At 48.5% G+C, this 121,896-nt stretch overlaps 1 protein-coding gene across 8 annotated transcripts; it reads left to right on the forward strand.

The window, feature by feature from the left end:
• The first annotated feature begins 23,494 nt into the window (after positions 1–23,494).
• On the forward strand, positions 23,495–121,416 carry dnpep (aspartyl aminopeptidase). Of its 8 annotated transcripts, none has more exons than XM_070875195.1 (15): positions 23,495–23,598; positions 39,403–39,493; positions 50,449–50,537; positions 65,817–65,930; positions 69,659–69,784; positions 71,382–71,506; positions 74,401–74,485; positions 78,321–78,428; positions 82,190–82,267; positions 86,435–86,518; positions 89,290–89,450; positions 96,263–96,302; positions 102,177–102,278; positions 104,333–104,500; positions 119,287–121,416. In XM_070875195.1, exons 2-15 carry the CDS (start codon positions 39,406–39,408, stop codon positions 119,335–119,337), a joined length of 1,419 nt encoding a protein of 472 aa, XP_070731296.1. In that variant the 5' UTR covers positions 23,495–23,598; positions 39,403–39,405; the 3' UTR covers positions 119,338–121,416. The 8 variants fall into 8 exon arrangements, with proteins under 8 accessions (XP_070731296.1, XP_070731300.1, XP_070731301.1 ...); XM_070875196.1 differs by having other exon boundaries at positions 23,523–23,594; XM_070875198.1 differs by lacking the exon at positions 23,495–23,598 and adding an exon at positions 23,739–23,760.
• Positions 121,417–121,896: the final 480 nt, after the last annotated feature.

Here is a 121,896-nt window from a genome sequence, read left to right on the forward strand (position 1 = left end):
AATTCAGCTGGCGAAGCAGCCAATCATATTGAAGGATTCTCACAGACAGCAAACCAGGAAATAAAATGCACAGATTATAATTTACTTTTTTAATAAATTTTACAGAGAGCGAAATAAAGATTGGGACATGCACACAGGATTAGGGTAGAAGTTGAACTATCATTACCATTTTTTTTTTTTAATTCTTCATTATATTAATGGAAACATTTGACATTCCACAAATATATAATTTGTTTCTCAGGGCCAGAATGCAGACTTTTTAATGGCTAGAATACTTCCCTTTTTATTCTGGCTTTCAACCAATGAAGAATCTTTCGGAGACAGTTGCTACACCTGCACGAGGAGGTTTGATGGATCATCTTAAAAGAGAGGTAGGGAGAGGCGAAGAGGTTTAGGGAACATAAGAACATAAGAACATAAGAATTAGGAACAGGAGTAGGCCATCTAGCCCCTCGAACCTGCTCCGCCATTCAACAAGATCATGGCTGATCTGGCCGTGGACTCAGCTCCACTTACCCGCCCGCTCCTCGTAACCCTTAATTCCCTTATTGGTTAAAAATCTATCCATCTGTGACTTGAATACATTCAATGAGCTAGCCTCAACTGCTTCCTTGGGCAGAGAATTCCACAGATTCACAACCCTCTGGGAGAAGAAATTCCTTCTCAGCTCAGTTTTAAATTGGCTCCCCCGTATTTTGAGGCTGTGCCCCCTAGTTCTAGTCTCCCCGACCAGTGGAAACAACCTCTCTGCCTCGATCTTGTCTATCCCTTTCATTATTTTAAATGTTTCTATAAGATCACCCCTCATTCTTCTGAACTCCAACGAGTAAAGATCCAGTCTACTCAATCTATCATCATAAGGTAACCCCCTCATCTCCGGAATCAGCCTAGTGAATCATCTCTGTACCCCTTCCAAAGCTAGTATATCCTTCCTGAAGTAAGGTGACCAAAACTGCACACAGTACTCCAGGTGCAGCCTCACCAATACCCTATACAGTTGCAGCAGGACCTCCCTGCTTTTGTACTCCATCCCTCTCGCAATGAAGGCCAACATTCCATTCGCCTTCCTGATTACCTGCTGCACCTGCAAACTAACTTTTTAGGATTCGTGCACAAGGACCCCCAGGTCCCTCTGCACCGCAGCATGTTGTAATTTCTCCCCATTCAAATTATATTCCCTTTTACTGTTTTTTTTTTCCAAGGTGGATGACCTCACAGGAATTAGAGAACTTAGGATCTAGGTAGCTGAAGGCACGGCCACCAATGGTGAGGTGACAGAGGTCAAGGATGCGCAAGGGGGCAGTATTGGAGGAGCGCAGAGATCGCGGAGGGTTGTAGGGTAGAGGCATGATGCTCTTTAACCAGTGCCAGGCTGATAGCGACAATGAGCTGCAGTCTGACAGAAAGAAAAAAAACACTTGCATTTATATAGCGCTTGTTAACGTCCCATCCGAAAGGTGGTTTAATGTACGCACCTGTGAGTATGCTCACACGTTGGTTGAGCTGTTGAGTTGGGAGTGGATTAGCCAGTCACGTGATGTTCACAAGACTCAATAAAACCCCAGCCAGTTGGGTTCAGGGGATCCACGATGAGGCAGGTGGTTGTGAGCCTGGTGGATGAACTGGTAATGTGTAGTGTGATTGTTAAACCTTTTGCTAATAAACCAACTAGTTCTTAATAGAAATGTGTTACTATGAATTCTCAAGCAAAGAACCCATGAAACAAAGACATTGCAGGTGGCTTCCTCTGTACTGCACTGGGATGGATTGTGTCCTCAAATCTCTGGGGGCTGACTTGAACCTACAACCACAGCCTCTAAACTTGACTATTTCAACCCACTCCTGGCTGACCTCCCACATTCTACCCTACGTAAACTAGATGTCATCTAAAACTCGGCTGCCCAGTGTTCAAACTCGCACCAAATCCCGCTCACCCATCACCCCTGTGTTCACTGATCTACATTGGCTCCCAGTTAAGCAATGCCTCGATTTCAAAATTCTCATCCTTATTTTCAATTCCCTCTATGGCCCTCGCCCCTCCCTATTTCTGTAATCTCCTCCAGCCCCCCTCCCCCCCCGAGATGTCTGTGCTCCTCTAATTCTGCCCTCCTGAGCATCCCTGATTATAATCGCTCCACCATCGGTGGCCGTGCCTTCTGTTGCCTAGGCCCCAAGCTCTGGAACTCTCTGCCTCTCTACCTTTCTTTCTTCCGTCAAGACACTCCTTAAAACCTACCTCTCCCACCAAGCTTTTGGTCACTTGCCCGAATATCTACTTATGCGGCTCGGTGTCAAAAGTTTTTAATCTCATAATACTCCTGTGTAAGCGCTCTGATCGGAACTCCTTCACGGCAAACGAGCCAAAAGTGGGCAGAGGAAACGTTACAAGGACACCACACCCTCAAAACCTCCCTGATCAAGTGCAACATCCCCACCGACACCTGGGAGTCCCTGGCCAAAGACCTCCAGGAGGAAGTGCATCCGGGAGGGCGCTGAGCACCTCGAGTCTCGTCGCCGAGAGCACGCAGAAACCAAGCGCAGGCAGCGGAAGGAGCGTGCGGCAAACCAGTCCCACCCTCCCTTTCCTCCAACCACTGTCTGTCCCACCTGTGACAGGGACGGTGACTCTCGTATTGGACGGTCCAGCCACCTGAGGACTCATTTTAAGAGTGGAAGCAAGTCTTCCTCGATTCCGAGGGACTGTCTCTGATGGTGATGGTGACTCCTGTGAAGCACCTTGTGACGTTTCACTGCATTAAAAGCGCTATACAAATACAAGTTGTTGTTCTGATTCAGAGGCGAGAGCGCTACCCACTGAGTCACGGCTGACATGGCAGAAAGAGCAGGGTGGGTGTATGGCATTGGTGGAGGTGGGAGTGGAGGGGTTGGTTCACCAGCTGTTGATGTGGACAGTCGCGTCGTGTCTGAGGACCATCTGTGAAAGACATTCCTGCTTAAAGGGCTCATGTTGCCGCAGCAAGGGAAATGATCAAGGGCGAGCCAATACAGCCAGGAATAAATAGGCAGCATTGACACATGACCCACCAGATTAAGCTTGTGCTATAAGGAGCACCGCCTGTGCTGCAGCAACCATTTTGCAATCCAGTTTTATTTAGCCGGGGCTCAGTGGGTGGCACCGCTTGCCGCAGAGTCAGAAGCTCGTGGGTTCAAGTCCCAACACTCCAGAGACTTGAACACATAAATCCAGGCTAACGCTCCCAGTGCAGTGCTGAGGGAGCACAGCATGGTCAGAGGTGCCGCCTTTCGGATGAGACGTTAAACCCGAGGTCCCAGTGCTTACAGGAAGAGAACCTCATATAATCCCTTCTTTGTGCGCTCCATAGATTGGTAGCCGTTGCAAAAGCCAGCTCAAGGTGTCATATGTCGAAGGTTAACCGAGCCCCCTTCTGCCCTCTCAGGTGGATCTGATGGCACTTGTACTGTATGCACCTGTGAGTATACTCACAGGTTTGTAGCACTGTTGCATCTTGCCGTCCGGAGGAGGTGGGGGTCCCCGATGGAGGGCACTCTACGCGGGAGTCCTCCCACTATTTATCGGGGACTTGGCCTGGAGGGTGGTGCACGGAGCAGTCCCGTGCAATAAATTTTTAAGCCGGTTCATGGGCTCCCAGGCCGCCTGCAATTTCTGCGGCCTGGAAGAGTCCGTGTTCCATGTTTTTATCGAATGCACGAGGTTGCAGCCCCTGTTCCATTATTTAAAGGGGCTGCTCCTCAATTTCTGGCTGCACTTCAGTCCCACACTCCTGATCTTTGGGCACCCTGTGCGGAGGGGAGCGGGCAGGTCCGAGGGCCTCCTCGTAGGACTGCTCCTGGGCACGGCCAAGGGGGCCATCAGCCGGTCCAGGCAGCGGGCGGTCGAGGGGGTCGTTCAGCCCAACTGCCTGCCCCTCTTCCGCGGTTACATCTGGGCCAGGGTGTCCCTGGAGATGGAGCACGCGATGTCCACCGGTACGCTCGCGGCCTTCCGCGAGAGGTGGGCACCGGAGGGACTGGAGTGCATCATCACCCCCGGCAACCACATTTTAATTTGATCAAATAATGTAAAAAGTTTAATTGGTTTAATTTGTCGGTTTTAGTGTCCCTTTTAAGGGGGGGCGCTTAGATTATAGTTTTCACTAAAATAGTTGTAGAGCTGTTGAGTTGTGAGTAGCTTAGCCAGTCACGTGATGTTCACAAGACTCAATAAAACCCCAGCCAGTTGGGGCTAGGTCATCCACGATGAGGTATGCAGTTGTGAGCCTAGTGGATGAACTGGTAATGCGTAGTGTGATTGTTAAACCTTTGTTAATAAACCAACTAGTTCTTAATAGCAATGAATTCTTAAGCAAAGAACCCATTAAGCAAATACACTACGGCACTATTCCGAAGAAGAGCAGAGGACTTCTCCCCAGTGTCCTGGGCCAATATTTATCCCTCAATCAACATCACTCAAAAAACAGACTCTAAGGTCATTATGACATTGCTGTTTGTGGGAGCTTGCTGGGCACAAATTGGCTGCTGCATTTCCTACATTACAACAGTAATCACCTTGGGTGTAAAGCGCTTTGGGACGTCCTGAGGTCGTGAAAGGCACGCTATAAATGCAAGTTCTTTCTTTCTTTGTATGTTGAATGCAAGGACTAAAAGGAAAGGCTGTTGTGCCCATCAGCTCTCGCCTTCCACAGATTGTGCCGACCCAGCTTCTCACCATATCCCAGCTTCTGTACCTCCTGTTATGTATTAATGCTTGGGGGTTACCAGACACCAGAGGGCGCCGTGGTCGGAGGTCATCGGGCTGTACGAATGTGGCATGTGTGCTTGGTCACCTGTATATAAGTTGGGTGTCTTTGTCACGCAGGCACTCGTGGGCTGGAATAAAGATGGATCAGGTTGTACCTGAGTGAGTTTACAGTCACCAGACTCTTGAGTCATTACACCTCCAAAGTCGTGAGCAGGTGCCTTCCATGGCATGACATTTCTGAGAGTCCCAGTACCTTGAACATGACAGCTTAAAAAAGATCGGAGAACAATAGGCCGGTTAGCCTGGCATCAATAGTAGGCCAAATGCTAGAATGGATTATACATCATCATCGACAGTCCCTCGAAATCGAGGAAGACTTGCTTCCACTCTAAAAGTGAGTTCTTAGGTGACTGAACAGTCCAATACGGGAATTACAGTCTCTGTCACAGGTGGGACAGACAATGGTTGAAGGAAAGGGTGGGTGGGGAGTCTGGTTTGCCGCACGCTCCTTCCGCTGCCTGCGCTGGGTTTCTGCACGCTCTCGGCGACGAGACTCGAGGTGCTCAGCGCCCTCCCGGATGCTCTTCCTCCACTTAGGGCGGTCTTTGGCCAGGGACTCCCAGGTGTCGGTGGGGATGTTGCACTTTATCAGGGAGGCTTTGAGGGTGTCCCTGAAAGGTTTCCTCTGCCCACCTGGGGCTCGCTTGCCGTGTAGGAGTTCCGAGTAGAGCACTTGTTTTGGGAGTTTTGCATCGGGCATGCGGACAATTTGGCCCGCCCAAAAGGAGCTGGTCAAGTGTGGTCAGTGCTTCCATGCTGGGGATGTTGGCCTGAGCGAGAACACTGACGTTGGTGTATCTATCCTCCCAGGGGATTTGCAGGATCTTGCGGAGACATCATTGGTGGTATTTCCATTATTAGAGACCTGGTAACAGGGCACTTAGAAAATCATAATATGAGTAGGCAGAGTCAACATGGTTTTATGAAAGGGAAATTATGCTTGATAAATCTGTTAGAGTTTTTTGAGGATAGAAACATAGAAACATAGAAAATAGGTGCAGGAGTAGGCCATTCGGCCCTTCGAGCCTGCACCACCATTCAATGAGTTCATGGCTGAACATGCAACTTCAGTACCCCCTTCCTGCTTTCTCGCCATACCCCTTGATTCCCCCTGGTAGTAAGGACTACATCTAACTCCCTTTTTGAATATATTTAGGATGTAACGAGCAGAATGGATAAGGAGGAACCAGTGGATGTGGTGTATTTGGATTTTCAAAAAGCATTTGACAAGGTGCAGCACAAGAGGTTGTTACACAAAATGAGGACTCATTTGTGGGTAATACATTAGCACTGATTGAGGATTACGGTTCGTGGACAGAAAACAGAGAGTAGGAATAAACAGGGCTTTATTGGCTTGGCAGGCTGTAACTAGCGGGGTACTGCAGGATCAGTGCTTGAGCCTCAGCTATTTCCAATCTATATTAATGACTTAGATGAAGGGACCGAGTGTAATGTATCCAAGTTTGCTTGACGATACAAAGGTAGGTGACGAAGTAAGCTGTGAGGAGGACGCAAAGAGGCTGCAGAGAGATATAGGGCCCGAAATTGATGAAGGCCAAAGCCCGCCTAAGTGCCGCCCAAAGTACCGCCGGTGGCCGCCGAGAGACCGGGCGGTACTTTGCCAGGAAGATCCCTCTAAAAGAGGTGGCCATACCGACCGGCGGCAAAACAACGGCTTACGCCGTCAATCTGGGCGGCAGCCGGCGGGAGCTCTCAACCTCGGCGGCAAAGCGCTTGCTGCCCCAGTGCCGCCAAGGACAGAGTGGGGCCCAGGGAGGAGCTAAAAATAAAAAGCATTACAAAAAAAAAACAACAACAAACACCTTCAGAGGACCACCCCCATCCAGGTAAGTGGCTGGGAAAATAAAATGTTAAATACGTTCACTAACCTTTTTTTTCCGTTCTTCCGCCGGGGTTAGACCTGCCTCCGCGCACTGGTCCTTCCCCACCTGTTGGCCCCGACTCCCGCCCGCGAAAAATCTCGGCGGGCGGGAGGCCACTTGCGCTATCTGGTCGGCAGAGGACGTCAGCGGGCGGTTCCTGGCGATGCTCCCCTCCCCCTCCGCTCCAGCCCAGGTGGAAACTGGGAGAGAGAGGAAACCGGAAGCAAAACCCGGCAGCAGTGGACGGCAAGGCCACCAATAGCGGGGCCATAGACTGGTTGACTAACATAAGAACATAAGAAATAGGAACAGGAGTAGGCCATACGGCCCCTCGAGCCTGCTCGCCATTTAACACGATCGTGGCAAGTGGGCAAGAACCGTGGCAAATGGAATACAATGTGGGAAAGTGTGAAGTTATCCACTTTGGAAGGAAAAACAAAAAAAGCAGAAGATATTTTGAATGGTGAGAGACTGCGAAATGTTTGCAGTCAGAGGGACCTGGGTATCCTTGTACATGAATCACAGAAAGTTCACATACAGGTACAGCAAGCAATTCGGAAAGCAAATGGTATCAGATCAGCCATGAACTTACTGAATGGCGGAGCAGGCTCAAGGGGCCAAACGGCCGACTCCTGTTCCTATTTCTTATGTTCTTATTTTCCGATTCCAGGGCTTTGGTTAGAGTATAAGAGTAAAGAAGCCTAACTACAATTATACAGGCCATTGGTGAGGTCACACCTGGAGTTCTGTGTACAGTTCTGGTCTCCGTACCAAAGGAAAGACACACTTGCCTTGGAGGGGTTGCAATGAAGCTTCACCAGACATGTCCCTGGGATGGAGGGATTGCCCTATGAGGAAAGATTGAGTGGACTAAGCCAATATTCCCTGGAGTTTCAAAGAATGAGAGGTGATCTCATTGAAACATGTAAAAATCTTAAGGGGCTTGACAGGGTTAAGGCTGAGAAAATGTTTCCCCTGGCCGAGGAGTCGAGAACCAGGGGTCACAGTCTCAGAATAAGGGGTCGTCCAATTAGGACTGAGATAAGGAGAAATTTCTTCACTGAAAAGGTGGTGAATCTTTGGAATTCTCTAACCCAGAGGGCTGTGGAGGCTCAGTCGCTGAGTATATTCAAGATTGAGATCGATAGATTTTTGAATATTAAGGGAATTAAGGGATATGGGGACAGTGTTCAAAGACCAGGACCTCAAACCCGGCACAAAGCGCATGATGTACAGAGCAATAGTGATACCCGCCCTCCTATATGCTTCAGAGACATGGACTATGTACAGTAAGCAGCTCAAAGCACTGGAGAAGTACCACCAACATTGCCTCTGCAAGATCCTGTAAATCTATTGGCAGAATAGGCGCACCAACATCAGTATTCTCGCTCAGGCCAACATCCTCAGCATCGAAGCACTGACCACACTCGACCAGCTCCGCTGGGGGGGCCACATTGTGCGCATGCCCGACACGAGACTCCCAAAGCAAGCGCTCTACTCGGAACTCCTACAACGGCAAGCGAGCCCCAGGTGGGCAGAGGAAACGTTTCAAGGACACCATCAAAGCCTCCCTGATAACGTGCAATATCCCCACCGATACCCGGGAATCCCTGGCCAAAGACCGCCCTAAGTGGAAGAGGAGCATCCTTCCGGAAATACTAAGGGACCGAGGGTCTAGTGAGAAGAAGGAACTGAACGAAATCCTTATTAGGCGGGAAATTGTGTTCGGGAAATTGATGGGATTGAAGGCTGATAAATTCCCGGGGCCTGATAGTCTGCATCCCAGAGTACTTAAGGGAGTGGCCCTAGAAATAGTGGATGCATTGGTGATCATTTTCCAACAGTCTATCGAATCTGGATCAGTTCCTATGGACTGGAGGGTTGCTAATATAACACCACTTTTTAAAAAAGGAGGGAGAGAGAAAATGGGTAATTATTGACCGGTTAACCTGACATCAGTGGTGGGGAAAATGTTGGAATCAATCATTAAGGATGAAATAGCAGTGCATTTGGAAAGCAGTGACAGGATCGCACCAAGTCAGCATGGATTTATGAAAGGGAAATCATGCTTGACGAATCTTCTGGAATTTTTTGAGGATGTAACCAGCAGAGTGGACAAGGGAGAACCAGTGGATGTGGTGTATTTGGACTTTCAAAAGGCTTTTGACAAGGTTCCCCAGAAGAGATTGGTGTGCAAAATCAAAGCGCATGGTATTAGGGGTAATGTACTGACGTGGATAGGGAACTGGTTGGCAGACAGGAAGCAGAGGGTCGGGATAAACGGATCCTTTTCAGAATGGCAAGCAGTGACAAGTGGAGTGCCACAGGGCTCAGTGCTAGGACCCCAGCTATTTACAATATACATTAATGATTTGGATGAGGGAATTGAGTTTAATATCTCCAAGTTTGCAGATGACACTAAGCTGGGTAGCGGTGTGAGCTGTGAGGAGGACGCTAAAAGGCTGCAGGGCGACTTAGACAGGTTAGGTGAGTGGGCAAACAAGTGGCAGATGCAGTATAATGTGGATAAATGTGAGGTTATCCATTTTGCCGCAAAAACACGAAGGCAGAATATTACCTGAATGGCGGCAGATTAGGAAAAGGGGAAGTGCAACGAGACCTGGGTGTTATGGTGCATCAGTCATTGAAAGTTGGTATGCAGTACAGCAGGCGGTGAAAAAGGCAAATGGTATGTTGGCCTTCATAGCTAGGGAATTTGAGTATAGGAGCAGGGAGATCTTACTGCAGTTGTACAGGTCCTTAGTGAGGCCTCACCTGGAATATTGTGTTCAGTTTTGGTCTCCTAATCTTAGGAAGGACGTTCTTCCTATTGAGGGAGTGCAGTGAAGGTTCACCAGACTGATTCCCGGGATGACTGGACTGACATATGTGGAGAGACTGGATCGACTGAGCCTGTATTCACTGGAGTTTAGAAGGATGAGAGGGGATCTCATAGAAACATATAAAATTCTGACGGGACTGGACAGGTTAGATGCAGGAAGAATGTTCCCGATGTTGGGGAAGTCCAGAACCAGGGGACACAGTCGAAAGATAAGGGGTAAGCCATTTAGGACTGAGATGAGGAGAAACTTCTTCACTCAGAGAGTTGTTAACCTGTGGAATTCCCTGCTGCAGAGAGTCGTTGAGACCAGTTCATTGAATATATTCAAGAGGGAGTTAGTTAAGGCCCTTATGGCTAAAGGGATCAAGGGTTATGGAGAGAAAGCAGGAAAGGGGTACTGAGGTGAATGATCAGCCATGATCTTATTGAATGGTGGTGCAGGCTCGAAGGGCCGAATGGCCTACTCCTACACCTATTTTCTATGTTTCTATGTTGTTAGAAGGCGCCGAACACCTCGAGTGTCTTCGCCGGGAGCACGCGGAAGCCAAGTACAAACAGCGGAAGGAGCGCTCGACAATTTAAGCCCCCCACCCACCCGTCCCTCCAACCACCGTCTGCCCCACCTGTGACAGAGACTGTAGATCCCACACTGGTCTCATCAGTCACCTGAGAACTCGTATTAGTGCGGAAGCAAGTCATCCTTGACTTTAAGGGACTGCCTGAGGAGAAGACAACGATGTGGAGATTCCCAGGAGTGTGTCAATATCTGCCGGAGGTCCCGTGGGCCTATCAATGTTTTTGAGCTCCCAGGGAGCACATGAATGTTTAAAGGGGAGGCCCATACACATCTCAATATCTGCTGGCAATCTCCCACAAGGAAACTGTTGAAAGACTCTGGTGAATCTTAGCACTGTAACTCTCTGGGGCTGAGCTTCTGACCCCACATGCTCTCCATCACCAAACCTGCCTATTTCCACCTCCGTAACATCACCCGTCTCCACCCCTGCCTCAGCTCATCTGCTGCTGAAGCCCTCATCCATGGTGTTGTGACGCCTAGACTTGACTATTCCAACATTCTCCTGGCTGGCCTCCCACATTCTACCCTACATGGAGTAGAGGTGATGCAAAACTCGGCTGCCCCGTGTCATAAATCGCACCAAGTCCCATTCACCCATCACCCCCTGTGCTCGCTGACCTACATTGACTCCCGGTTAAGCAATGCCTTGATTTCAAAACTCTCATCCTTATTTTCAAATCTCTCCATGGCCTCGCCCCTCCTTATCTCTGCAACCTCCTCCAGCCCCTAAGTATTGGTCGAGTCGCTCCATAAAAGTTTCCCAATCATTTCCCTCCGAGAATTTCTCCGGGATGCCCACTGTTCTCTGCATCTTTGGGTTCGCTATCCGTATCTCATCGCCAGTTGTAGTGTATGGAGAAAGAGTAAGACTGAACACTGTGAGCTCAAAGTAAAGTGTGACCTTAGTCTTTTATTGCAGGTCTCCAGAGTGCGTCTCCAAACTGTGAAGCCTTCTTAAATACCTGTGCTCCCAAGGGATTATGGGATCCCTTGGGACTCCGGGGAATGAGCCCTCCGGGGGCTGTACAGAGTAAATACAAGTCCAGATACGTGACACTCCCTATCTCTGTAACCTCCTCAAGCCCCTGCACCCCTCCCTATCTCTGTCACCTCCTCCAGCCGTACACCCCTCCCTATCTCTGTAACCTCCTCCAGCTCTACACCCCTCCCTATCTCTGTAACCTCCTCCAGCCCTACACCCCTCCCTATCTCTGTAACCTTCTCCATCCCCTGCAGCCCTCCCTATCTCTGTAACCTCCTCAAGCCCCTAAACCCCTCCCTATCTCTGTAACCTCCTCCAGCACCTACACCCCTTCCTATCTTTGTAACCTCCTCCAGCCCCTACACCTTTCCCTATAACTGTAACCTCCTCCAGCCCCACACCACTCCCCATCTCTGTAACCCCTTCCAGCCCCTACACCCCTCCCTATCTCTGTAACCTCCTCCATCCCCTAAACCCCTCCCTATCTCTGTAACTCCCTCCAGCTGTACACCCCTTCCTATCTCTGTAACCTCCTCTAGCACCTACACCCCTCCCTATCTTTGTAACTTCCTCCAGCCCCTACACCTCTCCCTATCACTGTAACCTCCTCCAGCCCCACATCCCTCCCTATCTTTGTAACCTCCTCCAGCCCCTACACCTCTCCCTATCACTGTAACCCCCTCCAGCCCTACATCCCTCCCTATCTCTGTAACCCCTTCCAGCCCCACAACCCCACAAGATCTCTGCGTTTGTTCTATTCGGGCCTCTTGCACATCCCTTATTTCCATCGCTCCACCATGGGTGGCCGTGCCTTCTGCTGCCTGGGCCCCAAGCTCTGGAATTCCCTCCCTAAACCTCTCTCCGTTTCTCTAACCTCTCTCTCACCTCCTTTAAGACCCTCCTTAAAACCTACCTCTTTGCCCAAGATTTTGGTCACCTGATTTCTCCTTACACGGCTCGGTGTCAAATTTTTGATTGATAATCGCTCCTGCAAAGCCCCTTGGGACACTACTTTAAAAGCGCTACATAAATACAAGTTGTTGTTGCACCAGTAATAATCGAAGACTGAGCTTGGATTAAAACCCGAAGAGGTCCCCGCCGTGCGATTCTTACAATTGCAGCAGTTCGAAAAGCTTAAACCTCATTTGTGCTTTTGATGTGAGACGGTGGGCCTGAAATTGCCCTCCGTCGAAATGGGGTGCACCGACCAATCTCATAGAAACATAGACATTTACAGCGCAGAAGGAGGCCATTTCGGCCCATCGTGTCCTCGCTGGCCGACAAAGAGCTGCACGGCCCTCGGTCAGCAGCCCTAAAGGTTACATATAAACCCATGAACAATGGCGGAAAGAGTACCCAGCCCAACCAGTCCGCCCCACACAAATGTGACACTCCTTATACTGAAACATTCTACACTCCACCCCAACCAGAGCCATGTGATCTCCTGGGACAGGCAAAAAAACAGATAAAAACCCAATTTAGGGAAGAAAAAAACTGGGAAAATTCTTCTCCGACCCATCCAGGTGATCTGTAAGGGGGGTGGTCTCTATGAGGGGGTCAGGTTCCCTTCTGACCAACTTGAGCGGTTTCGAATCGCTCCCCTGCCCTTGGGTTCTGTACTCTGGATTTATTTGGGGGGTTTTACAAAAGTGCAGAGGACACTGGTTTGATGCAAAGAACTTTGTTTTTATTACAGTCAAGTAATACAGGCTTATTACTCTAGTAAGAAAATACAAGGCCAAACTTACAATCACTCTAATAAAGAACAATACAAGGAAAGGTACAAGGTCAAACTTAAAATCACAAATCACTCTAATAAAGAACCATGCACTACACATTCAAAGGGGGTCACAGTAAATTATACCTCCCACCTCCCAATACCTAATTCTAGCTCGATTAGACTCCAGGGCAAGGACTATGCTTACCAACCCTTTTGATAGTTAACGGTAGATTGTGGTTGTTTTTCCCTTAATACCACATTGGCTGTGGTCAGTTGCTGCCGCGATGGTGATGTTCTTCCTTCCTTCAGGACTTCAGGACTTCGAGGCTGGAGAAGTTAGTTTACAACTGTCGCGTTGGTTTCTCTCCTTGTCTTGATGACACAGCGTAGTGTGGTACTAGTCTGTCAGTCAAAGTGTCATCTGAGGTGGTAGCAGCCTTGTAGCTACCTAGCAACCGCCCAACCTCTGTTGAAGACAGGGGGTCAGTTATACGATTTCAGTGGTTCTAATCTGAGTATCAAATCTCTTCAAAATCCTTTGTATAATTTTGGTGGGCTTGTTAAAAGTTGATATGTTTTGGGTGAGTTGATGTTCGGAAACCGTTTCCTGATGGAAATATTAGTTTGGTAATTGCAATGTCCTTTTGTGCTTAGTCTTTTGCGTACAGGCTGGATTGGGCCTCTTTGTGATGTATATGCTGAAATGGTTGTCCAGACCCATGTTGATGGGCAGCTACCTCTGGGTGATTTTGTAATGTTAATGTCTCTTGTGGGGGAAGGATTTTCAAATACTCATTCTTCCAGACAGGTTAACTCAGTCCTCACACCCAGGTAGCTTTATTTAATTAGATTGTCTCTTGCTAGTTCCGTAGGTCCGCCCACAGCCTTGAGTTTGTCTTTTAAAATCCAAAATTCAATTAAAGTTCGTAGTTTCTTCCATAAGCACTTTAGAGTTCCAAACTTTTCGATAGATAGTCCCAAATTAAGTTTTCTTTCAAATGAGCCCAAAGACAGGGGGGGTTTCTTGTGAATTTTTCATTCCTTCAGATCGAAACTAGTCCAGGAGATAACCCTGGCCGTATTTGATTCCCTGTAGCACTTACCCTGCAGTGCCGTTCAACAAAAGGTCATCCAGTCTGATCCCAATTACCAGCTCTAGGTCCGTAACCCTGCAGGTTACAACACTTTAGGTGCCCATCCAACCATCTCTTAAAAGTGGTGAGGGTTTCTGCATCCACCACTCTTCCAGGCAGCGAGTTCCAGATCCCCACAACCCTCTGTGTAAAGAAGCGCCCCCCCCCCCCATCAAATCCCCTCTAAACCTTCCACCAACCATCTTAAAATTATGCCCCCTCATAAGACCTCTCCACCAATGGAAATAGCCCCTTACTATACGCTATGTCCAGGCCCCTCAATATTTTGTACACCTCAGTGAGGTCTCCTCTCAACCTCCTCTGTTCCAATGAGAATAATCCAGCCTATCCAATCTGTCTTCATAACTAAGATTCTCCATTCCAGGCAGCATCCTAGTAAATCTCCTCTGTACCCTCTCTAGTGCAATCACGTCCTTCCTATAATACGGTGACTAGAACTGCACGCAGTACTCCAGCTATGGCCTAACCAAAGTAGTATACAATTTAAGCACAACCTTCCTGCTCTTATATTCTATGCCTCAGCCAATAAAGGCAAGCATTCCGTATGCCTTCTTAACCATCTTATTCATCTGGCCTGCTACTTTCAGGGATCTGTGGACAAGCACTCCAAGGTCCCTTTGTTCATCTACACTATTAAATAGCCTACCGCTTAATGTGTATACCCTTTCCTTATTAGCCCTCCCAAAGTAATTGGGGTGCACCATTGTATACCTTTTTTATTGTTTTCTTTGTCTAAACAAATTACTCTGTGTGATATGAATTGTCTAAAGATGAACTGTAACTTCGCTGAATTAAATTCCATTTGCCACTGATCTGCCCACCTGACCAGTAGATTGATATCCTCCTGCAGCCCATGACTTTCCTCTTCATTATCAACCACACAGCCAATTTTAGTGTTGTTAGCAAACTTCTTAATCATACTCCCTATATGCAAATTTAAATCATTGATATATATCTCAAAAAGCAAGGGACCCAGTACTGAGCCCTGCAGAACCCCCTGGAAACATCCTTATAGTCTCAAAAACACCCATCAATCATCACCCTTAGCTTCCGACCTCCAAGCCAATTTTGGATCCAACTTGCCACTTTGCCCTGTATCCCATGGGCTTTAACCTCCATGACCAGTCTACCATGTGGACCTTATCAAAAGCTTTGCTAAAGTCCATATACACTACATTGTACGCACTATCCTCATCGACCCTCTTGGTTACCTCCTCAAAAAATTCAATCAGGTTAGTCAAACACGATCTTTCCTTAACAAATCTGTGCTGACTGTCCCTAATTAATCCTTGCCTTTCCAAATGTAGATTTATTCTGTCTTTCAGGATTTTTTCCAATAATTTTCCCACCACTGAGGTTAGGCTGACAGGCCTGTAATTACTCGGCCCATCCCTTTCTCCCTTCTTAAACAAGGGTACTACATTAGCAGTCCTCCAATCCTCCGGCACCATGCCCAAATCCAAAGAGGACTGGAAAATGATGGTCAAGGCCTCTGCTATTTCCTCTTTTGCTTCGCTCACAGCCTGGGATGCATTTCATCCGGGCCTGTGAACTTATCTACTTTCAAAGCTGCTAAACTCCTTAATACTTCCTCTCTCACTATGTGTATTTCATCCAGAATATCGCACTCCTCCTCGATAGCAGTATCTGCATTGCCCCTTTCCTTTGTGAAAACAGATGCAAAGTATTTGTTAAGAACCTACCAACATCTTCCACCTCCACACAAAGATTACCCTCATGGTCTCTAATAACCCTACTCTTTCTTTAGTTACCCTCTTACACTCTTAATATATTTATGGAACATCTTTGGGTTTTCCTTAATTTTACTGGTCAAGAATTTCTCATGCTCTCTCTTTGCATTCCTAATATCCTTTTTAATTTTGCCTCTTAACTTTCTATATTCCTCTAAAGGTTCTGTAGTATTTAGCAGTTGGTATATGACATAAGCATCCTTTTTTTTTCTTTATCCTCCCCTGTAAGTCCCTAGACATCCAGGGGACTCTAGAAATGTTATTCCCAACCTTTTTCTTTAAGGGCACATGTTTGGCCCGAGACTTCCGGATCTCCTCCTCGAATGCCTCCCACTGTTCCGACACTGATTTACCCACAAGTCATTGTTTCCAGTCCACTATGGCCAAATCACTCCTTAACTTAGCAAAATTAGCTTTTCCCCCAGTTCGGGACTTTTATTCCAGGCCTATCCTTGTCCTTATCCATAACCAACTTGAATCTGACTGAATTATGGTCCTTGGCACCCAAGTGCTCTCCCACTAATACCCCTTCCACCTGCCCAGCTTCATTCCCCAAAACTAAATCCAAGACCGCCCCCCTCTCGTGTTGGGCTTGCTACATACTGGCTAAAAAAAGTTCTCTTGAATGCATTTCAAGAATTCCGCACCCTCTATAACCTTCACACTAAATTTGTCCCAGTCAATATTTGGATAATTAAAATCCCCTACTCTTACTACCCTATGGTTTTTGGACTTCACAGCAATTTGCCGACATATTTGCTCCTCTATCTCCCTCCCACTGTTTGGGGGTCTATAATACACACCCAGCCGTGTTATCGCCCCTTTTTTATTTTTATCACCGAGAGTATGCAGAAAGCAAGTGCAGGCAACGGAAAGAGCGTGCAGCAAACCAGACTCCCCACCCACCCACCCATCCAGAACCAGGGGACACAGTCTAAGGTTAAGGGCTAAGCCATTTAGGACTGAGATGAGGAGAAACTTCTTCACTCAGAGAGTTGTTAACCTGTGGAATTCCCGACCGCAGGGAGTTGTTGATGCCAGTTCATTGGATATATTCAAGAGGGAATTATATATGGCCCTTACGGCTAAAGGGATCAAGGGGTATGGAGAGAAAGCAGGAAAGGGGTACTGAGGTTAATGATCAGCCATGATCTTATTGAAAGGTGGTGCAGGCTCGAAGGGCCAAATGGCCTACTCCTGCACCTATTTTCTATGTTTCTATGTTTCCTCCAACTACTGTCTGTCCCAACTGTGACAGAGACTGTAATTCCCATATTGGACTGTTCAGTCACCTGAAAACCTACTTTTAGAGTGGAAGCAAGTCTTCCCCGATTTCGAGGGACTGCCTATGATGATGAGAAAGGGACAAATTTGGCCCCGATGCCTCAAGGACAAGACTTTCACTCATTGCTGGCAGCTGCTCCAGGCTTCAGAACTAGCCTTAGCTCTCCCCCAGGTGGACAGAGTGTATTTTACACTGTGTCAGGTCCATCGCTTTTCTGCCGTCTCCCCTCCGCTCCCTCACTCTCCTCACCTATCCAACGGTGCACAGTGTTAAATCTTTACGTGGGACCGTTGCACATACAGAGACCCACAATGCGCGCCTGCAAATTTTCTTTGATCAACACACAGATTTACAAAGAAACGTTGGCCTTTATTGCAAGGGGGATGGAGTATAAAAGCAGAGAAGTCCTGCTACAACTGTACAGGGTATTGGTGAGGCCACACCTGGAGTACTGCGTGCAGTTTTGGTCTCCTTATTTAAGATGGGATATACTTGCATTGGAGGCTGTTCAGAGAAGGTTCACTAGGTTGATTCCTGAGATGAGGGGGTTGACTTGTGAAGAAAGGTTGAGCAGGTTGGGCCTATACTCATTGGAGTTCAGAAGAATGAGAGGTGATGTTATTGAAATGTATAAGATTCTGAGAGGGATGGACAAGGTAGATGTAGAGAGGATGTTTCCCCTCGTGGGGGAATCTAGAACTAGGGTAGATTGTTTCAGAATAAGGGGTCGTCCATTTAAAACGGAAATGAGGAGGAATTTCTTCTCTCAGAGGATCGTGAATCTATGGAATTCTCTGCCCCAGAGAGCTGTGGAGGCTGGGTCATTGAATATATATATAAGGTGGAGATAATCAATCATCATAGCCAGCCCCTCGGAATTGAGGGAGACTTGCTTCCACTCCTAAAGTGAGTCTTTTGGTGGCTGAGCAGTCCAACACGAGAGCCACAGACCCTGTCACAGGTGGGACAGTCATTCGTCGGGGGAAGGGTGGGGTGGCACTGATTTACCACACGCCCCTTCCGCTGCCTGTGCCTGACCTCTTCACACTCGCAGCGTTGAGATTCGAAGAGCTCAACGCCCTCCCGGATGCACTTTCTCCACCGAGGACGGTCTTCGGCCAGGGTCTCCCAGGTGTCAATGGTGATGTCACACTTCACCAGGGAGACTTTGAGGGTGTCCTTGTAACGTTTCCGCTGCCCACCTTTGGCTCGTTTGCTGTGAAGGAGCACCGCATAGAGCAATTGCTGAGGGAGCCTCGTGTCTGGCGTGCAAACAATGTGGCCTGCCCAGCAAAGCTGATCCAGTGTGGTCAATGCTTCAATGCTGGGGATGTTGGCCTGGGCGAGGACACTGATGTTGGTGCGTGTCCTCCCAGAGGATTTTCAGGATCTTGCGGAGACATCGTTGGTGATATATCTCCTGCGACTTGAGGTGCGTTCTATACATCGTCTATGCCTCAGATCCATACAGGAGGGCGGGTATTACTACAGCCCTGTAGACCATGAGTTTGGTGGTAGATTTGAGGGCCTGGTCTTTTCCTCAGGCGACCAAAGGCTGTACTGGTGCACTGGAGGCGGTGTTGGATCTCCGCATCAATGTCTGCCTTTGTTGATAAAAGGCTCCTGAGGTATGGGAAGTGGTCCACGTTGTCGAGGGCCACGCCGTGCATCTTGATGACTGGGGGGCAGTGCTGTGCGGCGAGGACAGGCTGGTGGAGGACCTTTGTCTTACAGGTGTTAAGCGTAAGGCCCATGCTTTCATATGCCTCGGTGAATACATCAACTATATCCTGGAGTTCAGCCTCAGAATGTGTGCAGATATAGGCATCGTCCGCGTACTGTAGCTCAACAATAGAGGTTGAGGTGATCTTAGACCTGGCCTGGAGGTGGCATAGGTTAAACAGCTTCCCACTGACTCTGTAGTTTAGTTCCACTCCAGCGGGGAGGTTGTCAACAGTGAGGTGGAGCATGGCAGCGAGGAAGATTGAGAAGAGGGTTGGAGCGATGACGAGCCCTGATTGACCCTGGTCTGGACATGGATTGGATCTGTAACGGATCCGTTGGTAAGGTTCACGGCCTGCTTGTCATCGTGGAGCAGGCGAAGAATGTTGACAAACTTTCGGGGGCATCCAAAACGGAGGAGGACGCTCCATAGACCCTCACGGTCGACAGTGTCAAAGGCCTGTGTAAGATCGAAAAAAGCCATGTATAAGGGCTGGCGCTGCATTTTTCCAGCAGGTGTCACGCTGCAAAGATCATGTCAGTTGTGCCCCATAGGGAACAAAATCCTCGGCCACAGGGAGAAGACGGTTGAGGAGAACTCTAGCGACAGCCTTCCCAGTAGCTGATAGCAGGGAGAGTCCCCTGTAGTTGCTGCAGTCGTACTTGTCTCCCTTTTTAAAGATGGTCACGATCACTGCATCTCTGAGATCTCCCGGCATGCTCTCCTTCCTCCAAATGAGAGAGATGAGGTCATTTATCCACGCCAACAGCGCCTCTCCGCCATACTTTAGCGCCTCAGCAGGAATTCCATCCGCACCTGTAGCCTTGTTATTCTTGTGCTATTTTTATGGCTTTGCCTACCTCGTGTAACGTTGGGGTTTCACTGAGGTGGTGGGTCGTATACTGCGGGATGGAGTCAAGAACACTCGAGTCAAAGGCAGAGTCTCGATTGAGGAGATCTTCAAAATGTTCCTTCCATCGGACCCTGACAGCCTCGGTGTCCTTGATGAGTGTTTCCCCGTTCTTGGCCAGGAGTGGGGTGGGGCCTTGGGAATTTGGACCGTAGGTGACCTTGATTGCAATGAGGAATCCTCGCATATCGTGGCTGTCGGCCAGTTGTTGTATCTCTTGTGCTTTCTCCATCCACCACCTGTTCTTTAGGTCCCGGGTTTTTTGTTGGACCTCAGCCTTGAGCCATCTGTAATGTTGCTTTGCTGTTCCCGAGTTGGGTTGTTGCTTGAGGCTCAGAAATGCTCTGCGCTTGCGATCGATTAGTTCTTGGATCTCCTGATCATTTTCATCAAACCAGTCCTGGTGTTTTCTGGTTGAGTGACCAAGTGTCTCTTCACAGGCACTGGTTATGGAGGCCTGGAGAGCAGACCAAGCACTGTGGGCATTCAGATAAGACAGATTTTTGAACGATAAGGGAGTCAAGGGTTATGGGGAGCGGGCAGGGAAGTGGAGTTGAGGCCAAGATCAGGTCAAGACCAAGATCTAATTGAATGGGAATTTGGACCGTAGGTGGCCTTGATTGCAATGAAGAATCCTCGCATATCCTGGCTGTCGGCCAGTTGTTGTACACCTGCAGGAAAAATGCAGGCTCGCGGGGCCAAATGGCCTACTCCTGCTCCTAGTTCTTGTGTTTCGAAAATCCATTTTCTTCCTTGCTCTTTCTTTCTTGAAGATGCACATTTATTCATGTGGAGAAGATAATACGAGCGAAAGCAACTATCTGCGAACTTCACTTGTCAGCCGTGGCTCAGTGGGTAGCACTCTCGTCTCTGAGTCCAACTTTGTGGTAGGAATTATGAGGAGAGGCAGTATAAACTAAAGGGTACAATTCTAAAGGGGGTGCATGAACAGAGAGACCTGGGGGTATATGTGCACAAATCATTGAAGGTGGCAGGGCAGGTTGAGAAAGCGGTTAAAAAAAGTATACGCGATCCTGGGCTTCATAAATAGAGGCACAGAGTACAAAAGCAAGGAAGTTATGATGACCCTGTATAAAACACTGGTTCCGCCTCAACTGGAGTATCGTGTCCAATTCTGGGCACCGCACTTTAGGAAGGATGTGAAGGCCTTAGAGAGGGTGCGGAAAAGGTTTACGAGAATAGTTCCAGGGATGAGGGACTTCAGTTAAGTGGATAGACTGGAGAAGCTGGGGTTGTTCTCCTTAGAGCAGAGAAGGTTGAGAGGAGATTTGATCGAGGTGTTCAAAATCACAAGGGTTCTAGACAGAGTGGATAGAGAGAAACTGTTCCCATTGGTGGAAAGGTCGAGAACCAGAGGACACAGATTTAAGGTGATTAGCAGAAAAACCAAAGGCGAACCGAGGGAAAACTTTTTTACGCAGCGAGTGGTTAGGATCTGGAATGCACGGCCTGAGAGGGTGGTGGAGGCAGACTCAATCGTGGCTTTCAAAAGGGAATTGGATAAGTACCTGAAGGAAAGGGTGGGGGGGGGAGGGGAGACTATCTGAAGTGCTCTTGCAGAGAGCCGGCACAGGCTCAACAGGCCAAATGGACTCCTACTGCACTGAAAACATTCTATGATTCTATGATTTTGGGTTTCAAGTCCCACTCCAGAGACTTGAGCACAAAAGTCAAGGCATGATACTTGCGTGCATTACTGGGGAACTGCTGCACAGTCGGAGGTGCATCTTTCGGATGAGACGTTAAACCGAGGCCCCGTCTGCTCTCGCAGGTGAACGTAAAAGATCCCATGGCACTATTTTGAAGAGGAGCAAGTGAGTTCTCCACGGTGTCCTACCCAAATCTTTATCCCTCAACCAATATCACTAAAAAACAGATTATCTGGTGACAACCACGTTGCTGTTTGTGGGAGCTTGCTGTGTGCAAATTGGCTGTCGTGTGTCCTACATCATGACAGTGACTGCACTCCAAAAAGTACTTCATTGGCTGTAAAGCGCTTTGGGACGTCCTGAGGTTGTGAAAGGCGCTATAGAAATGCAAGTCTCGACAAGCAGTATCAAGACCAAATGATGTGTTACCGCATCAGCTGTCAAAAAAATACAACAACAACCAAGACTTTTTACAGGAATGTTATCAAATAGAATTTTGACACCCACCCACATAAAGGAATATTAGGGCAGATGGCCAAAAGCTTGTTCAAAGAGGTAAGTTTTAAGGAGGGCCTTAAAGGAGGAAAGAGAGGTGGAGAGCATTGTTCCCTTTAAGCTGCGCAGTGCTCTGCAGCTCCCACACATCCGGCTCGCCAGCTTTTAAACAGGAAAAAAATGCGCATTTGTGGTATTTTCAATGGGCCTCGCAGCCCCTTAAAAGGTGCGTCCAACAAACAAAAACTAACGGGAATATTGGTAGAGAGATGGAGAGGTTTAGACAGGGAGTTCCAGATCTTGGGGCCCAGGCAACAGAAGGCTCGGTCACTGATGGTTGAGCGATTATAATCAGGGATGTTCAGGAGGGCAGAATTAGAGGAGCGCAGACATCTCGGGGGTGTTGTGGGGCTGGAGGAGATTAACAGAGATAGGGAGGGGGGGGGGCGAGGCCATAGAGGGATTTGAAAACAAGGAAGAGAATTTTAAAATGGAGGCTTTTCCGGACCGGGAGCCAATGTAGATCGGCGAGTACAGGGGATGACCGGGGCTTGGTGCGAGTTAGGACACGGGGCAGCCGAGTTTTGGATGAGCTCAAGTTTATGGAGGGTAAAAGGTGGGAGGCCGGCCAGGAGTTGGTTGGAATGATCAAGTCTAGAGGTAACAAAGACAGGTGTCAGAAGGTTCTGGGTTCAAATCCCGCTCCAGGGACTTGAGCCAGAATCTAGGGCAGTGCTGAGGGAGTGCTGCATTGTCGGAGGTGCCGTCTTTTGGATGAGACACTAAACCGAGGTCCTGTCTGCTCTCTCAGGTGGATGTAAAAGATCCCATGGCACTATTTTGAAGAAGAGCAGGGGAGTTATCCCCAATGTCCTGGCCAATATTTATCCCTCAATCAACGTAACAATAAAACAGATTGTCTGATCATTATCACATTGCTGTGTGTGGGAGCTTGCTGTGCGCAAACTGGCTGCCGCGTTTCCCACATTACCACAGTGACTACACTCCAAAAGTACTTCATTGGCTGTAAAGCGCTTTGAGATGTTGTGAAAGGCGCTATATAAATCCCAGTGAATCTTCAGTCTCCCAATGAATGAGTGACCAATGAGAGAACATTACCCTCAGCATCCCTGACCAATGAGGGAGCATCACTCTCAGAGTGAGTGACCAATGAGGGAGCATTACACACAGAGTGACCAATGAGGGAGCCTCATTCTCAGTGACTGATCAACGAGGGAGCATCACTCTCAGAGTGAGTGACCAATGAGGGAGCATTACACACAGTGACCAATGAGGGAGCCTCATTCTCAGTGACTGACCAATGAGGGAGCATCACTCTCAGAGTGAGTGACCAATGAGGGAGCATTACACACAGTGACCAATGAGGGAGCACCACTCTCAGAGTGAGTGACCAATGAGAGAGCATTACACACAGTGACCAATGAGGGAGCCTCATTCTCAGTGGCTGACCAATGAGGGAGATTCAATCTCAGAGTGACCAATGAGTGAGCATCACTCCTAGTGGCTGACCAATAAGGGAGCATCAATCTCAGAGTGACCAATGAGGGAGCCTCGCTGTCAGAGTGACTGCCCAATGAGGGAGCAACACTTTTAGTGACCAATCAGAGAGCCCCACGCCCAGCAGACCAATGAAGGAGCCCCAGTCGCAGAGCGACCAATGAGCTCCATCAGTCGGGGCTGAGTGACAGGCCGGGTGCGCTGCCTCCTCCCGGGCTGCGGGCTGCGGGCGGCGCTGTGACGGGCGCGAGGCCGCGGTTACCGGGGCGACCAAGCCAGGCAGGCAGGTAGGCCGCGGTCACGGCCGCGTGTGTGTCGGGGAGGGGAGGGAGGGGGGGATTGAACCCCGGGACCCCCGCACTGGGCCTTGGGGCCGCCCGCGGGCCCGGCCCTCTCCCCACGGGCGGAGGGCGGAGCTCAGTGAATGTCAGCTTCGAGGGCAGGAGGTGGTGGGTCCAAGTCCCCTTCCCGGGGCTTCAGCTCATAAATCTCCCCGTGCAGTACTGAGGGAGTGCCGCACTGTCGGAGGGTCAGTACTGAGGGAGCGCCGCACTGTCGGAGGGACAGTACTGAGGGAGTGCCGCACTGTCGGAGGGGCAGTACTGAGGGAGTGCCGCACTGTCGGAGGGGCAGTACTGAGGGAGTGCCGCACTGTCGGAGGGGCAGTGCTGAGGGAGTGCCGCACTGTCGGAGGGGCAGTGCTGAGGGAGTGCCGCACTGTCGGAGGGGCAGTACTGAGGGAGTGTCGGAGGGGCAGTACTGAGGGAGCGCCGCACTGTCGGAGGGGCAGTACTGAGGGAGCGCCGCACTGTCGGAGGGGCAGTACTGAGGGAGTGTCGGAGGGGCAGTACTGAGGGAGCACTGCACTGTCGGAGGGGCAGTACTGAGGGAGTGTCGGGGGGGCAGTACTGAGGGAGCACTGCACTGTCGGAGGGGCAGTACTGAGGGAGTGTCGGAGGGGCAGTACTGAGGGAGCACTGCACTGTCGGAGGGGCAGTACTGAGGGAGTGCTGCACTGTCGGAGGGGCAGTACTGAGGGAGTGTCGGAGGGGCAGTACTGAGGGAGCACTGCACTGTCGGAGGGGCAGTACTGAGGGAGCACTGCACTGTCGGAGGGGCAGTACTGAGGGAGCACTGCACTGTCGGAGGGGCAGTACTGAGGGAGTGCTGCACTGTCGGAGGGGCAGTACTGAGGGAGTGTCGGAGGGGCAGTACTGAGGGAGCACTGCACTGTCGGAGGGGCAGTACTGAGGGAGTGCTGCACTGTCAGAGGGGCAGTACTGAGGGATTGTCGGAGGGGCAGTACTGAGGGAGCGCCGCACTGTCGGAGGGGCAGAACTGAGGGAGTGCTGCACTGTCGGAGGGGCAGTACTGAGGGAGTGTCGGAGGGGCAGTACTGAGGGAGCGCCGCACTGTCGGAGGGGCAGAACTGAGGGAGCGCCGCACTGTCGGAGGGGCAGAACTGAGGGAGTGCTGCACTGTCGGAGGGGCAGTACTGAGGGAGTGTCGGAGGGGCAGTACTGAGGGAGCGCCGCACTGTCGGAGGGGCAGAACTGAGGGAGTGCTGCACTGTCGGAGGGGCAGAACTGAGGGAGTGCTGCACTGTCGGAGGGGCAGTACTGAGGGAGTGTCGGAGGGGCAGTACTGAGGGAGCGCTGCACTGTCGGAGGGGCAGAACTGAGGGAGTGTCGGAGGGGCAGTACTGAGGGAGTGTCGGAGGGGCAGAACTGAGGGAGCGCCGCACTGTCGGTGGTACCGTCTTTCATCATCATCATCATCATCATCATCACTGGCAGTCCCTCGGGGTCGAGGATGACTTGCTTCCACACTAAAAACGAGCACTCGGGTGACTGATGAACTCATTTTAGGAGAGTGGAAGATGCCTGTGTGTGAATTCCTTTAACGTGTGGTGGCCGTTGCACACCAGCCACCACACGGGCTTGGCGGAGCTAGGTCTTGGTCCGGTGACCAGGGGATCCAAGACGACTGGAGACCAGGCTCCGCCACATGTGCCAATACATACACACAAACTCAAACATACTCCTACTGTCCTCCTTCCCACGGGACACCTCTCTATGCAATGTGAGCCTCACCACCTCACAGCCTCGCTATCGGCCCGTGCTGTGCCTTCCCTTGGTCTGTCCACACTGCTTCACATCTGGGCTCCGACCTCTCCGCTCCTCCATGCCTTATCTGTCTTCTCCTCTCCCGACCTCCGAACCTCGCCGCTTCCGACCTCCGCTCCTTGCCAGTCTCTCTCTCTGCTCCTCCCGGAGGGACCTCCGCTTCTCATTGGTCACTCCTTCCGCTCCTCCCTGATCCTCCGCTCCACAACGCTTCCGACCTCTGCATTGTCAATTCTGCTTTTGTGGTGGCTAGCTTTCTTTGATTTGTCCACAGCTCCAGCCTCGCGCTCCAAACTACTCCTCTGTCTAAAATTAATATTAACAAGACATAATTCAGAAATGTTATGGCTAGAAGCAAGGTGGGGCTCTGCTTCCTACACCTACTAATGGACAAAGTAAACTAAAGCACCCTATCTGGCTTTGGGTGGAATTGCCCCAGTGCATTCAATGCTTGTTTGCACATGCGGTTATGAATCTCACTAAAAATAATGAGAAGCAGGTTAAGTACCAGAAGTGTTGACTGGGACAATAAAAAGGTAACAATCCTTTGTCACTGTAGTTTACTAATTCAGATGAGACGTTAAACCGAGGCCCCGTCTGCTCTCTCAGGTGGATGTAAACTCCCCGGTGTCCTGTGGCCAATATGGATCCTTCAATCAACATAACAAAAAACAGATTATCCGGTCATTATCACATTGCTGTGTGTGGGAGCTTGCTGAGCGCAAATTGGCTGCCGCGTTTCCCACATTACAACAGTGACTACACGTCAAAAAGTACTTCATTGGTTGTGAAAGGCGCTATATAAATGCAAGTGGGGTGGAGAGCTGGGCTCGGGACTCAATCTGGCACAGATATGATGGGCTGAATGGCCTCCTGTGCAGTACGATTCTATGCGCAGGTTCCATGCAGTATTACAACAGCGACTGCACTCCAAAGGTACTTCATTGGCTGTGAAGCACTTTGGGACATCCGGTGGTCGTGAAAGGCGCTATATAAATGCAAGTCTTTCTTTTCCCTAATACAAGGGGATTCCTGTGTCTCCCCACCCGTTCTCTCTCTCCCACAAGAGCTTTTAAAAAAAATATTTGTTCATGGGAGGTGAGTATCGCTGACAAGGCCGGCATTTATTGCCCATTCCTAATTGCCCTTGAGGAGCTGGTGGTGAGCCGCCACCTTGAACCGCTGCAGTCCGTGTGGTGAAGGAGCTCCCACAGTGCTGTTAGGGAGGGACCATAGAATGGTTACAGCACGGAAGGAGGCCATTCGGCCCCTTGAGCCCGGGCCGGCTCTCTGCGAGAGCATTTCAGCTAGTCCAACTCCGCCACCCTTTTCCCGTAGCCCTGCAAATCTTTTCTTTCAGATACTTACCCAACTTCCTTTTGAAAGCAGTGATTGAGTCTGCTTCCGCTATCGTTTCGGGCAGTGCATTCCCAATCCTAACCACTGGCTGTGTAAAAAAGTTTATTCTGATGTCGCCTTTGGTTCTTTTGCCAATCACCATCTGAAGAAAGACTGGATCGACTAGGCTTATATTCACTGGAATTTAGAAGAATGAGAGGGGATTTCGTAGAAACATATAAAATTCTGACGGGATTGGACAGGTTACATGCAGGAAGAATGTTCCCGATGTTGGGGAAGTCCAGAACCAGGGGTCACAGTCTTAAGGATAAGGGGTAAGCCATTTAGGACCGAGATGAGGAGAAACTTCTTCACTCAGAGAGCTGTGAACCTGTGGAATTCTCTACCACAGAAAGTTGTTGAGGTCAGTTGGTTAGATATATTCAAAAGGGAGTTAGATGTGGCCCTTACGGCTAAAGTGATCAAAGGGTATGGAGAAAAAGCAGGAATGGGGTACTGAAGTTGCATGATCATATTGAATGGTGGTGCAGGGCCAAATGGCCTACTCCTGCACCTATTTTCTATGTTTCTATGTTTTAGGATTTTGACCCAGCGACGATGAAGGAATGGCTATATCCTTCTAATTGGGGATGGTGTGTAATTTGGAGGTGTTCCCATGTGCCTGCTGCCCTTGTCCTTCTCCTTCTAGGTGGTAGAGGTTGCGGGTTTGGGAGGTGCTGCTGAAGAAGCCTTGGCCAGTTGCTGCAGTGCATCTTGTAGATGGTACACACTGCCGCCACAGTGCGCTGGTGGTGGAGGGAGTGAATGTTTAAGGTGGTGGATGGGGTGCCAATCAAGCGGGCTGCTTTGTCCTGGATGGTATCGAGCTTCTTGTGTTGTTGGAGCTGCACTCATCCAGGCAAGTGGAGAGTATTCCATCACACTCCTGACACACACACGTGCACACGCACGCACATACACGTGCGTGTGCACACGGACACACACACACACACACACACACACATGTACACACACACACACAAGCCCTGGTGCCATTCTGGTAAAGATGTGTTTTGGTGATGACCATTTGTGTACAGTTGTTTCTTGAGGAGGTTCCCTGGGTCAATCCGCACTCTCCGCTCAGCGAACCGATCCCGGCTGTGGGAATGTGAAAGGGGAACAGCCATCGGCTACACTGCCTTGGATTGAGGAACGGGGAGAAATAAGATTTAAGGGTTGAGAAAGAAACAGAGGAACGATGGGGAAGGACAGCGGGTGAATTTGAATCAAATTCGGGAGAGAAAGAAATAAAAAGAGGGAAAGAAAGATTGGATTAAGAGAGATTTAAAAAAAGAGAGACCAAGGGAAAAGTAAGGAGCTAAGTTACTTTTTCAAAATAATTGTCTACAACAACAACTTGTATTTATATAGCGCCTTTAACATAGTGAAACATCTCAAGGCGCTTCACAGGAGTGTTATGAGACAAAAAATTTGACACCGAGCCGCCTAAGGAGAAATTAGCGCAGGTGACCAGAAGCTTGGTCAAAGAGGTAGGTTTTAAGGAGCGTCATGAGGGAAGAAAGAGATACACAGAGGCGGAGAGTTTTGGACAGGGAGTTCCAGAGCTTGGGGTCCAGGCAACAGAAGGCATGGCCACCAATGGTTGAGCGACTATAATCAGGGATGCCCAAGAGGCCAGAATTGAAGGAATGCAGAGATCTTGGAGTGTTGTAGAGCTGGAGGAGATTACAAAGATAGGGAGGGATTTGGAAACAAGGATGAGGATTTTGAAAAAGAGGCGTTGCTTAACAGGGAGCCAATGTATGTCAGCGAGCACAGGGGTGACACTTGATCAGCTTCGCTGGGCAGGTCACATTGTCCACATGCCAGACACGAGACTCCCAAAGCAAGCGCTCTACTCGGAACTCCTTCACGGCAAATGAGGCAAAGGTGTGCAGAGGAAACGTTACAAGAACACCCGCAAAGGTGATAAAATGCAACATCCCCAGGGAGACCCTGGCCAAAGACCGCCCTGTGGAGGAAGCGCATCCGGGAGGGCGCTGAGCACCTCGAGTCTCATCGCCGAGCGCATGCAGAAATGAAGCGGAAAGAACGTGCAGCAAACCAGGCTCCCCACCCACCCTTTCCCTCAACGACTATCTGTCCCACCTGTGACAGGGACTGTGGCTCTAGTATTGGACTGTTCAGCCACCTAAGGACTCATTTTAAGAGTGGAAGCAAGTCTTCCTCGATTCCGAGGGACTGCCTAGGATGATGATGGTGGGTGAGTGGGACTTGGTGCGAGTTAGGACACGGGGCAGCCGAGTTTTAGGATCATCTCTAGGTAGGATAGAATATTGGTGGCCAGCCAGGAGTGCGTTGGAATGATCAAGTCTAGAGCTAACGAAGGCAAACGCAGATGATAGTGCTACCCACCGACACCAGCTAACGAAGGCAAACACCAACCCATAGCACTCCCACTGACACCGCAGAGAAAGTGGTTAATGCGCTGCCATTTGTCCCACAGATAGGCGAATATTTGGTGCGGCGGGAGATCGTGCCGGAGGTGCGGCGAGTGTTTTTGTGGTGGAGGAGCAGCAAGAGATCATGGCGGAGGTGCGACAGATGAGGGTACGGGGCCCAGAAGAGCCGAGGGCCCAGGGGCAGCACGGACCAGCCCACACTGCGATATGTGTGCGCACTAGGTCCGTGCAGCAGAGCAGGTCTCCAGTCGTCCTGGTTAACCATTGCCACTGGATAAAGGCCCAGCTCTGTCAATCCCGTGTGGTGGCTGATGTGCAACGGTCACCACACGTTAAAAAAATCCATGCACAGGCATCTTCCAGCCCCTTAACTGGAACATCGAGTCCTTAACTGAAACATCTGTGAACTCGTGTGGAAGCAAGTCATCCTCGTTCGAGGAAGCGCCTACGATGATGACTTGTGCCTTGTCGATGGTGCAAAGGGTTTAGGGAGTCTGCACAGAGCGACATTAAGTGGAGTGCACTTAAGCAGTGTGTTTTATTTGGGAATTTGGAGAGAGTGGGAGTCTGCTATGTATTGAGTAAGTATAGCTGTAAAAAGTGAAATTTTGTTTAATATTTTGATTTAAACCTAGAACTTAAAAAAAAACAGTAGTTCTCAGAAGCTGCCTGCCAGTTACAGTTAGCTGGAAGTGCTTATCTTGATCAGGAGTTAATCATTAGGAGCAGGGCTGCTGAGTCAACATTTGTTATCTGGGCGAGGCTCCTAGAGTATCACAGTAAACAGTTCGACAGAGCACCGAGCAGTCTGCACAGAGCACACTTAAACAGAGTGACTTATTTGGCAATTTGGAGAGAGAAGGGTTGCTGCTTTTTACCTGCACTACTTGCAGTGCTTTGTGTTACAGGTAGATATTTAATTTCATTACCCATAACTTAATCTCGACCAAGTAAGTCGTCAAGAAACTAAACTTTAATCATCATCATAGGCAGTCCCTCAGGTGACTACAGTCCAATACGGGAATTAGTCTCTCACAGGTGGGACAGACAGTGGTTGAGGGAAAGGGTGGGTGGGGAGTCTGGTTTGCCTCACGCTCCTTCCGCTGCTTGCACTTGGTTTCTGCATGCTCTCGGTGACGAGACTCAAGGTGCTCAGCGCCCTCCCGGATGCACTTCCTCCACTTCGGGCGGTCTTTGGCCAGGGACTCCCAGGTGTCGGTGATGTTGCACTTTTTCAGGGAGGCTTTGAGGGTGTCCCTGTGACGTTTCCTCTGCCCACCTTTGGCTCATTTGCCGTGAAGGAGTTCCAATTAAATAGGACAAGATCATACAGGGATGGCAGTGCAGGTAGTGTGCCACAACTGCAACATGTGGGAGTTTGAGGACAGCATTGTGATACCCGACAACCACGTTTGCAGTAAGTGCCTGCATCTTGAGGAACTTCAGCTCCGAGTTATTGAACTGGAGTCTGAGGTGCAGAAATTGTGGGGCAACAGGGAGTGGTGAGTAGACTGGGGTCTCTACTCGTTGGAGTTCAGAAGGATGAGGAGTAATCTTATAGAAACATTTAAAATAATGAAAGAGATAGACAAGATAGAGGCAGAGAGGTTGTTTCCACTGGTCGGGGAGACTAGAACTAGGGGGCACAAAATACGGGGGAGCCAATTTAAAACCGAGTTGAGAAGGAATTTCTTCTCCCAGAGGGTTGTGAATCTGTGGAATTCTCTGCCCAAGGAAGCAGTTGAGGCTAGCTCATTGAATGTATTCAAGTCACAGACAGATAGATTTTTAACCAATAAGGGAATTAAGGGTTACGGGGAGCAGGCGGGTAAGTGGAGCTGAGTCCACGGCCAGATCAGCCATGATCTTGTTGAATGGCGGAGCAGGCCCGAGGGGCTAGATGGCCTACTCCTGTTCCAAATTCTTATGTTCTTATGTGAGTTACCTGGACACTTCGATCCAGGAGGCAGTCACATCCCTTAAGTAAGTTAGGTAGTGGTGCAGGTCTGGTTTGTGGTCAGGAACAGGAGGGTGTGACTGCAACTCAGGTAGGTAAGGGCTCACCAGGTGCAGTGTTGGAGGAGCCTCAGCCTTTGCCCTTATCCAGTAGGTATGAGTTTCTTGCTGCTTGTGTGAATGAGGGAAAAGCCTGCAGGATGGATGAGCAAGCTGACCATGGTGCAGGAGGAGTGAAAGGGAATATAATTGTGGTAGGGACAGTATAGTCAGAGGGATAGATGCTGTTCTCTGCAGCTGCGTCCGGGAGTTCCAATGGCTGTGTTGCCTGTCGGGGTTAAAGACATCTCCTCGCTGCTGGAGAAGAAGTTGGGGTGAGAAGGAGGATCCAGTTATCGTGGTCCACGTAGAAACCAACAACACAGGAATGAGGTTCTGCTTGTGATAGAGTTTGAGGAGTTGGGGTCCAAATTAAAAAGCAGAACCTCAAAGGTAATAATCTCTGGATTGTTACCTGAGCCATGCGCCAATTGGCATCGGGACAAACAGATCAGAAGGTTAAATGGTGATGGCTTGGGAAGTGTCGATGTACAGAGGGACCTGGGTGTCCTTGTACACCAGTCATTGAAAGCAAAGATGCAGGTGCAGCAAGCAGTTAGGAAGGCTAATGGTATGTTGGCCTTCATTGCAGGAGGATTTGAGTACAGGAGCAAGGATGTCTTACTACAGTTATACAGGGCCTCGGTGAGACCGCACCTGGAGTATTTTGTGCAGTTTTGGTCTCCTTACCGAAGAAAGGATATACTTGCCATAGAGGGAGTGCAGCGAAGGTTCACCAGACTGATTCCTGGGATGGCAGGACTGTCGTATGAGGAGAGATTGGGTCGACTAGGCCTGTATTCACTAGAGTTTCGAAGAATGAGAGGGGATCTCCTTGAAACATATAAAATTCTGACTGGGTTGGATGGACTGGATGCGGGGAGGATATTTCCCCTGGCTGGGAAATCTAGAATAAAAGGGGTCACAGTCAGGATGTGGGGTAGGAAATTAGGACCAAGACGAGAAAAAATGTTTTCACTCAGAGGGTGGTGAACTTGTGGAATTCTCTATTACAGAAGGCTGAGGAGGCCAAGTCACTGAATATATTTAAGAGGGAGATCGATAGATTTCCAGAAACAAAATGCATCAAGGGGTGTGGGGAGAAAGCGGGAATATGGTGTTGAGATAGAGGATCAGCCATGATCATCTTGAATGGCGTCACAGGCTCGAAGGGCCGACTGGCCTACTACTGCTCCTATTTTCTATGTTTGTATGTTAAATGTGTGGCTCAAAGACTGATGTGGGAGGTATGGGTTTCACTTCATGAGACACTGGCACCAGTACTGGGGAAAGAGGGAGCTGTTCCGTTGGAACGGGCTCCACTTAAACCGGGCTAGAACCAGTGTCCTGGTAAATCGAATAACATGGGCAGTACAACAACAACATGTAATTATATAGCATCTTTAATGTAATAAAACGCCCCACGGTATTTCACAGGAGAATTGAGACAAAAAATTTGACACCAAATCACAAGGAGAAATTAGGGCAGGCGACCAAAAGCTTTGTCAAAGAGGTAGGTTTTAAGGAGCACCTTTAAAGGAGGAAAGAGAGGCTGAGGGGTTTAGGCAGGGAATTCCAGAGCTCAAGGCCGAGGCAGCAGAAGGCACGGCTGCCAATGTTTTACCGATTATAATCAGGATGCTCAAGAGAGCAGAATTAGAGACATGCAGATATCACCAGGAGGGTGGAGGGCTGAAACATAGAAAATAGGTGCAGGAGTAGGCTATTCGGCCCTTCGAGCCTGCACCACCATTCAATACGATCATGGCTGATCATTCCCTAGTACCCCTTTCCTGCTTTCTCTCCATACCCCTTGATCCCTTTAGCCGTAAGGGCCATATCTAACTTCCTCTTGAATATATCCAATGAACTGGCATTAACAACTCTCTGCGGTAGAGAATTCCACAGGTTAACAACTCACTGAGTGAAGAAGTTTCTCCTCATCTCAGTCCTAAATGGCCTACTCCTTATCCTAAGACTGTGTCCCCTGGTTCTGGACTTCCCCAACATCAGGAACATGCTTCCCGCATCGAACCTGTCCAGTCCCATAAGAATCTTATATGTTTCTATGAGATCCCCTCTCATCCTTCTAAACTCCAGTGAATACAGGCCCAGTTCATCCAGTCTCTCCTCATAGGTCAATCCAGCCATCCCGGGAATCAGTCTGGTGAACCTTCGCTGCACTCCCTCAATAGCAAGAACATCCTTCCTCAGATTAGGAGAACAAAACTGCACACAATATTCCAGGTGAGGCCTCACTAAGGCCCTGTACAACTGCAGTAGGACTTCCCTACTCTAATCCCCTAGCTATGAAGGTCAACATACCATTTGCCTTCTTCACCGCCTGCTGTACCTGCATGCCAACTTTCAATGACTGATGAACGATGACACCCAGGTCTCGTTGCACCTCCCCTTTTCCTAATCCTCCGCCATTCAAATAATATTCTGCCTTTGTGTTTTTGCCCCCACAGTGGATAACCTCACATTTATCCACATTATACTGCATCTGCCATGCATTTGCCCACTCACCTAACCTGTCCAAGTCACCCTGCAGCCTCTTAGCTCCTCACAGTTCACACCGCCACCCAGTTTAGTGTCATCTGCAAACTTGGAGATATTACACTCAATTCCTTCATCTAAATCATTAACGTATATTGTAAAGAGCTGGGGTCCCAGCACTGAGCCCTGCGGCATCCCACTGGTCACTGCCTGCCATTCTGAAAAGATTACCCGTTTATCCTGACTCTCTGCTTCCTGTCTGCCAACCAGTTCTCTATTCACGTCAGTACATTACCCCCAATACCATGCGCTTTGATTTTGCACACCAATCTCTTGTGTGGGACTTTGTCAAAAGCCTTTTAAAAGTCCAAATACACCACAACCACTGGTTCTTCAGTGTCCACTCTACTAGTTACATCCTCAAAAAATTCCAGAAGATTTGTCAAGGACATTACAGAGATAGGGAGGGGCGAGGCCATGGAGGGATTTGAAAACAAGGCTGGGAATTTTGAAATGGAGGCGTTGCTTAACCGGGAGCCAATGCAGGTCAGCAAGCACGGGGTGATGAGTAAGCGGGACTTGGTGCGAGTTAGGACACTGGGCAGCCGAGTTTTGGACGCCTCAAGTTCACGTAGTGTGGAATGTGGGAGGCCAGCCTGGAGTGCGTTGGAATAGTCAAATCTAGAGGTAACAAAGACATGGATGAGGGCTTCAGCAGCGAATGAGCTGAGGCAGGGGCGGAGACGGGCGATGTTAGAGGTGGAAATAGGCAGTTTTAGTTATCCTGCTGATATGTGGTCGAAAGCTCATTTCAGAGTCAAATATGACACCAAGGTACAGCAGTTATCATGGGTGACTTTAATCTACATATAGATTGGGCTAACCAAACTGGTAGCAATGCGGTGGAGGAGGATTTCCTGGAGTGTATTAGGGATGATTTTCGAGACCAATATGTCGAGGAACCAACTAGACTGGGTGGTGTGTAATGAGAAAAGACTAATTAGCAATCTTGTTGTGCGAGGCCCCTTGGGAAAGAGTGACCATAATATGGTAGAATTCTTCATTTAAGATGGAGAGTAACAAGTTAATTCAGAGACTAGGGTCCTGAACTTAAAGAAAGGAAACTTCAACGGTATGAGACGTGAATTGGCTAGAATAGACTGGCGAATGATACTTAAAGGGTTGACGGTGGATAGGCAATGGCAAACATTTAAAGATCACATGGATGAACTTCAACAATTATACATCCCTGTCTGGAGTAAAAATAAAACGGCCTGGGCCCCAAGCTCTGGAACTCTCGCCCCAAACCTCTCTACCTCTCTTTCCTCGTTAAAAACGCTCTTTGGCCAAGCTTTTGGTCATCTGTAATTTCTTATGCGGCTTGGTGTCAAATATGTTTGATTTGTTTTATAGCACTGCTGTGAAGCACCTTGAGACATTTTACTACGTTACAGGCACTATCTAAATACAAGCTGTTGTAGAATCATAGCATGACTGATCTAGCACAGAAAGAGGCCATTGGGCCTATCGTGCCTGTGCCGGCCCTTTAAAGCTATGCCCGGCACCCTCCCTGCACATCACCCCCCTCAGTGCTCAAATCTCTAGCCAGTGGGCACCGAATCATTTCATCTCAGCTCCTCCATGCCCTTCAATAAGGCAATCAAAATCTTTCATTCTTCAAAGACAGCTTCATGTCTCTCATGAAATGCAGCCAATAATTACCACCTGTTGCCTTTAGTGGCCACATCTTTAGTGCTTCTATTGACATTCTGGGCCTTTCAATCCCCTCTGATCGCAATGGCAGCTCCCACATCCTCCTCCATTGCTGAAGCTGCGTTTCAAGCTTCCTCGCATGCCAAACACTTGGGGGTCGAAGTTCGGTCCCGCCGTTTTTAAGGCGGTGTCACCGCCTGAGCGCCGATTTTACCGCCGGGCTTTAAGCGCAACCTCAAAGTCCTAAATTCAGTTTTTAACGCCCAAAGTTGAGAGAGCAGCGCCAAAAAGTGGGGTTGCGCACTCATGCTCGGGGGGGCCGACTGAATTTTCCAACGGGGGGTGCTGCCGCCATGCTAGAAAATAAACGGGTAGAAAAAAACCCCACAAACTTCTCCGATTCACACACACACACTTCCTCACTCTAAAACTAATGAAAACATGCAGAAATAAATGAAGAGAAAAGCTTAGCTTCCTTTCTGAGCGATTCCGCTCGATATCCAATCTGTTGCCACCACTTTTTCCCAGCTGCCAGTTTCCGCACAAAGCCAATGTCGTGATGGAGGCGCCAAGGGGGTGTTGCGCGCTGGATGATGTCACCGCGCAGGTGGCATTAGCCGGCGCAGCCTTGCCTCTTGGCGACTCCGCCAAAGAGCCGACTGAATCTAGGGCGAGGCACGGATGCTGCTTACCGCTAACGGTAGGACTTTGCCGCCCGTTACCCGCCTCCCGCGCACGGTAACGGGCAGCGTACGCAACCCAATTTCAACCCCACAGTCTTTTAAGATCATAAGAACATAATGAAATAGGAGCAGGAGTAGGCCATTCGGCCCCTCGAGCCTGCTCCACCATTTAATAAGATCATGGCTGATCTACCTCAAATTCAGAAGAATGAGAGGTGATCTTATCGAAATGTATAAGGTTATGAAGGGGCTCGACAAGGTGATTGTAGAGAGGATGTTTCCACTGATGGGGGAGGCTAGAACTAGAGGGCACAATCTTAGAATAAGGGGCCGCCCATTTAAAACTGAGATGAGGAGGAATTTCTTCTCTGAGGGTTGTAAATCTGTGGAATTCGCTGCCTCAGAGAGCTGTGGAAGCTGGGACATTGAATAAATTTAAGGTGGAGATAGACAGATTCTTAACCAATAAGGGAGTAAGGGGTTATGGGGAGCGGGCGGGGTTATGGGGAGCAGGCAGGGAAGTGGATCTGAGTCCATGACCGGATCAGCCATGATCGTATTAAATGGCGGAGCAGGCTCGAGGGGCTGCATGGCCGCCTCCTGCTCCTATTTCTTATGTTCTTATTAACTCCACTTTCCTGCACTATCCCCATATCCCGTGATTCCCTTAATATCCAAAAATCTGTCTGTCTCTGTCTTGTGTATACTCATCGACTGAGCATCCCCAACTCTCGGGGGTAGCGAATTCCAAAGATTCATCACCCTTTGAGAGATGAAATTTCTCCTCATCTCAGTCATAAATGACCGGCCCCTTATTCTGAGACTGTGATCCCTGGTGCTAGACTCCCCAATCGGGGGAAACATCCTTCCAGCATCTAGCCTGTCAAGCCCCTTAAGAATGTTATGTTTCAATGAGATCACCTCTCATTCTTCTAAACTCTAGAGAATATAGCATAGGACAATCCCTCATCCCAGGAATCAGTCTGGTGAACCTTTGTTGCACTCCCTCTGTGGCAAGCATATCCTTCCTTGGGTAACTAAGAACCTTGGTTAGATCACACTTGGAGTTACTGTGCACAGTTCTGGTCTGTATTATAAAAAGGATATAGAGGCACTGGGAAAGGTGCAAAATAGATTCAAAAGGATGATACCAGAAATGAGAGGATATACTTATCGGGAAAGATTGAACTGGCTTCTCCAGAAAAGAGAAGGCTGAGGGGTGACCGATGGAGATAATGAAAGGGTTTGATAGGGTAGACGTAGAGAAGATGCTAGCACTTATGATGGAGACCAGAACTAGGTGCCAAAAATAAGATAGTCACTAGTAAATCCAATCGGGAATTTAGGAGAAACTTTACCCAGAGAGTGGTGAGAATGTGGAACTCGCTACCACAAGGAATAGTTGAGACTGATAACATAGATACATATAAGGGAAGCTGGACATGATGGAGAAAGGAATCGAGGGAGATGTGTTGATGGGGTCAGATGAAGAGGGATTGGAGGAGGCTCGTGTGGAGCAGAAACACTGGCCGAATGACCTGTTTCTGTGTTGTTGACTCTATCTATACTTGGCCATTGACCCTGACACCTGTAATGTATTTGCTTCATGCTTAAGAATTCATAGCAACACATTGCTATTAAGAACTAGTTGGTTTATTCGCAAAGGTTTAACAAATACACTACACATTACCAGTTCATCCACCAGGTTCACAACCACCTGCCTCATCGTGGATCCCCTAAACCCAACTGGCTTTTTTATTGAGTCTTGTGACCATCATGTGACTGGCTAAGCCACTCGCAATTCAACAGCTCTACAACTATTTTTAAAAAACTCTAAAGCCTAGTGCTAGAACCGGAAAATTAACAAATAAAACTTTTTGAACGTTAAACGGTCAAAATTAAGATTTGGTTGCCGGGGGTGATGATGCTCTCCGGTGCCCAACTCTCGCGGAAGGTCGCGAGCGTAGCGGTGGACACAGTGTGCTCTGTCTTCAGGGACACCCTGGCGCGAGCGTAGCCGCGCCAAACAGCTCTACAAACCTGTGAGCATACTCGCAGGTGCATGCATCACAACACCCAACAGTAAAGTCGGGTTTCAGGTCCAGTGACGACCTCCAGTTAACTCGGGCACTATGATGGCAGAGTGACATCAGAGCACCTGAATCACAGGCCCTGGTGTTTGGGGCAGAGTTCGGTCTGCAGATGGAAGGCGTGAGGTCTGATCACAAATCTAACAAAGATGGTGTAAGGGTCCGGCGCGTCATCTGAAAGAGGAGAGGTTGTTAATGTGTTTGTTCTCCACGCAGACGATGAGAGGAAGACTAGTCAGTCACTTGAATTATAGAATCATACAGCACAGGAGGAGGCCATTCGGTCCATTGTGCCAGTGCCAGCTCTCTGAAAGAGCTGCCAAGTAGTCCCCACTGTCCTCTCTTTCCATAGCCCTGAAAATGTTTCCTCTCCAAGTATTTATCCTGAGATACAGATTTTTGGAATCATGGGGAACCAAGAGATATGGGGATCGGGCGGGAAAGTGGAGTTGAGGTCGATAATCAGCCATGATCTTATTGAATGGCGGAGCAGGCTCGAGGGGCCAAATGGCTTCCTCCTGCTCCCATTTCTTATGTTTTTTTGAAAGTCACTATTGAATCTGCTTCCACCGCCCTTTCAGGCAGCGCGTTCCAGATCACAACTCGCTGAGTAAATAATTCTCGTCATCTCCCCCTCTGGCTCTTTTCCTAATTGCCTTAAACCTGTGTCCTCTGGCTACTGACTCTCCTCCCAGTAGAAATATCTACTCTCATCAAAACCCTTCATGATTTTGAACGCCTCTAAGAAATCCTCCCTGGCCGCCTCTGCTCTAAGGAGAACGGCCCCAACTTCTTCAGTCTCTCCCGATAACCCGGTACCATTCTGGTACATTTCTGCATCCTTGCCAAGGCCTTAAAATCCTTCCTAAGTGCAGTGCCCAGAATTAGACACAATACTCCAGTGATTTATAAAGATATAGAATCGCTCCCTTGCTCTTGTATGTTATACCGCTATTTACAAAGCCAAGCATCCATATGCTTTTTTAACTTGTTTCTAAAATCAGTCCTGGGATGTTTCGTTGCTTGCAGTCTCACCTAGGGTAGTTATTAGACAGTCACTTGCTTTGCCACCTAACACTTTTATTTTGCTCCTTCACCCCTCAGGCTATGGCCACGAAAGGTTTGAAAGAAGCAGTGCAGAATGCTGCGAAGGAGTTCCTGTCCTTTGTGGATAAGGGAGTGTCCCCTTATCATGGTAAGCTGACCACGTCGTTCTTTAGCCTGCTGCATGTGCACTAGAGATTCTTGGGGAGGTCTGTGTTGCCTGATCCTAAGTTACAACCAGCGGGTTCAAGTGCTGGAACGCCCAAGCTCCTTCACCATAGACCTGCATTCAAATCCCAGTGACTGCAGAACAAAAGCCAGTACACTCCAAAACGTGGCAAACCAGTCCTGCCCACCCCTTCCCTCAACGACTATCTGTCCCACCTGTGACAGGGACTGTGGCTCTCATATTGGACTGATCAGTCACCTAAGGACTCCTGTTAAGAGTGGAAGCAAGTCTTCCTCGATTCCGAGGGACTGTCTATGATGATGACTGAGACTTTTCATTGTTGTGATGAGCAACGTGTGAGGTAATGCATTTGGGGAGGGCTAACAAGGTGAGGGAATGCACATTAAGTGGTAGGATGCTGTGGGCTGGATTTTCTGCTGCTGCCGCCTCTTTTTGTTTGCCCCCGGGGAGTGGTAATGGCGGTGGATGAGCTCTTCCGGGCCGGTTTCGGTCGGGCGCAGAGCATTACCGCCCGTAAGAGGTGAGCCGATGTGCAACGCCCCTGGTTTGCAATATCGGTTCGATTTTTGACTCTTTGCCTGACCCCGTAGCGCCCCGCAGCATCCCCAGCTGGGACCGTCTGCGAATGCGGGCGTTCTGAGCTGTAGCGGCTGCAGTAATGTTGACCGCAGGTAAGTGTGATTGCTTTCCATTTTATTTTTTTTGCGATTTATGTTGTTGTTATGCTCAATATAAAGTAATGTGACTGAGTACTGTACACATGAGTAAGTGTGACCTTAGAGCTCCTTTATTCAAACTCCAGAGTGCTGGCACAGCAGGAGTTCTGAGTAGAGCGCATGCGAACAATGTGGCCTACTATCCTCGGTAACCTACTATCAGCAAGGGCAGACATCAACGACGAGGTCCAACACCGCCTCCAGTGCACCAGCCTTCGCTCTCCTGAGGAAGAGAGTGTTCAAAGACCAGGACCTCAAATCTGCCACCAAGCTCATGGGCTGTAGTGGCACCCGCCCTCCTGTATGGTTCAGAGACGTGGACCATATACAGTAGACACCTCAAACTGCTGGAGAAATATCACCAACGCTGTCTCCACAAGATCCTACAAATCCCCTGGGAGGATAGACGCACCAACATCACTGTTCTCGCTCAGGCCAACATCCCCAGCATCGAAGCACTGACCACACTCGACCAACTCCGTTGGACCCCACTAGTTACAGCCTGACGATGACATGCTTATTCCTACTCTCTCTTTTCTGTCCTTTAACCAATCCTCTATCCATGCTGGTATATCACCCCCAACCCCATGAGCCTTAATAAAAAGGCAAGCATGAAAGCTCGGTGTCTCTATGCGAGGAGTATTTGGAACCCAGGAGAGGGCTCTGAGCTAGTTAGAGTGGGTGAGAGCTCAAATGAACAGGACCCCAAGAAAGAATGCAAAAGGCAGGAGGCAACAGAGCAGAGTAGCACTGGGGTAAGTGTAAACCATAAGGTGATAGGAAGGGACAATGTGTATGAATATAAAGGGGCTGCAGGAGGGGTCAAAACTAAAAATCATGGTTTAAAAACTAGTATTAAAACACTCTACCTAAACGCACGCACCATTCGAAATAAAGTAAATGAGTTGAAGGAACAAATCATAACAAATGGGTATGATTTGGTGGCCATTACAGAAACGTGGTTGCAGGGTGGCCAAGACTGGGAATTAAACATACAGGGGTATCTGACAATTCGGAAAGATAGACAAGAAGGGAAAGGAGGTGGGGTAGCTCTGTTAATAAAGGATGATATCAGGGCAGTTGTGAGAGATGATATTGGCTCTAATGAACAAAATGTTGAATCATTGTGGGTGGAGATTAGAGATAGTAAGGGGAAAAAGTCACTGGTGGGCGTAGTTTATAGGCCCCCAAATAATAACTTCACGGTGGGTCGGACAATAATCAAGGGAATAATAGAGGCATGTGAAAAAGGAATGGCAATAATCATGGGGGATTTTAACCTGCATATCGATTGGTTAAATCAAATCGCACGGGGTAGCCTGGAGGAGGAATTCATAGAATGCATACGGGATTGTTTCTTAAAACAGTATGTTACAGAATCTACAAGGTAGCAAGCTATCTTAGATCTGGTCCTGTGTAATGAGACAGGAATAATAAACGATTTCCTAGTAAAAGATCCTCTCAGAATAAGTGATCACAGTATAGTTGAATTTGTAATACAGATTGAGGGTGAGGAAGTAGTGTCTCAAACGAGCATACTATGCTTAAACAAAGGGGACTACAGTGGGATGAGGGCAGAGTTAGCTAAAGTAGACTGGGAACATAGACTAAACGGTGGCACAATTGAGGAACAGTGGAGGACTTTTAAGGAGCTCTTTCATAGTGCGCAACAAAAATATATTCCAGTGAAAAAGAAGGGATAACCAGCCGTGGATAACCAAGGAAATAAAGGAGAGTATCAAATTAAAAAACAATGCGTATAAGGTGGCCAAGGTTAGTGGGAAACGAGAAGATTGGGAAAATTTTAAACGACAGCAAAGTATGACTAAGAAAGCAATAAAGAAAGGAAAGATAGATTACGAAAGTAAACTTGCGCAAAACATAAAAACAGATAGTAAAAGCTTTTACCGATATATAAAAAGGAAAATAGTGATTAAAGTAAATGTTGGTCCTTTAGAAGATGAGAAGGGGGATTTAGTAATGGGAAATGTGGAAATGGCTGAGACCTTAAATAATTATTTTGCTTCGGTCTTCACAGTGGAAGACACAAAAACCATGCCAAAAATTGCTGGTCACGGGAATGTGGGAAGGGAGGACCTTGAGACAATCACTATCACTAGGGAGGTAGTGCTGGACAGGCTAATGGGACTCAAGGTAGACAAGTCCCCTGGTCCTGATGAAATGCATCCCAGGGTATTAAAAGAGATGGCGGAAGTTATAGCAGATGCATTCGTTATAATCTACCAAAATTCTCTGGACTCTGGGGAGGTACCAGTGGATTGGAAAGCAGCTAATGTAACGCCTCTGTTTAAAAAAGGGGGCAGACAAAAGGCCGGTTTAGTTTAACATCTGTAGTGGGGAAAATGCTTGAAGCTATCATTAAGGAAGAAATAGCGGGACATCTAGATAGAAATAGTGCAATCAAGCAGATGCAACATGAATTCATGAAGGGGAAATCATGTTTAACTAATTTACTGGAATTCTTTGAGGATATAACGAGCATGGTGGATAGAGGTGTACCGATGGATGTGGTGTATTTAGATTTCCAAAAGGCATTTGATAAGGTGCCACACAAAAGGTTACTGCAGAAGATAAAGGTACGCGGAGTCAGAGGAAATGTATTAGCATGGATCGAGAATTGGCTGGCTAACAAAAAGCAGAGAGTCGGGATAAATGGGTCTTTTTCAGGATGGAAATCGGTGGTTAGTGGTGTGCCACAGGGATCGGTGCTGGGACCACAACTGTTTACAATATACATAGATGACCTGGAAGAGGGGACAGAGTGTAGTGTAACAAAATTTGCAGATGACACTAAGATTAGTGAGAAAGCGGGTTGTGTCGAGGACACAGAGGCTGCAAAGAGATTTAGATAGGTTAAGCGAATGGGCTAAGGTTTGGCAGATGGAATACAATGTCGGAAAATGTGAGGTCATCCACCTTGGGGAAAAAAAACAGTAAAAGGGAATATTATTTGAATGGGGAGAAATTACAACATGCTGCGGTGCAGAGGGACCTGGGGGTCCTTGTGCATGAATCCCAAAAAGTTAGTTTGCAGGTACAGCAGGTAATCAGGAAGGCGAATGGAATGTTGGCCTTCATTGCGAGAGGGATGGAGTACAAAAGCAGGGAGGTCCTGCTGCAACTGTATAGGGTATTGGTAAGGCCGCACCTGGAGTGCTGCGTGCAGTTTTGGTCACCTTACTTAAGGAACGATATACTGGCCTTGGAGGGGGTACAGAGACGATTCACTTGGCTGATTCCAGAGATGAGGGGGTTACCTCATGATGATAGATTGAGTAGACTGGGTCTTTACTCGTTGGAGTTCAGAAGGATGACGGATGATCTTATAGAAACATTTAAAATAATGAAAGGGATAGACAAGATAGAGGCAGAGAGGTTGTTTCCACTAGTCGGGGAGACTAGAACTAGGGGGCACAGCCTCAAAATACGGGGATACGGGGGAGCCAATTTAAAGCCGAGTTGAGAAGGAATTTCTTCTCCCAGAGGGTTGTGAATCTGTGGAATTCTCTGCCCAAGGAAGCAGTTGAGGCTAGCTCATTGAATGTATTCAAATCACAGATAGATAGTTTTTTAACCAATAAGGGAATTAAGGGTTATGGGGAGCGGGCGGGTAAGTGGAGCTGAGTCCACGGCCAGATCAGCCATGATCTTTTTAAATGGCGGAGCAGGCTCGAGGGACTAGATGGCCTACTCCTGTTCCTAATTCTTATGTTCTTATATGTTCAACTCTCTGAGTGAAGAAGTTTCTCCTCATCTCAGTCCTAAATGGCCTACCACTTATCCTAAGATTATGTCCCGTGGTTCTGGACTTCCCCAACATAGGGAACATTCTTCCCGCATCTAACCTGTCCAGTCCTGTCAGAATCTTATGTTTCTATGAGATCCCCTCTCATCCTTCTAAACTCCAGTGAATAAAGGCCCAGTTGATCCAGTCTCTCCTCATAGGTCAGTCCAGCCATCCCTGGAATCAGTCTGCTAATTTAGGCTGCTCCTCAGTGTTGTACTACGCAAGTCTTTTGGACGAGGCGTTAATCTAAGACCCCCAGTGCCTGCTTAGGTGAACATGAAAACTCCCATGGCAGTTGTTGAATAAATGCAAGGCGTTCTCTCTGGGCCCTGGCCATCATTCCTCCCTCATTCCGGTCCCAAAGGTCATTGTGGTGTCAGCGAACCTACAGAACAAAGATTCTTATTTTTCCAACTATTTCTGACAACAGGTTACACCCAAAACATTCATCTTTTCTCTTCCAAACACAATTAATATTCCTGGCACCTGATGTTTTTCTTGCAGATTGATAGCCTTTGCTTTATTTCCTCAAATCGCTGGAGCAATACCACCAATGATATCTCTGCAGGATCCTGCAAATCTCCCGGGAGGACAGACGCACCAATGTCAGTGTTCTCGATCAGGCCAGCATCGAAGCACTGACCACACTCGACCAGCTCTATTGGGCAGGCCACATTGTTCGCATGCCAGACACGAGACTCCCAAAGCAAGCGCTCTACTTGGGACTCTTACACGCCAAGCGAGCCAAAGGTGGCAGAGGAAATGTTTCAAGGACACCCTCAAAGCCTCCCTGATAAAATGCAACATCCCCACCGACACCTGGGAGTCCCTGGCCAAAGACCGCCCTAAACAGAGGAAGAGCATCTGGGAGGGCACTGAGCACCTCGAGTCTCATCGCCGAGAGCATACAGAAATCAAGCGCAGGCAAACCTGTCCCACCCACCCTTTCCTTCAACCACCGTCTGTCCCGACTGTGACAGAGACTGTAATTCTCGTATTGGACTGTTCAGCCACCTGAGAACTCACTTTGAGTGGAAGCAAGTCTTCCTCGATTTCGAGGGACTGCCTATGATGATGATGTCCTTCCTAAAGTGTGGTGCCCAGAATTGGACACACTACTCCAGCAGGGGTCGAACTACTGACTTATACACGTTTAGCAGAACTGGCTTTTGTACTCTATGCCTCTATTTATAAAGCCCAGATTCTTTTTGAAAATCAGGTTTAATTCTGTCGTACGTCCGATGGTGGCGCTGCAGTGTCTCCACTAGTGGGAGGGTATCATCATTACAGGGTGGTAAGTTTTACATGAGCAGTTCCTGGTGTGGACATGAGAATTTTTAAATGGACTGCAGTGGTTCAAGAAGGTGGCACACCTTCGAGGACAATTAGGGATGGGCAATAAATGCCGGCCTTGCCCGAGACACGCACATTCCGATGAACGAATAAAAAAAAAAACAAATTCACCTTGCTTGCTCATTGCATTACGAAGGCAATGAAGCATTCCTCCTCTCTCTCTCCCCCCTGTCGAAACCTGAGCCAAACACAGCTCTTCATGTTAATTGCTCCTTTTAGAGTTCCCTTTAAACTGACTCCAGCTGGTGGGAAGTGCTGGAAGTCGAGAGCCTGTTCAAAGGCCTGTAGATCCCATTTATGCCAAGTGGTTTCTTCAAAGGCGATTAATTGAGCTCCTTTTACGACCTGATTGCTCTCTCTCAGGCTGCACCTTTGAAATCTCTGATCATTAGAGTACTTGAAAACCGTCGTGTGCAAAGTCCAGATTACGCAGCAATTGGGTACAAACTTGGCTGCAATTTCCTGGGACCTTTGTGCCCCTTGCTGAAGCTGATAAAGAGCTGCAAGGACAAATTTACTGGACTATTAAGAATTCCTTTCTATTCTCCAAACCCCACCCCCCAGCCCGCCAAAGGTGCCGCCCCCTGTTCTGGTGCAGTTCTTCCTGTTTTAGGCAGTCCCCCGGAGTCGAGGATGACTTGCTTCCACACTAAAATGAGTTCTCAGGTGACTGATGAGACCAATGCGGAACGTACAGTCTCTGTCACATGCGGGACGGACGGTGGTTGGAGGGACGGGTGGGTGGGGTGCCATGCGCTCCTTCTACTGCCTGCGCTTGGTTTCCCTGTGCTCCCGGCGAAGGGACTCTAGGTGTTTGGAGCCTTCCCAGATGCTTCTCCTCCACTTTGAGCGGTCTTGGGCCAGGGATTCTGAAGAGTCGGTGGGGATGTTGCATTTTATCAAGGAGGCTTTGAGAGTGTCCTTGAAGCGTTTCCTCTGCCCACCTGGGGCTCGCTTGCCGTGTAGAAGTTCCGAGTAGAGCGCTTGCTTTGGGAGTCTAGTGTCGGGCATGCGAACAATGTGGCCCGCCCAACGGAGCTGATCGAGTGTGGTCAGCGCTTCAATGCTGGGTGTGTTGGTCTGAGCGAGGACACTGACGTTGGTGCGTCTGTCCTGCCAGTGGATGTGCAGTTCCACAGGCACTGGGCACCCTCCAGCAATGCTACAGTTATACAGGGTATTGGTAAGGCCACACCTGGAATACTGAGCGCAGTTTTGGTTTCCATTTTTACGAAAGGGTATACTTGTTTTGGAGGCAGTTCAGAGAAGGTTCACTTGGTTGGTTCCGGGGATGAGGGGTTTGACTTATGAGGAAAGGTTGAGTAGGTTGGGTCTCTACTCATTGGAATTCAGAAAAATAAGAGGTGATCTTATTGAAACGTATAAGATTATGAGGGGGCTTGACAGGGTGGATGCAGAGAGGATGTTTCCACTGATGGGGGGAGACTCGAACTAGGGGGCATAACCTTAGAATAAAGGGCTGCCCATTTAAAACTGAGATGAGGAGAAATTTCTTCTGAGGGTTGTAAATCTGTGGAATTCACTGCCTCAGAGAGCTGTAGAAGCTGGGACATTGAATAAATTTAAGGCAGAAATAGTTTCTTAAACGATAAGGGGATAAGGGGTTATGGGGAGCGGGCGGGGAAGTGGAGCTGAGTCCATGATCAGATCAGCCATGATCTTATTGAATGGCAGAGGGGCCGTATGGCCTACTCCTGCTCCTATTTCCTATGTTCTTATGTAATGTTCCATCCGCCGCCCGGCCCCCCCCCCCCCCCCCCCCAGCCAAAGGTGTGTGGGCGCGCATCAATCCCGTGGCCCCGCCCAGACCGCTCACCAGCCGCTGGAAGATGGCGCACATGCGCGGCCGTGCGGTAAATTTAAAGGGACCGCGTCAAAAATAATTGGAGGGAATATTGCCGTCCAGTACTCTCGCCCAAATGGCCACTCTTCATGTGGGAGCCTGCACGGTGAGTATCGGCAGACTATTCGACCTCGGGGTGGGGGAGGAGAGATGCACAGCCAATCCTGTCCTCGGCCAATTCTGCACGCGTTCACTTAGCAGCTCGGGTCACTGACCAGGAGCGAGGATTGTACTGGATTTTTGTTGGATTACCTTTCTCTAAGAAAGAACTTGCATTTATATAGCACCTTTCACGACCTCCTGACGTCCCAAAATGCTTCGCACGCAATGAGGCACTTTTGAAGTGCAGTCACTTTTAACGTAGGGAGGGGCGGCAGCCAATTTGTGCACAGAGAGCAATGAGATAAATGTTTTAGTGTTATTGGTTGAGGGATAAATATTGGCCAGGACACCGGGGAAAACTCCCCCGCTCTTCTTCAAATAGTGCAGTGGGGTCTTTTACGTCCACTCGAGAGGGCAGATGCGGGCGGTGGGGGGGCTCAGTTTAACGTCTCATCTAAAGGACGGCACCTCCGACAGTGCCACACTGGGAGTGTCAGCCTGCGATGTGTGCTCAAGTCTCTGGAGTGGGGCTTGAGCACACGACTTTCTTGCATCGAGGCGAGAGCCAAGGCCAACACCTAATTTATGATTGTAGTCGTAAAATGAAAGGTCTGAAGTACGCTCTCAAGGTTGCATCCTGTAATAAAAGTTTAATTTCGCACTGCTCAGCACGAATTGCAGAATAGGCTGGACTCGGCGTCTGCACTCCCCGGTCATCCTGCAGTTTCTCTGGGCACCCGAATCCTGTGTTGGCCACATTGAACCACCGTGACCTTGAGCTCGTCAAGAAGGCGATTGACAAAAGAACCATAGGCGACATGAGGGAAAACTTTCTCACGCAAAGAGTGGTTAGGATTGTGAATGCACTGCCTGACAGGGCTCTGCATCCACCGCCCTCAAAAGGGAATTGGACAAACACTTGAAAGTGAAAAAAAATTGTCGGGATACGGGGAAAGAGCGGGGCAGTACAACACCCCCACCGACACCTGGGAGTCCCTGGCCAAAGACTGCCCTAAGTGGAGGAAGTGCATCCGGGAGGGCGCTGAGCACCTCGAGTCTCGTCGCCGAGAGCGTGCAGAAATCAAGCGCAGGCAGCGGAAGGAGTGTGCGGCAAACCAGTCCCACCCTCCCCTTCCTTCAACCACTGTCTGTCTCACCGGTGACAGAGACTGTAATTCCCGTATTGGACTGTTCAGTCACCTGAGAACTCACTTTTAGAGTGGAAGCAAGTCTTCCTCGATTTCGAGGGACTGCTTATGATGACGATGGGACTAACTGGATTGCTCTTTGAAAGAGCTTGCGCAGACTCGATGGGCCAAATGGCCTCCTTCTGTGCTGTACTGTTCTGTGGTGCTAACTCAGCTGCCCGTGTCCTAACCCGCACCAAGTCCCGCTCACCCATCACCCCATTTGTTCACTGACCTATGTTGGCATCCAGCTCCGGCAGCGCCTCCATTTAAAAAATTTTCATCCATACGGTCAAATCCCCCTACGGCCTCGCCCTAGCTCTGTAATCTCCTCCATCCCTGTGACTCTCCGAGATCTCTCTGCTGCTCCATTTCTGGCCTCTTGAGCATCACCGATTTCCATCACCCCACCATCGGCGGCCGCACCTTCTGCTGCCTTGGCCCCAAGCTTTGGCATTCCCTCCCTAAACCTCTCCGCTTCTCTCTCCTTTTAAGACACTCCTTAAAACCCACCTCTTTGACCAAGCTGTTGGTGAGTAATCCGTTCGCTGACTCTGGACTTCAAGGGGGAGAAATTCGGTTGTGCCTCAGTTGGGGGCAGTAACCCAGACGGAGCGGTCATTTTAGAGCCTCGAAAAAGTTGCCGCCCTCCGGCCAGAAATTGGTCAGAATCGGTCGAAAAGCTGACGGGCGCTAAATCAGCCGTTGCACACCAGAGCTGGGGGGCGCTCACGAAAATGACGGCGCTAAATTCAACTGAGTCATTGCGCATGCGCCGAGCTCCGATTCAGTTCACAGGAAAAGCCGAGGCTTAAAGGCGCGGCATAGTAATGCACCCATTAAAGTTTTCAACATCACTTTTTCCTCAAGCTGAACTGTTATGTCTGTCTGCCGCTGCAAACTGGGAGGCTCACGCATCGTGCTGTGTGTAAACGTTGCACTGACTGCGACCTCCCAGGGGAGCGCTCCCTCGTCCCTTTAAGTAGCCGCCAGTTAATGGACTCTGCAAGCCTGCACCGACTGGTTTTTCCAGACGTCGTTCTCGGCGGGCGCTCAGTGAGGCGGCTGCACCGAATTTACCAACCGGGGCACAAGCGTGGGCGTTACACCAGGAATACGTCGGGATCGGAGCGATCGTCAGCAGCCGGGCGCTAGCGGTTTGCACCCATGGTGAGCCTCTGATGAATTTTCCGTCGGGGCGCTAAACACAGTGCGCCCAGTCGGTAACCTCTCTCCTCCTTTAAGACGCTCCACAACTGGAGTACTGCGTACAGTTTAGGTCTCCGTATTTAAGGAAGGATATACTTGCATTGAGGCTGTTCAGAGAAGGTTCACTAGGTTGATTCCGGAGATGAGAGGGTTGACTTATGAGGAAAGGTTGAGTCGGTTGGGCCTATACACATTGGAGTTCAGAAGAATGAGAGGTGATCTTATCGAAATATATAAGATAATTAGGAGGCTTGACAAGGTGGATTCAGAGAGGATATTTCCATTGATAGGGGAGACTAGAAGTAGGGGTCATTGTCTCAGAATAAGTAGCCGCCCATTTAAAACTGAAATGAGGAGAAATTTCTTCAGAGGGTTATAAATCTGTGGAATTCTCTGCCCCAGAGAGCTGTGGAGGCTGGGTCTTTGAATATATTTAAGGTGGAGATACAGATTTTTGAGCGATAAGGGAGTAAAGGGTTATGGGGAGCGGGCGGGGAAGTGGAGCTGAGTCCTTGATCAGATCAGCCATGATCTTATTGAATGGCGGAGCAGGCTCGAGGGGCCAGGTGGCCTACTCCTGCTCCTATTTCTTCTGTTCTTACGCTCCCATTAATGCCCCCTCTGGCCGCTAACTGAGGGGTCAAACGACGGAAAAATCCATGTCTTTGTTGTTGCAGTTGTTGAAGAGTGCAAGCGGCGACTACGATTATCTGGCTTCAAGGAACTCAAGGAGACCGACCATTGGGACCTCAAACCAGCCAGCAAGGTGAGGAGCAGGGGAGGGAAGCAGAGGGGGTCTGAAGCATCGATAAGACAGTCACTTGTCTCAGCAGTTTCCATTAAAAGTAAATGAGATACCCATCCTTTATTGCAGCTTGGTGGTCACAGTGCTTTCAGAATTAGATTTAAAAGTAAAACTATTGCATGGAAATATATAGAAGTTGCAAAACAAACAGGCCATTAGGTCCAAACCAGCCCATGTCAGCGTTTACCTTCCACCTGAACCCGTGATGTTGATTCACAAACCATCTCAATCATTTCTCCCCATCCCTCCTACCTTGACAATGCGGACTATCCTCACTGACGTACAGTTCCACAAGCCGAGGCCACTTGCCCAAGTGGCCATTATTCATCAACTCAGCTTCCGACCGCATATCCGCAGCGTAACCAAGACCGCCTATTTCCACCTCCGTAACATCGCCCGTCTCCGCCCCTGCCTCAGCTCATCCGCTGCTGAAGCTCTCATCCATGCCTTTGTTAACTCCAGACTTGACTACTCCAACGCACTCCTGGCTGGCCTCCCACATTCTACCCTACATAAACTACAGGTGATCCAAAACTCGGCAGCCCGTGTCCTAACTCGCCCATCATCTCCTGTGCTCGCTGACCGACATTTGCTCCCGGTTAAGCAATGCCTCGATTTCAAAATTCTCATCCTTATTTTCAAATCCCTCCATGGCCTCGCCCCTCCCCATCTCTGTAATCTGCTCCAGTCCAGCACCCGGAGATGTCTGCGCTCCTCTAACTCTGCCCTCTTGAGTATCGCTGATTATAATCGCTCAACCATCGGTGGCCATGCCTTCAGTTGCCTAGGCCCCAGGCTCTGGAACTCCCTGCCTAAACCTCTACCTCTCTCCTCCTTCAAACCACTCCTTAAAACCTACCTCTTTGACCAAGTCCCTGTGCTAATTTCTACTTATGTGACTCAGTGTAAATTTTTTTATCTCGTAACACTGCTGTGAAGTGCCTTGGGACATTTCACTACATTAAAGGCGCTATATAAATACAAGTTGTTATTGAGTCGAGGGACCGTTCATCTTAAGGCTATTCAACTGTGGGGGGCATCAACCTTGATCCTGTCCGCGACCGGCGGCCAGACGCGCGCACGAGGGCAAACTGAATAAAGGAATACATTATAGGCAGTCCCTCGGAATCGAGGAAGACTTGCTTCCACTCTAAACATAAGTCCTTAGGTGGCTCAACAGTCCACTACGGGAACCACATTCCCTGTCACAGGTGGAACAGATAGTTGTTGAGGGTAAGGGTGGATGGGACTGGTTTGCCGCACGCTCCTTCTGCTGCCTGCGCTTGATTTCTGCACGCTCTCGGCGACAAGACTCGAGGTGCTCAGCGCCCTCCCGGATGCAGTTCTTCCACTTGGGTACGGTCTTTGGCCAGGGTCTCCCAGGTGTCGGTGGGGGATGTTGCACTTTATCAGGGAGGCTTTGAGGGTGTCCCTGTAACGTTTCCTCTGCCCACCTATGGCTCGTTTGCCGAGAAGGAGTTCCGACTTGCTTTGGGAGTCTCGTGTCTGGCATGCGAACAGTGTGTCCCGCCCAGCAGAGCTGAGGAATACACAGGGTGGGGGTGGCAGGTAGGCAAGAGGTCATTAGAGTGGGACATGGCTGGTGCAGAGTATAAATGCCAACTGGCATAGACCAGTTGGGCGGAAGGGCCTGGTTCATGTGCTGTAGATTCCCTGTATTTCTGTGTATCTTTGATTTGGTTTCTCCCGGGAGGTCGACTATAGCCGCTTTCTCTTACTGTTCAAATTTGTGCCGGGCGGGGGGGGGGGTTGTTCTGAGCTGCTCGCGAAATGTGTGGCGCACCCAAAAATCCCGACGTTGTAGAATCCTTCAGTGGTGTTGGAAGTTTCAAGTGTCCTCTGGATTTCTGATGATTCAGGCCACCAGAGCCAAAATATCCTTGGCGTCCAAATCAGACGGCGTGCTTGGAACATAACTGTTTGTCAGAACAGGAAAGGGGGCGTTCAGCTCCAGCTAGCCGCGTGCTTTTTTTCTTGGATCTCAACCCCACCCACTTGTCCTCTCGCTCCTCAACGCTGTCTCTCCCCAGAAACACGGCCCCTTGTACCTCGGAACTATTTATCCAGTTGAATTAAAAATAAGAATTGGTGCACCGTTGATTTTTGGTCACAAAGCACTGTGTCATTGAATTTACAATTGCTCAGTTGTGTCTAACCAGCATGAGAACCATCGGCAGAAGAACATAAGAAATAGGAGCAGGTGTCGGCCATTCGGCCCCTCGAGCCTGCTCCGCCATTTAATAAGATCATGGCTGATCTGATCATGGACTCAGCTTCACTTCCCCACCCGCTCCCCTTATCCCCTTATTGGTTAAAAATCTATCTATCTCCACCTTAAATATATTCAATGACCCAGCCTCCACAGCTCTCTGGGGCAGAGAATTCCATAGATTTACAACCCTCCGAGGAGAAATTACTCCTCGTCTCAGTTTTAAATGGGCGGCCCCTTATTCTAAGATTATGTCTCCTAGTGTTAGTTTCCCCTATCAGTGGAAATATCCTCTCTGCATCCACCTTGTTGAGCTCCCTCATTATCTTATATGTTTCAATAAGATCACCTCTCATTCTTCTGAACTCCAATGAGTAGAGGCCCAACCTACTCAATCTTTCCTCATAAGTCAACCCCCTCATCTCCGGAATCAACCTAGTGAACCTTCTCTGAACAGCCTCCAATGCAACTATATCCTTCCTTAAATACAGAGACCAAAACTGCACGTAGTATTCCAGGTGTGGCCTCACCAACACCCTGTACAGTTGTAGCAGGACTTCCCTGCTTTTATACTCTATCCCCCTTGCAATAAAGGCCAACATTCCATTTGCCTTGCTGAACCTAGAACATAAGAACATAAGAATTAGGAACAGGAGTAGGCCATCTAGCCCCTCGAGCCTGCTCCGCCACTCCACAAGATCATGGCTGATCTGGCCATGGACTCAGCTCCACTTACCCGCCCGCTCCCCATAACCCTTAATTCCCTTATTGGTTAAAAATCTATCTATCTGTGATTTGAATACATTCAGTGAGCTAGCTTCAACTGCTTCCCTGGGCAGAGAATTCCACAGATTCACAACCCTCTGGGAGAAGAAATTCCTTCTCAACTCGGTTTTAAATTGGCTCCCCTGTATTTTGAGGCTGTGCCCCCTAGTTCTAGTCTCCCCGACCAGTGGAAACAACCTCTCTGCCTCTATCTTGTCTATCCCTTTCATTATTTTAAATGTTTCTTTAAGATCACCCCTCATCCTTCTGAACTCCAACAAGTAAAGACCCAGTCTACTCAATCTATCATCAGAAGGTAACCCCCTCATCTCCAGAATCAGCCTAGTGAATCATCTCTGTACCCCCTCCAAAGCTAGTATATCCTTTCTTAAGTGAGGTGACCAAAACTGCACACAGTACTCCAGGTGCGGCCTCACCAATACCCTGTACAGTTGCAGCAGGACCTCCCTGCTTTTGTACTCCATCCCTCTCGCAATGAAGGCCAACATTCCATTCGCCTTCCTGATTACCTGCTGCACCTGCAAACTAACTTTTTGGGATTCATGCAAAAAGATCAAAAAGAGTTTCAATCAAAAAGAGTTTCATGCAAAAAGACCCCCAGGTCCCTCTGCACCACAGCATGTTGTAATTTCTCCCCATTCAAATAATATTCCCTTTTACTGTTTTTTTTCCCAAGGTGGATGACCTCACACTTTCCAACATTGTATTCCATCTGCCAAACCTTAGCCCATTTGCTTAACCTATCTAAATCTCTTTGCAGCCTCTGTGTCCTCGACATAACCCGCTTTCCCACTAATCTTTGTGTCATCTGCAAATTTTGTTACACTACACTCTGTCCCCTCTTCCTGGTCATCTATGTATATTGTAAACAGTTGTGGTCCCAGCACCGATCCCTGTGGCACACAACTATCCACCGATTTCCAACCCAAAAAAGGACCCATTTATCCCGACTCTCTGCTTTCTGTTAGCCAGCCAATTCTCGATCCATGCTAATACATTTCCTCTGACTCCGTGTACCTTTATCTTCTGCAGTAACCTTTTGTGTGGCACCTTATCGAATGCCTTTTGGAAATCTAAATACACCACATCCATTGGTACACCTCTATCCACCATGCTCGTTATATCCTCAAAGAATTCCAGTAAATTAGTTAAATATGATTTCCCCTTCATGAATCCATGTTGCATCTGCTTGATTGCACTATTCCTATCTAGATGTCCCGCTATTTCTTCCTTAATGATAGCTTCAAGCATTTTCCCCACTACAGATGTTAAACTAACCGGCCTATAGTTACCTGCCTTTTGCCTGCCCGCTTTTTTTTTTAAACAGAGGCGTTACATTAGCTGCTTTCCAATCCGATGGTACCTCCCCAGAGTCCAGAGAATTTTGGTAGATTATAACGAATGCATCTGCTATAACTTCTGCCATCTCTTTATACCCTGGGATGCATTTCATCAGGACCAGGGGACTTGTCTACCTTGAGTCCCATTAGCCTGTCCAGCACTACCCCCCTAGTGATAGTGATTGTCTCAAGGTCCTCCCTTCCCACATTCCCGTGACCAGCAATTTTTGGCATGGTTTTTGTGTCTTCCACTGTGAAGACTGAAGCAAAATAATTGTTTAAGGTCTCAGCCATTTCCACATTTCCCATTATTAAATCCCCCTTCTCATCTGTTAAGGGACCAACATTTACTTTAGTCACTCTTTTCCGTTTTATATATCGGTAAAAGCTTTTACTATCTGTTTTTATGTTTTGCGCAAGTTTACTTTCATAATCTATCTTTCCTTTCTTTATTGCTTTCTTAGTCATTCTTTGCTGTTGTTTAAAATTTTCCCAATCTTCTAGTTTCCCACTAACCTTGGCCACCTTATATGCATTGGTTTTTAATTTGATACTCCTTTATTTCCTTGGTTATCCACGGCTGGAAATCCCTTTTTCACTGGAATATATTTTTGTTGAGCACTATGAAAGAGCTCCTTAAAAGTCCTCCACTGTTCCTCAGTTGTGCCACAGTTTAGTCTATGTTCCCAGTCTACTTTAGCCAACTCTGCCCTCATCCCACTGTAGTTCCCTTTGTTTAAGCATAGTATGCTCGTTTGAGACACTACTTCCTCACCCTCAATCTGTATTACAAATTCAACCATACTGTGATCACTCATTCCGAGAGGATCTTTTACTAGATAGTTTATTATTCCTGTCTCATTACACAGGACCAGATCTAAGATAGCTTGCTCCCTTGTAGGTTCTGTAACATACTGTTCTAAGAAACAATCCCGTATGCATTCTGAATTCCTCCTCCAGGCTACCCCGTGCGATTTGATTTGACCAATCGATATGTAGGTTAAAATCCCCCATGATTACTGCCGTTCCTTTTTCACATGCTTCCATTATTCCCTTGATTATTGTCCGCCCCACCGTGAAGTTATTATTTGGGGGCCTATAAACTATGCTCACCAGTGACTTTTTCCCTTTACTATCTCTAATCTCCACCCACAATGATTCAACATTTTGTTCATTAGAGCCAATATCATCTCTCACAACTGCCCTGATATCATCCTTTATTAACAGAGCTACCCCACCTCCTTTCCGTTCTTGTCTATCTTTCCAAATTGTCAGATACCCCTGTATGTTTAATTCTCAGTCTTGGCCACCCTGCAACCACGATTCTGTAATGGTCACCAAATCATACCCATTTGTAATGATTTGTGCCGTCAACTCATTTACTTTGTTTCGAATGCTGCGTGCGTTTAGGTAAAGTGTTTTAATACTAGTTTTTAAACCATGATTTTTAGTTTTGACCCCTCCTGCAGCCCCTTTATATTCAAATATATTGTCCCTTCCTATCACCTTGTGGTTTACACTTACCCCAGTGCTACTCTGCTCTGTTGCCTCCTGCCTTTTGCATCCTTTCTTGGGGTTCTGTTCATCTGAGCTCTCACCCACTCTAACTAGCTCAGAGCCCTCTCCTGGGTTCCCATCCCCCTGCCGAGCTAGTTTAAAGCCCTCCCAACCGCACTATCAAAACCACCCGCGAGAACATTGGTCCCGTCTCTGTTGAGGTGTAACCTGTCCGACTTGTACAGGTCCCGCCTACCCCAGAAGCGGTCCCAATTGTTCAGGAAACTAAAGCCCTCCCTCCTACACCAATGCCCCAGCCACGTATTTATCTGACTAGCCTTCCTATTTCTACCCTCACTAGTATGTGGCACTGGCAGTAATCCAGAGATTACCACCTTTGAGGTCCTGGCTTTCAATCTTACTCCTAGCTCCCTAAACTCAGCTTTCAGGACCTCACCCCTCTTTCTACCTATGTCGTTGGTACCAATGTGGACCACAACCACTGGCTGTTCCCCTTCCCTCCCCAGAATTCCCTGCAGTCGCTCAGTGACATCATTGACCCTTGCACCAGGGAGGCAACACACCACCCTGATGTCATTTTTGCTGCCGCAGAAGCGCCTATCTGCTCCCCTAGCTATTGAGTCTCCTATCACTATAGCCCTTCTTCTTCCCTCCCCCCCCCCCCCCCCCCCCTCCCCCCCTGTGCAGCTGAGCCACCCACGGTGCTGTGGACTTGGCCCTGGCTGCACTCCCCAGAGGCATCACTGCCCTCGCCAGTAGTCAGAATAGAGTATCGGTTGGAGAGTGGGACAGCCTCAGGAGACTCCTGCACTCCCTGCCTCGCCATACTCTTGTGTGCGACGGTCACTCATTCCCTATCCTCCTGTAGCCTTTTAATCTGTGGGGTGACCAACGCCTGAAACGAGCTATCCACATTCCTCTCGTTCTCTCGGATGCTCCTCAGTGCCTCCAGTCCTCGCTCAAGCTCCGAGACTCGGCGCTCGAGTTGGAGGAGCTGGAAACACTTCCTGCACATGTGGTCATCCCCGTTGCGGGAAGCATCCAGGAATTCCCACATGGCACAGGTGTTGCATTCCGGTTGAACAAGCTGCCCTGCCATCCCACTAGTTACCCTTAAATTGTCCAGCAAAAACACTGACTCCCACTACACACACTAAACAGCTATTTAGTAATTTATCCTCTTATCTATTAGAACACAAAATCTAAGAGATATACTCACCAGCCGATCAGCCAACCACTTACCAGCTTGGCTGTGACGTCACTTTGATTTCTTGTCCCTCCACCCCGCACTGCTCGCTCACCGACTGCCGCTGGGCCTTTGTCGGCCGCTGACCCCGGACTGCCGCTGGGCCTTTGTCGGCCGCTGACCCCGGACTGCCGCTGGGCCTTTGTCGGCCGCTGACCCCGGACTGCCGCTGGGCCTTTGTCGGCCGCTGACCCCGGACTGCCGCTGGGCCTTGGTAGGCCGCTGACCCCGGACTGCCGCTGGGCCTTTGTCGGCCGCTGACCCCGGACTGCCGCTGGGCCTTGGTAGGCCGCTGACCCCGGACTGCCGCTGGGCCTTTGTCGGCCGCTGACCCCGGACTGCCGCTGGGCCTTAGTAGGCCACTGACCCCGGACTGCCGCTGGGCCTTTGTCGGCCACTGACCCCGGACTGCCGCTGGGCCTTGGTAGGCCGCTGATCCCGGACTGCCGCTGGGCCTTTGTCGGCCACTGACCCCGGACTGCCGCTGGGCCTTTGTCGGCCACTGACCCCGGACTGCCGCTGGGCCTTAGTAGGCCACTGACCCCGGACTGCCGCTGGGCCTTGGTAGGCCGCTGACCCCGGACTGCCGCTGGGCCTTGGTAGGCCGCTGACCCCGGACTGCCGCTGGGCCTTTGTCGGCCGCTGACCCCGGACTGCCGCTGACGCTGCTTCTCCCCGCACTCTGAAGCCACCTCTCGATTTCTCACCCCTCTATCTTTGTCAGCAGTTGGTTGGGCTGGTCTCTGGCTCTCCGCCTCCTACTCTCGCACTCCTTATCAGCTGCTATAGTGTCATCACTGGTCGGAAAAAGAAGACAAAACAGCACCTCCCACCCCCGCTTGCATGAACTTACCAAACTCATAAATACCACTCTATGCTTCTGCACGAGCTGCCTCTTTTTAAATTGTATCTAGGTCAGATGACTCACTACTGGTCAGTTGTTTACAGAACTGGTTTTAACTAGCTGCTAATTGACTCCTACTGGAGAGTTACCTTGTTTTTCTCTGCCTAAACCTGAAAGAATCCCAACTATTTAACTCTTCCCCCTTTAAATTAAACTGCTACTTACTTAGAAGCTACTGGCAATTGCCACTAACCATTTACTCCAGCCTCCAAATGGTTTAAAGAGAATAACCCTTAAAACTCACCCACTTACCAAACTCACAAATGCCACTCTATGCTGCTGCATACTAACTTTGTGTTTCATGCACAAGGACCATGTCTCCAAACTACCAGGCATTGTAAGCAGTGTAGAAGGAAGCATAAAATTACAGAAATATTAATATATTCAGCGAATGAACAAAGCTGTGGCAAATGCGGGAAAATGTTAGGCCATCCACTTTGGAGCAAAAAAGGAATACATAAGAAATAGGAGTCGGCCATTCGGCCCCTCGAGCCTGCTCCGCCATTCAATAAGATCATGGCTGATCTGATCATGGACTCAACGCCATTTCCCTGCCCGCTCCCCATAACCCTTGACTGAGGATAGAACAGAGTTCTTTCTAAACGGTGAAAAGCTAGAAACAGGGAAGGTCCAAAGGTGGGGGGAGGGCAGGCAGGCAGGTACATAGCTCATTAAAATGTCATGGACGGGAACAGAAAATAATCAAAATGGATCATGGAATGCTGGCCTAGATTGATAAATTTTTGTTGACCAAGGGCGTTGGGGGATATGGGCAAAGGCGGGTATGTGGAGTTAGGTTACAGATTAGCCATGATCTCATGGAATGGAGGAACAGGCTCGAGGGGCTGAATGGCCGCCTCCTATTCCTTTGTTGCTACTGAGAAATCCCGCTAAGTCGAGTTTCTGTCTGCCTGATGGGGAGTGCACTTTCTTTCTCTATCTGGAATTGGAAAGGACCATACAAAGATGGGAGAAAAAGCAATGTGTGAGGAGGACACATAAAATTTGCAGAAGGACATAGACAGGCTAAGTGAGTGGGCAAAAATTTTGCAGATGGAGTATAATTTGGGAAAGTGTGAGGTTATGCACTTTGGCAGAAAAAAAGTCAAAGAGCAAGTTATTATTTAAATGGAGAAAGATTGCAAAGTGCTGCAGTACAGCGGGACCTGGGGGTACTTGTGCATGAAACACAAAAGGTTAGTATGCAGGCACAGCAAGTGATCAGGAAGGCCGATGGTATCTTGGCCTTTATTGCAAAGGGATGGAGTATAAAAGCAAGGAACTCTTGCTATAGTTATACAGGGTATTGGTGAGGCCACACCTGAAAATTGGTTTCCATATTTTTGACAGGATATACTTGCTTTGGAGGCAGTTCAGAGAAGGTTCACTGGGTTGATTCCGGAGATGAGAGGGGTTGACTTATGAGGAAAGTTTGAGTAGGTTGGGCCTCTACTCGTTGGAATTCAGAAGAATGAGAGGTGACCTTATCGAAACATATAAGATTATGAGGGGGCTTGACAAGGTGGATGCAGAGAGGATGTTTCCACTGATAGGGGAGACTAGAACTAGAGGGCATAATCTTAGAATAAGGGGCCGCCCATTTAAAACTGAGATGAGGAGGAATTTCTTCTCGGAGGATTGTAAATCTGTGGAATTCACTGCCTCAGAGAGCTGTGGAGGCTGGGTCATTGAATAAATTTAAGACAGAGATAGACAGTTTCTTAACCGATACGGGAGTAAAGGATTATGGGGAGCGGGCTGGGAAGTGGAGCTGAGTCCATGATCAGATCAGCCATGATCTTATTAAATGGCAGAGCAGCCTCGAGGGGCCTTATGGCCTACTCCTGCTCCTATTTCTTTTGTTCTTATACTGTACTCTAGCCAATCCCATACTGTACTGTTCTCTTGCACCTGAAAAGCCTCTTGTGGACCCAATAAAATACAGCACTCTCTTGAATTTGGAGACCCTATTCGTCATCACTGGACAGCCTTTTCCACTTATTCTGCATTCTCTGTGTGAAGTAATTATATCTAACTGTGGTCACTGTTAGCGTGAATGTTTTCTCGGAAGAATCACTCAACACTCAGAGTTGGTTCCAACGCCAATGCGGCCTTTATTTTCGCTAGCGGGGAGGAAGCCTCAGGACTGGATCCAGGCACTGTAGATTCTCCCACGGGCCCCTGGGACATGTCTGATGTGCCATTTTAACCTTTATGGGTCTGCCTGGATTATGCTGTGCGCATACTATACAGCGCTGGCAATGTTTGGCTACGTCTCGCCCTACCCCGGCCCACCACCAGTCTTTGAGCAGCATTCCGTCTCGCCCAGTGTGGTCCGTCTCGCCCAGTGTGGTCCGGCTCGTGGTGTAGCCGGAGTAGTTCGGTCTGGATTGAGGACGGGGCGACTACTTGTAATCCCTTTCTCCATACCCCGTCCTCCCCAATGCTGGCCCCCTTGCTCTCCCATCGCGACCGTTCCTCCGAGCTACTTTCTTCCTGTACCTTACGTATATTCAGCTCTCCTGGTCCTATCACGGCCACTTTGATTATCTGGGGCTCATCTTCTTCCGCTGCGCTCCTAGCTGCTTGATCTGCCAGCATGTTTCCCCGCTGTTCCCTGGTCTCTACCCTTTGATGCGCCTTGATCTTTATTACTGCTGCCGTCGCAGGTCTTTTAACGGCTTTTACCAATTCCCGAACTATATTCTCGTGTTTAATGTGTCCCCCCACCTGAAGTGATGTACCCACGTCTACTCCAGGCTATCACGTATTCGTGTACTACCCCGAATGCGTACCGACTGTCGGTATAGACATTTACACGCTTCCCCTCTGCCCATTTGAGGGCTTCGGTCAACGCTACAAGCTCCGCCACTTGGGCGGACACTGTCCCTTCCAGTGCCCCTCGCAGGAGGGTGGCACCGTCCTGGTCTACCACGCCCCACCCGGTGCGGAATTGCCCGTCAATATATCGTCGGGACCCATCAACGTAAAGGGTTAAATCGGGGTCGCTCAGAGGTTCATCGGCTATTCCCCCTTCCGTTCCTTGGTCTATCTCAGTTTTGCAACTATGGGGTTCACCTTCGGTCACTATTCCTTCCGCGGGATTAAAACCTATATCCCTGATTACTTGTATGGACTGGTCTTTGGGTAATAGTACTGCCTCCCAGGTAGCCCGTCGCGCATCTGACACTGTTTTTAACCTCCCGGTGTTTAGCAATTCCACTATGGTGTGCTTCGTGTGTAGGATTAGCTGCCCCGACATCGTGACTGGTTCGCATATTCTTGCAGTCCAAGCGGCGCAATCAGGGGCAGCGACACACCGATGAAGTCCCTTCACTACCGGGGACTCTTGTGTCGAGTAATACGCTACTGGTCTCATTACCCCTCCCTTTTCCTGGGTTATAACGGCGCTATAGAAACCTTCGTCATGTCAGGTAGCTTCAGCTCCGGGGCTGCCAATAATTCGGCTTTTAATTTCCCATCGGCTTCCTCTTGCTCCAATCCCCACTCCACCTGTTCCGTTCCTGGTTTTCCTCCCCTCACTAGTCGCTGAATGGGTTCGGCCATATTCGCAAATTGAGGAATGAAATTCCTGCAATAGTTGAACAAGCCCACCGCCTCTGGAGGTAGATGCGAATCTCTCCTGAGACGCAGGGTCCAGTGGGATTGACCAAAATCCGTTGGCAATATCTAAAACGGTGAAAATCCTGTGTTCCGGATTCAGACCGTTGAAGATAGTCGCTGGGCTGGCCACAATCGGGTGTTCCCTGGGCATTACTTTATTTAGGGCTGTATAATCTATCGTTAGTCGGTAACTCTCATCCGGCTTTTTAACTGGCCACATCGGGGAGTTTGTGACTGACACTGTCTGTCGTAATATGCCTTGGTCTACCAGGGCTTCTGTTATTTGCTCAGTGGCCCGCATGGCCTCTGGTTTAATAGGGTATTGTTTGTGGGGAGGATCCCGTGACCTTCTCCGGTGTTATATCAATGAGCCCACAGTCCTGTTTGCTTTTTGCCCAAACTCCCGGGATGGCTTGACACAGTAATCCCAACATCCCGTCCTTAGACCAGTCTCTCGTCAAGGTGCCTGTTTTACCTAATGTGGTTATATTTTTTACTGGGGCCCATCTCCTGGCAACTTTATCCTTATACCCTTTCTTAGTCTTCCAGGTTACCCGCCTTCGCTGTGCGTCCACTATGGTGCCTAGTTCGCGGAGTAGGTCCATCCCTAATATCGTGCCCTCTGAACTGAACCGGTACCATTATACCGTCCACCTCGAGCACTTGTGGTTCACTCTGATATGCCGTGGTCCTGTCTCCCCCTACCCCTCGGATTATGATGGATCGCCGGGTAGTGGGTAGGTTGAGATTGGTTAGGGACACCGACGCCCCGGTGTCTATCAACATATCGCATCGCCGGCCCCCTAACGATGCATTGATCCACATACGGGGATCGGGTTCTTGGCTGGGGGCCGATGCGATTCATTGAGGATTCGTCTGCTTCTGGGTCAGCTGCTGTATAACGTCCAGCAGCTGCTGATTTCCGAGGGCACTGACGTCTGGAGCTCTTTCATTGGGGTTTCGTCCCGTTTTCGGTCACCGTTGCGGTCCCTTCCCTTCCTTGCCGCCTCCCTTTGCCCAACAGTCCTTTGACGCGTGACCTAATCGGTCACAGTTCCTACACTTGTTGCGTCCGTCACGTTTTGGGGCTCTACACTCGGCGCGGCGATGTCCCGTTTTGTTGCAGTTGTAACATGTCTCAGCCGCCTTTTTGTCGGTGGCCGCGCAGACCTCCGCTGTACTGGCGGCTATCTCGGACCTTTGTGGATTGTCTACCGAGGTCGCCCAACTTTCCAGATCATCAAAATTATTATACACCACCAAGCCTGTTTTTAGGATGGCTTGGTGGGCGGGGCTTAGTCCGTCCTTATACAACTGTATGAAGGCCGGGTTCTGCCGGTCTGCGTCCGGTACTCCGCTATGTGCCAAGAACGCCTCAAATTTCCTAACCCCGTACTCTTGTGCCCGTTCGTCCTTCTTTTGCACTACTCCCACTATCGAGTTCCAGTTTACGGGAACCTGGCCTAAGATGAGTGTCACGTTCGCTTTGAATGCTATCATGCTCGCCTCTTGCTGCTGCCTAGTAGCAGATAGGTCGGTACACCAGGCACCGCTTCGGGAATCATTCTGTAGTCTGTCCCAGTAGTTTTCTGGCATTTTAATCCTAACTATACCAGCGATGTCTTGATTGTGGAGTTGGTGGCAAATTTTCATTTCCTTGAGCTTCTGCCAGAAGGTTGCATTGCTATGGCGGGGTATTAGGGGTGGCAGTTTGTCTAACAACTGCATCGTGTCCCCGGGGGACAACGATGTGTATGTTATTCGTGTTTGTGCGGGTCGGACGGGACTGCCATTACGTCCTGCCTCTGCTGGGACCGCGGGTATGCGTTCCACCTTTAGCGACGCGATCTTGGCCGGGTTTATTGTAGCATAGGGGGGTGGCAAGACGTCCCCTTTAACCGAGTCTCAACTATCCGTTTCATTCCCTAAGCATTCCAAATCTTCCTCACTAGGTGGCGCACTTGGGCTATTCATGGTCAGGACTGGCAACACTGTCTGTCCGTTTTCAACAGTTACTTGCTTTCTTTTTGTTTGCACATACTGGTTTACTTTCTCTGTTAACTTTACATGGGCTCGCAGTATCAAAACTACTGACTTTTCCTGTTTGTCTTTCTTTTCCTTCTCCCACCATTCCCTTTGATTCGCTGGCAGGTCCTGAGGATCCCACCCTGCTCTAATCATTTTCTCGATTAGTTTCTTTTGTTTTTACGCCAGGTGGCGGGTAAGGGACCCTTCTGGTCCCCACTCGAGGTTACTTGCTTTATTGGCCATTCCTGGGTAGGACTAGAACCGTTAGGAATCTACTCTGAGGTCCGCTTTCTACCTAGCGTAACTTGTAGTAGACCGTCTCCTGGCTACTGTCAGGTCACAAGTTCTGCTGTTACACAAACTTATACAATTCTTAAAACGCGTTTAAGCAATTCCCGCAGTGCTTACGTTAACCTTAACGACTACCTACCACCGCTCTGCCCATTGGTCCGACCCTGTTCACAGGTTTGGATTCCGTTAGCCACTGTACACCGCTTGGTTCTACCCCGGGGTATATTTCAAATTACACTACTGGGTCCGGAAGATGTCTTTCGGTATCACGATCCCACGATCCAAGTGTGTTCCCGGCACCTACTTAGTTCCTGGCCGTCATGTGGGACTAAAGTCCTCTTAATTCAGGCTCAGGCTAGGTGTTTGAGATATTGGACCGTCCCCTCGTGTCGATCAACCAGCATCCACCTTCCGCACCCGTTATAAAATTTTGTTTCAGGTATACTCACCCGGTTTCTCCAAGAGCGTTCGGCGACATTCGAAATCATGCTTGTGACGCCACTGTTAGCGTGAATGTTTTCTCGGAAGAATCACTCAACACTCGGAGTCGGTTCCAGCGCCAATGCGGCCTTTATTTTCGCTAGCCGGGAGGAAGCCTCAGGACTGGATCCAGGCACTTTTCTCCGACGAATAAAGAAACTCATCGATATTCATATGTTTTACAATAGTTCTTTACAGTTACTCAGCCCACTTCGGCTGGACACAATCCAATCATAACGATTATAGATTACATATAGGTTTCTTTAACCCAATAGAATTCTCCTGATATCTCAGGGGCTGTATGTTCGGTTTTTGTCAGCTCGGGCTGATTAATGACCTCGTTATGTGAGGTGGGCCCCCCTTATCGCTGTTCCTCAGGCTCTGCTGTGTGAAGTCCTTAGTCAAAGGACATTCCACATCAGGTATTATAATGGTTCGTTTATAGTTATCTTGTCTCAAGTGAGTGAGCTAAGGCATTCCCGGTAGTGGGCCTCACAGGGTCATTGCTCGGTCATTGGTCGGTCAGCCCCAGTTCATTACTTGACTAACGGGGTTCCCATCATGCTTGGGCAGCCATTTTATATGTGGCCACTTTAAACTTGTATGAGTTTAGATATATTCAGCAGGTGCCTAATGCCTAGTGTTTTGATATATTCAGCAGGTGCCTAATGCCTACAACAGTCACATTCCCTCTTCTGAGTCCGAGTCCCCTAGATGTTGTTGGTTAGTAAAGAATGTGTTTCGAGCTCAACCCGCTGATTGCCAACTACACTGTTTTTTTGCTTTAAAACAGTATTACATGACCAGGAACTACTCTACGATAATTGCCTTTGCAGTGGGAGCCAAGTACAAAGCAGGGAATGGATTCAGCATGATCGGAGCCCACACAGACAGCCCCTGCCTACGGGTGAGTCTGGAATGCCAGCCAGCGTGGTTTCGGTTCTACAGGAAGGGTGCATGGATATAACCGAGGGACGGGAATTGAGCTGAGCATAATATTAACAATCTCACTGTGAATGTTTCTAACCTTGGTCCGTGAAGGCGATTGATGCCAGACAGGAAAGAGTTGGTTTTGGCGGTGAGCGTAACAAGGCAACGTCTCGCTGAAGGCCTTCTCCCCCAAAATGTCTGACCGGTATTGGGGGAAGAGGCACAGCTGGAGCATGGGCAATGCGGCTTGACTGTCGGGAGGAGGGCTGTCGCTGCACCAGGGTTGCGAAACTCGTCCACAACACATGCACACACACACATACACTCCTAACAAACTGCCTTTACACAACTGAGGGGAGAAAGGAATCGCTAGATCTCTGTCTTGAATACTAAGGGAATCGAGGGATAGTGCAGGAAAGTGGAGTTGAGGTAGATCAGCCATGATCTCATTGAATGGTGGAGCAGGCTCGAGGGGCCGAATAGCCTACCCCTGCTCCTAATTCTTATGTTCTACCTAGATGATGAAGCAGATAGAGAACATGATGAAGCAGAAAAAGAGCGTGTAGAGATCCCCGAGTGCTGTGGGACTGGAGGAGGTTATAGAGATAAGGAGGAGTGAGGCCATGGAGAGATATGAAAACACAGTTGAGCATTATCTGATTTTTATCACATTGCTGTGTGTGTGTGGGAGCTTGCTGTGCGCAAATTGGCTGCCGCATTTCCTACATTACGACGGTGACAACACTTGAACACTTCAAAAAATATTTAATTGGCTGTAAAGAGCGTGAAGGCGCTATATAAATGCAAGTCTTTTTTCATTTCCCAACTTTCCCCAGGGTGATTTCACTTCGACTGTTAGTTATCAGAGTGACCTCCCATCCCACCAGTCGAAGTCCTTGGGATCATAGTTAACACTCTTGGCTCTGAGTCAGAAGGTTGTGTGTTCGAGCCCGACTCTAGGACTTGAGCGTATCATTGACTACACTTCAAAATGATTTAATTGCATATGAAGTGCTTTAGACATCCCGAGGATGTGTGTAATGGCACAAGATAAATGCACTTTTTTCTTTTACTAATCATTGTCTTCCTAGGCAGGTGTTAAGTCCAGCGCTGAGATTTACAGAGCAGCTTACTAACCAACTGCGGCGCCCAGCCAGTCAACATTCCTAATCCCTGCCCCACGGCAAACCGATTGCCAAGGTACCTTACTTGCAGCACAAAGTGTGAAATTGCTCGATAACGAAAGGCAGGCAGATGCCTGATTTTCCTTTCTCCAAAACCAACAGCCTGCTCATGAAACTTCACTCCCAGAAAAAGCACATTTCGAAATCACGAGTCCCCACGATTTCAATAGAGAGATAAGCACACAGCCATTGAAAGAGGAATGCGGCTCGCTGAATCGACCACCTTCATCGAAGCACATTGCATACTATTTACAGCACAGAAACAGGCCATTGGGCCCAACTGGCCCGTGCCAGTGTTTATGCTCCACACCAGCCTCCTCCCACCCTACTTCATCCCACCCTATCAGCATATCCTTCTATTCCGTTCTCCCTCATGTGTTTATCCAGCTTCCCCTTAAATACATCTATGCTATTCAGTTCAACTGCTCCCTGCAGAGATCCACTTTCTAATCACTCTCTGGGTAAACTCTCTGCTCTGTGACTCAGTGGTCTGCACACTCTCACCTCTGGGTTCAAGTCACACTCCAGGGACTTGAGCACAAAAAGAATCTAGGCTGACACTCCCAGTGCAGTGCTGAGGGAGCACGTTAAACCGAGGCCTCGCCTGCTCTCTCTCGTGGATGTAAACGATACCATGGCACTATTTCGAAGAAGAGCAGGGGAGTTATCTCCGGTGTCCTGGCCAATATTTATCCCTCAATCTGGTCATTATCACATTGCTGTTTCTGGGAGCTTGCTTGTTCCCTAGATTCTGGAGAGGTCCCAGGGAGCAAATGTAATGCTCCTATTTTTTTTAAAAAAAGGAGGCAGACAGAAAGCAGGAAACTATAGATCGGTTAGTTTAATATCTGTGGTTGGGAAAATGCTGGAGTCCATTATTAAGGAAGCAGTAGCAGGACATTTGGAAAAGCATAATACAGTCAAGCGGAGTCAGCATGGTTTTACGAAAGGGAAATCATGTTTGACAAATTTGCTGGAGTTCTTTGAGGATGTAATGAACAGGATGGATAAAGGGGGAACCAGTGAACGTGTTGTATTTGGATTTCCAGAAGGCATTCGATAAGGTGCCACATAAAAGGTTACTGCACAACATAAAAGCTCACGGGGTTGGGGGTAATATATTAGCATGGATAGAGGATTGGCTAACTAACAGAGAACAGAGAATCGGGTTAAATAGGACATTTTCTGGTTGGCAAACGGTGACTAGTGGGGTGCTGCAGGGATCGGTGCTGGGCCCTCAACAATTTATAATTTATATTAATGGCTTGGATGAAGGGACCGAGTGTAATGTAGCCAAGTTTCCTGATGATACAAAGATGGGTGGGAAAGCAAGTTGTGAGGAGGACACAAAAAAATTGCAAAGGGATATAGACAGGCTAAGTGAGCGGGCAAACATTTGGCAGATGGAGTATAGTGTGAGGTTATACACTTTGGCAGGAAAAATAAAATTATTATTTAAATGGATAGAAATTATAAAATGCTGCAGTACAGACGGACCTGGAGGTCCTTGTGCATGCAACAAAAAGAAAAGTTAGTCTGCAGGTACAGCAAGTGATCAGGAAGGCAAATGGAATGTTGGCCTTTATTGCAAGGGGGATGAACAATAAAAGCAGAGAAGTCCTGCTGCAACTGTACAGGGTACTGGTGAGGCCACACCTGGAGTACTGCGTGGAGTTTTGATCTTACTTAAGGAAGGAGATACTTGCAATGGAGGAAGTTCAGAGAAGGTTCACGGGGTTGATTCCTGAGATGAAGCGGTTGACTTATGAAGAAAGGTTGAGCAGGTTTGGACTATACTCATTGGAGTTCAGAAGAATGAGAGGTGATCTTTTAAAACATATAACTGAGGGGGCTCGACATGGTAGATGCAGAGAGAATGTTTCCTCCAGTGGGGGAATCTAGAACTAGGGGACATAGTCTCAGAATAAGGGGTCGTCCATTTAGAACTGAGATGAGGAGGAATTTCTTCCCTGTGGGTCATAAATCTGTGGAATTCTCTGCTTTAGAGGCTGAGTCATTGAATATATTTAAGGTGAAGCGATTTTTGAGCGATAAGGGAGTGTTGGGTTATGGGGAGCGGGCAGGGAAGTGGAGCTGAGCCCAAGATCAGACATGCCATGATCTTATTAAAAATCAAGGGGCCAAATGGCCTGCTCCTGCTCCTATTTATCATGTTCTAATGTACGCAAATTGGCTGCCGCGTTTCCCACATTACAACAGTGACTACACTCCAAAAGTACTTCATCGGCTGTAAGGAGCTTTTGAGACGTCCGATGGTCGTGAAAGGCGCTATATAAATCCACGTCTTTCTTTAATAAACGCCCGATGTTGCAAAGTTGTGCAGATTGCAGCCACTCGACGATGTACAAAAACAGTACAGCTGGGTTATGGAGGGGAATATTTAGCCAGGGTTCCAGCTCCGAGTTGCTGCCCAGTGACTCCCCTGGAATGTGTATTGGTGGCCGGGGAGGGAAGCACTATATGCACACACTTAGCTGTTGAATTTTGTTTCTGTTCCCAGGTGAAGCTCCGGTCCAAGAAGACAAAGGTTGGCTACCTGCAGGTGGGGGTGGAATGTTACGGCGGCGGGATCTGGAACACCTGGTTTGACCGCGATCTCACAATAGCCGGCAGGGTTTTGGTGAAGGTGAGTTGGGTTCATTTTCTCCCGGCTCCAGCCGAGCCTCCATTTTAAAAACGGAGTGACTCCTGCCAACGAGCCGGAATCTGAATACAGTGAAGCTGGATCTGCGCGTGAATCTGGAAATTTCGATGATAACATAAGAAATAGGAGCAGGAGTAGGCCATACGGCCCCTCGAGCCTGCTCCGCCATTTAATACGATCATGGCTGATCCGATCATGGACTCAGGTCCACTTCCCCGCCTGCTCCCCATAACCCCGTATTCCCTTATCGTTTAAGAAACTGTCCATCTCTGTCTTAAATTTATTCAATGTCCCGGCTTCCACAGCTCTCTGAGGCAGTGAATTCCACAGATTTACAACCCTCTGAGAAGAAATTCCTCCTCATCTCAGTTTTAAATTCTAAGATCATGCCCTCTAGTTCTAATCTCCCCCATCAGTGGAAACATTCTCTCTGCATCCATCTTGTCAAGCCCACTCATAATCTTATACGTTTCGATAAGATCACCTCTCATTCTTCTGAATTCCAATGAGTAGAGGCCCAACCTACTCAACCTTTCCTCATAAGTCAACCCCCTCCCCCATCCCCGGAATCAACCTAGTGAACCTTCTCTGAACTGCCTCCAAAGCCAGTATATCCTTTTGTAAATATGGAAACCAAAACTGCACGCAGTACTCCAGGTGTGGCCTCACCAATACCTTGTATCGCTGTCGCAAGACTTCCCTGCTTTTATACTCCATCCCCTTTGCAATAAAGGCCAAGATGTTCCCAACATTCCAGCCGCGCTCCCTGCCCTGTTCCCATTCCCCACCACTTGGGATTCTTTAAATTAAAATTTTATCCAAGCTTTCTGCCCCAAACTTTCTTCAGGCGACACGATGTCCACTGTGTAGTTGATAAAGTTTCATCCCAATTAAAAAGTAAACAGAACCTATACAAAATAAGTGCTTCCGACATGACTGCGACAGCCTCTTCACAGACCCACCGACAGTCGCTGCAAAAGACTTCACCACGCGCAGTTTCACTCAACAATTTTCTTCCAAATCGGAACCACCAAAAAAAACACGGACTGCGCACACGCATCGACTTCTGGTTTGTTGGCAGCAGGCGCGTGCCAATATTCTCATCCTTGTTATCCAATCCCTTCGTGGCCTCGCATCTCCCTATCTCTCTAACCTCCTCCAGCCCCACAGCTGTCTGAGATCTCTGCGCCTCTGGCCTCTTGAGCATCCCCCACTTTCCATCACTCCACCATTGGTGGCCGTGCCTTCAGCCGCCTAGGCTCCAAGCTCTGGAATTCCCTCCCAAAACCTCTCTACCTCTCTCCTCCTTTAAGACGCTCCTTAAAATCTATCTCTTTGACCAAGCTTTTGGTCAGCTGTCCTTGTATCTCCTTATGTGGCTCGGTGTCAAATTTTGTTTGGTAACCCTGCGATGAAGCTCTTTGGGGCATTTTAATGCATTAAAGGCACTATATAAATGCATGGTTTTGTTGTTGTTCTAGCTCCTTCTCCACCTCCAGTGCACGCAGTGCCAAGTAAGTCTGGTTTGACGCGGCAATTTCGTACATGCTTCAGCTCTCTGCTTCTCTTCTGTTTCCAGAACGGAGACAAGTTGGAGCATCGCCTGATCAACGTGGGTCACCCTGTCCTTCGTATCCCTCACCTGGCCATCCACCTGCAGAGAGAGATGAACGACAACTTCGGGCCTAACAAAGAGACCCACCTGTACGCCTGCGCGTTTGGCAACCTTTGCGACGCGCTGAGACACTCGCCCCGGCTTGACTGGTGGTAGAACGCGCGCTTTTGGCCGCGGGTTCGCGTCCCACCTCGGGAGACTTGAGCACGTAGTCCAGGCTGACGCTTCACCGCAGTACCGAGGGGCGATGCCCCCTCTAAGCTGTGCTTGGTTCTACGCAGCCTGTTTCTGCGCATGCGCGGTATCTTTAAATTTCTGCGCATGCGGGGCATTAACAATATAAAAGCTGGTGAGTGGCATGCGGGGGACCTTTGAGATTACCGGCCGCGCACCTTAGGGGGTGCATTGCCAAAGGGAGTGCTGCACTGTCAGAGTAGTGTTCCTTGATTCAGACTTTAAACCGAGGTCCTGTCTGCGTGTTTATGGGAACGGGAGCAATAGTGGTTATGTTACTGGACTTGTTTTCAAATCCCTCCATGGGCTCGCCCCTCCCTATCTCTGTAACCTCCTCCAGCCCCACAACCCCCCCCCCCCTACCCCCGAGACCTCTGTGCTCCTCCAATTGTGGCCTCATGTGCATCCCCAATTTTAATCGCTCCACCATCGGCCATGCCTTCAGCTGCCCAGGCCCTAAGCTCTGGAATTCCCTCCCTAAACCTCTCCACCTCTCTCTCCTCTAAGACGCTCCTTAAAACCTACTTCTGTGACCTTTTGGTCATCTTCCCTCGTATCTCCTGTGGCTCAATATCAAAAATGTTTTTTATTGATATTGCTCTTAAGAGCCTTGCGATGTTTTGTTACGTTAAATGCGCTATATAAAGCTAAGCTGTTGTTGTGGTAGAGAGTTCCACATTCTCACCACTCTCTATGTAAAGATGTTTCTCCTGAATTCCCTAGTGGATTTATTAGTGACTGTCTTGTATTTATGGCCCTGAGTTCTGTTCTCCCTTCAAGTGCAAACATCATAGACGATCCCTCGAACGAGGATGACTTGCTTCCACGAGAGTTCACAGATGTTTCCATGAAGGACCTGATGTTCCAGTCCTGAACTCCACTTGAGGGGGTGGAAGATGCCTGTGTGTGGATTTTAAGTGTGTGGCTTGACAGAGCTAGGCCTTTATCCAGTAGCAAGAATTAACCAGGACGACTGGAGACCTGCTCTGCTGCACGGACCCAGTGCACGCACACATCGCAGTGTGGGCTGGGCCCGTGCTGCCCCTGGGCCCTTGGCTCTTCTGGGCCCCGTACCCTCATTCGCCGCACCTCCGCCCACAATGTCCCAGGGCCCGGCGCCCCAGCTCTATTTGTAGCCCCGTCCTACGATAGTGTTCTCACACAGGTCGGGGCGGCTATCCCATCAAAATCCTTTCATAATTTTGAAGACCTCAATCAGGTCACGCCCTCAGCCTCTTCTAGAGAAAGGAACTCTAGTCTGTTCAATCTTTCCAGATAGGTGTAAGCTCTCAGTTCTGGTATTCTAGTAAATGTTTTTTGTGCATTCTCCAGTGCCTCTATATCCTTTTTATAATGCGGAGACCAGAACTGAGCACAGTAATGCCAAGTGTGTTCTAACCAAGGTTCTCAACATAACTTCTCAGCTTTTTAACTCTATCCCTCTAAAAACAAACTCTGGTGCCTGGTTTGCTTTTTTTTTTAAATGGCCTTATTAACCTGCGTTGCTACCTTTTAGTGATCTGTTTATCTGTGCTTCCAGGCCCCTCTGTCCCTCTACTCCATTTAGATAATTACTTTGCAAGGAGTATGTGGCCCAATTTTCCCTGTAGGCTGCGTAGCGCGCCAGGGGTCAATAGAAAAGGGAATTAAGGGTTACGGGGAGCGGGCGGGTAGGTGGAGCTGAGTCCACGGCCAGATCAGCCATGATCTTGTTGAATGGCGGAGCAGGCTCGAGGGGCTAGATGGCCTACTCCTGTTCCTAATTCTCATGTTCTTAAAAACCGTGCTTGTGCGGTATTTTGAATGGGTCACGTGGCCTCAAAAACAATTACAGGGAACGTTAATGTAGCCTGCTCTACCCTAATTTATTACCTTGTGCTTATCTATATTGGTTAATTTACCAACTGCACGCCCATTCTGCCAGTTTATGTTTTACAATTTTTCTGAAATCACAGTGATGTCGATAATTCTTTCGTTGACTTGCTGCCTCAGCTATCCGCATTAAATGGTAGGACACTGAGAAGTGTAGAGGAACAAAGGGACCTGAGAGTGCATGTCCACAGATTCCTGAAGGTAGCAGGCCAGGTAGATAAGGTGGTTAAAAAGGCATACAGAATTATTAGCTGGGGCATAGAATAACAAGAGCAGGTGGGTTATGCTTGCATTGTATAAAACACTGGTTAGGCCACAGCTGGAGTACTGCGTGCAGTTCTGGTCACCGCATTACAGGAAGGATGTGATTGCACTAGAGAGGGTACAGAAGAGATTTACGAGGATGTTGCTGGGAGTGGAGAATCTCAGCTACAACGACAGATTGGATAGGCTGGGTTTGTTTTCCTTGGAACAGAGGAGACCTCACTGAGGTGTATAAAATTATGAGTGGCCCAGATATAGTAGATAGAAAGGGCCTATTTCCTTTAGCAGAGGGGTCAACAACCAGAAGGCATAAATTTAAAGTAATTGGTAAAGGTTTAGAGGGGATTTGAGGGGAAATGTCTTCACGCAGAGGGTGGTGGGGGTCTGGAACTCACTGCCTGAAAGGGTGGTAGAGGCAGAAACCCTCACTACATTTAAAAAATACTTGGATGTGCACCTGAAGTGCCGTAACCTGCAGGGCTACGGACCAAGAGCCGGAAAGTGGGATTAGGCTGGATAGCTCTTTGTCGGCCGGCGCGGACATGATGGGCCGAAATGACCTCCTTCCGTGCTGTAAATTTCTATATGATTCTAACTGTGCGTATATTTCAAGGGTTCCGATCATAGCCACGGTTGTGCAGGAGCAGCTAGAAATGGGAGTGAACTCGCCTGGGAACGCTGTTGATGCTACTCAAAAGGTAAAACAACTCGCCTGTTATTATTTCAATAGAGAATTCATCCTTTGCATAACAACATAAGAAATGGGAGTAGGCCATACGGTCCCTCGAGCCTGCTCCGCCATTTAATGCGATCATGGCTGATCCGATCATGGACTCAGCTCCACTTCCCCGCCCGCTCCCCATAATCCCTTAATCCCTTATCGGTTAAGAAACTGTCTATCTCTGTCTTAAATTTATTCAATGACCCAGCCACCACAGCTCTCTGAGGCAGCAAATTCCACAGATTTGCAACCCTCAGAGAAGAAATTCCTCCTCATCTCAGATTTAAATGGGCAGCCCCTTATTCTAAGATTATGCTCCCCAGTTCTAGTCTTCCCCACGAGTGGAAACATCCTCTCTGCATCCACCTCGTCAAGCCCCCTCATAATCTTATACGTTTCGATAAGATCACCTCTCATCCTTCTGAATTCCAATGAGTAGAGGCCCAACCTACTCAACCTTTCCTCCATAAGTCAACCCCCTCATCCCCGGAATCAACCGAGTGAACCTTCTCTGAACTGCTCTGAATTGCGGACCAGTGTAACAATACTGCAAATGTACAGTGAAATGGACAGGTTTATTATCAAGAGTCCCGGGTGAAGGGCCAGGACTATGGTGCAGGGTGCAACACCGTGGCTTTCGAGAGTAAGTGCGAGCACGAGGCGACTTGAGAAGTTAAACTCTCGAGAGTGACCAGGTAAATGCTGAGAGGTTGTTCCCCCGGGCTGGGGAGTCTAGAACCAGGGGGTACAGTCTCAGAATAAGGGGTCGGCCATTTAAGACTGAGATCAAGAGGAATTTCTTCACTCAGAGGGTTGTGAAATTTTGGAATTCTCTGCCCCAGAGAACTGTGGATGAAATAGATAGATTTCTGGAATCAAGGGATACAGGGATCGGGCGGGAAGGTGGAGTTGAGGTCAATGATCAGCCATGATCTTATTGAATGGCGGAGCAGGCTCGAGGGGCCGTCTGGCCTACTCCTGCTCCTATTTCTGATCATCTTATGTTCTAAGTGGTGGTTAGAGATGAGGAACAAAAATAAACTGCGAGTGCTGGGAATCTAAAGTGGGAAATGGTCAGTACTCAGCAGACCAAGCCTGTATCTTTGCCAGAAGTGGTGCGCGCGGGTTTGGATAACGATTAGATTGTAGGAAGAGTGGAAGACTGAGGGAGGCAAAGTTTTTGAAGTCTGGGGGAAGATTACATCGGAGACGCTGTGAAGAGTATTGACGTCATCTCATGTAGCGGCAGAGACTAGGAAGAGTGCCGAGACAAAGGGTGGGAAGAGCGTTTAGGACAGAGTATTGATTGACCTGACTGCAGAGGCCAAGAGGAGCAAGAACATTTAGGCCTATTGGGCTGGATTTCCGTTGGGCTCGCGCCTCTATTGGCGCCCCAGAGGGGCGGTAACGGGTATGCAAATGAGTTCCGGGCGGTCGGCCAGCTTCCAACGCCCCGCCGGGAGATTAGGTGCCGGTTTTGCGGGGCGCGGAGCAGCAGTGTCCGAGAGCGTCGAGCCGGAGTGCAGCGCCATCGGTTTCGACAACACCTCCCTCGATTTTTGTTCCGCCCTCGCCCCGTAGCGCGCCGTAGTGGGACCGCCTGGGAAAGTGGGCCCGAGCTGTTTTGGCGGCAGCGGTGAGGGAAGGAATGTCTACACCAGGTCAGTGTGATTGTTCTTTTTGTTTTATTTTTGCGATTTATCTTTATGTGGGGTGAGCAAGGGTATTGCAAATTTTTTTTTGGGGGGGGGGGGCGATTTGTTTTCTCTTGGGGGCGCTCCGAGGCCGGATCTTTATCTCAGGATTTTCAGTTGCTCAGCGTCCGAAGAGAGGTATGCAACGCCTCCCTTCGTGCTCTGCCCCATACTCGGGGCCGAGCTGATGAATTTTGTGGCTGCCAACACAAACCATTTCCCGGCGCAATATTTACCGCCCCACCGCCATTACGGCCCGATGAAGCCTCCAACCGAAAATCCAGCCCTTTGTCTCTGCACTCAATATTCTGTCCTCGGAGAGACCGAGAGGACGAAGAGGGTGGAGGACAGAGAGGAGAGATCAGAGGAGCCACATGGTTGATTAATTAAACATTGGTGAGAGAGGTTGGAGCTGAGAGGGAAGGTCAGTAGCCAGACAAGTTTTTAACTCGCTTCAATTGCTACAATCTTTACTGGACTTTGTTGCTGATATGGGTGTCTGACTTGGCAAATAACTTTCCATGCCATTTGTCAGTCTCAAAATATCGAAAGGTGTGATTTGTTTTTTAATGAACACAACAGAAAGACACGTGGAAGTATTGGCATTCCGTGTAATACATTGACTTGCGTATTTGAGGCAGTTTTGATGGCGAAGCCGATTCCGTGGAAGCGGCGTTCTTCCTCTGGTTTCCCTTTCCAGAAGAAGGTGTAACCTCCATGTTGTTCCTTGAGCTGGCCTTCCCCTGCCCGCCGGGTCTCGCTTAGGGCGGCGATGTCGATATCAAAGCGTCTTAAGTTCCCGGGCAACTATGGCGGTGCGGTGTTCCGGCCTGTCGCTGTTGGGGTTGGCCATGAGGGTCCTGACGTTCCAGTTAGAGGAGTGAAAGATGCCTGTGCGTGAGTTCTTTTAACTTGGGGTGGCCACCCCTTCCTTCCCCACCCACCCCTTCCCTCAACGACTATCTGCCCCATCTGTGACCGGGACTGTGGTTCTCGTATTGGACTGTTCAGTCACCTGAGAACTTATGTTAAGAGTGGAAGCAAGTCTTCCTTGACTCCGAGAGACTGCCTATGATTAATATGATGAATTGCGTATCTAGAGGACCATATGGACAGGAACCGATTTAAGGCCACGTTCCAAAGGTGACAGATTGATCAAACACGGCGATTAACAGTGCCTCTCCATTTGCAACCTCCCGTTTTAGAAGGGGGCCTAATTGAGTTGCGCTGTTGCTCAGAATCAAAACTGAAAATGCTGGAGATACTCAGCGGGCCAGCAGCATCCGTGGAGAGAGAAACAGAGTTAACGTTTCAGGTCGGTGACCTTCCGTCAGAGCTCTTGTTCAGAAATGCTGCTCTGCTACCCCTGAGGTGGGGTCAAGTCCCGGCTCTCTCTTCTACCCCCAACCTCCCCCTGCATAGAAATTTACAGCACAGAAGGAGTCCATTTCAGCCAATCATGTCCGCGCCGGCCAACAAAAAGCTACCCGGCCTAATCCCACTTTCCAGCTCTTGGTCCGTAGTCCTGTAGGTTACGGCACTTCAGATGCACATCCAAGTACTTTTTAAATGTGGTGAGGGTTGCTGCCTCTACCACCCTTTCAGGCACTGAGTTCCAGACCCCCATCACCCTCGGTGAAAAAACTTCCCCTCAAATCCCCACTAAACCTCCTACCCATTACTTTAAATCTATGCCCCCTGGTTGCTGACCCCTCTGCTAAGGGAAATAAGTCCTTCCTATTCACTCTATCTGAGGTGTATAAAATTATGAAGGGCCTAATCAGGTCTCCCCTCAGCCTCCTCTGTTCCAAAAAAAACCCCAGCCTATCTAATCTTTCCTCATAGCTAAAATTCTCCAGTCCAGGCAACACCCTCGTAAATCTCCTCTGTACCCTCTCCAATGCAATCACATCTTTCGTGTAATGCGGTGACCAGAACTGCATGCAGTACTCTATCTATGGCCTAACTAGTGTTTTATACAGTTCAAGCATACCCTCCCTGCTACCTTCAGGGTTCTGTGGACATGCACTCCCAGGTCCCTTTGTTCCTCTACACTTCTCAGTGTCTGACTTCCGCCTCGTCCTTACTGAATTCTTATCGATTTGCTTTCATCCACAGGCAGAGAAGCACCATCCTGTCCTGCTGGACCTCATTTGCACGCAGTTGGGGGTGAAAGTGGAGAATGTCATCGACTTTGAGCTGTGCCTGGCCGATACCCAGCCTGGGGTAAGTCCCTGTCCTTGAGGTGGGTCCATGCAGTCTGACTATTGGGAAGCACAGTTAGAATGGTCAGCTTGCCTCTGCAAGTGACTCAGGTGGGGGTCGCACTGAGCCGTTCAGATCAAGAAAAAAAGAACGACTTGCATTTCTACAATGCCTTTCGTGTCTTCAGAATGTCCCAAAACGCTTTATAGCCAATGAAGTACTGTTTGAAGTGTTGTAGTGTGTGAAACGCGGCAGCTAATTTTCACACAGCAAACTCCCACAAACAGCAATGTCATCGTGACCAGATAATCTGTTTTTTTTTTTTAAAGAGGTGTGTTGGTTGAGGGATAAATATTGGCACAGGACGCCGGGGAGAACTCGGTGTTCAAAATAGTGACCGTGGGATCTTTAATAAAAAAGCAAAATACCGCAGATGCTGGAATCTGAAATAAAAAAACAGAAAATGCTGGAAATCTCAGTGGGTCAGGCAGCATCTGTGGAGAGAGAAACAGAGTTAATGTTTCAGGTCATAGAAACTTCCCCAACATCACAAACATTCTACCCGCATGTAACCTGTCCAGTCCCGTCAGAATTTTATGTTTCTATGAGATCCCCTCCCATTCTTCTAAACTCCAATGAATACAGGCCCAGTCGATCCAGTCTCTCCTCATATGTCAGTCCTGCCATCCTGGGAATCAGTCTGGTGAACCTTCGCTGCATTCCCTCAATAGCAAGAACATCCTTCCTCAGATTAGGAGACCAAAACTGAACACAATATTCCACCAAGGCCCTGTACAACGGCAGTAACACCTCCCTGCTCCTATACTTAAACCCCCTAGCTATGAAGGACAACATACCATTTGCCTTCTTCACCGCCTGCTGTACCTGCATGCCAACTTTCAATGACTGATGTACCATGACACCCAGGTCTCGTTGCACCTCCCCTTTTCCTAATCTGCCGCCATTCAAATAATATTCTGCCTTTGCGTTTTTGCCACCAAAGTGGATAACCTCACATTTATCCACATTATACTGCATCTGCCATGCACTTGCCCACTCACCTAACCTGTCCAAGTCAACCTGCAGCCTCTTGGCATCCTCCTCGCAGCTCACACCGCCACCCAGCTTAGTATCAGCTGCAAACTTGGAGATATTACACTCAATTCCTTCATCTAAATCATTGATGTATATTATAAATAGCTGGGGTTCCAGCACTGAGCCCTGCGGCACTCCACTAGTCACTGCCTGCCATTCTGAAAAGGACCCGTTTATCCCGACTCTCTGCTTCCTGTCTGCCAACCAGTTCTCTGTCCACGTCAGTACATTACCCCCAATACCATGTGCTTAAATTTTGTACACCAATCTCTTGTGTGGGACCTTGTCAAAAGCCTTTTGAAAGTCCAAATTCACCACATCCACTGGTTCTCCCTTGTCCACTCTACTAGTTACATCCTCAAAAATTTCTAGAAGATTTGTCAAGCATGATTTCCCCTTCATAAATCCATGCTGACTTGGACCAATCCTATCACTGCTTTCCAAATACGCTGCTATTTCATCTTTAATAATTAATTCCAACATTTTCCCCACCACTGATGTCAGGCTAACCAGTCTATAATTCCCCGTTTTCTCTCTCCCTCCTTTCTTGAAAAGTTGTGTTACATTAGCTGCCCTCCAGTCCAAAGAAACTGATCCAGAGTCGATTGACTGCTGGAAAATGATCACCAATACATCCACTATTTCTATGGCTACTTCCTTAAGTACTCTGGGATACAGCCCATCAGGCCTCGGGGATTTATCGGCCTTCAATCCCATCAATTTCCCTAACACAATTTCCTGATTAATAAGGATTTCCTTCAGTTCCTCCTTCTCACTAGACCCTCTGTCCCTTAGTATTTCCGGAAGGTTATTTGTGTCTTTCTTTGTGAAGACAGAACCAAAGTATTTTTTTTTTTGGTCTGCCATTCCTTTGTTCCCCATTATAAATTCACCTGATTCTGACTGCAAGGGGCCTACGTTTGTCTTCACTAATCTTTTTCTCTTCACATATCTATAGAAGCATTTGCAGTCAGTATCTAACCCGTGCTATACCTGCCCTGGGAGTGTTTGATGGGGCAGTGTAGAGTGAGCTTTACTCTGTATCTAACCCATGCTGTACCTGCCCTGGGAGTGTTTGATGGGGACACTGTAGAGGGAGCTTTACTCTGTATCTAACCCCATGCTGTACCTGCCCTGGGAGTGTTTGATGGGGCAGTGTAGAGGGAGCTTTACTCTGTATCTAACCCCGTGCTGTACCTGCCCTGGGAGTGTTTGATGGGGCAGTGTAGAGGGAGCTTTACTCTGTATCTAACCCCCTGTAGCTGCCCTGGGAGTGTTTGATGGGGACACTGTAGAGGGAGCTTTGCTCGTATCTAACCCCATGCTGTACCTGCCCTGGGAGTGTTTGATGGGACAGTGTAGAGGGAGCTTTGCTCGTATCTAACCCCATGCTGTACCTGCCCTGGGAGTGTTTGATGGGACAGTGTAGAGGGAGCTTTACTCTGTATCTAACCCCGTGCTGTACCTGGCCTGGGAGTGTTTGATGGGGCACGTGATTCGAGAAGTGAAAAAACGTTCCGTGATCTCGTGCTGACATCCATCACCTTGACGATTTCAGAAGTTGACCAAGGTATTTTGCTATTTAAAGTGACAAATTACCAGGCGTTACTCCCATGCAGATTGTGGGTGTACCCTGGGACAGTCGGAAGCAGGTCATTTATGCACTTGTCTTGTGTCCGCTGTGGTTCATTGGGCAGCACTCTCGCCTCTGAGTCCGGAGGTTGTGGGTTCAAGTCCCACTCCAGGGACTTGAGCACATAATCAAGACCAACACTGCAGTGCAGTGCTGAGGGAACGCTGCACTGTCGGAGGTGCCGTCTTTCGGGTAGATTTAAAGGTTCCCATGGCACTATTTTGAACAAGAGCAGGGGAGTTCTGGTCTGCTGTCCTGGCCAATATTTATCCCTCCTCCAATGCCTAAAAAATAGATTATTTGGTCACTTATCGCATTGCTGTTTGTGGGAGCTTGCTGTGTGCTAATTGGCTGCCGTGTTTCCCATATCACAACAGTGACTAGACTTCCAAAGTACTTCATTGACTGTAAAGCGCTTTGAGGTGTCCGGTGGTCATAAATAGCACTATATAAATGTAAGTCTTTCTTGCGTGGAACCTGCTCCAAATCTGTGATGGGGGAATAGTGTTGAATAGGTGTGTGTCGGCCTGTGTGTGTGTCGGCCTGTGTGTGTGTGTCGGCCTGTGTGTGTGTGTCGGCCTGTGTGTGTGTGTCGGCCTGTGTGTGTGTGTCGGCCTGTGTGTGTGTGTCGGCCTGTGTGTGTGTGTCGGCCTGTGTGTGTGTGTCGGCCTGTGTGTGTGTGTCGGCCTGTGTGTGTGTGTCGGCCTGTGTGTGTGTGTCGGCCTGTGTGTGTGTGTGTCGGCCTGTGTGTGTGTGTGTCGGCCTGTGTGTGTGTGTGTCGGCCTGTGTGTGTGTGTGTCGGCCTGTGTGTGTGTGTGTCGGCCTGTGTGTGTGTGTCGGCCTGTGTGTGTGTGTCGGCCTGTGTGTGTGTGATGTGAGCAATGCGCCTGCACAGCTGTCTGCCAGTCAGGCGTAAAACTTTGAATGGGCCGCGCATCCCCCAAAAAAATGCGGTGTACATTGGATGTGAGGACAGATTCTTCGCGTGTGAAGAGGTTGGTGTTATGTTGGTGTTTACTGTGCTTCATCAGGATCACTGCTCTCCTCCCTCTAGGTTTTGGGCGGCGCTTTCAAGGAATTTATATTTGCTCCACGATTGGATAATCTCCACAGCTGCTACTGTGCCCTGCAGGTAAAGTGCCCTCACCGACCTCGACTTAAAGTGACTTCTTTACTTCTGAGAGAGCACAGTGAGGAAAAAGGGACACGATTCTGTAATTCCCTCCCAAAACCTCTCGACCTCTTCCCCCTGCTCCTCTCGACCTCTTCCCCCTGCTCCACTCGACCTCTTCCCCCTGCTCCTCTCGACCTCTTCCCCCTGCTCCTCTCGACCTCTTCCCCCTGCTCCTCTCGACCTCTCCCCCCTGCTCCACTCGACCTCTTCCCCCTGCTCCTCTCGACCTCTTCCCCCTGCTCCTCTCGACCTCTTCCCCCTGCTCCTCTCGACCTCTCCCCCCTGCTCCACTCGACCTCTTCCCCCTGCTCCTCTCGACCTCTTCCCCCTGCTCCTCTCGACCTCTTCCCCCTGCTCCTCTCGACCTCTTCCCCCCTGCTCCTCTCGACCTCTTCCCCCCTGCTCCACTCGACCTCTTCCCCCTGCTCCTCTCGACCTCTTCCCCCTGCTCCTCTCGACCTCTTCCCCCTGCTCCTCTCGACCTCTCCCCCCTGCTCCACTCGACCTCTTCCCCCTGCTCCTCTCGACCTCTTCCCCCTGCTCCTCTCGACCTCTTCCCCCTGCTCCTCTCGACCTCTCCCCCCTGCTCCACTCGACCTCTTCCCCCTGCTCCTCTCGACCTCTTCCCCCTGCTCCTCTCGACCTCTTCCCCCTGCTCCTCTCGACCTCTTCCCCCTGCTCCTCTCGACCTCTTCCCCCTGCTCCTCTCGACCTCTTCCCCCTGCTCCTCTCGACCTCTTCCCCCTGCTCCTCTCGACCTCTTCCCCCTGCTCCTCTCGACCTCTTCCCCCTGCTCCTCTCGACCTCTCCCCCCTGCTCCTCTCGACCTCTGTCTGATCCTTTAAGTCACTGATTAAAGCCTACTCTTTGATCTGCGCTAATTTTTCCTGATGCGGCTTGGTGTCAGAGTTTGTTTGATGATCACTCCTGTGGAAACTCCTTGGGACGTTTAAGGCACTATATGAAAGCATGTTGTTGTCGATAGTCACTCCCAGCGTCAAGTGAATTCTATTTACTCCAAATACCCAATTTTAATCATTAGTGACAGACGTACAGACAAACGCAGTGTTTCTGCTCGTTGGCCTTTAGGCTGCTCGCACACTGCCCCACCATGTTACTTTTACTTTGACTGCTACGTTGTGTCCTAACTCGCACCAAGTCCCGCTCACCCATCACCCCTATGCTCGCTGACCTACATTAGCTTCCGGTTAAGCAACGCCTCGATTTTAAAATGCTCACCCTTGTTTTCAGATCCCTCCATGGCCTCGCCCCTCCCTATCTCTAACCTCCTCCAGTCCCACAATCTCCCGAAATGTCTGCGTTCCTCGAATTCTGGCCTCTTGCGTATCTCCCGATTTTAATCGCTCTGCTGTTGGTGGCCGTGCCTTCTGTTGCCTGGGCCCCAAGCTCTGGAACTCCCTGCCTAAACCTCTCCCGCCTCTCTACCCCTCTCTCCTCCTTCAGGACTCTCCTTAAAAAAATGAAGCTTAAAAGCACAGATCCTTCCACCTGTTATAGAATCACAGAATTTTACAGCAGAGAAGGACTTTCTGTCCACTCTTATCAAAACCGTTCAGAGTCCCAGCCTGTCCTAATGGGTATAACCGTGCAGTTCTGGTATCATCCTTGTTGTAATGTATTTGCTTCATGGGTTCTTTGCTTATGAATTCGCAGCAACACATTGCTATTAAGAACTAGTTGGTTTATTAACAAATGTTTAACAATCACACTACACATTACCAGCTCATCTGCCAGGCTCACAACTGCATACCTCATCGTGGATGACCTAGACTCAACTGACTGGTGATGTTATCGAAACTTAAAGATAATGAGGGGTCTCGACAAGGTGGATGCAGAGAGGATGTTTCCACTCATAGGGGAAACTAAAACTAGGGGACATAGTCTCAGAATAAAGGGCCGCCCATTTAAAACTGAGATGAGGAGGAATTTTTTCTTCAAAGAGGGTTATAAATCTGTGGACTTCTCTGCCCCAGAGAGCTGTGGAGGCTGGGTCATTGAATATATCTAAGGTGGAGATGGTCAGATTTTTGAGCGATAAGGGAGTCGAGGGTTATGGGGAGTGGGCAGGGAAGTGGAGCTGAGCCCATGATCAGATCAGCCATGATCTTATTAAATGGTGGAGCAGGCTCGAGGGGCCAGGTGGCCGACTCCTCCTATTTCTTATGTTCTTATTCGGCCCGTCGTGCCTGTGCCGGCTCTTTAAAAGAGCTGTCCAATTTAGTCCCACTTCCCACCTTTTTTCGCCCATAACCTTTGAAAGTGAAGCCTCTTCAAGTACATATCCGCTTGCCTTTTGACAGTTCCGATGGAATCTAATTCTACCACCCTTTGCAACCCTCTGTGTGACAACGTTTCTCTTCCATTTCCTCTCTCGTTCTTTGACCAATTGTTTTAAATCTGGTTCCCGACCTACCTGCCAGAAAGCCCCGTTTAATTTTGAATACTTCCATTAGATTATGCTGCCTCTTCATGTTGTTCCTCCCAAAGTGCATCACTTCGCACTTATCCGCATTAAATTGCATCTGCCACGTGCCTGCCCATTTCACCAGCCTGCCGGTGTCCTCCCGAAGTCTGATACTATACTGCTCACTACGCTGCAAAGTTTTGTATCATAAGATCATCTGCAAACTTCGAAACTGTACTCCCTATACCCAAGTCCAGGTCATTTATATATAAACCAGAAACCCAACAGTCTTTATACCGAACCCTAGTGGACCCCACTGCACACTTCTCTCCAGTCAGAAAAACATCCGTTCACTCCTACTCTCTGCTGCCTATCCCATGGCCGATTACGCACCCAAGTTACTGCCATCCCTTTAATACCATGTGCTTCTATAAGTCTGTTATGTGGTACTGTACTTTATCAAATGCCTTTTGAAAGTCCATATACACAACATCTACTGCACTACCCTATCAAACCTCTTCATCAAAAAACTCATCAGGTTAGTCAGACATGATTTGCCTTCAACAAATCCACATTGGCTGTCCCTTATTAACCTGTGTTTCTCCAAGTGAGAATTAATGTCGTCCTTGACGCCGGTCTCTGGTAGTTTTCCCACGACTGACTGTTCCGGCCTTTTCTTAATCCCCTGCTTTCCTCCGGTATCGGTCGTGGCTCAGTGGGTAGCACTCCCGCCTCTGAGTCAGACGTTCGTGGGTCCGAGTGCTGCCACGGCTGACACCGAGCGAAAGGAGACTAAGTGAGTGGGCAAAAATTTGGCAAACGGAGTATAATGTTGGAAAGAGTGAGGTCATGCACTTTGGCAGAAAAAAATCAAAGAGCAAGTTATTATTTAAGTGGAGAAAGATTGCAAAGTGCCGCAGTACAGCGGGACCTGGGGGTACTTGTGCATGAAACACAAAAGGTTAGTATGCAGGTACAGCAAGTGATCAGGAAGGCCAATGGTATCTTGGCCTTTATTGCAAAGGGGATGGAGTATAAAAGCAGGGAAGTCTTGCTACAGTTGTGCAGGGTATTGATGAGGCCACACCTGGAATACTGCGTGCAGTTTTGGTTTCCATATTTACGAAAGGATATGCTTGCTTTGGAGGCAGTTCAGAGAAGGGTTCACTAGGTTGATTCCGGGGATGAAGGGGTTGACTTATGAGGAAAGGTTGAGGAGGTCGGGCCTCTACTCATTGGAATTCAGAAGAATGAGAGGTGATCTTATCGAAATGTATAAGATTATGAGGGGGCTCGACAAGGTGGATGCAGAGAGGATGTTTCCACTGATGGGGGAGACTAAAGCTAGAGGGCATGATCTTAGAATAAGGGGCCGCCCATTTAAAACTGAGATGAGGAGAAATTTCTTCTGAGGGTTGTAAATTTGTGGAATTCGTTGCCTCAGAGAGCTGTGGAGGCTGGGACTTTGAATAAATTTAAGACAGAAATGGACAGTTTCTTAACTGATAAGGGATTAAGGGGTTATGGGGAGCGGGCAGGGAAGTGGATCTGAGTCCGTGATCGGATCAGCCATGATCATATTAAATGGCGGAGCAGGCTCGAGGGGCTGTATGGCCTACTCATGCTCCTATTTCTGATGTTCTTTCCTCGTTCTGTGTTTTGATGCCACAGCAGTGCGAGCCTTTCTGTATTCTTCGCAGGGTCTGATCGAATCGTCGAAGGAGGAAGGGACGCTGGCCGAAGACAGCAATATCCGAGTGGTTACGCTGTTTGACAATGAAGAGGTAAGAAGATTCGATGCAGGGAGGTGGATGCAGGGAGGATGTTTTCACTCCTAGAGGAAACTAAAACTAGGGACATAGTTTCAGAATAAGGGGCCGCCCATTTAAAACTGAGATAAGGAGAAATTTCTTCTCAGAGGGTTGTAAATCTGTGGAATTCTCTGCCCCAGAGAGATGTGGAGGCTGGGACATTGAATATATTTAAGCCCGAGATAGACAGATTTTTGAGCGATAAGGGAATCAAGGATTATGGGGAGCAGGCAGGGAAGTGGAGCTGAGTCCATGATCAGATCAGCCATGTCTTATTGAATGGTGGAGCAGGCTCGAGGGGCCAGATGGCTGACTCCTGCTCCTATTTCTTAAAAGAACATCAGAACATAAGAAATAGGTGCTGGAGTAGGCCATACGGCCTGCTCCGCCATTTAATATGATCATGGCTGATCCGATCATGGACTCGAGTTAAGTTTTGGTCACCTTACTTAAGGAAGGATATACTAGCTTTGGAGGGGGTACAGAGACGATTCACGAGGCTGATTCCGGAGATGAGAGGGTTACCTTATGATGATAGATTGAGCAGACTGGGTCTTTACTCGTTGGAGTTCAGAAGGATGAGGGGTGATCTTATAGAAACATTTAAAATAATGAAAGGGATAGACAAGATAGAGGCAGAGAGGTTGTTTCCACTGGTCGGGGAGACTAGAACTAGGGGGCACAGCCTCAAAATACGGGGGAGCCAATTTAAAACCGAGTTGAGAAGGAATTTCTTCTCCCAGAGGGTTGTGAATCTGTGGAATTCTCTGCCCAATGAAGCAGTTGAGGTTAGCTCATTGAATGTATTCAAATCACAGATAGATAGATTTTTAACCAATAAAGGAATTAAGGGTTACGGGGAGCGGGCGGGTAAGTGGAGCTGAGTCCACGGCCAGATCAGCCATGATCTTGTTGAATGGCGGAGCAGGCTCGAGGGGCTAGATGGCCTACTCCTGTTCCTAATTCTTATGTTCTTATGAGTCCACTTCCCTGCCCGCTCCTCCTAACCCCTTATCGGTTAAGAAGCTCTCTATTTCTGTCTTAAATTTATTCAATGTCCCAGCTTCCACAGCTCTCTGAGGCAGTGAATTCCACAGATTTACAACCCTCAGAAGAAATTCTTCCTTGTCTCAGTTTTAAATGGGTGTCCCATTATTCTAAGATTATGTCCCCTAGTTCTACTCTTTCCCCCACCAGTGGAAACATCCTCTCTGCATCCACCTTGTCAAGCCCCCTCATGATCTTTACACGTTTCGATAAGATCACCTCTCATTCTTCTGAATTCCAATGAGTAGAGGCCCAACAATCTCAACCTTTCCTCATAAGTCAACCCCCTCATTTGTTCTTATGTTTCCACTTGCGGACGAGACTAACACAGGGCCACTAACAATGTTCCCCGTGAGCTGCGCTTTGTTCTGCGGGCCTGTTTCTTTTGGTGTGCGGTCCCTTTAAATTTCCGCGCGCGCGCATTGTTTACAATGGAGAAGCTGGTGAGCAGCCTGCGTGCTGCCTTTCCCATTACTGTACGGCCGCATGACTCGGAGGGAACATTGGCCATAGATATAAGACAGTCACTAACAAATCCAATGGGGAATTCAGGAGAAACTTTGCTACCCAGAGAGTGGTGAGAATGTGGAACTCGCTACCACAGGGAGTGGATGAAGCGAATAGCACAGATGCATTTAAGGGGAAGCTGAATAAGCACGAGGGAGAAAGGCTTCTTCGGCAGCACCTCCCAAACCTGCCACCTCTACCACCTAGAAGGACAAGGGCAGCAGGTCCATGGGAACACCACCACCTCCACGTTCCCCTCCAAGTCACACACCATCCCGACTTGGAAATATATCGGCCGTTCCTTCATCGTTGCTGGGTCACAATCCTGGAACTCCCTCCCTATCAGCACTGTGGGAGCACCTTCACCACACGGACTGCAGCGGTTCAAGAAGGCGGCTCACCACCACCACCTCAAGGGGCAATTAGGGATGGGCAATAAATACCGGCCTTGTCAGCGACGCCCGCATCCCACAACGAATTTTTAAAAATATATGCAGATGGAGTTGGATGAAGAGGGGTGTGAGGAGGCACATGTGGAGCATAAACATCGGCATAGACCAGTTGGGCTGAATGGCCTGTTTCTCTGCAGTAAATACTTTGTAAGATGGATGGATGTCAAAGGCCCACAGAAACCGCTCGGGTCTTTAAAAGGCATCTTATACCATGATCTCGCTTGAGGGGCTGAATACCCTAACCATGTTCCTATGTTGCTATATTGGCAGCCGTGCCTTCAGCTGTCTGGGCCCAAAACTCTGGAATTGTCTCCCTAAACCACTCCGCCCCTCTCCACCCTTAAGATGCTCCTTAAAACCTAGCTTGTTGACCAAGCTTTTGGTCTGCTATAAGACCATAAGAAATAGGAGCAGGAGTCGGCCATACGGCCCCTTGAGCCCACTCCGCCATTTAATACGATCATGGCTGATCCAATCCTGGACTCAGGTCCACTTCCCCGCCCGCTCCAATAACCCCTTAATCTCCTGTCCTAATATCTCCTTATGTGGCTCAGTGTCAAATTTTGTTTGATACTGTACTCGCACCTGTGAAGTGCCGTGGGACGTTAAAGGCACTATATAAATGCACGTTGTTATTCCTAAGAAGCCAGAATGCTTCCAGTAAAATTGTGTTTTTGAAGCCGAGTTCTAATCGTGTTTGTTTTCTCTCGCTCGCTCGCTCACCCCTGCCGTGTTAAGGTTGGCAGTGCGAGTGCTCAGGGAGCAGGGTCCTCCCTGACCGAATTGGTTCTACGTCGCTTGTCCTCCAGTGCCGACAACCTGACTGCGTTTGAGGAAGCCATTCCCAAGTCGTTCATGATCAGCTCGGACATGGCACATGCTGTCCACCCCAACTACTCGTAAGTGTTTCAATGCTAACTTTTTTTCCAGGCTGAAGCGCGATGACTGCCCGGATTATTCCTCCCCATCGTCTAGATGAGTAACGTCGGCAGGTTAATTATCAGTCAAGAGCCAGTACAGCTTACAAGGCAGTGGCCTACTGGACCCCTGTTGCTTGTGTCTTTAAAAATGAAACCAATGCCATGCATCAGCCAGATGTAAAGCACCTTATAGCATTAAAAACAAAACCTGAACTCTTTTTCATAGATCAAACCCAGCTTACCCAGCTTCACATCACCATCATCATAGGCAGTCCCTCGAAATCGAGGAAGACTTGCTTCCACTCAGGTGACTGAACAGTCCAATACGGGAATTACGGTCCTTGTCACAAGTGGGACAGACAGTGGTTGGAGGAAAGGGTGGGTGGGGAGTCTGGTTTGCCGCATGCTCCTTCCGCTGCCTGCGCTTGATTTCTGCATGCTCTCGGCAACGAGACTCGAGGTGCACAGCGCCCTCCCAGATGCTCTTCCTCCACTTGGGGCGGTCTTTGGCCAGGGACTCCCAGGTGCCGTTGCACTTTATCAAGGAGGCTTTGAGGGTGTCCTTGAAACGTTTCCTCTGCCCACCTGGGGCTCGCTTGCCGTGTAGGAGTTCCAAGTAGAGCGCTTGCTTTGGGAGTCTTGTATTGGGCATGCGGACGATGTGGCCTGCCCAACAGAGCTGGCTGAGTGTGGTCAGTGCTTCAATGCTGGGGATGTGGGCCTGATCGAGAACACTGACGTTGATGCGCCCGTCCGCCCAGGGAATTTGCAGGATACTGCGGAGACATTGCTGGTGGTACTTCTCCAGCGATTTGAGGTGTCTACTGTATATGGTCCATGTCTCTGAGCCATACAGGAGGCCACCTTCACACTGTATCGCACAATCCCATCTTTCTGCAGAAACGGATCTAATTACCCTTGATTCTACCCTACGTAAACCAGAAGTGATCCAAATCTCGGCCGCCCATATCCTAATTCACACCAAGACCCCGCTCACCCATCACCCATGTACTTGCTGACCTACATTGGCTCCCGGTTAAGCAACGCCTCAATTTGAAAATTCTCTCGCCCCTCTCTATCTCTGTAATCCCCTCCTGCCCCACAACCCCCCCCACCTCCCCCGAGATGTCTGGCTCCTCTAATTCTGCCCTCCTGAGAATCCCTGATTCTAATCGCTCAACCATCAGTGGCCGTGCCGTCTGTTGCCTGGGCCCCAAGCTCTGGAACTTCCTGCCTAAACCTCTCCGCCTCTCTTTCCTCCTTCAAGACGCTCCTTAAAACCTCTTTGACTACTTACGCGGCTCAGTGCCGAATTTTTAATCTCATAATTCTCCTGTGCAGTGCCTTAGGACATTTCATTACATTAAAGGTGCTATATAAATACAAGTTGTTGTTGACCCCATTAATACTGCCCACTTCCATCCCCTTCCCCCGATAACTCATTTCACAATCAAACCCCTTTGGGGGAAATAGTGACTTTCCTTCTTTCTCCTCCCTTCTTTTAACCTGTGCCCTCTAGCATTTGAACTGTGCCAGCTGTGGCTCAGTGGGCAGCACTCTCTCACCTCTGAGTCAGAAGGTTGTGGGTTAAAGTCCCACTCCAGAGACTTGAGCGCAAAAATCTAGGCTGACACTCCCAGTGCAATGCTGAGGGAGCGCCGCACTGTCGGAGGTGCCGTCTTTCGGATGAGACATTAAACCGAGGCCCCGTCTGCCCCCTCAGGTGGATGTAAAAGATCCCATGGCACTATTTTGAAGAAGAGCAGGGGAATTATCCCCAGTGTCCTTGGCCAATATTTATCCCTCAATCAATTTAACAAATACAGATTATCTGGTCATAATCACATTGCTGTGTGTGGGAGCTTGCTGTGCACAAATTGGCTGCCGCGTTTCCCACATTACAACAGTGACTACACTCCAAAAGTACTTCATTGGCTGTAAAGCGCTTTGAGACGTCTGGTGGTCGTGAAAGGCGCTATATAAATGCAAGTCTTTTCTCAAATGCTTATCTACCTTTGCTTTAAAGGCATCTATACTATTTACCTCAACCAATCCCTGTGGTAACGAGTTCCACATTCTCACCGCTCTCTGGGTAAAGAAGTTTTTATTGAATTCCCTATTGGATTTATTAGTCACTCTCTTATATTTACAGCTCCTTGTTGTGGTCGTGCCCACATGTGGAAACATCTTCTCTACTTCCATCCTATCGAACCCTTTCCTAATCTTAAAGACCTTGGCCTTTACTTTTCTCGACAGAAAAGGCACCAGCCTGTTCAGTCTTTCCTGAAACAGTTCTGGTATCTGTTATAGAAACATAGAAATAAGTGCAGGAGTAGGCCATTCAGAACTTCGAGCCTGCACCACCATTCAATAAGATCATGGCTGATCATTCCCTCAGTACCCCTTTCCTGCTTTCTCTCCATACCCCTTGATCCCCTTAGCCGTAAGGGCCATATCTAACTCCCTCTTGAATATATCCAATGAACTGGCATCAACAACTCTCTGCGGCAGGGAATGCCACAGGTTAACAACTCTCTGAGTGAAGAAGTTTCTTCTCATCTCAGTCCTGAATGGCCTACTCCTTATCCTAAGACTATGTCTCTGGTTCTGGACTTCCCCAACATCGAGAACATTCTTCCCGCATCTAACCTGTCCAGTACCGTCAGAATCTTATACGTTTCTATGAGATCCCCTATCATCCTTCTAAACTCCAGTGAATAAAGGCCCAGTTGTTCCAGTCTATCCTCATATGTCAGTCCAGCCATCCCGGGAATCAGTCTGGTGAACCTTTGCTGCATTCCCTCAATAGCAAGAACGTCCTTCCTCAGATTAGGAGACCAAAACTGAACACAATATTCCAGGTGAGGCCTCACCAAGGCCCTGCACAACTGCAGTAAGACCTCCCTGCTCCTATGCTCAAATCCCCTAGCTATGAAGGCCAACATACCATTTGCCTTATTCACCGCCTGCTGTACCTGCATGCCAACTTTCAATGACTGATGTACCATGACACCCAGGTCTCGTTGCACCTCCCCTTTTCCTAATCTGCCGCCATTCAGATAATATTCTGCCTTCGTTTTTTTAACCCCCAAAGTGGATAACCTCACATTTATCCACATTATACTGCATCTGCCATGCATTTGCCCACTCACCTAACCTGTCCAAGTTATCCTGCAGCCTCTTAGCATCCTCCTCACAGCTCACACAGCCACCCAGTTTAGTGTCATCTGCAAACTTGGAGATATTACACTCAATTCCTTCATCTAAATCATTAATGTATATTGTAAAGAGCTGGGGTCCCAGCACTGAGCTCTGCGGCATTCCACTAGTCACTGCCTGCCATTCTGAAAAGGACCCGTTTATCCCGACTCTCTGCTTCCTGTCTGACAACCAGTTCTCTATCCACGTCAGTACATTACCCCCAATACCATGTGCTTTGATTTTGTACACCAATCTCTTGTGTGGGACCTTGCCAAAAGCCTTTTGAAAGTCCAAATACACCACATCCACTGGTTCTCCCTTGTCCACTCTGCTAGTTACACCCTCAAAAAATTCCAGAAGATTTGTCAAGCATGATTTCCCTTTCATAAATCCATGCTGACTTGGACCGATCCTGTCACTACTTTCCAAATGCGCTGCTATTTCATCCTTAATAATTGATTCCAACATTTTCCCCACTACCGATGTCAGGCTTAACCGGTCAATAATTACCCGTTTTCTCTCCCTCCTTTTTTAAAAAAGTGGTGTTACATTAGCTACCTCCCAGTCCATGGGAACTGATCCAGAGTCGATAGACTGTTGGAAAATGATCACCAAATGACCACTATTTCTCGGGCCACTTCCTTAAGTATTCTGGGATACAGACTATCAGGCCCTGTGATTTATCGGCCTTCAATCCCATCAATTTCCCGAACACAATTTCCCGTCTAATAAGGATATCCTTCAGTTCCTCCTTCTCACTAGACCCTCGGTCTCCTAGTACATCTGGAAGGTTATTTGTGTCTTCCTTCGTGAAGATAGAACCAAAGTATTTGTTCAATTGGTCTGCCATTTCCTTGTTCCCCATTATAAATTCACCTGAATCCAACTGCAAGGGACCTACGTTTGTCTTCACTAATCTTTTTCTCTTCGCATATCTATAGAAGCTTTTGCAGTCAGTTTTTATGTTCCTGGCAAGCTTCCTCTCCTACTCTATTTTCCCCCTCTTAATTAAACCCTTAGACCTCCTCTGCTGAATTCTATATTTCTCCCAGTCCTCAGGTTTGCTGCTTTTTCTGGCCAATTTATATGCCTCTTCCTTGGATTTAACACTATCCTTAATTTCCCTTGTTAGCCACGGTTGAGCCACCTTCCCCATTTTATTTTTACTCCAGACAGGGATGTATAATTGTTGAAGTTCATCCATGTGATCTTTAAATGTTTGCCATTGCCAATCTATTGTCAACCCTTTAAGTATCATTTGCCAGTCTATTCTAGCCAATTCACGCCTCATACCGTCGAAGTTACCTTACCTTAACTTCAGAACCCTAGTTTCTGAATTAACTGTGTCACTCTCCATCTTAATAAAAAATTCTACCATATTATGGTCACTCTTCCCCAAGGGGCCTTGCACAACAAGATTGCCAATTAGTCCCTTTTCATTGCACATCCACCCAGTCTAGGATGGCCAGCTTTCTGGTTGGTGCCTCGACATATTGGTCTAGAAAACCATCCCTTATACACTCCAGGAAATCGTCCTCCACCGCATTGCTACCAGTTTGGTTTAAGTCGTTCATGATAACTGCTGAACCTTTATTGCACACGTCCCTTATTTCTTGTTTGATGTGTCCCCAACCTCACGACTACTATTTGGTGGTCTGTACACAACTCCCTTTTCTGCCCTTTGGTATCCGCAGCTCCACCCATACCGATTCCACATCATCCAAGCTCATGTTCCTCCTTACTATTGCATTAATTTCCTCTTTAACCAGCAACCCCACCCCACCTCCTTTTCCTTTCTGTCTATCCTTCCTAAATGCTGAATACCCCTGGATGTTGAGTTCCCAGCCTTGGTCACCCTGGAGCCATGTCTCCGTGATGCCAATTACATCATATCCGTTAACTGCTATCTACGCAGTCAATTTGTCCACCTTATTCCGAATACTCCTCGCATTGAGGCACAGAGCCTTCAGGCTTGCCTTTTTAACACACTTTGCCCCTTTAGAATTTTGCTGTAATGTGGTCCTTTTTGTTTTTTGCCTTGGGTTTCTCTGCCCTCCACTTTTACTATTCTCCTTTCTATCTTTTGCTTCTGCCTCCATTTTATTTCCCTCTGTCTCCCTGCATAGGTTCCCATCCCCCTGCCATATTAGTTTAACTCCTCCCCAACAGCGCTAGCAAACACTCCCCCTAGGACATTGGTTCCGGTCTTGCCCAGATGCAGACCGTCCGGTTTGTACTGGTCCCGCCTCCCCCAGAACCAGTTCCAGTGTCCCAGGAATTTGAATCCCTCCCTTCTGCACCACTCCTCAAGCCACGTATTCATCTGAGCTATCCTGCGATTCCTACTCTGACTAGCACATGGCACTGGTAGCAATCCTGAGATTACTACTTTTGAGGTCCTACTTTTTAATTTAGCTCCAAGCTCCCTAAATTCGTCTCGTAGGACCTCATCCTGTTTTTTACCTATAGAGTTGGTACCTATATGCACCACGACAACTGGCTGTTCACCCTCCCTTTTCAGAATGTCCTGCACCCGCTCCGAGACATCCTTCACCCTTGCACCCGGGAGGCAACAGACCATCCTGGAGTCTCGGTTGCGACCGCAGAAACGCCTGTCTATTCCCCTTACAATCAAATCCCCTATCAGTATAACTCTCCCGCTCTTTTTCCTGACCTGTGCAGCAGAGCCAGCCACGGTGCCATGAACTTGGCTGCTGCTGCCCTCCCCCCGATGAGTCATCCACCCCAACAGTACCCAAAACAGTGTATCTGTTTTGCAGGGGGATGACCGCAGGGGACCCCTGCACTACCTTCCTTGCACTGCTCTTCCTGTTGGTCACCCATTCCCTATCTGGCTGTGTCACCCTTTACCTGTGGTAAGACCCAACTCACTAACCGTGCTATTCACATCATTCTCAGCATCGTGGATGCTCCAGAGTGAATCCACCCGCAGCTCCAGTGCCACAATGCGGTCCGTCAGGAGCTGCAGGCGGGTACACTTCCCGCACACGTCACCAGGGACACTAGAAGCGTCCCTGACTTCCCACATAGTACAGGAGGAGCATAACACGTGTCCGAGCCCTCCAGCAATGACTTAACCCCTGGGTTAACTTAATTTGGAAACAACAATGCTAAAAGATTACTTACTGATAAAGAAAAAGAAAAGCTACTTACCAATCACCAGCCAATCACTTACCCCCCTAGGCTGTGACGTCACCTTTCGATTTCTTTCTACTTTTTTGGCTCCCTGCTGCAGCTGCACCGGCTTTATGTATGTGATCTTTACTAGTGTGTAAGACTCGCCACCCAGGGGGCGCACCTGTGGGAGACCCAAGGGTCACCTGGGCAAGCAGTTGTGAAAGGCAGTCTACCATGCTGCTTCCTCACTCTGGAGTTACATTAAAGAGATCTAGGTCACAGCAGTTTGAGCTTACAATATATTGGCTTGTGGAGTTATCCTAAACATAACAGTGTCAGCCTTGTAATTCATTTCGTGCACCTTCCCCTGTTAAAAAGGTGCAGTGTACCTTCAACAAGAAGCATTGACCCAGGACTCAGTGAAATTTACTTTGTGTTTTCAATACTTTCAGAGACAAACACGAGGAAAATCACAGGCCGGCCATGCACAAGGTGAGGTTTATGGACATTTATTAAATTCCACAATGGGTGAATAGCGAGCCTCTGAATTGTTCTGTAAAGCCGAGCAGTTTACCGCTTTTGTTGTCCGCTGCACTTGACAAGTCCATTCTTGCAGCTACAATGTTAAAACAAGGCCCCGTCTCCCTGTTCTGCTGTCCCAATGAATGTTTAAAGTCCCATGGCAGGAAAAGCAATGTGTGTGGAGGACACAAAAACCCTGCAAAAGGACATAGACAGACAAAATGAGTGGGCAAAAATTTGGCAGATGCGGTAAAATGTTGGAAAATGTGAGTTTTTTTTAATCAGAAAAAAATCGAAGAGCAAGTTATTATTTAAATGGAGAAAGATTGCAAAGTGCTGCAGTATAGCGGGACCTGGGGTTACTTGTGCATGAAACACAAAAGGATAGTATGCAGGTACAGCAAGTGATCAGGAAGGCCACTGGTATCTTGGCCTTTATTGCAAAAGGGATGGAATATAAAAACAAGGAAGTCTTGCTACAGCTATACAAAGTATTGGTGAGGCCACACCTTAAATACTGCGTGCAGTTTTGGTTTCCATATTTACGAAAGGATATACTTGCTTTGGAGGCAGTTCAGAGAAGGTTCACTCGGTTGATTCCGGAGATGAGGGGGTTGACTTATGAGGAAAGGTTGAGCAGGTTGGGCCTCTACTCATTTGAATTCAGAAGAATGAGAGATGATCTTATTGAAACGTATAAAATTATTAGGGGGCTTGACAAGGTGGATGCAGAGAGGATGTTTTCACTGATAGGGGAGACTAGAACGAGGGGGCATAATCTTAGAATAGGGGCAGTCCATTTAAAACTGAGATGAAACACAGAAACATAGAAAGTAAGTGCAGGAAGTAGGCCATTCGGCCCTTTGAGCCTGCACCACCATTCAATATGATCATGGCTGATCATGCAACTTCAGTACCCCATTCCTGCTTTCTCTCCATAACCCTTGATCCCTTTAGTTGTAAGGGCCATATCTAACTCCCTTTTGAATATATCTAACGAACTGGCCTCAACAACTTTCTGTGGTAGAGAATTCCACAGGTTCACAATTCTCTGAGTGAAGAAGTTTTTCCTCATCTCGGTCCTAAATGGCTTACCCCTTATCCTTAGACTGTGACCCCTGGTTCTGGACTTCCCCAGCACCGGGAACATTCTTCCTGCATCTAACCTGTCCAATCCCGTCCGAATTTTATCTGTTTCTATGAGATCCCCTCTCATTCTTACAAATTCCAGTGAATATAAGCCTAGTCGATCCAGTCTTTCTTCATGTGTCAGTCCTGCCATCCCGGGAATCAGTCTGGTGAACCTTCGCTGCTCTCCCTCAATAGTAAGAATGTCCTTCTTCAGATTAGGAGACCAAAACTGCACACAATACTCGAGGTGTGGTCTCACCAAGGCCCATTACAACTGCAGTAAAACCTCCCTGCTCTATACTCAAATCCCCTCGCTATGAAGGCCAGCATGCCATTTGCCTTCTTTACTGCCTGCTGTACCTGAATGCCAACTTTCAATGACTGATGTACCATGACACCCAGGTCTCGTTGCACCTCCCCTTTTACTAATCTGTCACCATTCAGATAATAATCTGCATTCCTGTTTTTGCTACCAAAGTTTGTAACCTCACATTTATCCACATTATACTGCATCTGCCATGCATTTGCCCATTCACCTAACCTGTCCAAGTCCCCCTGCAGCCTCCTAGCATCCTCCTCGCAGCTCACACTGCCACCCAGATGAGGAAGAATTTCTTCTCTGAGGGTTGCAGATCTGTGGAATTTGCTGTCTCAGAGAGCTGTGGAAGCTGGGTCATTGAATAAATTTAAGACAGAGATAGACAGTTTCTTAACCGATAAGGGAATAAGGGGTTATGGGGAATGGGCAGGGAAGTGGAGCTGAGTCCATGATCGGATCAGCCTTGGTGTATTTGGACTTGCAAAAGACTTTTGACAAGAGATTGGTGTGCAAAATTAAAGCACATGGTATTGGTGGTAATTTACTGACGTGGATAGAGAACTGGTTGGCAGACAGGAAACAGAGAGTCGGGATAAAAGGATCCTTTTCAGAATGGCAGGCAGTGACCACAGGGCTCAGTGCTGGGACCCCAGCTATTTACAATATACATTACTGATTTAGATGAAGGAATAGAGTGTAATATCTCCAAGTTTGCAGATGACACGAAGCTGGGTGGCAGTGTGAGCTGTGAGGAGGATGCTAAGGGGCTGCAGGGTGACTTGGACAGGTTAGGTGAGTGGGCAAATGCATGGCAGATGCAATATAATGTGGATAAATGTGTGGTTATTCATTTTGGTGGCAAAAAAACGAAGGCAGAATATTATCTGAATGGCAGCAGATTAGGAAAAGGGGAGATGCAACGAGACCTGGGTGTGCTGGTATATCAATCATTGAAAGTTGGCATGCAGGTACAACAGGCAGTGAAGAAGGCAAATGGTATGTTGGCCTTCATAGTGAGAGGATTTGAATATAGGAGCAGGAAGGTCTTACTGCAGTTGTACAGGGCCTTAGTGAGGCCTCACCTGGAATATTGTGACCAGTTCTGGTCTCCTAATCTGAGGAAGGACATTCTTGCTATTGAGGGAGTGCAGCGAAGGTTCACCAGACTGATTCCCGGGATGGTAGGACTGACATATGAGGAGAGACTGAATCGACTGGGCCTGTATTCACTGGTGTTTAGAAAGATGAGAGGGGATCTCATAGAAACATATAAAATCCTGACGGGACTGGACAGGTTAGATGCGGGTAGCATGTTCCCGATGTTGGTGAAGTCCAGAACTAGGGGACATAGTCTAAGAATAAGGGGTAAGCCATTTAGGACTGAGATGGGGAGAAACTTCTTCACTCAGAGAGTTGTTAACCTGTGGAATTCCCTACCACAGAGAGTTGATGCCAGTTCATTGGATATATTCAAGAGGGAGATAGATATGGCTTTCTCGGCCAAAGGCATCAAGGGGTATGGAGAGAAAGTAGTAAAGGGGTGCTGAGGTGAATGATCAGCAATGATCTTATTGAATGGTGGTGCAGGCTCGAAGGGCAGAATGGCCTATTCCTGCACCTATTTTCTATGTTTCTATGATCTTATTGAATGGCAGAGCAGACTCGAGGGGCCTTATGACCTACTCCTCCTATTTCTTATGTTCTTATGACACTATTCATAGATCCCAGGCCAACATGTCCTGACCAACAATATCGTGAAATAACAAATTCAGAGAATCATAGAATGATAGAAACATAGAAAATAGGTGCAGGAGTAGGCCATTCGGCCCTTCGAGCCTGCACCGCCATTCAACAAGATCATGGCTGGTAATTCCCTCAGTACCCCTTTCCTGCTTTCTCTCCATACCCCTGGATCTCCTTAGCCCTAAGGGCCATATCTAACTCCCTCTTGATACAACACAGAAGGAGACCACTCGACCCATCGTGCCTGTGTCGGCTCTGTGACAGAGCGATCCAATTGGTCCCATTCCCCCTGCTCTCTGCCCTTGGACAGTGCTCCCCCTTATGTTTCTTTGGAGGGCTGTGCGGCCAATTCAAACTTTTGCGCATGCACATTTTATTGCGTTGTGAAGCCGGCTCACCGGCTGCGCGAGACCTCGAGGCAGCCATGCAGCTTCAAGGGAACATTGCCCACAGCTCTGCAACTGTAACCTTTTCCAGTATTTGTCCAACTCCCTTTTGAAAGTTATTGTTGAATCTGCTTGCACTGCCCTTGCAGCCAATGCATTTCATAAAGAACATAACATAAGAACATACGAAATAGGAGCAGGAGTTGGCCATATAGCCCCTCGAGCCTGCTCCGCCATTTAATACGATCATGGCTGATCCGATCATGGGCCCAGCTCCACTTCCCTGCCCGCTCCCCATAACCCCTTAATCCCTTATCAGCTAAGAAACTCTCTATCTCTGTCTTAAATTTATTCAATGAGTCAACCCTCTCATCTCCGGAATCAACCTCGTGAACCTTCTCTGAACTGCCTCCAAAGCAACTATATACTTTCGTAAATACGGAAACCAAAACTGCACGCAGAATTCCAGATGTGGCCTCACCAATACCCTGTACAACTGTAGCAAGATTTCCCTGCTTTTATATTCCATCCCCTTTGCAATAAAGGCCAAGATTCCAGTGGCCTTTCTGATCACTTGCTGTACCTGCATACATGCACAAGTACCCCCAGGTCCCGCTGTACTGCGGCACTTTGCAATCTTTCGCCATTTAACTAATAACCTGCTCTTTGATTTTTTTTCTGCCGAAGTGCATGACCTCACACTTTCCGACATTATACTCCATCTGCCAAATTTTTGCCCACTCACTGAGCCTGTCTATGTCCTTTGCAGATTTTTTGTGTCCTCCTCACACATTGGTTTTCCTCCCATCTTTGTATTGTCAGCAAACTTGGCCACGTTACACTCGGTCCCTTCTTCCAAGTCGTTAATACAGATTGTAAATAGTTGGATTCAGATCATAACTCGCTGCATAAATTGTTTCTCCCCCCTGTCGTCTCTGATTCATTCGGATGAACTGAGATGTAAATCAGCAAAAGTGGACTAGAAACAGTTGCGTGAAGGTAAATCAGTGTCAGAGCAGTGGGAGGCGTTCAAGGAAGATATCCTGAGGATTCAGAGCAAATGTGTTCCCACAAAGAAAAAGGGTGGGACTCCCAAATCTGGAGCCCCCTGGAGGCCAAAGAGCATACAATGTAGGATGAGGTGCAAAAAAGGGAAGCTTATGTCAGATATCGAGAGCTAAATACTGCAGGAAGCCTAGAGGAATATAGAAAGTAGAAAAATAGACATAGAAACATAGAAATTAGGTGCAGGAGTAGGCCATTCAGCCCTTCTAGCCTGCACCGCCATTCAATGAGTTCATGGCTGAACATGCAACTTCAGTACCCCCTTCCTGCTTTCTCGCCATACCCCTTGATCCCCCGAGTAGTAAGGACTTCATCTAACTCCCTTTTGAATATATTTAGTGAATTGGCCTCAACTACTTTCTGTGGTAGAGAATTCCACAGGTTCACCACTCTCTGGGTGAAGAAGTTTCTCCTCATCTCGGTCCTAAATGGCTTACCCCTTATCCTTAGACTGTGACCCCTGGTTCTGGACTTCCCCAACAGGGGTAAAAGGAAATTAGGAAAGCAAAGAGAGGGCATGAAAAAATATTGGCAAATAAAATCAAGGAAAACCCAAAGATGTTTTATAAATACATTAAGTGCAAGAGGATTACTAAAGATAGAGTAAGGCCTGTTAGAGACCAAAATGGTAATGTGTGTGTGGAGGCGGAAGATGTAGGCATCGTTTTATGAAAGGGAAATTGTTTTTGACAAATCTGTCAGAGGTAGGTTTTAAGGAAGATAGAGAGGCGGAGAAGTTTAGGGAGGGAATTCAAGATGTGGGGCCCAGGCCGCTGAAAGCACAGCCGTCAATGGTGGAGCGATTAACATCGGGCATGCACAAGAGACTAGAATGGGAGGAGTACCGAGATCTCGGGGCTGGAGGGGATTACAGAGATGGAGAGGGGAAAAGGCATGGAGGGATTTGAAAACAAGGATGAGAACTTTAAAATCGGGGCATTGCCGGACCGGGAGCCAGTGTAGGTCAACGAGCACAGGGTGTGATGGGTGAACGGGTCTTGGTGCGAGTTAGGCTCCAGGTACCGAAGCAAATCATAGCCCAATATACTACGTTTAAGTTCAGCGGTTCGATGCAGCTTTTCTGCATGATGGTGAGTTTTACTGGGGGCTGGGGTCGCTGGGCACAGGACCCCCGTAGACCCTTGCGCTGTGCTGCCCCTGCGTGACTTGCTAACCATGTGCTTCTTTGTTGCTATCCAGGGGCCGGTGATTAAGTTTAACAGTAACCAGCGATACGCCTCAAATGCTGTCACCGCTGCTGTAATCCGGGAAATTGCTAATCGTGTGGACGTCCCACTCCAGGTAACACGTGCCCCCCCTTTATTGTTGGGGGGGAGTAAAAGAGGGCAAAAGGGCAGTGAAAATCCAAAACACTCTTTTTTCCCCCCCCTCCCCAAAAAGCTGTGGATGCTGGGGGTCATACAGCACAGAAGGAGGCCATTTGGTCCATCGTGCCTGTGCCAGCTCGACGAAAGAGCAATCCAATTAGCCCCCACTCTCCCGCTCTTTCTCCACAGCCTTACAATGTAAGTGACTGCAACCTAGCAGGACATTCAAGGCCGTTCCTGACTTCTTGCCACATCCGCGAGTGTCCTCTGCAGCAGTGGATGGTGACGAGGAGCGGGAATCCCGGGGCTGATAATTCACTCTCCTTGGCCCAGGGGCGGGGCCAACCTCGCCGACCGCTCGGACTGAGATCAGTGAACTCGGCACAGAGCAGGGGTCAAACCCAGGGCCCCTCGGCCTGACCGGCTCACTGTTACAACCAAGCTCGCTCTTTACACAACATCGACATTTATTCACAGGATCCAATAATTCCCATTTTCTGAGGGGGGAGGGCGTAAACTAAAACTGGCAACTTGAGTAGTCCTCAGAGGGTTAAAGGTCACATGGTGGCCTCATAACTATTTTGTTGCAAACAATACTCAAGTGCCCCCTGATTAAAGGGAGGCATTAAAACCGACAAATTAAACTTGGTTCAAATTAAAATTTGGTTGCCGGGGGTGATGATGCACTCCAGTCGTGCTGCCCCTCATAATGTTTCAAACAGCAGGGCTGCAAACAAAATGTTAATTGAAATGTTCAAAAGTGAGAGCGATAAATTTTTTTTTGTTGGGTGTGAAGAGATAAGGAGCAAATCAACATCCTGAGGGGGGTCACCATTGACCAGAAACGTAACCGAACCAGCCACATAAATACTGTGGCTTCAAGAGCGGGTCAGAGGCTGGGTATTCTGCGGCTGAGTGTCTCACCTCCTGACTCCCCAAAGCCTTTGCACCATCTACAGGGCACAAGTCAGGAGTGTGATGGAACACTCTCCACTTGCCTGGATGAGTTGCAGCTCCAACAACACTCGAAGCTCGACACCATCCAGGACAAAGCAGCCCCGCTTGATGGGCACGCTACCCACCACCTTCAACACTCACTCCCCCCACCACCGGCACACCCTGGCTGCAGTGTGCACCATCTACAAGACGCACTGCAGCAACTCGCCAAGGCTTCTTCAACATCACCTCCCGATAAATGAACGGGCAATAAACGCTGGCCTTGCCAACGATGCCCACATCCCGTCGATGAATAAATATATTTTTTTTTAAATCTACCATCAAAACCTTTGAACACCTATTAAAAAAAATCTTCCCTGCTGTGTGGAGAAGAATCACTGCAACCTCAATGAACTCTGCTCAGCTCTCCGGACCAAATTCTTTTCTGAACTGCCTCCAAAGCAACTATATACTTTCGTAAATACGGAAACCAAAACTGCACGCAGTATTCCAGGTGTGGCCTCACCAATACCCTGTACAACTGTAGCAAGATTTCTTTGCTTTTATATTCCATCCCCTTTGCAATAAAGGCCAAGATTCCAGTGGCCTTTCTGATCACTTGCTGTACATAGAAACATAAAAACATAGAAAATAGGTGCAGGAGTAGGCCATTCGGCCCTTCTAGCCTGCACCGCCATTCAATGAGTTCATGGCTGAACATTCAACTTCAGTACCCCATTCCTGCTTTCTCGCCATACCCCTTGATCCCCCTAGTAGTAAGGACCTCATCCAACTCCTTTTTGAATATATTTAGTGAATTGGCCTCATCAACTTTCTGTGGTAGAGAATTCCACAGGTTCACCACTCTCTGGGTGATACATGCACAAGTACCCCCAGGTCCCGCTGTACTGCGGCACTTTGCAATCTTTTGCCATTTAAATAATAACCTGCTCTTTGATTTTTTTTCTGCCGAAGTGCATGACCTCACACTTTCCGACATTATACTCCATCTGCCAAATTTTTGCCCACTCACTGAGCCTGTCTATGTCCTTTGCAGATTTTTTGAGTCCTCCTCACACATTGCTTTTTCAGGATGTCATGGTGAGGAACGACAGTTCCTGCGGGAGTACGATCGGGCCGATCCTCGCCTCCGGCCTCGGGCTGAGAGTGCTGGACATGGGGTGCCCGCAGTTAGCCATGCACTCCATCCGTGAAATGTGCTGCACGACCGGTGTACTCCAGTCCATCACGCTGTTCAAGGTGAGCGACACTAGGCTCATGCTCGCGTTGGGAAGCTCCATAACCATACTGTTAGCAGTCGGTGCCGGTCACTCTGTGCAAGTTTAGGCTGCATATTGTGACCCCCCCATTATTCCTGGCCAAAATGCAGATGATTGGGTAATTCGCCCGTCAATCACGCCTGGAGGCTGCACTGCTGTAAGTGACTGGGATTGATTTTACGCACGTTAATTATGTTATGTATCTAAACTCTATTCACTGCATTTTTACTGGAGAAATCACCCTGCTTTTACCGGGGAAACTTTGCTGTAGTTTCGGTCATGAGCTCTGTTTGCTGTAGTTTATCATTATCATCGGCAGTCCCTCGGAATCGAGGAAGACTTGATTCCACTCTCAAAATGAGTCCTGAGGTGGCTGAACAGTCCAATGCGAGAGCCACAGTCCCTGTCACAGGTGGGACAGACAGTGGTTGAGGGAAAGGGAGGGTGGGGAGTCTGGTTTTCCGCACGCTCCTTCCGCTGCCTGCGCTTGTTTTCTGCGTGCTCTCAGCGACGAGACTCGAGGTGCTCAGCGCCCTCCCGGATGCTCTTCCTCCACTTAGGGTGGTTTTTGGCCAGGGACTCCCAGGTGTTAGTGGTGATGTTGCACTTTATCAAGGAGGCTTTGAGGGTGTCCTTGTAACGTTTCCTCTGCCCACCTGGGGCTCGCTTGCCGTGAAGGAATTCTGAGTAGAGCGCTTGCTTTGGGAGTCATGCCAGACACATGTGGCCTGCCCTGCGGAGCTGGTCGAGTGTGGGAATGTTGGCCTGATCGAGGACGCTAACGTTGGTAAGTCTGTCCTCCCAGGGGATTTTGCTGTAGTTCATGGAGACTATTTAAATAGACGCTGTGGACTGTTCGATGTAAAATAAATTGCTTGCTGTAAGTCCTGCCTTATATAGCATTAAATCAAAGGAAGAGGCTTATAATATTGCTAAAAGGTGTAGCAAGTCTGAGGATTTTAGAATTCAGCAAAGGTGGACCAAGAAATTGATAAGGAAAGAGAAAAAGAATAAGAGAGTAAATTAGCAAGAGACATAAAAACAGATTGTAAACGTTTCTATAGGTGTGTAAACAGGAAGAGATTAGTGGGCCCATTGGAGGCAAAGACAGGAGAAATTATACTGGGCAATTAGGAGATGGCCGAGACATTAAACAAACGCAAGAAACATTCCGTAAATAATGGGGATCCAAGGGACTAGAGAGAATGAGGAACTTAAAGAAATCAGTATCTGTAAAGACAGAGTACTGGAGAAATTAATGGAACTAAGTGGCAACAAATCCCCTGGACCCAACGACCTAGATCCTCGGATTTTAAAAGAGGTTGCTGCAGAGATGGTGGATGCGCTGGTATTAATCTTCCATAATTCCCGAGATTTTAGAACAGTCCCCAAGGATTGGAAGGCAGCAAACATAACCACTCTATTTAAGAAAGGGGGAAGATTTAAAAAAAAAGGGAACTATCGACATCAGTATTCGGCAAAATGCTAGAATCTAGGGACGTGGTAATTGGGCACTTAGAAAATGTTACTATGATTCAGCAGAGTCAACATGGTTTTATGAAAGGGAAAATAGTGTGTGACAAATCTGAGCGATTTTTTGAAGATATAACTAATAGGATGGATAAGGGGAAACCAGTGGATGTAGTGTATTTGGATTTTCAAAAAGCATTCGATAAGTTAACATGCAGGTACGAAAAACAAATAGTATGTTAGCTTTTATTACAAAGGGATTAGAGTGCAAGAGTAAAGAAGTCTTGCTACAATTATGCAGGGCATTGGTGAGACCACACCTGGAGTACTGTGTGTAGTTCTGATCTCCTTACCCAAGGAAGAACATAATTGCCATTGAGGGAGTGCAACGAAGGTTCACTAGACTGCTTCCTAGGATGAGGGCATTGCCCGATGAGGAGATATTGAGTAGACTAGGCCTATATTCCCTCGAGTTTAGAAGAATGAGAGGTGATCTACTTGAAGTGTATAAAAGGAGCTTGACAGGGTTAATGCTGAGAAATTGTTTCCCCTGGCTGGGGAGTCTAGAACCAGGGGCCACAGTCTCAGAATAAGAGGTTGGCCATTTAGGACTGAGATGCAGAGAAACTTCTTCACTCAGAGGATGGTGAATTTTTGGAATTCTCTACCCCTGTGGAGGCTCAGCTGTTGAGTATATTCAAGACAGAGGTGGATACATTTTTGGGAATCAAGGAATATGGGGATAGTGAGGGAAGTGGAGTTGAGGTAGAAGATCAGCCATGATCTTATTGAATGGCGGAGCAGGCTCGAGGGGCCGAATAGCCTACTCCAGCTCCTATTTCTTACGTCCTGTCCCACCTCCAACTCATTGGCTGACACAGTGGTGTCAATAGGCAACAGTGATCAGTTTAATCCAGTGCCTCCAACAGGGAGAATACTGAACAAGGGCGATGAACCTTAAAGTTAGAGACAGGCCATGAAGGGGTGATGTCAGGAAGCACTTCTTCACACAAAGTGTCGTGAAAATCTGGAACTCTCTTCCCCCAAAAATCTGTCGAACCTGAGGGGGTCAGTTGAAAATGTAAAAACTGAGATTCATAGATTTTTATTGGGTTAGGGAACAAAAGGCGTGTCGATGGAGTTAAGATACAGATCAGCCATGATCTAATTGAATGGTGGAACAGGCTCGAGGGGCTGAATGGCCTCCTCCTGTTCCTGTGTTCCTATAACACACGGCCTGGCATTCAGTGAGCTTCTGTTTGCTGCCGCATGGTGTAAACCTGAGCAATCCTAGAATTATAGAAGTTTACAGCACAGCAGGAGGCCATTCGGCCCATCATGTCCGCGCCGGCCAACAAGAGCTATCCAGCCTAATCCCACTTTCCAGCTCCTGGTCCGTAGCTCTGTAGGTTACGGCACTTCAAGTGCACATCCAAGTACTTCTCAAAGTGGTGAGGGTTTCTGCCTCTACCACCCTTCCAGGCAGTGAGTTCCAGACCCCCACCACCCTCGGGGTGAAAACATTTCTCTTTAGCTCCCCTCTAATCCTTCGACCAATTACTTTAAATCTATGCCCCCTGGTTATTGACCTCTCTGCTAAGGGAAATAGGTTTTTCTTTATCCACTCTATCTAGGCCCCTCATAATTTTATACACCTCAATTAATTTTCCCTTCAGCCTCCTCTGTTCCAAAGGAAACAACCCCAGTTCATCCAATTTTTCCTCATGGCTAATATTTTCCGGTCCTGGCAACATTCTCATAAATCTCCCCTGTATCCTCTCCAGTGCAATCAAACCTTTCCTGTAATGTGGTGACCAGAACTACATGCAATACTCTAGCTGTGGTCTAACCAGTGTTTTATACAGTTCAAGCATAACCTCCCTGCTCTTGTATTCTGTGCCTCGGCTAATAAAGGCGAGTATTCCATATGCCTTCTTAACCACCTTATCTACCTTCAGGGATCTGTGGACATGCACTCCAAGATCCCTTTGTTCTTCCACACTTCTCAATGCCCTACCATTTAATGTGTATTCCCTTGCCTTGTTAGCCCTCCCCAAATGCATTACCTCCCACTTTTCTGGATTGAATTCCATTTACCACTTTTTTGCCCACCTGACCAGTCCATTGGATATCTTCCTGCAGTCTACAGCTTTCTTCCTCACTATCAACCACACGGCCAATTTTGTATCATCTGCAAACTTCTTAATCATACTCCTTGCATTGAAGTCTAAATCATTGATATATACTTCAAAAAGCAAGGGGCCCAGTACTGAGCCCTGCGGAACCCCACTGGAAACAGCCTTCCAGTCACAAAAACACCCTTTGCTTCCTGCCACTAAGTTAATTTTGGATCCAACTTGCCACTTTCTCTTGAATCCCATTGGCTTTTACTTTTCTGACCAGTCTACCCTGTGGGACCTTGTCAAAGGCGATGATAAAATCCATGTAGACTACATCAAACGCACTGCCCTCATCGACCCTCCTTGTTACCTCCTCAAAAAATTCAATGAAGTGGGTCAGACACGACCTGCCCTTAACAAATCCACGCTACCCACTGAGCCACAGCTGACACTTTATGGAGCGCCTTCAAACACGAGAAAGAGGCGGAGAGGTTTAGGGAGGGAATGTCGGAAGTTAGGACCTATATGGCTGAAGGCACGGCCGCCAGTGGTCGGGCGATGGAAATCAGGGATACTCAAGAGGCCAGATTTGGAGTCGCGCAGAGTTCTCGGAGAGTTGGAGGGCTGGAGGAGGTTACAGAGATATGGAGGGATTTGAAAACAAGGATGAGAGTCGGCGTACCTCATTTCCCTTGCTTCATTAATTCAGCTCGGATCTCGGCTGTTAGTGCCCATAGCGCTGTATTTTAATTTCATTTTATTTAAGGTGTCAGCTGTGGCTCAGTGGGCAGCACCCTCGCCTCGGAGTCGAAAGGTTGTGGGTTCAAGTCCCACTTCAGGGACTTGAGCACATAAATCTAGGCTGACACTCCAGTGCAGTGCTGAGGGAGCGCCGCACTCATAGAATCATAGAAAAATTTACGGCCCAGAAGGAGACCATTCGGCCCATCGTGTCCGTGCACTGTTGGGAGGTGCCGTCTTTCGGATGAGCCGTTAAACCGAGGCCCCGTCTGCCCTCTCAGGTGGACGTAAAAGATCCCATGGCCACTGTTCGAGGAAGAGCAGGGGAGTTCTCTTCGTTGTCCTGGCCAATATTTATCTCTCAATCAACATAACAAAAAACAGATTATCTGGTCATGATCACATTGCTGTTTGTGGGAGCTTGCTGTGTGCAAATTGGCTGCTGTGTTTCCTACATTACAACAGTGACTACACTTCAAAAAACGTACTTCATTGGCTGTAAAGCGCTTTGGGATATCCTAAGGTCGTGAAAGGCGCTATAGAAATGCAAGTCTGTTTTTCTTTCAAAGGTGTCAACATTATGCCTACCTGATGGTGGCAGTGTTGCCCAGTGTTATAAGGATTCTTGGTGCAACTGTGCTGAGTGTTCTTACTAGAAAGTCAAGCCTCTAACTGGAAGGGTATTCCTGGTTTACAACATGTCGAGCAGTCCTCCAGCAAAGCACGTCCTCCAGGATCACAAGCAGCAGACTGGGGTGGGGGGGTCTTAAAATGCATTCAAGAGAACTTTTTTCATCAGTATGTATCAAGCCCAACACGAGAGGGGGCGGTCTTGGATTTAGTTTTGGGGAATGAAGCTGGGCAGGTTGAAGGGGTATTAGTGGGAGAGCACTTGGGTGCCAGTGACCATAATTCAGTCAGATTCAAGTTAGTTATGGATAAGGACAAGTCTAGGCCTGGAATAAAAGTCCCAAATTGGGGAAAAACTAACTTTGCTAAGTTGTCATCACCAGAGGCAGTCCCTCGGAATCGAGGAAGACTTGCTTCCACTCCCAAAGTGAGTTCTTTGGTGGCTGAGCAGTCCAGTACGAGAGCCACCGACCCTGTTACAGGTGGGACAGACATTCGTCGAGGGAAAAGGTGGGTGGGACTGGTTTGCCGCGTGCTCCTTCCGCTGCCTGCGCCTGGCCTCTTCACGCTCGCGGCGTTGAGATTCGAAGAACGCGACGCACTCCCGGATGCACTTTCTCCACTTGGGGCGGTCTGCGGCCAGGGTCTCCCAGGTGTCAGTGGTGATGTCACACTTTACCAGGGAGGCTTTGAGGGTGTCCTTGTAACGTTTCCGCTGCCCGCCTTTGGCTCGTTTGCTAAGTTGAGGAGTGATTTGGTCACAGTGGGCTGGAAACAGCTACTTGTGGGTAAATAAGTGTCGATGCAGAAGGGCTGGTGTGCAACGGCCACCACACGTTAAAAAAACCCACGCGTGGGCATCTTTCACCCTTCAGGATGTAGTTCAGGACCTGTAATTTTAGCTCCTTCATTGAAACACCTGCGAACTCATCCTATTTTGGCCTAGAAGCACATCATCCTCGTTTCAAGGGTCTGCCTATGATGATGATGGGGGGGGGGGGGGTTTGAAAAGCACTTGCTCCAGGAAGCATCACTCACACTCTGTACCAGCTCTGAGAATCGTTGCATTTACAACAGGGAGCAAGCCCAGCCTGCCTGTGGCAGTGTGACGTCAGCAGCTGGTGCTGTCTGCTCCCATCCCATTTACTGGAAGGTTTGAGGAGTAATCTGATGGTTAAGTGAGAGTAGGAGTAAAAGGTAGCTGTTCACAGTGGCAGAAGGTGGGCAGTGGTGTTCCACAAGGATCAGTGCCGCAACAACTGCTGTTCATAATCTACATTAATGATTTACACTTTGGAATCAAAAGCACAATTTCTAAATTTGCGGATGACACCACATTGGGGAGGGATAATCAATACTGAGGAGGACTGCAACAAATTACAGGACATTAATAAACGTGCAGATTGGGCATATCCTTGGTAAATGAAGTTCAACACCGATCAATGTCAGGTAGTACATTTGGGTAGGAAGAATAGGGGGGTCACTTATTACTTGGAGGGTGTGAATCTGGGTGGGGTAGAGGAACAAAGGGGATCTCGGAGTACAAATAAACATATTGCTAAAAGTTGCGCACAGGTTAGCAAGGCTGTAAAAAGGCAAACCAAGAACTAGGGTTTATTTCTAGAGGGATAGAATTGAAAAGTAGAGCAGTTATGCTAAACCTTTATCGAACCTTGGTTAGACCACACTTGGAGTACTGCGGACAGTTCTGGTCACCATATTCGAAAAAAGGTATCGAGGCACTGAAGAGGGTGCAGAGAAGATTTACAAGGATGATGCGAGGGTATACATATCAGGAAAAAAGCTGAGGGGTGACCTAATAGAGATCTTTAAAATGATGAAAGGTTTTGATAGAGTGGATACAGAGAATGTTTCCACTTGTGGGGAAGAGCATAACTAGAGGCCATCAATATAAGATTGTCACCAAGAAATCCAATAGGGAATTCAGGGGAAACTTCTTTACTCAGAGAGTGGTGAGAATGTGGAACTCACTGCCACAGGGAGTGGTTGAAGCGAATAGTATCGATGCATTTAAGGGGAGGCTGGACAAGTATATGAGGGAGAAGGGAATAGAGGGTTATGCTGATAGTTAGATGAGGAAAGACAGGAGGAGGCTCGAGTGGAGCTTAAACGCCGGCATGGACTGGTTGGGCCGAATGGCCTGTTTCTGTGCCGTATATCCCATGTAATTCTATGATTCGACAGGGTAGATACAGAGAAACTGTTTCCTCTGGTGGGGGTGCGGGGGGGATCAAGAACGTGGAGACATAAACTGAGAGAGACTTACATTTATATAGCGCCTTTCACGACCTCAGGACATCCCAGAGCACTTTACAACCAATGAAGTACTTTTTTTGAAGGTTAGACACTGTTGTAATGCCGTAAACACAGCACGGCAATGTGATAATGACCAGATAATCTGTTTTCAGTGATGTTGATTGAGCGATAAATATTGGCCCAGGACACCTGAAAATTAGAGCCAGGCCACTCAGAAGGGAAATTGGGAAACTTATGCTTGAACTGTAGCTGTGACCTACCTCACGTTTTATAGAGTACTGCGTGCAGTTCTGGTCACCGCATTACAGGAAAGATGTGATTGTACGAGAGAGGGTGCAGAGGAGATTTACAAGGATGTTGCCTGGACTGAAATATTTTAGCGATGAGGAAAGATTGGATAGGCTGGGGTTGTTTTCTTTGGAACCGAGGAGGCTGAGTGGAGATCTTACTGAGGTTTATAAAATTATGAGGGGCTTGAATAGAGTGGAAAGGAATGACCTGTTTCCCTTAACAGAGGATGTCAATAACCAGGGGGCATAGATTTCATAAGAACATAAGAATTAGGAACAGGAGTAGGCCATCTAGCCCCTCGAGCCTGCTCCACCATTCAATAAGATCATGGCTGATCTGGCCGTGGATTCAGCTCCACTTACCCGCCCACTCCCCGTAACCCTTAATTCCCTTATTGGTTAAAAATCTATCTGTGATTTGAATATATTCAATGAGCTAGCCTCAACTGCTTCCTTGGGCAGAGAATTCCACAGATTCACAACCCTCTGGGGGAAGAAATTCCTTCTCAACTCGGTTTTAAATTGGCTCCCCCGTATTTTGAGGCTGTGCCCCCTAGTTCTAGTCTTCCCGACCAGTGGAAACAACCTCTCTGCCTCTATCTTGTCTATCCCTTTCATTATTTTAAATGTTTCTTTAAGATCACCCCTCATCCTTCTGAACTCCAACGAGTAAAGACCCAGTCTACTCAGTCTATCATCATAAGGTAACCCCCTCATCTCCGGAATCAGCCTAGTGAATCGTCTCTGTACCCCCACCAAAGCTAGTATATCCTTCCTTAAGTAAGGTGACCAAAACTGCACGCAGTACTCCAGGTGCGGCCTCACCAATACCCTGTACAGTTGTAGCAGGACCTCCCTGCTTTTGTACGCCTTCCTGATTACCTGCTGCACCTGAAAAGTAACTTTTTGGGATTCTTGCACAAGGACCCCCAGGTCCCTCTGCACCACAGCATGTTGTAATTTCTCCCCATTCAAATAATATTCCCTTTTACTGTTTTTTTTTTCCCAAGGTGGATGACCTCACATTTTCCGACATTGTATTCCATCTGCCAAACCTTAGCCCATTCGCTTAACCTATCTAAATCTCTTTGCAACCTCTCTATGTCCTCTACACAATCTTACAAATTTTGTTACACTACACTCTGTCCCCTCTTCCAGGTCATCTATGTATATTGTAAACAGTTGTGGTCCCAGCACCGATCCCTGTGGCACACCACTAACCACCGATTTCCAACCCGAAAAGGACCCATTTATCCCGACTCTGCTTTCTGTTAGCCAGCAATTCTCTATCAGCCAATTTTCCAGTGAAAAAGAAGGGCGGTAAGAGAAGGGATAACCAGCCGTGGATAACCAAGGAAATAAAGGAGAGTATCAAATTAAAAACCAATGCGTATAAGGTGGCCAAGGTTAGTGGGAAACTAGAAGATTGGGAAAATTTTAAACAACAGCAAAGAATGACTAAGAAAGCAATAAAGAAAGGAAAGATAGATTACGAAAGTAAACTTGCGCAAAACATAAAAACAGATAGTAAAAGCTTTTACCGATATATAAAACGGAAAAGAGTGACTAAAGTAAATGTTGGTCCCTTAACAGATGAGAAGGGGGATTTAATAATGGCAAATGTGGAAATGGCTGAGACCTTAAACAATTATTTTGCTTCGGTCTTCACAGTGGAAGACACAAAAACCATGCCAAAAATTGCTGGTCACGGGAATGTGGGAAGGGAGGACCTTGAGATAATCACTATCACTAGGGAGGTAGTGCTGGACAGGCTAATGGGACTCAAGGTAGACAAGTCCCCTGGTCCTGACAAAATGCATCCCAGGGTATTAAAAGAGATGGCGGAAGTTATTGCAGATTGGTTATAATCTACCAAAATTCTCTGGACTCTGGGGAGGTACCAGTGGATTGGAAAGCAGCTAATGTAACGCCTCTGTTTAAAAAAGTGGGCAGACAAAAGGCAGGTAACTATAGGCCGGTTAGTTTAACATCTGTAGTGGGGAAAATGCTTGAAGCTATCATTAAGGAAGAAATAGCGGGACATCTAGATAGGAATAGTGCAATCAAGCAGACGCAACATGGATTCATGAAGGGGAAATCATGTTTAACTAATTTACTGGAATTCTTTGAGGATATAACGAGCATGGTGGATAGAGGTGTGTACCGATGGATGTGGTGTATTTAGATTTCCAAAAGGCATTCGATAAGGTGCCACACAAAAGGTTACTGCAGAAGATAAAGGTACGCGGAGTCAGAGGAAATGGATTTAAAGTAATTGGTAGGGTTAGAGGGGATTTGAGGGGAAATGTCTTCACCCAGAGAGTGGTGGGGGTCTGGAACTCACTGCCTGAAAGGGTGGTAGAGGCAGAAACCCTCATCGCATTTAAAAAGTGCTTGGATGTGCACTTGAAGTGCCGTAACCTACAGGGCTACGGACCTAGAGCTGGAAAGTGGGATTAGTCTGGGTAGGTCTTTGTTGGCCGGCGCAGATACGGTGGGCCGAAATGGCCTCCTTCCATGCTGTAAATTTCTATGATATTTGCACACAAAGGGCCGTGGAAATCTTGAATTCTCACCCCCAAAAAGACCGTGGATGCAGGGGGAGAATTGATCGCATGGCACTATTCAAAGAGCAGGCGAATTCTCCCGATGGCCTGGCCGACTTTAATTCTCTCAACCAAGACGGCCACAAACAGATTAAATGGTCTCTCGTCTGTCGGTTGGGATCTTGCTGTGTGTAAAGTGACCACTACGTTTGCCTCCATACGGGACTACATTATCAAAACAAGCACTCTTTGTATTCCACACCTCATCCATTTCTGGGTGCTCAGACAGAGGGGACACGTGCAGGCCTTGGAGATAGAGCAGAGAAGAGCGGCTCAAGGCAACTGGGCTATGAGGAGAGAAAGGGTGATAGAGTATTCAAACAGGCTCATTTCGACAGACTGTGAAAATTCACAGACCCCCAAGTCAAGGCTGCTACATGCAGTTTGGCATGTTGCATTAACTCATCAATCAACTTGACATTTTCGGACCTTGGGTAGTGAGCCAGTAAGGTCAAAGAAGGCGAGTTCTTTTCTGTAAATTGATCCAGGCATAAATACAGCCATTTTGACCATATGTCTCAGTAAGAACAAAGACCTGGCTTGAAGCCAAGAAGTTTGTTGCTCTCTGGAAAGATTAAAAAGTTAAAACTACCATCGGAGTTTGTATTTCATTGGAAATTAAGAGATCTAACAAGGGGAGAGGCTTAGCTGGTTCAAACCTGAGGGAGGGCAACTGAGATGATCATGTTGAGGTTTATAAGATGCTATTGAAAGGGTATTACTTGGGACTCTGAACTCCTTCACGGCAAACGAGCCAAAGGTGGGCAGAGGAAACATTACAAGGACACCCTCAATGCCTCCCTGATAAAGTGCACCATCCCCACCGACACCTGGGAGTCCCTGGCCAAAGACCGCCCTAAGTGGAGGAAGAGCATCCGGGAGGGCGCTGAGCACCTCGAGTCTCGTCGCCGAGAGTATGCAGAAAACAAGCGCAGGCAGCGGAAGGAGCGTGCGGCAAACCTGTCCCACCCACCCTTTCCTTCAACCACTGTCTGTCCCACCTATGACAGGGACTGTGGCTCTCGTATTGGACTGTACAGTCACCTGAGAACTCATTTTTAGAGTGGGAGCAAGGCTTCCTCGATTCCAAGGGACTGCCTATGATGATGATGACTTGAGTCTGCATCAGGAATATGAGGGGAGACAGGTTCAAAGTACTAAAAGGCACATTTAGAATCATACAGCACAGAAGGGGGCCATTCGGCCCATCGTGTCTGTGCCGGCTCTTTGAAAGAGCTATCCAATTAGTCCCCACTTCCACTCTGCTCTTTTCCCCAGAGCCCAGCAATCATTTTCCTTTCAAATATTTATCCAATTCCTTTTTGCAAATCACCATTAAATCTGCTTCCACCACCCTTTCAGGCAGTGCATTCCAGATCGCTGCATGAAAAAACTTCTCAGCTCCCTCAGGTCCTTTCGCCAATTATCTTAAACCTGTGTCCTCTGGTTACCGACCCTCCTGCCACTGGAAACACTTTTTCCTTTTCTACTCCATGAACATCCTCATAATTTTGAACACCTCAATTCAATCCCCCCTTAACCGTCTCTGCTCTAAGGAGAACAATCCCAGCTTCTCCAGTCTATCCACATCACTGAAGTGATGGTACCATTCCAGTAAATCTCCTCTGAGTCAGAAGGTTGTGGGTTCAAGTCCCACTCCAGGGACTTGAGCACATAATCAAGACCAACACTGCAGTGCAGTGCTGAGGGAACGCTGCACTGTCGGAGGTGCCGTCTTTCAGATGAAACGTTAAACCGAGGCCCCGTCTGCCCTCTCCGGTGAATGTAAAAGATCCCACGGCCACTATTATGAAGACGAGCAGGGGAGTTATCCCCGGTGTCCTGGCCAATATTTATCCCTCAATCAACATAACAAAAAAAAAAAGATTATCTGGTCATTAACACATTGCTGTTTGTGGGAGCTTGCTGTGCGCAAATTAGCTGCCGCGTTTCCCACATTACAACAGTGACTGCACTCCGAAAGTAATTTATTGGCTGTAAAGCGCTTTGAGACGTCCGGTGGTCGTGAAAGGCGCCATGTAAATGCGTGTATTCCTTTTTCAAGGCCTTGACACCTTTCCTAAAGTACGGTACCCAGCTCACAGTGCCCCGGTTGGGGTTTCACCGGGGATTTTATAAAGGTTCAGGACTGATATCGGAAGGTCTTCATGCAGAGAGTGTTCGCCGGCTGGAATAGTTAGAACCAACAGTGGATATGAAATTAATTGAAAAATCTGGGGAGAGTAAACTTTTTAGAAGCATTAATTAGAGTGGGCTGTCCCGGCTGCCTTATGATATTGTGTTTAAAGAAAGACTTGCATTTATATAGCGCCTTTCACTAGCTCAGGACATCCCAAAGCGCTTTACAGCCAGTGAAGTACTTTGGGTAATTATTTACTTTTGATGTGAAGAGCCGGCACAGACTCGATGGGCCGAAGGGCCTCCTTGTGTGTTGTACTATCCTATGGGCTGGACATTCCACTTGAGATCGCCCATTTGTCGCCCAAAAAGGCAGGCTTATCGCCCAGTTCGCTTGAAAAGTGGAAAGTTGGGCCGGAACATCACCGAAAAATTGCCGGGCCAACTTTCGTGTCTCGTCGCCGAGGTGATCACCCACATATCGCCCTGTGCAACTTTCGGCACATCATCCACACATCACCGGGCTGACCGCTCACCGAGGGAGATTGCTGGACAGCGCTGGAGAAAAGCTGCTCTTACCTGGCGTTCCTCACAGAACTCGGCACTACGCATGCGCAGAAGGCCGTTGCTAGGGAAGCCTTGCCTTCCACATCGCTAGGGCGCATTTCACACCGCTGGGCTGTCGCCCAAAAAAAAAGCCGAAAGTCGTGATCCCAAAAATGGGCGACGTTCCAGCGATCATGAAGGCTGGAACATCGCCCATTTTTTGGGCACTAGCGAGCTAAGTGGAAAGTCTAGCCCTATGATTCTATGAAAAGTGGCAAGCAATCTGCGCACAGCAAGCTCCCCCAAACAGCAATGTGATAACGATCAGATCATCTGTTTTTTTTTAGTGATGTTGATTGAGGGATAAATATCAGCCCCAGCACACCGGGGAGAACTCCCCTGCTCTTCGAAATAGTGCCCTGCGATCTTTTACCCTGAGGGCAGATGAGGGCTCGGTTTGACGTCTCCCCTGCAAAACACAGCACTCCCTCAGCACCGTGCTGTGTGTGTCAGCCTAGATCATGTACTCAGGTCCCTGGAGTGGGACTCGAACCCCTGACCGCCGAACTCGCTGGCGACAGCGGTGCCACTGAATCACGGCAGAATAAGGGGTCGCCTATCTGAAATAGAAATGAGGAATCTCTTCTCTGTCGTAAATGTCTGTGTCCCAGTGCAGTGCTGAGGGAGCGCGGCACTGTCGGAGGGGCCGTCTTTCAGATGAAACTTTTAAACCGAGGCCCCGTCTGCGCTCTCAGATGGATGTAAAAGATCCCACGGCACTATTTCGAAGAAGAGCAGGGGAGTCCGGGGCCAATATTTATCCCTCAGTCCTCATCACAAGGTCAGATTGTCTGGTCATTGTCGCGTTGCTGTTTGCGGGAGCTTGCTGTGCGCAGGTTGGCTGCCGGTGTTTCCTGCATTGCGACGGAGACTACACTTCAAAAAAAACATGTTCTTCATTAGCTGCAGAGCTCCATTGGTCGTGAAAGGCGCTATAGAAATGCAAGTCTTTCTTCTCAAAAGGGGAACGAGGCATCACAGTCTCAGGACAAGGGGTCGGCCATTTAGGACTGAGATCAGGAGAAATGTCTTCACTCAAGGGATTGTGAATCTTTGGAATCCTTTATCCCGGAGGGTTGTGCACTATCCCCATATCCCTTGATTTCTTTAATATCCAAAAATCTATCTATCTCTGTCTTGAATATACTCAATTCTTATGTTAAATGTATGGAATTCTCTGCCCCAGAGAGCTGTGGAGGCTGGGTCATTGAATATATATAAGGACATAAGAAATAGGAGCAGGAGTAGGCCATTTGGCCCCTCGAGCCTGCTCCGCCATTCAATAAGATCATGGCTGATCCGATCATGGACTCAGCTCCACTTCCCTGCTCGCTCCCCATAACCCTTCACTCCCTTATCGCTCAAAAATCTGTCTATCTCCGCCTTAAATATATTCAATGACTCAGCCTCCACAGCTCTCTGGGGCAGAGAATTTCACAGATTTACAACCCTCTGAGAAGAGATTTCTCCTCGTCTCAGTTTTAAATGCGTGGCCCCTTATTCTGAGACTATATCCCCTAGTTTTAGTTTAAGGTGGAGATAGACAGATTTTTGAGCGATAAGGCAGTGAAGGGTTATGGGGAGCGGGCTGGGAAGTGGAGCTGAGTCCATGATCAGATCAGCCATGATCTTACTGAATGGCGGAGCAGGCTCGAGGGGCCAAATGGCCGACTCCTGCTCCTAGTTCTTATGTTCTGACCATAGATTAGCAGTGTGCCTCAGTGCTGCACCCCACGTTTCTCAGGAGCCGTCGCCTGTGCTCTCAACACGACTAACCCACGGGCACTTTGCGACAGGAAGGCTGTGTGATGTGGGGGGTGGTTGGGGGGCGGACAATCCCTTGCGGTTTTCTCGAGTGATCCATTTAACCTGTGTTTTTTCCCCCAGGGATTCTTTGACTTCTTCCCATCTGTGAACGCCAGCCTGACCGTTGACTGAGGCCGGGGACCCCCCGACCCCGGGCTCCGAGACCCCTGAAGGCCTGTCTGGCAGCACGCGGCTCCACACGGCCTGGGCAACCCACACAGACACCTCTTGACTCCCAAAGGATGATGATTTTTAATAATGTAACTTCTGATTAACCAACATCTGGAATCTGCTGACAACTGCTGCATAGTATTTCACTACAACAAGATTGTGTTGCAGGGCTTTGTAACTCTGCATCTATCGCACCCCGAAGGTTTGAGTGATTTTTGTAATTGGGGTGTGCAATCATGTTCTAGCCTTATCAAAGCTTTGTGTGTGTGTGTGTGTGTGTGTGTGTGTGTGTGTGTGTGTGTATGTGCATGTTCATCAGTGTGTGTCTATGTGAGTATGTCCATGAGTGTCTGTCTGTCTGGCTCTGACTCTCTCTGTTTGGCTCTGGCTCTGTCTCTCTCTCTGTCTGGCTCTCTCTTTCTTTTTCTGTCTGGCTCTCTCTCTCTTGTCTGTCTGGCTCTCTCTCTCTTGTCTGTCTGGCTCTCTCTCTCTTGTCTGTCTGGCTCTCTCTCTCTCTGTCTGGCTCTCTCTCTCTCTGTCTGGCTCTCTCTCTCTCTGTCTGGCTCTCTCTCTCTCTGTCTGGCTCTCTCTCTCTGTCTGGCTCTCTCTCTCTCTGTCTGTCGCTCTCTCTCTCTCTGTCGCTCTCTCTCTCTCTGTCGCTCTCTCTCTCTCTCTCTCTCTCTCTCTCTCTCTGTCTGTCGTGCTCTCTCTCTCTGTCTGTCGCGCTCTCTCTCTCTGTCTGTCGCGCGCTCTCTCTCTGTCTGTCGCGCGCTCTCTCTCTGTCTGTCGCGCGCTCTCTCTCTGTCTGTCGCGCGCTCTCTCTCTGCCTGTCGCGCGCTCTCTCTCTGTCTGTCGCGCGCTCTCTCTCTCTCTGTCGCGCGCTCTCTCTCTCTCTGTCTGTCGCGCTCTCTCTCTCTGTCTGTCGCGCGCTCTCTCTCTGTCTGTCGCGCGCTCTCTCTCTGTCGCGCTCTCTCTCTATCTGTCGCGCGCTCTCTCTCTGTCTGTCGCGCTCTCTCTCTGTCTGTCGCGCTCTCTCTCTGTCTGTCGCGCGCTCTCTCTCTGTCTGTCGCGCGCTCTCTCTCTGTCTGTCGCGCGCTCTCTCTCTGTCTGTCGCGCGCTCTCTCTGTCTGTCGCGCGCTCTCTGTCTGTTGCGCTCTCTCTCTCTGTCTGTCGCGCTCTCTCTCTCTGTCTGTCTCTGTCTGTCCATGAGTGTGTGTCTGTATACTGATGAAAGCTCAGCACAGTGTTGTCTCCAGGCTTGTTGGTAACAGCATGCGATAGGAAATGTCACGGCGTCAATGTTCCCTCTAAGCTGCACGTGTGCTTGGCCGCGCAGTGATCTGCAAGGTCCCGTGCAGGCCCCGCTTGCAAGTTTTGGCCTTGGAAATATGACACTCGGGACCCGCACACGGAAATAAACCGGCCTCGCACAGCGAAACACAGCTCAGTGGGATCACCGGCGCACAGTGCAATGCACTTCTTGCGCTAATTCTCGTTATTCGTTTCCTCGCATTAGTTGGTAGCCCTGACCCCCACCGGCACGTGTGTTTCCCCCCCCACCCGCTCCCCCCACAGCGACATCAGCAGAGAGCAGTATCGGGCAGAGCCTAAAACCAGCGTTCCACCCGATCCCGCTGGGCTCCCTTCTGGCCCCTCAGGTTAACAGTTCCCCCTCAATCTCTCACAGCTAACTAAAGCTGCCTCTTCAGGAACGTGGCGGATTGAGTGGGCAAGGAGAGAGGGCTAGGGATTTTCCACTGGTTGGACAGGATACTCGGGTGAGTAGCTCCATGATGAGGAGCCATCTCTGGTGCAGTAACGATGGGCCGAATGGCCTCCTGCTTCAATCTCCAGACAATATCTCCACTTCACTGCGCTCCAAATTGCTTCTTGGCGTGGAAATGTCCAATCGCAGAGACCAGCCCAGTTTCCGAGTGAGGATGAAAAAAAAATCTCTTGTCCCAATTACGGAACGTCCTGCACGCCTCTGAAAATGATCGCTTTTTTAAAATAATTGTTCAATAAATCTTGCAATTCAAAGATGGCAGTGGATGATGCATAGTGCTTCTTACAGCGGCATGGGATGTTTTACTTCGTTCAAGGTGCTACAATAAATGCTAACAGAAAGCAGAGAGTCGGGATAAATGGGTGATGTATTGACGTAGATAGAGAACTGGTTGGCAGACAGGAAGCAAAGAGTAGGAATAAACGGGTCCATTTCAGAATGGCAGGCAGTGACTAGTGGGGTGCCGCAGGACTCAGTGCTGGGACCCCAGCTATTTACAATATACATTAATGATTTAGACGAAGGAATTGAGTGTAATATCTCCAAGTTTGCAGATGACACTAAGCTGGGTGGCAGTGTGAGCTGTGAGGAGGATGCTAAGAGGCTGCAGGGTGACTTGGATAGGTTAGGTGAGTGGGCAAAAGCATGGCAGATGCAGTATAATGTGGATAAATGTGAGGCTATCCACTTTGGTGGCAAAAACAGGAAGGCAGAATATTATCTGGTAACAGATT

The sequence above is a fragment of the Pristiophorus japonicus genome, chromosome 3 (assembly GCF_044704955.1).
Source record: "Pristiophorus japonicus isolate sPriJap1 chromosome 3, sPriJap1.hap1, whole genome shotgun sequence".
In the NCBI taxonomy this organism is placed as follows: domain Eukaryota; kingdom Metazoa; phylum Chordata; class Chondrichthyes; family Pristiophoridae; genus Pristiophorus; species Pristiophorus japonicus.

What these genes read in the sequence shown, in the direction of transcription:
- dnpep (XM_070875195.1), top strand. Translation starts at nt 39,406, where the DNA reads ATGGCCACGAAAGGTTTGAAAGAAGCAGTGCAGAATGCTGCGAAGGAG. An exon ending in CCGGCAGGGTTTTGGTGAAG is followed by an intron (nt 69,785 to 71,381) that starts GTGAGTTGGGTT and finishes TTCTGTTTCCAG; the next exon opens with AACGGAGACAAGTTGGAGCA. An exon ending in AGTCCATCACGCTGTTCAAG is followed by an intron (nt 104,501 to 119,286) that starts GTGAGCGACACT and finishes TTTTTCCCCCAG; the next exon opens with GGATTCTTTGACTTCTTCCC.